General features: G+C 38.8%; 1 protein-coding gene across 5 annotated transcripts; it reads right to left on the bottom strand.

Moving 5' to 3' along the window:
• Positions 1-9,217: 9,217 nt before the first annotated feature.
• Positions 9,218-114,552, bottom strand: RBM33 (RNA binding motif protein 33). 5 transcript variants are annotated; one of them, XM_074899916.1, is made up of 19 exons: positions 114,317-114,552; positions 104,063-104,141; positions 99,137-99,185; positions 97,064-97,140; positions 94,679-94,979; positions 93,410-93,520; positions 87,423-87,594; positions 80,139-80,347; positions 78,029-78,359; positions 72,708-72,766; positions 55,632-55,791; positions 53,849-54,180; positions 52,773-53,024; positions 51,684-51,971; positions 43,540-44,178; positions 30,606-30,815; positions 29,026-29,214; positions 16,148-16,236; positions 9,218-15,953 (listed from the first exon to the last, which is right to left on the bottom strand). In XM_074899916.1, the coding sequence occupies exons 1-19, from the start codon at positions 114,342-114,344 to the stop codon at positions 15,905-15,907; spliced, it is 3,624 nt and encodes a 1,207-aa protein (XP_074756017.1). In that variant the 5' UTR covers positions 114,345-114,552; the 3' UTR covers positions 9,218-15,904. The 5 variants fall into 5 exon arrangements, with proteins under 5 accessions (XP_074756017.1, XP_074756018.1, XP_074756020.1 ...); XM_074899917.1 differs by having other exon boundaries at positions 30,606-30,812; XM_074899919.1 differs by having other exon boundaries at positions 78,029-78,185.
• Between the last annotated feature and the right edge of the window lie 7,116 nt (positions 114,553-121,668).

Raw genomic sequence — 121,668 nt, 5'->3', positions numbered from 1 at the left:
TTGAACACATAGAGCTGGGCTCCATGTTTGCTTTTCCCCAGCTTTGCATTCTTGCAAGGATCGATGTGCCTGGCAGCACGTCCGAGCCCCACGGTAACGGGCTCTCCAAGCCCTGCCTGGGACGAACTGGGAGCTTCCAACCCTACTACACAACAGGCTTCCATTTAAAGGCAACCAAAAGGAAACAGGGAGAGCAGGGGAGCGGCTGGGGCCCTTCCCTCCTCAGGAATGCGGGTGGCTGAGTCATGGCCACATTGCCCACTGGGGCTGCCCATTCCATTCTTGCAGCCCTGGAGCCCACACTGCTGTCCAGCTCTGCTGATGTACACGCCAGTTCCCAATTCACTGTTTCTAATAGTGAGTTTCCTTCTGTTCAAGAACTTGCTTTTCTTTAATGTATTCAGTTATTACTGAATCAAAACCTTTCCTTTTTCAGCTTCACTCCAGGTAAAGAAAATGACAATTAACCTGGTTTGGTTGTGAGTTAATTCATTTAATCTCCAGGTACCCTTAGTCTTGAAATTAATACCCCTAAACCACTGCTAAATAGCATTCAAATCTCTTCCTTTAATTATGTGTATAATGAAGCTCATTTAGAAAGCAGCCAGCAGGATGAAGATAACATTTCAGGTCCTACGCCTCTTTCCCACTACCATCCAAGTCATTTTTTCCAGGTTAAGCTGACACTCAGGACGTCACTCCCCTCCACACAGCCGTGCTGGCAGCCTGGGGATGCTCTGCCCTGCTCAACCTCCCAGCACCACCTGCCGACACTGGTCCTAAAAACAGCCTCACACAACAGCAGGGACTAGGAATTCTGAGCTCTGCCAAATACAGAGAAGAAAGGCCTTGGTGGACTCAGTTCATGGAGTGTTATGGTTTTCCCTGTCATCCAGTGGGTAAAGAGGTTTCACTGGCAGCAGTCGCTTCTCATTCCTCCCACCTCTCCTTACATTAAACTTTCCCTCTGCCGCACACAGCCAGGCTCCTGCATCCCTCAAACACTGTAACTGAGCAATAAAATTGAGTTAAACTATTGTTTTCTACCTGATCTCCTCTATATGTCTGGAGGGAAGAACGCTGAGTGGAGACTTTATTGCTTTCTATAACTACCTGAAGAGAGGCTGCAGCAAGACTTTTCTCCCAAGTAACAAGCCATAGGATGAGAGGAGATGGTTTCAAGTTGCGCCAGGGGAGGTTTAGACTGGGTATTAGAAAAAATTTCCTCACCAAAAGGGTTGTCAGGCATTGGAACAGGCTGCCCAGGGAAGTGGTGGAGTCACCATCCCTGGACGTATTTAAAAGATGTGTCCTGCAAGAGGCATCCTCCCCACCACCCCACGCTGCAGCAGGCTGCATTTCCTGAGTTGGTTTCATCCTTGCCTGTTTGTTATGCTTCTGCCTAAAGACTTTGCTGGGGATGCTAGGGAAAAAAACCTAAAACATCCCCCCCCCCCCCCCCCCCAAAATCCCCTTGTGATTAGTTCCTGTAAATGGATTTCAAGCCTGGTTACATCTCTGGCTCAGTTTGACCTAAGGTTTTTTTCACACCCTTTCCAAAATCACATGTTAAGACTGGTTCTCTGAGAATATTATGGGGCATTTTATATAAACAGTGTTGTTCTAGAACTGTGACAAGGGACTATTTGTGTTTTTTGGTGTTTCCCTGGGGCATTTCTTATAATGGCACAGGGAACATATTCCTGTGACAAATGTGGTCTCCATCTCCCTACCCAGTGCTAGCCCCTGAGGAGCTTGGCAGCACCCAGCTGGGCAGCCTGTCCACCCACTGCATGCCTCTCAGCACATCAGCCCCTGCCCAGACCCCTCTCCTGGCACCTTTGGGTTTGGCATGGGCAGGCAAAACTCAGGCATGACCAACACCAGGTTCAGCATCACTCCTCCCCAGTGGCCTGGCATCACTTCTGCCTACCCCATTGCTCCATGTGGGTCCATGTCCCTTCATCATGAAATCTTACTGTAAAGACAGGAGAAAGAAGGGGAAGGTAAGCACTTAAAATGGATCTATAACCCACAAAAGGGATTAGAGATGGGCTCAGGCTCTTCTCATGTGGGCCAGGGTTCCCCCCCATCCCACTGCCTGTTCTAGAGGAGGCAGCATGAACAGGGCAGAGGTCTGAGGAGGGGAGCAGGAGGTGCTGTCCTGGGGGAAGGATTTCTCCCTGTGCTGGTGGGAATTGTGTCATGAATTGCTGGCGTGGGGATGGGCAAAGGTGTGGCTGAAGGACATATACCAGACTTAATTATTTAACTTTATGAAGCTGAGGAAGAAGAAAAGCCCTTGTACCATCATGCCCAGCATGAGTCCTTGCAACCAGGGCCAAAAATCACCTTTCTTATTACGTTTTAGAGATCTGGCAACAGCTGTTCACTCTGTCTCACACTGGCACATCCTCTCTCAAGATACACTCACAAACATAAGGCAACCTGAAAAAAAATTGAGGACTTCTGTGAAGCTTGGATTTCATGTTTCTTGTCATGGGTATCTTCACACCTTCACTCAGGAAGCAAACCCAAATATCATGTAACTATCACCTTCATGGTGAAGGTTCCCATTCCTTTTGTTGCCCACTCTGCACTTTCAAAATCCCAGAGTATTTGAATAGAGTGTGTCAGCATTTTTTTGTTTGCTTTCAGGTTTTTGATGTTTCAAAAATGTTCAACTTCAAGACCTTGACACCACGGAGAGGAGTCTGCAAGGAGGTAGGTGCTGATGATGTGGCTCCTGGAGATGGGGATTTAAGGACACTCTGAAATATGGTGAGAATGGGACCTGTATTTCCCACCAGCTGAGCCTCCTTGGTGCACCATGGCCCAAAACCTGGAGGGGCTGTGTGGGGGGGGTCCTGTCACCCCAATCCCTTCCTCTGCTTTGCAAAGAGGTTTTTAGAACCTGTCAGAAGCAGCTGGATGAAGGAAATAGCCTGAAGGAGAATAAACCCTGAACCACTCACATTTTTCAGGAGAGAGGAAAACTCTTTCTTTCTGGCTGTCTCTGCACCAGAGCATTTGTTTACCCAGACCATGTTTCAGCACTGAAGGTTTCTTCTCACCTTCATGTAGGTTTTCTCCTGACTCCTGGGGTGAGCATCGCCTTTACCTGACTCCTCACCCTGCTGCCAATCCCCCTTGGCTTGAGATCCTGGGTCTGGTTCATCTCCTCCATTGTAAAGGACCAGCTGTATCAGCTGAATGTTCACAAGTCCATGGGCCTGATGGGATTCATCCCAGAGTACCGAATGAGTTGGTGGATGTTGCAGCAGGACCCCTCTCGATCATCTACTTAAGGTTCTGGGAGTCTGAAGAGGTCCCCACCGGCTGGAAGTTAGCCAGTGTTATCCTAATGTACAAAAAGGGCGTGAGGGAAGACCCAGGGAACTACAGACCTGTTAGCCTAACCTCAGTTCCTGGAAAAATTATGGAGAATATTATACTGAGTACTGTTGAAGGGCATTTAAAGAATAATGCAATCATCAGGCACAGTCAACATGGGTTCACAACAGGAAAGTCCTGTCCTCAAGGTTTACTTTTTTAGCAGACACGTGAAGCTGGGAGAGCTGCTGGGCAACCACTGGTGACCAGGAGCATGTGCTTGAAAGGCATTGATAGTGGATGGGAGAACAGAGTCTTTCCTGGTTGGGTCTTTCCATTTGGTGTGTTGTCTGATTTTGTGGGTGGGATTTTGGGGTTCTTTTGGGGTATTTATTTATACTCTTCTCATAAAACAAGTATTTCTGTGCTCAGTAAACCACCTGCTTTAACTGTTCCCATAGGAGGAGAAGGAATCCTGAGGATGCAGCAGCTCCCAGACACATTTCTTAACCCTTCCCTTTCTCAACAAAGAAAAATGAGTAGCTCCTTTCCTACCAAAACAGAGAAACAGCCAGCATTGCAGGGAGAGGATGCTCAGAGCATGCTGCAGCTGCTCTTCCCCAGCTCAGTGAAGATGCACCCTCTGACGAAGGCCACTGGTATCGGCCAGGGGCTGTCACTGGGGTGGCCATGAGGTTTGGTTGTCTCTAGCATGCTGCTTTGTAGCCAGTACCCAGCCCCTTTCTTTCCAAGATCAAACCAAGGGGAAAGAAGCTAAGGCGGCAGCAGCTTACATCAGGAGGAGGCCAAAAGGGTAATACGCTGTGTGTGCACTAAATGGCCTGTTACAACCTACAGGACCTCAGCTATTTCATGGCTGAAATTCTCATCTCAAAACACAGAGTCATCAGAAACAGCCACTTAAAAGAGGACTAATGACAGAGAGACCAGTGCAGAGCCTCACCGAGATGTTCTTTCACTGCTAAGGCTCCACCAGGCCCTATCTGCACCATGGTGGCTCACGGTAGCCATCTGGTGACCATGGTCATCATCAAAAGAAACTAGGTGAGTGATGGTGACAGAGCATTGTCAGGCTGCGGCCAGAACATCCTCCCACCCCCCTGAGCTGACCTGAGATAGTACCTGGCTTTGCTTGGGCAGTATGCAGCACCACCTTGAAAGGACTCTTGCACAATAACAATTAATTTAGTCGTATGTTTCAAATGTATCCAGTGTTTGCATCCTCATCAATGCAGTAACGTAACTAATAAAGCCAGAGAGACAGTGGCATTCAAGCCATCACCAGCATGCTTATTTTTTCATCTCACTTCATGGTTTTTTTCATGCTCAAAATATTAAGGGCTTGAAAAAAAGAAAAAGAGGATTTGGCTTCAGCATGATCTGTGAGAATGCAGGCTTCACACTGGAGCACTGCAGGGCCATTCTTTCCCTGAACACCCTCTCTAGCCTGCAAACAAATGCACTCATTAAATTTGTTCCTTGGAATTGATTAGAGAAGAAGGAAAAAAAAAAAAAAAAAAGATGCTTTTAGATCCTAATGCACATCTTTGCAATAAGAAACACAAGGGCTCTTGTTTTGAAATAAAAGCATTTAGAGACACTTGCCAGTTTTAATCAATAATGCAGGGAATATTTTGGCTCTGGGTTTATCCCTGCAAGATGATGTCGCATCAAGGTTTTGAACCTCCCTGGGACCAGAAAAACAGGAGAGAGATGCTGAGTCACTGAAGGACATCACCCTGTGCAAGAAAAACCTTAGTGCAAGATGCTCATGAGGCATTTAAACAACCAAGATGTAGGCATAGAAACTGTCGGAAAGGATCCTGCCTTCTCCTGGGACAGCCCCTTCATCAGCAGCATTCACAGTGTGAGGACCCATTTCACCTCTCTGAGAGGGGGTAATTATTTCTTGTCAGTTAGACTCAATCACTGAACTCTAAACAGCTGGTGGTAGAGAACCATTTAGCCTCATTTACCACCGTGATAGCCTTTTAGCTCTTCCACATTTCACACGGTCTGCCATTTCACCCATAAATTCTCCTTTAAAAAAAAAAAATCATAAAAATTTATGAGGGGGGGGGAAAGCATAAAATGGAGGCAGCTAAGAGAAAAGGTACTAAAATTTTCAAATGAAGATGAGGTTACGTACCCCCAGCTGTTTGAAGCGCAGTGATTGAGGGTCTCGCTGATGAGGGATGATTATATTCCTCCTCTCCTCACCCCCATTAAAGGTGACATACATCCTCTCTCTGGATATGGCTGATTAACAGTAACACAGGGGGAACAACTGCATCTTCCCTGTTTTGATGCGATCCATGAATTTTCCTGACCTTAGTGAATGAAAACAAGCGCTTTCCAATAAGATAGCACAGTCTGAAAGGTTTACAGCAGTGAAACTGGTATCACTTTGCAGAGGCCAGTTTATAGCAGTCTTTAAGATAGAGAATATGCAAAGAAATTATCTCCTCATTCAGTTAAATGGGGTTTGGCTTCCAGGACTGGGTTTTTTTCACACAAAAATCCAGGCTAGAAATAGAAAAGCAAGTATGCAGGGGTTCTCGAACAGTACCCTGGGCTCCATCAACCACATCCCAGTTATTTCCCTGGGACCCAGATTTTGCATCCAGCTATTGTTTGCAGAAGCCCCAGTTTCAATAATAAAGTTAATAATACCAATAATAATAATAAAGCAAATTATAGGAGGTGACAAAGAATAGACAGATATCAGTGCAGCTGAATATCTGTAGAGAAATCTTAAATCCATCCCAGAGCAAATTCACAGCATCTCCTCTGTTTTATTAAAGACCTATCTAAGCACAAAGTAGTAAGGATTCAGATGAGTGTTCAGTGTTATCTGTAATTGGATTTGCTATCAACTTTTCTTAGTGTTAGATTTCAGATATATATTTTTTAAAATTAGACCATGCTAGTGAACTAGATGCAAAATATTCGATGCCAGCTCCCACTACTAACATAAATATTACCCAGAAAGCACCATATGCTCATGAGTACTTGACCCAGGACTCTGTGCAGCACTAAACAGACACTTCATACTTGAGAAAGCACCCAAACTCCCTGTGATGTATCTTGGAAAAAACAGCTTGAAGACCCCAGTCTCCTCTGCAATAAGGGCTGTAAGAGCAGCCAGACATCCCAACCCCCTGAATACCTTTTCACTGCTATCAAAACAAATGGAACAACTACGCCTTACCTTTTTCTTTGAAGCATTTGGCTATTTCCCCAGCCCTCAAGCCCTACAGTGGGATCCATGTTAACCAAGGGTGTGGCAGGCAGAGAGCACTGTCATGGACCTGATTCACTGCATACATGAATGAAGGAAAAAAAGTCTCCAAAACCCCTCCCTCTCTGTTCTTACTAGCTTTGCTGCAAGGAAAGATTGTGTGATGCTGTGCAGAAATATCCAGGTTTCAGAAGACATAGCCTAATTTGTTCATGACTCAAGAAAATAGAATTGGAAAAGGCTCCTTGGGGCCACTTAGTCAATCCTCTCACCCACTGCCTTAAAATTCTTCTTACAGAAGTAGAATCCTCTCATCAGTAATTTAATGAAAAGCAGTTGTTAACTTGCTAACAATTAGTAGAATATGGGACTAGAAACAGAAGAAATGGAAATTCTGAACTCCCAAGTCCTCTCCAAAGCATCCTCAATGCTGCCCACACCTCTACAGAATGATTTTCCAAAGTCAGCATGTTTAATTTTTCATCAGTTGAAGGTGCATCTTCCTCTGGGATCTTTTCAAAATAGCACAGATGAGTGAAAATATTTAATGTATATTCAGCAGTTACCAGGACTGACATTTGAAACCAAGGAGCAGTGGCACTGTGTAACTAGTAAATTCTCTTTGAGCCCATCTAAGGATCTTTCTGCAGCTTAAGTCTTTGTCTTTGAAAGGCCAAATGTGCAGAGCAAGAGGAGAGAAAATCCTTGATAGCTGCACCATTCAAAAAAGCTCCCTAAAATAAACATGCACAGGGCAGGTTCTACTCACGGCAGTAGGGAGGTGGTTGACTGGGTTGCTATTTTGAAGTCCAGCACTAAATCTTCATACTACGCATACTAATCGCTCAGTTCTACAAGTGCCTGACCCATCCATCCTAAAAAGGCAGTCTTTTTTCTCATAGTTCACCAGATCTATAGATCAGCTATCTGCAACTAATTCACAGCTCTTTCTCTTTTCCCAGTGACTCTTGCAGCAAAAATCCTTATTTATTAATACCAGAGTGCATGCTCTTGCACTTTGCAAGATTAAATTTAATCTCACCTCTATTATTCTAATTCTCCAGCTCATCCAATTCCTCTAAGACACTCGAATCCCCCTCCTCATATGAGCCCTCCCTCATGCATCTCCCAACATAACTGGTGATCATACTCCCAACTCTTCCTGCCCAAATCATTACAAATTAAGGTCAAGCAAGACCAATTTTTGAAGCACTCCACTAGGCACCTCAAAATTTGATTTTAAAGGTTTATCTGTACCTCCCTGGGTCACTCCCTTTCCATCTTTCAGTAACTAGTTTTTAGCCCATTGATTTCCTCCATCACTTTGCAGTTGTCAGTCTTTGAATTCTTAAAATACACCCCTGCATGGATCCTGAAATCTTGCAAAATTACAAGTTCATTAGCAGGACATTTTAACTTCTAAAGACCACATGGACTTGTATGCTTGATCCCTAACCTGTGCACTCAAAGAGAGAACTTGTTTTTCCTCTGTACTGTGCAATGGTTAACCTGTTTATTGTAAGAGTGGACTGCTGATTTGATGCTCACTGGTGCATCAACTTCACTAAAAACACAAATTCATGCCCCAAGGCTGTAGATTGACAGAAGCAGGCAAAGAAGGTACAAAACAGCAATGAGATAAAACTCATCAGGTTTGGGTTTACTTTTGCTTGGAGCTTTCTGTAAGGATGTGGAAAAGGTGATGCTGCAGTCGAATGGGTATTTACAGTGTGCTCCTACTGTTAATTCAGAGCAAAATTGCAAGTTGAAAACCAAGTCAGAATGATTATTCCTACACTGCTCTCCATAAAAATCACTGCATCAGATGTGGGGTTTTTTTACCCAATGAGCTTAAGGTCACTGTGTTGCTGGCCACTAAGAAGCCGCTTTATCAGGGTACAAGCAGAAACAAACAACTTGGAGTATCAATCACCTGTCCTCAGGTAACAGTGTTCTCTTGAGATCTACCTCCAGTAATAATGTGACATGCTAGTAATGTTTCACTGAAAATGTACATGCTGGATCACAAGTAGCCCCTTCCAGTCATACCAGGGTGATAGTGAGATTTTTTTACATTGAACTTTGAGAATAATTTTAACAAATTATTTAAAAAACCCTGCAAAGTGCAAGGCATCTGATTCTGACTGCTTTTCTTGATACACAATACACCAGTGGAATTGGCCTCCATTTATGTTGATATAATTGTGTTCAGAATACAACTGATGGTGACCATACTGAGCTTGCTGAGAGCTCCTCTTTACATCATATATTAAGACAGGCAATTTTTGAAAGTAGAGCTCTCGTCAGACACATCACAACAGTTGAAAAAAAACAGAAAAGCTTTTACACTCACAAGCTTTCCTCCTAAACCTATGAGATCCTTGCTAGCCTCCAGACCCTTTGAACTAGCCACACAAGCAAAAGCCCCTTTTACCATCACCTATTCTCACTCTTTTTTCTACCTGGGGCATCTTTCACAGCTCTTAAAGAACCCCATGCTATGATGCTGATGTAAAAGTAGGGGCCCAGAAATGCTACCATAATAAAAATAGTAAAAGAATACAGTATGTGAAGCTTTTTCTGACAAGTTTGAAGTTGTACATCAAGCAACAACAGAGGAAATATGATAAAGATCAAGTTTTATTGACATCTTCAGTACAAGATATATTTACATGTTGACATTTTAAACATGGAATTACATGTAAAAAAGCTTATACATGAGATCATCTTTGTGCTTCCATTTTTTACATTCACTTAAATAGGTACGACAAAGATCTTTTATGCAAGGGAAGGATTTGGTATAGAGTTCAGTATTACACTCAAGAAATTAGTAGTGAACACCTTGTGCAGATGACGCTGTAGAAAACATGAGGCAGACGAACCCCCAGTGGAGTCAGTATGATACAGTCGGCTGTTGAATTTATATCCTGAACTGCTAGCAAACAAACTCTGTAATCCAGATTAGAGCAATACATTTGAAGTGATTCTCAAAACACCCAAATATATACAGTGTTTAAAACTTTACAGGTTAGGAAGGATCACATTCAGTAATAGTAATAGGAGGTAGAATTGTGTCGACAGTGTTCATATTTCTACATGGCAATAAGTGCTATTACTATCACTGAATTCAAGAACAGAACTCCTGAAAAAGTGAAAAGGATAAAAGAGTTGTTAATCCTGTTTTGTCTGGCTTGCCACAAATGCTAGAGAGCATGTAAACAAAATGTAAATGAAATGTAAACAAAATTCTCCAACACAGGCAGAACTGCAAAACAAAACCCTTAAGCGATGATTCTCCAGTGCTTTGGAATGGCCAGTATCTTCTGTGGTGACACCTGTAAAAGCAACCTCAACTTTATATATCAAAATCTGCAAAGAGAAGTACAGTACAACGTGCTTTCAGGGTGTGAGATCTGGGCTTCAGGTATCCTCAGAAGAGCTACAAGAACAGACAATAGAGCAAAAGATTGAGTGCAATGCACTTAGATAGGAAAAGGTCTGGAGAGATGATCAGGGAGAGAAGAGACTAGGAACATAACAAGGATACAAATATCCTTGTGGGAATGGAAAACGGGGGGCAAATGAGATGGAAATGAGGTAAAGCACAGGGTAGAGGCAAAGGGTACAAAAAAGAAAGCTGACATTTTAAGGGCACTTTGTATCCGTAAAAATTGAATGCAAATGGTACAAAAGATCAGCTGTGAATAAATGAGCGTTAGCATCTTGTCTCTGCTGTATCTGTAAGTGAAAATGTGCATTATTTAGAAGTTAAACCGTTGAAAGATGTTTCACCATCTGAAAAAGAAATCCTGCAAAACAATGGTTTTGTTATTATATAAATAGAAATAAAACTCTAGGGTTCCAAAGTCAGCCTGACTAGGAAAAAAATACAATGCATATTAAAAACCATGAGATGCTCACAAAGAAAATCCTGAACCACTGAACAAACATAAATATAGAAGTGTTTTAAATTGTGATCTTTCAAGTGACTACACACAACATTGCAATACAGCCACATTCAACTATACACAGGTTCTTTTACAAAAATATTCTTAATCTGTAAGACTGTTTAGAATTATTTAAATGGTAAAAATTGCTTAACCCAAGTGCAGTTATGTTAAATAAAAGCATTGTCACCTGTTGAAAAACAGTGTATATATCAAGCCCATTTCCAGTTAGTTAGAAAAATCAGTGCATCCAAGAAGTGAGAAAGCAACACAGGCACCTAAAAGACCCAGTGAAGTTAACTTCCCCCTTGAGGTTTTCTTTAGTGCAACAAGGACCACACTTTCCACCAAAATAAGCACAGAAGTAGAAAACAGAGGTGGTTTTTTAATAAAAACCCCAACCCTGCAAAAAGCAGTATTATAAAGAACAAAATGATCCTTCCCAACCATATTATACCACAAGATGGTATACGTAAGGATCCAATATGAATCAGTGTTTTTGTACACAAGACCCTGTGCTCATGTGGATAAGTCATTTCCATGATTAAAAATCAGGTTACAAAAAAACCTTACATAAAATCCTTAGGATTTGATACTAATTGAAGATAAAATACTTTCAAGTATGTTTAGGAATTAATTAGAGGTTAAGGTACGATTTAAGGTAACATTGAAACAAAAGCCCTATGTTACCCTAAATGACCTTTATAATATAGCTAACTTTCTGCAATCTGTTCAGTATTTGTATCCTTCACATTTAATTTCTCATCCAACATGCTGCTAAAAAAACCAAACGCGCAAAAAAAAAAAATTTAAAAAAGGTTCGTGTCTCTCTGAACAAAAATGCCTTTTTGACAGTGAACAGGTGAACCCAATTTTCCACCTTTGAGTATCATGACCCACATAGACACAGTACTACGCAGAGGACAAGAACACCACAATGCTATGCTAGAGAACAAATCCAGGATATCTCCCGACTTAGACAAAAAACAGGCAAAAAATCCCCATGAAGTGAAACCCCCACACCCTCCCACCCACCCTCTCACTCCAGCTATAAGGGCAACGCACCCACACACACATACAGACACGCAGTTACTGTGTGCAACAATAGGAAGCGCCTACAGCAGCTTCTGGGACAACTGCACAATTTCAAGCTAAACAGACAAAAGACACTGTTTTAAAAAAATATGAAAAAATTCAGCACCAAGTATAAGGTTTTTTCTTATTCCAAATAGCTAGATAATGTTAAGAAAAAAAACCGACGAAGACCCTCAAGGCTGTTCTGAAATAACCAACAGTTTTATAAAAAAAAATCTCTTATCTATATCCCTGAAGTGGAAACCTAACATCGAAGAACGTTCTTGGAACGCTCAGCCTGCTTGGCATTTTAATGGCTAGAAGGGTTTTTTTGCAGAAATTTGCAAATTTGAAATGAATCTTCAGATTTAAACTGGGGAATAAACTAGGTATCTGAAGATACTTTACAGAGATGGTGCCAGTATTTACTGTTCTTTCTTGAAGTCATATTAGAGATGTATGTGGGTGAAGAACAGGATCCCTGTCTAAATTTATTCTCTACCACTACTTAGAGAAAAACATTCACATGGCAGCTTCTCCAGCTGTGAAGATTCTATGGACCTGCCCTCCTCCTGCCTAGCATGAATTACACCGAGCTTTTTGAACACTGCACATCGATCTTTCCATCATACAGTACGTGTGCCACATCAGTTGCTAACATTGTGATGAACCAACGTGTTACATGACCATCTTGAATTAGTGTAGAACCAAAATATCCCAAACTTTTGAGAACAATGTTACATGACAGACCAAATTTGCACCTGTACAGCACAATGGAACAAACCTAGAAACCCCATGCCTTGGTCTGACAGTCCACTGTATCTCCCCTCATAAGTTAAAGGACAGAGATTTATTTTTTTAAAATTTAAAAAAGTAGAACATTCTACTAAAATACCACAGATCATACGGCCAATCCAATCTTTCAGTCAAGGCAAAATGGTTAGTTATAAAGTGAATTCTCCAGTGCTACAAGATGAAAACAAAATAATTTGAAAAAAAAGTTGGCTCCATATAATCACCTATAGGAGTTGCCTATTAAAATAATTATAGAATTATACTAATAAAAACTGTGAACAAATAATACACAGGTCAGGATATATGTATTGACTTACTAGCATCTTTATAAAAATTTGAAGATATACACAAAAACACATCAACATTTATGGAATTGTATCCATTAAACTTAGATAAGACAACACAAAACTAACAAGTAGCTAAGATGTGGTGACTGTAAGCACTTTGAGTAACATTTTAATTTTAAAAGGTCAATATTTACAGACTACATTAAATGACTGTTTTTGTCTTTTTTTTTCATTTTGCATCATATTTTGAATGCATGATAAAGAAAGAACAAGATAATGGTTGCAACAGATCTTCCAAGAAAGTTAACTTAAGATACTCAGATTAACTATGTGCTGAAAGAGAACATGGCAAGAACACATCTGTCTAGCTTTACCTCTATTTCCTTTGGGTTTTTTTTAGGAGGAGACAACAAATGGATCCAAAAGAGCTGTTACCATCCAAACTGATCATTGCCAAGAGACCCACTTTTAGGTTAGGATTTGAGAACTAACAAAACACGAACATTTTAACAAATGACTCACCTAATTGCTACTTTTGCTACTGAGTTTTTTAAGATATTAGATATGGTGACAACACAGGGTGTGAGTATGTATGTATGTGTATAATAAAATGCATATAGACATACATACATATGTACATTTACATGTAGTAAGATACTCAGGTACTGCAATAAGCAGCTAAAATCACCACCAGCAATCTGCCCATACCCTGCCTATGCACAAGCAATAATCTACTGCAACTGCCTTTAAAGAGGATGCATCTAGTCATTAAACAGGCATTGCTTATGTTGCCTCCTACATTTAAATAGAACCGAGGCAATTTCATGTCTTTATTCCAAAGCCACACATTTGTCTCAAAAATATATTTTTTAAAAAAACCCAACTGAATAAAAATTCTTAAAACTTAAGTTGGCTGAACCTCAGCCTCTTTGGGATGGATTCAAAACCCAAAGCAGGAGTGTTTCTAAAAACTTCTTTGACTTTTGAATCAAACCCATATTCTTAGGCTCCAAGAAACCCTCTAACCCCAATAACGTTTGCTTCTGACAGGACAGCTGATCAACTGCAGATGTTCCTACTGCTGAACTCAGCTGCTGGCCTGTCTGGCATTTGCATCTAACCCAGATTTCCAGACACGCACAATTATCACTCTACTCTGAGATGACTTTCCATCCTTCTCATTACAGAGAAGCTGCTCCCTAACAATGGGATGAATAACTGTTTAATGACTTGTTTTGAGGATAAGCATTTATTTCTTAAAAGTAAAAATTACATAACCTGAGGAGGCAGCGTAGGAGTCCTAGTACTCATGGTGTGAGGGGTTAAACAGCACTGAGCAGATCACCTCACACAAGTCTCCTGGGTCTGTTCCCACCATGCACTTCCTAACTGCAGCTCATTCTGTTCTGGGCTTGGGTCTACCCTGAAGCACTAACAGCACCTTTTGTACTGGATGTTATTCAAAATTATGCATAAATGGGGAACTATACAGCTGGGTGTAAAACTCAATTCTATGCAAAAATTCTCATGTTACTGTGTCACTAAGTTGTAAATGGGCTTAGAGTATTCTTTTAATTTTTTTCCCAGTGCAGTATTTCCTAAGTACCACATTATTCTGTATTATTTCGATGAACAAAGAGCACTTTTACCTACAACACTTTTGACAGTACTTATTATTCAATCATTATTTTTATTAACTTCTACTTAACTGAAAATCTGGACTAAAACTGTAAGAAAGCCAATTAGGTCTTTGTGACTTCATTACCATTAAAAAAAATTAAAAATCTATGGTACTATAAACTTGCTCAGTTCATCCTTCCACACTCTGCATGCCTATTTTGCACTCCATTCACAGCTGTTTCCTTACATACCAATACTGTTCATTTGCAGTGAATTCAAGTAACAAACCTATAAGGTTTCTGCAAGTTCCCCCATCAAATAGTAGGTGGAGTGCTTAAAGTAAAGGATGAGGCAAAAGCTTCACAGTCTAAAAACTAAGGAAATATTCATAAAAACTAGAATCCAATGTAAAGATGACATTTTAATAAGTTTATTCAGAAGTAAGTGATGAAATTGTTCCTTTGGCAACACCATCTAGATGGTTCTAACCAAAAGGAAATATTATGAATTTTACTTTGAATAAGATATAAGCTCCTTAATGTTTGCATGTAATTTTTGGGAACTGTCACGTTCACCAACAGATTCACAATGTCCTCTATTTATTGGGAACAACACATCAAACCAAGTCCTTTTGGTTATGGGTTTCTTATGGTTCAGCGTTAGTCACAAAATAAATCTCAAAGAAAAAAAACCTAATCAAAATAAAGCACAAGGAAATGTTGAAACACTAGCCCAAAAGAACAGTTAGGAATGTGCCATTCTTCCTGTGTAACATTTTTGAAGTGAGCCACCAAATATTTCTTTTTCCTTTTATCTGGCAATGTCCTTTAAAACCATCTAGTTTCAACTTGGAGTTCACAACCCCACGATGCTACTGAAGGGTAAAGATCCTTGTTTTTAAAAACCAAGGGAAAATACAGTAATGTTATTCCTACACAGGTTTTTATGGAGTAAGTGGAGTTGGAAGAAGATGGAAGTCTGCATTGGAATAGAAAAATGCAAAGACAGACTTAACTTATTTACAAAGATCAAAACTACAATTTTCCAGTGTCACCTCCAAAACTTCTCAGCATACTGCTATTCAGTGAAGTAGACCACGTTTAAATCTATGCAAGCATACCTTCTGTGCTCTCAATATATACAACATAACTAATGTATTTTGTTTAGAAAAGTGAGTTTTCATTCAAATACCTCGCACTGAAGATAAGAGCAACCATTATCAAATATTCTTTGCTATGAAGAAAGTTTTTTAATCTTTCGATGTAAACGTTCTCTCTCAAGTCACTGTGGTCACACAGTAGGATCTTGAAGAACAGTGTCTACATGCATTGAAAGCATTTTGGAAAAAAAAAAAAATCTGTAGTTCCACGTGGTTACAACAGAACATGAACAAACCAAACAGAAATTCCACCTTTGCAGATCCTCTCAAGTTCAGCTCTTCTGGAGGACATCTTGCTGCTCTCTGTAGTTCAACATAGCAATTAAAGACTAAGCCGAAAAGTTTTGCAACCCGATGTTTTTGCCACTGTGCCTCATGTAGCTCCACAGTATGCTTCTGTTAGTGTCAGGGTTTCTCTCAGCAGACATCACTCAACTATCAGTGCCACGTTTATGTGGGACAGATCTATCATATGCCTGTTAAAAGTTAAAAGAAATTTAAACCTGGTACTCAAACTGATTGTAGGGGTGGAGAAAAGACAAGGAGGTTCTATGAAGGTCACTAAATAAACAGATGCTTGATTGGAATAAGAGAAACATTGAGCAGAGACTGATTTAATCTTTTGAAGGGAGGTAAGGAACCGAGGCGGCAGCAGCACTTATTTATTTACCTGTGGAATTTCTGTTGAAATGCTAAAGCATGTGCTGGCTCCTTAAATTTCGCTATGGCTTTCCGTTGTTGAGGAAGCATCTGTAAACTCTGCAGAGACAAAATGCCAAAACATATTTTTAATATTCAAAGTTCCTCTTAAAAAGACCCTTCATTTTGCACCAAACCAAATGAAATTTTTCTGTATTTCTCTTCTCAGAAACATACTTCATTTCTCTTATTGGTGTCCAAGGAATGGAAAGAGAGGAGACCCAGCTGAAGGTGTTTGAGCAGGTGCATTAAGCAACTGTACCAACTGGAAAACTCAGACCATCACTTGTTAAGCAAAAGCAACAGTTCTTTAATTCAATCCATACAGATGAACCAAAGTCTGTGGCCAAACGCCCACCAACTGAACAAGAAACATTCCACTCAGCAGAGCTTAACTTCACACACAAGCACCTGGAGTCACTCACCTGATGTACATTAAAGGATACAGGCTTTCCATGGGTTAAATAGGACAGAAACAGGAAAGAAGTGGTAGGTTTTGATCTCTAAACTGCATATCCTCACACTGTTTTAACAAAAAACAAGTGGCTAGCTTTTGACAGACACTAACCGTCACACAGTCCCGATAAGACGACTCAGGTCACCACTTCCAAGTCCTCCTAGTGACAGGAAACCATGCAACACACGCCTACCCAGACAAGTCCATCTGATATGTGCTTTCCATATCATGAGAGCAGCATTTCACAATGCTGTAACTATCAAAAAAACCCCTATGTAGTACTGAGGTCTCCAATACCATAGCACACCTCAGTCAGGGCTTTGGAGAGCTCATGTCCTTGCTCCCTGTTGCAGCAAGAAGCCCAGATAATGCCAAGATAATTCCAGAGAGCAGTCCTGTGGCCTTGGTAATGAGAATTTATCAGACTTACCGAGATTGAATTTGACGCTCTGAGTTAGACCTTAAGTTACAATAGCGTATTTTTCAAAAATACACTTGAGAAATGCAAGATGAAGTTTTACACGTTAAGGAGGTACACACCAAACAATCAGTGAGAACATACGACTGTTCAGCATCACAGAATATTCAGGATGGAGATACTATGATCTTGTCATCTCACTGCCTGTGAACACAGGCCACTGATTTCACAGAAACTAGGTTAAAATAGATCTCCTGAAGGCTTCAAGTGTAATTTTAAATCTCCATGTCACAGTAATTCCAGCATCTCACAGCAAGTTTTGGATATTTAATGGCCTATGCTGCATACATTCAAGACAGAATTGTTCTGACTGAGGTTCCAGTTTCCAATGTTCTTACAGCTTCAGATGCAGAATTAAAGAATTACTAACATTCTTCTCTGTGCATAAGTTTCTACATAAAGCCAATCCAGTTTTGTACTGAGCTTTATATATATTTTTATAGATATACATACACATACAAACATATACACACACATATATAAAGAGAGAATTTAAAACTTTTCTATGTAGAAATTATATTTCATTATAACCTCCCAATGGGTAAGTATAAACATAATTCTCTGCTCATGCATCTCCCCTGGAACTCAGCAGCATCCTCACATATTTGGATGATTCCAGCACTCTGGTGGTCAGTCTCCAGGATTTTAAACTTTACCTGCAAAAACTCTGTATCATCATCTAGACTATTAAAGAAGTACCACTTATCTTTAGACAAACAACTATTCCTTAGGAAACCACATACAACCTCACTTGTTGGTACATTTTAAGGGTAACATACTTTTGCACTCTCTCAGTGAAAGAATTTTTAATTTAATGTGTTCCCTGTTTAGTCAACCTAATGCAGCATTTTAAGCAAGATGTCAAATGCCTAGATGAAATTTGCTATTAAAATTGCCTACTTATATCTTTTTTTAAAGAAGACTCGTGTTGGTAAGATGCTTATTTAGCAAGAGCTGCGGTACCCGATAGTCATATTTCTTCATATCTAAGCCAGACAATTCAGCTCTATGTTCTTTCTGTAACTTACCTACCTGTGATTTTGAACTAATTAATTTTGGCAATAGCTACTTTGCACCTTCTTGTAACTGACAGGAAACCTCCCTCTCACCAGGAAAATCACAGAAGTTTAATACTTCCATCACTCCAGTGATTTCAAAGTGAAAGCTGAGGAAAAGTTAAAAGGTTTCAGCAAACTTAAGCACAGCAGGTTAATCTGCACCGTATAGTTTCTGGAAAGCTGCTATGATGGAAAGATTTAGCTAAGTCACTGCAACTTCTTTGTTTCTGAGCTGGTAGGAATGGGATTTAGCTGTAAAAAAAATAGAACACATGGCAAATGACTTTTGTTTTCTTAATCAGAAAGCTCTTGACAAAGTTAAGCACATTCTACCAACAAGAATACAGTCACGCTGCAGAAAGTGCCAACGAAAGACCCTGGACAAAGCTGAGCTCTCCTGGAGGTTATTTGCTAAAGTTTGTGTTCTTCTCCTTCACTGGTCGCTTTATTATGATTTATAGAACTGTATCTAATACACGTTCTTTGACACCAGTTTTCTAGCTAGAAAAGAACTAAGGAATAGGAAAATCCTATCACTAAATTTTGAAGACTAAGAATTAATCCCAGACATTAAATAAGATTTAGAAACAAGAGACTTGTAAGAGTGGGGAAAAAAAGGAATCTCTGAAGTGCAGTTAAAAAAAAAAGTAGTAGATCTGTTCCTTTCAACGAACGTGACACTTAATATGAGAAAAAGCTGTCTGAATCACTGAAAGGACAACTATTTCAGAAAACAGTTGGAAACGAGGAGTTGGAAAAGAACTTGGGACACATCCCTTCAGCGGTACCCTTCATGTCCTGTTGTCACTCATTTCTCTCCCCTCTCCTCAACCATCTTCAGGCCTCCTGCTGACAACCAATCCTCCCAACAACATCAGGTCTCACTCAACTACCACAGGAGATTCTCCCAATGCTTTATGCTCCAGACCCCTGTTGTGATCAACTGAGGAAGAGAAGATGCATTTAGTGACTTTTTTCTACAAGAACTGAGCTATTAGTGCATTAATAGTCTGGAAATGCACAAAAGCAAAATGTGATTTTGCCATTTATACACTATTAAGAAGCTGCTCAGTAATCAGCATATAAAAAAATTGACTAAAAGAAGATATTCTGGCATAGTGCAGACATTAGCAAAATTAGGCTAAGTATCTAAATATTATTACAGATAACTTATTTATACTTTCATGAATTACTAAAGTTTACTGACTGAGTAGTTTGGGTATTATGTCACAGACTGTTCTTACACTGTATTAGTGCCTTATTTTCCAAAGAAAAAAAATGCAATCAAAGCACTAAATTAATTTTAATTTCAATACTGCTTTGGCAACAACGCATCAATTCTTGGGTAAGTCTATTGAAAAGTATCTTTACCAGACTTAATTTTACTTGTCAATATAGACAACTGTGGAAACAAAACTCCAACCCATCTGATTCTTCTCTGAACTACCTAAATACCATTCATTTACAGTCCAGGGGTAAGGCAGTAACTTCTAGCACCAGGGTCTTCTCAACTACTGCAGTTACACATGCCCATGCTTTAACAAGAGAGAGAATTAAGGACTACAAAATGAAAGGATAAACTAATGCTACACAAATGATACTTCAGTTAGAAACTGTCAAAAAAATTTTAATTCAAACTGTTTTAATACAAATTCTAAGCTTCCACTATGCTCAAACTATGGCAGTGAAAACGATGCAGAATCACTTCATGTTTGTTTAGGTATATTAGGTATATACACCTTATTTAGGTATTTTAAAAAGTCCTGGTTTTAACAAGAAAAAAGATAATTACTAAGCTAAATCACTTTGATGATACAACCATAATGGCCTGAAATACCACCATAAATATCTTTTCTGACAAAGATTTTTATTATCTCAACATAAATCGTGATATACATTGTATTTTCAAATGAATCCTCATCTATCATGACTTAGAAGTATGAACATTATTCATTTTCCTAACAAAGATTTCTTGAAAATTTATGTTCTGATTTTGGGACAATATCTACTTACCTGCATTATTATTTCAACCCTGAGTTTTAAGCTTAACAGAACTGTCAGCCACAGACCAAGTAGGTATGATTTTGCCAGAGTGTGCAGGTCCTGAGCTGTTGCTATCCCACCCTGAACAGATGGGTTATCAACTGAGCATGCAAACAGATGTTCCACTTAGCAGAAACCTCAAGTAAAATAACTGCATACCCATCCTACTGGATTATTTCTGTCTCTGAATTTGGGATGATACATGGTTTAGAGCTGATCCTGAACTTTGATGTTAACAGTGATAGTCTGAAGAAAACAAATTTTTTTGCATAACCTGGGGAATTTTTGGACTACCAACCTCAGTGGAGTTAAAACTTTTATGTGAAGCATGAAGTTATGGATGCCTCTCCTACAGATCACCATACGAGAAGCCTTGAAGCAAGAGCTAACTAAAACAGTAAGAGGCTGAGAAGATCACTGCCGAAGTAAGGTGAGAATACAGATCTGACAGGGGAAAAATAAAGAGATCCACAGTGTGTGACAATTAGTAGGAAGCACAACACTTTTTAGCCCTGAAGAAAATATTTCTGCTTGACAAGGTTTAATATGGGCAAGACTTACAAGATTCTGGTTGCTCAGAATCTTGTTTATCCATCATTTGAGCCAAAGCCAAATGGACCTACAACTCTGTTAAAATATCAGTCCTTTTTGAGAAGTGCAACACCTCCTGCAACACCAATTTCCAAAAATACCAAACGACTACTACAGGGGACCATGCCAATGACCTGTTCCACTGTCAAATCCTTAACACCTAGTGCTATGGCTGATTCCCAAGTGTCACAACACAAATGCCTCGCATACTACTGGTGGTAAGTTTTGGGGTTTTTTCTTTACAAAATCTAGATGACTTCTGGTTGTACTTAAGGCTTGAGTAATGTGCTACCTGGAGACAGACACAATCTCTATTAAATACTTCTTTCAATAATGTTCAGACACAGTAAGCACCACAGATTAGTAGCATTTTGTGATGGGTTGACCCTGGCTAGACACCAAGTGCCCACCAAAGCCGCTCTATCACTCTCCTCCTCAGCTGGACAGGGGAGGGAAAATATAATCAAAGACTCACGGGTTGAGACCAGGACAGGAAGAGATCATTCACCAATTACCGCCACAGGTAAAACAGACTCAACATGGAGAAATTAACTTAATTTCCGGCCAACCATATCAGAGTAGGATAAAGAGGAATTAACCCACATATTAAAAATGCCTTCTCCTCACCCCTCCCTTCTTCCTGGGCTCAACTTTACTCCTGAGTACCTCCTCCCTCCTGAGCAACACAGGGGGACAGGGAATGGGGGTTGCAGCTAGTTCATCACCTGTTGTCTCTGCTGCTCCTTCCTCCTCAGGGGGAGGACTCCTCACACTCTTCTCCTGCTCCAGCATGGGGTCCCTCTCACAGCAGACAGTCCTCCACAAGCTTCTCCAATGTCAGTCCTTCCCACATGCTGGAGCTCTTCACAAACTGCTCTAGCATGGGTCCCTTCCATAGGATGCAGTCCTTCAGGAACAGACTGTTCAGTATGGGTCCCCCAATGGCAGTCACAAGCCCTGCCAGCAAACCAGCTCCAGTCCACAGGTCCTGCCAGGAGCCTGCTCCAGCGTGGGCCTTCCATGGGGTCACAGCCTCCTTCAGATATCCACCTGTTCCAGCGTGGGCTCCCCCACAGGCTGCAGGTGGATCTCTGCTCCACCACGGACATCCATGGGTACAGGGGCACAGCCTGCCTCACCATGGGCTGCACCACGGGCTGCAGGGCAATCTCTGGCTCCAGTGCCTGGAGCACCACCCCCGCCCCTCTCCTTCACTGACCTTGGTGTCTGCAAAGTTGTTGCTCTCACATATTCTCACTCCTCTCCCAGCTGATGTTGCACAGCAGTTTTTACTCTTTCTTAAATACGTTATTTCAGAGGCGCTAGCACTGTCACTGATGGGCTTTGGCCCTGGCCAGCGATGGGTCCTTCTTGGAGCCAACTGATATCGGTTCTGTCAGACACAGGGGAAGCTTCTGGCAGCTTCTCACAGAAGCCATCCCTGTGGCCTCCCCTGCAACTACCAAAACCTTGCCATGCAAACTCAATATATATTTCTGAAAAACTAATTCAGTGTGTTGGCTTTAGACCTGAGTTAGTATCACAAAGAAGGTAAGAGCATCAGACAGTTCTTCATATAGTACTAAATGACAGATGTTCTCTCAAACACCACATCATACTAAAGTAATTCTTAGTCTTACGATCTCCATTATAATGATAAAAATATGAGTCTATCTTTCCAAAAGTTTCATGCCTCATTAGGAATTTGATTTGAATTTAGTATTATTCTGTAACCTACTGATTTTGAAAGGCCAAGCAGGGGAGGCAGGGAATGACTGGCCATGGAGCACTGCTTCTGGAGATAAACTGGTTCTGCCGAGCACCACTTGGCCTCCCATTTAAAACGTTTCCTCCACAGGAGCTTTCCCTGTTGTCACACTGTGCCCCCCTAGAATTCTCCTTCTACCATGAATTCCTAAACTGAAATATCACAATCCTCCCAAACATCACAGCTCTGAGAAAACAACTTCATTCACATCTTCTCTTTAAGTTGACCTAGTCAGATGTTCACCAGAGGATGAAAACCCCTTCTCGGATCCACTCAGGTGTAAAGGATTGACAATACATACAATAACTTCCAAGGGATTTCAAATGACTGGTTACTTTACGGATTCAGGTATACAGATCCTCTGTACAGTACTGCCTGAGACTAACTTGAGATCAGAGGTATTCTGGGCATGTTCCCATTCAACTCCGGGGAACAGACATTACATTCTGACATATACCCAGCATTAAAAATAAAAAACTGGTTTAGGCTGAGGAGGAGTATTTTATATGGAAAGGATTTAGGCAACATAGCTCACACTGATCTTGATTATCTCCTTTTTCTGCTTCCTTAGGCAATGCCACGGGAAGATACAAATCTTGTGCTGAATAGAAAATGCAACAAAACCAGCATTTCATGATCACTCATGCTTCTGTTTAAGAGTTTGCCTATAAACTGTTTTAAAACAATGCTTAATTCAACAAGATAAAAAAAAAATCAGCAGCTCTGGCTTTTTCTGCAACTAAACTATTACTACCAGTGACAAAAGCATGAATATCATAAAATGACCATTCCCTCTGCAGACATTTCTTTAGGCTTGCAGACCTACATTACCATCAAATTTCTCCTTTATACACACCTTGTAACTAAACCTACACTTTTACAATATCAGAAAAATAATATTGGAATAGTCTGTATGAAAACAGCAGCCCAACAATCTCTAGTTAAGCTTCACTGCAAAACAAAGAGCCTTGAGACAAGCAGCAGGGCATCCATGAGTAGAAAGCAAGAGATTGCTTGCAGAAAACAAACATCTTTGACAACAAAACTCTCAAGAGGTTACACAGAGAGGAAGAAGTTAAAAGGGAGATAACAGAGCACTGGGAGATGGCAACCAAGCAGGTAGGAATTGAGACTGGAGCAAGAACTCATTTCAATTATAGGAGACACATGGGAAATAAAAGTTTTCTCCTTTACTTAATTTCTTTCACTGAAGTAAATGAACTACCTAATAGACCACACATTCAGCTCATCAGTGAGTTTGGGATTAGGAGTGGCAGTCCATACGAAGCTGCTAAAAAAGGATCTATATAAAGAGGAAGTGTAAACTTTCATAATCAACATCATCTCCAGTGAGTGATCCAACCTGATCTGCAGTAAGTTCAACAGCAACACGGCAGACGCTTTCTAAAAAGAAAGACTGGATTCTATTTATTCTTCCTTCCCATCAATAAATGCAGACAGATTTTTATTATCCTCACAGTCTCCTGACAGCTGAGAGCAACACTTCCTAGCCATTACCAAGACACATGGAGGCTGGGACAGAATGTATTTATTTTATCCTCAGCTGTTGCAGCTGATCTCTTCAACGTTTTGTCCCTCCTTACTGCTTTTCTGCCACCTTTGACTTCCTACTATCTTCCTTTAAAAGTGCTCAGCTTTCCACCTCCGTATGCAAGATGAGATGAGAAGAAAGGATCTGTCATTGAGATGGATGTCTGTAGCTCACATACTGTTCTGCAGCAGGGCTGAACTGGACAGGCTCACGATGAAGCTGCTCCTCTCTTCCCACAGCCCCAAGGATTCAGCAGGACCGCCCATGTCTTCTCCCACAGCTAAAAACGTTTTTACAGGTAGGAAGACCACACAGGGCACCACACTGGCCCTGCATGCCTCATGTGCTGTGTCACACAGAGTACAGCCCTGCTGATCTGCAAGAGCACTGACGTTCTGAGCACGCTCATCCACAGGTACTTGTTTCCACGGATATCTCTAAGCTAAAAATAAGTTTAGCAGTTTTGAATACCGTAAGTTCAGAGCTGCCTTTACCCTGACTGAGCACTAGGTAGCACTATCACTCTAAGAAAGCAAAGAGAAGCACATCAACACGGCAATTGTTTTTCCCCTCTGAGACCAGAAAAAACATTACTACATTACCAGATTAAAACTCGGTTTTGTAAAATTATTCAAAATACACTTATAGTCACAACATTCTTATCACCTCTGATATACAACAGTAGTGTTTTTCAAGTATTTCTCTTAACATCAGAATTTATGACCTTAAATCTTCACAAAGCAATACTGAGATTTTACACTTATGTTTTGTTTGTATTTACTGTAAGAAAATATGATTAAATATGATGATGATGAAACCGCTTCACAGAACTCAGTACTCAAATCACCTGGAGATCTAGCAAACGGTCCCCTCTATCTGCTACCATCCTAAAAAAACATATAATCTGAAGGTGGCAATAAACAGCTGAACACAAGGCTCTGTAGACAGTATAAACATTAACCCAGAGTCAAGAGCACCAAAAAAAAAAAAAAGCACTGGGTTTTACATGACCTTTGCAACTTATTAGTAATCTACTTTAGCAAGTGGTTCTGGATGGATGTGTACTGAATGTCACTGCTCCAGCATGGTCCCCAGGAGGCTTTATTTTGGTGGTGTGCTCAGAAATCTTCTGTAGTTTCCAACACTCTGGAATGCATAATTTTATTTATAGCATGTAATTATCTTAGATTCAACACTCAGATTTTACTGCAGCTACATTGTGTGTGAAAGCTTATCCTCTCCAGGAGGAGTCTGACAGCAAACCCTATGTTGAAAGGAAGCACTTTTCCTTGTTAATTTAATCATGCTTGAGTTGTAAAGTGCAGCTATGACTAAGGGGCTCTTCCTGAAGTGCCAAAGATTTTCTTCTATTCACTATCTTGAAAACCTTAATGGTATTTTTTTCTCCTATGTTAATAACAGAGCAGCTTTAATGAAGCAAGGATGAGAATTAAGAGTCTTCAGTGACTAGGCAACAGAGGGTATTTCAAAGCTCATATATGGGAAAAGATAATTTTATCTATTTCTAGGGTATGGAAGGGAAAAAATGCTGAATTTCCAACTTCATCTGTAAGTCTCCTTCATCTTCTCTTATGCATGCCCAGCTAGTCTCAAACCCTGACTCAGAGCCACCACTTCAATGCTAACTGATTACAAAGCTAGGAGCACTGAACATCATAAACTGAGGAAGGTATTCGACTTCCCTTCCCAAGGTTTGTACCTCAATAATGATACTGGATGCAAAAGCTAAAAAAAAAAATAAATCCAAGCCTTTCGTACCCAGAAAAACAAAGTAATGGCTTCTTCCCCATTCTCTCCATTGATAAGTTACAGACTTTTTCCATAAATATGTTAAAACTTTCTGTTATGCTAGGAAAGATCCTCCTCCTGAGAAAACACCTGCAGGTGAAGTGCACTGCAACAAAACCAGGAGGCAAACTATATATCTGAAAATAGGAGGCAGTGTGGGATCAATTGCTCTACAGATGCTGTATTGATGCAGCAGTACGGAAGGTGCAGGGTTAAGCAGAGAACCTGTACCAGGTTGGACAAGTGTTCACAATCTATTCTTGCTGTCAAAGAGCAGAGAGATCATTGGGAAGTATTTCTGCCCCAGCCTCAGTACAGTCATTCCCACATTCATGTCTTGATTGCAGCAGAAACTGATATACAAGAGGCAATACTCAGATTTACGAGCTGCGTTTGCATGTCACTGTGAAGCAAGATCCTTGCTTACCATCCGAGGCATATGCCCTACAGTTTGAGAATCTTTACTGTTAACCAAGGATTTGGGTGTTGGGTAATCGGCATGTGTCATTTCAAGACACTATCCAGGCAGGAAGATAACTCCTTAAGTTCTGATTCAGATTTTAAACTTTTTATAATTGAAAAAAATAGGCATGAGTTTGACACACACATTTCCCCCTCAAATAAAATTCAAGAAACAGAGTTCAGTTCATTAAGGAAAGTTTTGCTGAACATATTCAACAGCTAAAGATAGGATATTCTACATCCTAAAGATGGAGTCAGCTACAACTGACTCACCTTTCCCTCCTCTTACTATCTCTTGAACTCCATCTGAACCAGCTAAAAATGTGGGCACCTTGTTTAATTTCCAAAAAAAAAAAAAAAAGCAGTGAGAATTTCTCAAAATAGCCATCTCCCCAAATCCCTCTTATTTCAGTTCATCAGGCTGCAACACTTCATCTTAGAAGATTATGAGCTCTACAGTACCTGAGATCTCTTTGCTCTGGCCATGGCTATGACCTGTCCTTGCCTCTCCCACTTACTGTCTGCACATGGTGCAAACCCCCAAAGCCCATGTGGCAAGGAATGCTTCCATTCACTACTCAGCTCTTCTCAGTAGCTCACTTCTGCACCCCTCGTTCTAAGTCATGTACATGAAACACATTTTAAAGGAAGAACGAGGAAATAACCAAACAGAGTATTCCTTCACTATCAGAGCCTCCTGACCACTTCCAGCTGCAGGTGATTTTGTACAGCCCTGAGCACAAGCACTAGTAAAAACATTAATTTGCAGCCACAAGAAAATCCACTTACGCACTTCAGGATATTGATAGCTTTGAAAATCTAGCACCATCTGTGTAAGAGTGATTTTTGTGAACAGGGCAACACAGGTTTTCAAACATTTTGGGTTTAGTTTTTGTCTTACAAGGCACTTAAAACTGCTGCTGCCTCTTCCTCATTTGGTGTGTTAAGACTTCCGTGGTACCACCTCTCACAGTACCACAAAAAAACCCCCAAAAGCTAAATATTGCATATGGTGGTAGTCTCTCATATTCTTCCTACAAAAGGATCATTCTCCCCTGCATAGCTCACTATCCACACTTGTGACACATCAGTCACAAACAAGCCAGGAAATTTCTAGGCTTCTACAAGTCAGACTTGAATTTCAAGTGCAGAATTAGCACAAAAGCCTTTTGCATCATTAGCTAAATTCAAGCACCTCTTTCAAGTACTACTTCTGGATCTCTGATAAGGTAAAAAGAGGTGATGATTTAGAAACCATAACTTCCAGAAAGTACACCTGACACTGCTGCAAGAATACCAGTCATGTAGAGCACAGGGATGCATCAAATCCCACTAGAAAATTTGGTGGGTTTTTTTTTCCTGTAAGTACACCCTTCCACACTGGTCTTTGACACTGAATTGAGACACCAGAGTTTGGAGTCTGCTATGAAACAGCAAATAATGAATAAATATTTTTTTCTTCAACTTCTCTCAATTGTGAATATTTCCTAGCAGGGTTTTTACTAATCTCCTAATATTCTCATGCAAGATTCAGCAAGTAAACACTGAATAAATGTGCTTTGGAACTGTATGAATTATTTCCTAGAGTACTACAGAACATTAAGGGACAAAGTATTTTGTGAGAGTATTTTTGCTTTCACAAACAAATTAAACCTCTCGGAATTGATGATGTAAATAATTTAGTAAATGGAATAATGCTGAATTGGGAAGAAGTGAGGCAGAGTGTACATCTTTAGGAGAGCAGCGCGCTTTGCAAAAGAAAGATGATCCCACTAATAGTCTCACGGAATAGCTCCAATTCATGCACTGCTTTTGTCTGAAAATGTTGATCCTGTCAAAAGGAACACTCAGAAGTGAAAAAAAATCAAGGAAAAAAATTTTCATCTGTATGGTTCGTTATTCATTAACTGGTATTTTCAACAATAAGTCAGACAAGGCCTCTTAAGCCCTTCAGTGCATTGAAACCTCCCATTTTCCTAAAGTTAGTTTAGGAAGTTCCAGGAGGCAGTTTACGAACAGAAGCTTCACAGTAGATACACAGCATGTGAGTGTGTCATAACCTTGCTCACAGGCCCCTCCTAAAGAGAACCTTATAAAAAAAAAAAAAAAGGATATATAAAATCCTTCAAAGGAGACTTGTGTTGTCATCTAAAAAAGTAGATGGTGCTACATGGTACAAAATCTCTGCTGAGTAGCAGTCATTAAGTGCTCTTACCCAGGACAGGAAAAAGTAAATGTCACAAAAGAGAACAGGTGCAAGTCAACAATAAAACCAAGGACAGCAACAAAAAAAAATAAATTTTCGTTGATATGATCATTCGGCTTTAACAACCTCACAGAACAGACAGGGTTGAATTGTCTAAGAAAATAATGGAGATAGCACAGGAACTCCAAAATGAAGGAGACTCTTTTGCAGCAGGAATGTGATGGTTAGCAAAATCCTACTGTACCTCCCCTGCCGCAGTATCATCATGTGCTTGTCTTTGCTACCAGGTGTAGTGTCTGTGAGTGGGGGTGCCTTCAAACATAAATTACCAATAAACACACATTGTATTTAGTGTCAGGGAATTAATTGAGCTTTCCGGAATGAAAGCCTTTTGGCACAAAAATGATAAACCGAGGTTGACCTACCTGAATGGGTCCCACTGACATCAGCAGGTTTTTCAGTTGGACATCAGTAGTTGATGAAGAAAGCCCTTCAACTGACACAATACAGGGCTGAGGTTTGCACTCCACCACTCGCAGGTTCTGTTTATTTGGCATCAAGCGTCCTCGGCCCATCTGGCCTGCTACTCCTCTGCCTCTGCCGTGCATAATGACCTGCCAACAACAAAAGTAACAGTATTTTGATTTACTTACCTAGTGCTTCTGCTCACTGCATCTGACAGATGATATAAAAGTTGGCAATTTACTGAAAGACTTGATTAAAGTTCGTGTTGATTTAACACAGCTTGTTGCCGTTTGCCCATTTGAAAGGCCACTTATTAACATATTCATCCACTGCTTATACAAACCTCTTTATATTGAATTACATATACTGCATTGAGGCTAAAAGCCTGCTTTAGCACAGATTGACCAAGCAGTGGAAGGTCTCAGACCAAAATCTATAGCCTAGTTTTCAACAATGATCACATTAGCAGCATGTGTACAGCTACCATACTTTCAGTCTGGCCAAAAAAACCAACCAGTGATCCCTCTCCTTTTTCTCTTTTCATCCCACAAACAAATTTAATGTCTCCACAAGACCAGTGAAGTGCTTCAAGCACCGCCAGCCTCTTTTACTAGCAACTCTTGGTCTGATATCAGGATGGAGTACTTGCATATGCTAAGTAACTTTAAAACAACTTTTTTTTCAAAGTTCCTTTCCCCCAGATCATGTAGGATCTGGCACCACAGTATCCTTTGCAGTAGGAAATATGTGGATTTTGTTCTTATAAATTAAAGGTTGAACAGTTGGAGAGAGGAAAAATAACAATGAAACGAGTAACGAACATCAAACAGTTAACACTCAACACAGTTTCTCAATTCCTACTTGAAAACCTATGGAGGGTAATGACTTTTCACACGCCTCTGCATCAGCAAGGAAACTTTATCCTTATGTGAAGCAGGAAGATTATGCCTAACAGTTCAAAACCAAGAAATAACTTAAAAGCCAAAATACCAGCTATTTTCAGGGAGCGTGCCAGTTTAAAATGCTGAGAAGGCACACACCAATGCCACTCAAACCCTTTCCCTGCCTCCTCCCTGTGCATGATCAGTGCAAAAATCAAGTTACAAGATGACCAACTGTTCTGAGTGATACCAACTCTGAGGATCGACCAAAGAGCATCCTGGAACAGTCACTGTGGACTTCCACATATGCAGGAAACAGCTGAAATAAAAGCTTAAGCACAACTTTGGAGAAACTCTTGGTTTTAGAGACAGAAAGCAGGTTGGATACCATCTCCTACAGAAGCTATGTCAGGACACGAGCATTTCCCCCAGGGAGTACTGTGCTGGCCAGAAAGCCAGAAGATGAAACAACCTGCAGGCATCACCAGTCTGTGCTGGACACAAACAGGTCTCTCTAGATTAAAAGCTTTATATGCAATTATGCATCTCCTGAGTCATGCAGCCCTGCACCAGCAATTGACAAACAGAATGCTAGTTATTAATAGAGCAACACGGCTAGACAGTAAAACTTCTAGCAGCAATATGCATCTAAAAATCACCTTTTTAGGCTGATGGATTCCCTGGATGTTTTTGACTCCTTGAGGAGCTGGTGAATGGATCTGAGCCTGCTGCTGCTGTTGGTGCTGCTGCTGTTGCATTCCCTTTGTCAATGTGACCTTCCGCACTGGCTGCTGTTTCGGCTCCGGGGGTTGTTGAGGCCGCTGGGGCTGGCCCTCTGGGTGAAAAAAGCCAGCATCCTCTCCCCCCTGCTGAAATCAACAACACAACAGGCGGCTCAATGTCCAGGCACTGCAAACCCTCGCCCTGAGCAGCCTCCTGCCACATCTAGCTCGCTCAGCGCACAGAGAACACCCAGCAGTTTGCCTGCTAAAGCAAACCAGCAGCCATGGCAGGCGTGTGCAAGGGCTCAGCCTGGAAATTGTGCTTCAGCCTAAAATAAATCCACGGTATCTGAAGAACAGTTTACTTTGTTCAGACTTTATTATAATTACAATGTTCAAAAATGTCTTTTCATATACAGAGCATCAAGGCGTTTTCACTTCTCTTTTCAAATCATTCTTCCTTCCCAGGTTACATGTGAACTATGGTGTGTGGGGTCTTTTATTACTTTATAAAAAAAAAAAAAGACATGTACACATTGCAGAGCAAGGAGCAAAGAATTGTGAAGGCCAGAAGAGCCAGGCGAATATTCTGCTCATCTTTAAAACTTTAACTTCTCTTTAGTTAAAAGCTGGTATTTTTTTTGAAGCACATACTTATTCTGCTAACTTCTATACCAGCAGCCTTTTAAGCAGTCTCCTTCCTCAAACACTGTCCATACTAGGAACAATTCTTCCTCAAAGTGGGGTGTTTTTTGTTTGTTATAAAGCTATTATAGATATTTATAACAAGTACAATGAAACACCTCAGTGCCTCTCTCATCCAGTGTAGCTCCTTCCACTATACCTCTCAGTGCAATCAAGCACAGTAAAAGCATAAGCTGCAAGCACTGAGAAATAATTCCCTTCTATTGCCCCTACTCAAGCAGTTCAGCTTCTTCTACAAACAGAACGGCGATTCTTCAATTTGTGTCCTGCTATCCAGATCAGCTCAGTCACTGAAAAAATCCCATGGAGCAAGAGACAGGAGAGCCCAACAAAATGATCAGGTACTTTTGCAACTGTAAAGCACATCAGATTATTGCACGGTTTCAACAGCAGTATCTATACCCTGACTGGACTCCAACTTTAGAACTCAAATATTAGTGAACATTATAAATCTGCACACAGAAGGCTTTGCCAAAGCCCCTAACCCACCTCAGGTAACCCCTCAAAAGCTCTCAAACAGAAGGCATGTCTAAAGGAAAAAAAAAAAAAAGCAACCCACATTTAAAAATATTGTGAAAGCATCTTTATTTACGTATGTTTTATTCACTTTCCTTAAATATTGACAAGTCAAAACTCCTTCTGCATCTTTAACATGTCAGGAAACAGAGGGCTTCATGTTTCTTGTGGATAAGGAGAGAAAATACAAGGCTGTAGAAGGAATAGGTTTATGGTCTAAGGGCAAGATTGACAGTGTCAGTCATTATGTCTCCACCAGAATTACAAAAAGGAAACAAAAACACCTACCAAGGACTGGTTACCAAGTCTCCTCACTATCATTTGAAGATAGATAGTCTGGTATAGGTGATATCTAGGACAGTCTCATGTTTGCAAGTTCACTGGTGCAGAACTGACATCCCTGAAGTCCTCTATATTATCAAGTGTATGCAGGCAACAGCTTCTCAAGAACTCAACTAATTCAATCCCAAACAAATCAGGTTCATCAGCCCTTGCCCCATCTACGCTTAAAAAGCACAATCCGTCATAGGGAAAATCTTTAAGGTCTTCCCACTTAATGGCTTTCATCCAGTGTCCAAAGCAAGAAAGCAACTGAAAACTGCATTTGTTTTTTTCCATTTCTAATCAAATATATTTTTTACTCTGCTAAACTGAATGGCTCTGTGGCATCACCGAAAATTCTGTATATAACCTTTGAGAGCTGTAACTAGTGAGAAATTATAAAGCTTTCCTTTCAGAGTCTCTCTCTTCAATTACTGCTCAAAAATGTAAAAGTAACAGCTCTCCTCCTCTCCTGAAAAACCCAGATGTATGTACACAAACAAAACCTTACCAGGAAACCAGCATTAAAATCCTCTTCATTTTAGTATTAGTTCAAATATCAGCATCACCATAAGCCCTATGCCCTGATCAGATATTTTATTCAACCCTACAGCAGCTGGGAAAATGATGAAACTAAAAGGAACAAAAAAATTCTAAGTGGGATTTAAATGCAGTAATTGGGAGTTAAAATCTAATCTCTGCTAACTGCTTGCTGTGAAAAACAATCATAAATATTTGCAACAATTTCTTTCCAAACCAAAAAGTAATCCCAGCATATAGGAAGAACATCTGAGGGTGAAGCCCTCAGGTACAAAACACATCGAACATGCTCATTACTGAAACTTCAAAAGCAAACAGTCATTTCCCATAAAAGGCTAGGATGGCCAACAACCACGTATTATTTAACTACCAAGCCCAGTTATCACTAAATAAAACTTTATAAACTAAACCAAACAACTATAACAGAATCAAAGGCATAAGTACACAAAACTGGCTCACACTGATGAAAAATTTGATGGGGTTTGTTCCCTGTTGGGGTCTCAAATGACAGCTTTGTGCTTCACTGCTAGCATGATGCTCTGGCAAAAATCTGGAAAGACAGAAACATCTCCAGACACAGAAATAAGATGACATATACAAAACAATATAGAAAGTCCACAGGATAAGAAAAGGGGGTGGAGCAAGGTCTGCCTGTTCCTGCAACAAGGAAGAAAGGGCAATCAGATCAAACCCCTTCTTTTACTATTGCTTTGAACACCTACTTTTTAAGATGACTTGAAGAGGGGAAGCAGAGATGAACCTGTAAGCACCACTTCTCAAGAGAGACCTGTGAGTGAGCAACTTGGTGCTCAAGGACTAACAGTGCTCCCTGCAAGTCAGCAAGACCTTGTTTCCCATTACAAGTACCCCTAGCTTCAACTGAAAACAAAATCTGGTGGTCGTCTTAAGAAAATGAAAACAAAACGCAACTCTTAGGTTACTATGTGCCTAACAAGTGAAACAACACAGGCTCAATTTTAGCACCAATTTCTTTTTCACTGGTTAAAAACATAACAGCGCAAGGACAAGCACTGTCCACGCCAAAATGAACAACCTATGTAGTACTTAGTGGCAGATTAGACTCATCATCAACATCATCCTTTAAACAACTTCTATGCAAGACAATTAGCAGCTTCTTCAGGCACGCCAATGAAGAACTGAGTCAAGAAAAATACCCACAAAGAGGTTTTAACATCTGGATTTAGAGCTGTAAAACCTCAGAACATTACTTACAGGTCACATGCTTCTATGAGAACATCAGTGTTTTGGAGGAAAAGACATATGACTGTAAAGATGACTGTACATGTATTAACTGTTGATTTTCACTCATGAGGTATACAATCAGCTGGCACCCAGCAGGTAAATCAAAACACACAGCAAAGCTACAGGCAAGCAGATAAGTGAACCAAAGCTGTATTGCAAAAGCTACCTAAACTGAAATCTAGATCACAGAAGCTAAACAGTTAGCATCTCTTCTACATAAAATGTCTCGGTTCTAGCTCATCTGAAATCAACTCTTGCTTTTCCTAAAAACAATTTTTGTATTGTTAATTTTTCATTATCTTACATCACTGCTCTCCCCAAATTTAAACACAGAGCAACAGAAGGAGGTATTAAAATTTTAATTTTTCTCTTGTCAAAATACAGACTTATCTCATTTTTTCTGTAACATTTTGGCATGTACAGGGCAACACTAAATTTTTCAGAGATGCATCTATTCATCATCATGGTCTGCCTCAAACAATTTATGCACAAAGTGCTGAAACCAGGTAGAATACTTCTCAGTCCCCCACAGAAAACTGAGATTGATTGATACAAGCTCTGCAAGTTTCCTCTAACTTCCTCAGCAGAAAAGTGAATTTCCAATCTTTGTTTGTGAACAAGTAAATGAAGAATGTTTTTCTGTTACTGTCTACTGCGTAATTTCTGTATCACAAATAATTCTGAGCTTCAAGATCTGAATTTCCAAGTTATATAAAGGGTCGACCTTCCTAACATATAGCCAGGAAAGAGTTCTCTTGAAACCTTACTATCATTTGATTAATTCTGGAGTAATGAAAATGTCTTTAGAACTGATTCCCTGATACTTATCAAGACTGTTTTTCAATAGTGAGACTCTCTCACTATACATATATATATATACACACACACATATATATACAGTCAAGTGTTGTGTTTTGAGAAACTTAAAGACCATTCTATCAAATATGAGATCATAAATTCTAAAAGCAGAATTTTATAAGGGACTGGTTGAATTTAGAAGCTGAAGCTCTCTATCATAATCATGATGACAGTGTTACAATAAAGATGAAGTTTATTTGCCACCAACATTAGCAGGACAAATTTATTTATAACAAATGCTTTAAAATGTACTGATAAAAATGCCTATTGATACTGTCAGAGCTGCTTGCAATTTGACAGATCAAATCTTATTTTCATTCTTAAACCCCATGAAGGAATGGTATCACCAACTTGCATTCTGTAGTGAGCAAATTGATTAATCCCCCTCTATAGAAATCTCAACTCTTGATTACACCTATCAGACGTTAAGCAGCATTATTCTAGAGTGACAACACTTGACAAATTCCCAAACCATTTTTCTCAGCCTTTGTGGCCCTGCTAGCTTGTATTAACCCTGATGAAAAATTAATTTTCCTTATCTTCTGCTAAACCCCAAAATCCAAATCCGCCAAACTGGCAACTCTTTCTGTAAAGGTATTATGAAAACCTCTAAAAGATTAATTGCATGTCTTCAGGTGACATTAAATTAATTTCTGTACTCGTGACAGACATTTGATACTCGGTACTGAGAGGACAGATAACATTGTCAGGATACACAGAAGGACAGTGGTGCAGTGTCCCAGGGCAGCCTCTTATGAATTCTCCTTTCGATAAGGCCATACTTCACTGTCATTGGCACTGTTAGTGATCTTGCAGCCCATAGACCTCACTGCACAGGTTTCTATTAACTACGACAATGCTGTGTCTATCCATGTAATCTTTATAAAGCTAATTCAAAAATCACCCAATAGTAAAGGGATGCGTATGCCAGATAAAGCACTTAAAGGAAATAAACTCAGGTTGGTTTGTGTAAAAATAACAGAGAAGCAAAATGTTTTCAACTTTTCTCAGATGCACTATAACTCAAATTCTCTGTAGTATGATGGAGGCTTAAATCTTGCAGGGAAATCTCAATCCAAAAATGTCTTGTAATTTATTTCCTTTATGAAAGGAGAAATCCCTCATGTTACCAGTCTAAGTATTTCTAGAAATGAGCACCCTCTACAGTATCACAGTAGTTAAGAGGAGGAAAAGCAGCCCATCCTTTAGGTTAGTAAATTAATCTTCACTTCAAGGACAAGAGAAATTGGTATTCATCAGCTATATAGGTTTTCACATGTTACATTTTACTGATATTGCCAATTGACTACAGTAAGAGTCAGACATCTGCACTGACAACTGTGATCCCCATGTAACGAAGAGATAAAAACAGTAAAGCAAAAACCACATTGAGCAAAAATAGCTATCATCTAATATACACACAAGTATTTTCTCATTACAATTATCAGAAACATATATTAATGGCAAAGCTATTTCTCTTTGACTGGTGCTCCAAATGCTATATGGGCAGTTGACAGCTTGGGAACAGGAAGCCTTATCACTTGCCAAATATCCCACAACCAAGTGACATGACCAAGCACTGCTCATGAACAGGTAAAGATTTACTTTCTATCTGTCAAATGCCAGTGAGAAACACCTGGAGACCCTTTTTTAAAGGCCTTTTAAGACCTTTAAAAGTTTGGGTTTTTTAAATTCAGAATAGCAGTACTTAAACTCCTGCTCTCCAGCCAGGCAGGAATACACTGTCAGTAGAAAACTCATCATTAATAACTGGTGTAAGACATACTAATAGTCTAGTTTCGACTCAAGAGTACACACAGAAATAAGCTACATCAGGCACAGAAGGGGTAGAACAACTAAAGCATTCCCCATTCACAGCAGAGAAATGATGCTTCTGGTGCTGGCTAGTGAATTATGAGTTTTTTTAAACTTTTACATGGGGCAAACTTACCTCCAACAAGAGCACCCAGACTAAGCATTAAAATAAAATGCAGAAACAGTTCCCTTCCTGTGCTAAAAAAGACACCACTAAACTGGTTCAGCAAGCCATGATGCAATGACTATCTTCTGTGCCTAATAGTGTATGAAAAGTGAGAACAGCAAGATGAAAATGTCTTCTAAAAAAACCCAGCTAATTCCATTTAATCCCATGTACTAACAGAATATTTACCTTACGTATCTCCTCATCTGCCAGAGAACTAAGGCATGGAGAAGAGATGCTAGAGAATCCTAGTCATAGCTGTGCTACACTGATGTTTCACCGGGAGTGATAGAAACACAGTTGATGAGACAATGAATCATGACTACATGTTTTTCTAGTACAATCACCCAGCCATTCATTATGAAAAAAAAAAATAAATTCAGTGTCAAAGCTACAGAAAAATCAAGGTTCTGGACCGGATATGTATAATACTCTCAGAAGCACCTTCATTTTTACTTTGCTGTCTGCAAAATGCATAACGTAGATGCCAATAAACATGTTTTTCAGCAAAGTTTCCTGGTTCGCTTTTCACTTGTCAGTCTCCAGGATAAATTTTTGTACAAAGAATTTTAGTGAAGATTGGACACACAGAGAAATCACCAAGAAAAAAAAGGCTCCTGTTGGAAAAAGATCAACAATTCAAAACTTATGATAGCCCAAAGCTCCTGAATGAGCACTCAGCCAGGCACCAGCTATGGCACAGAAAGCCAGTACTGGATATCAGAACCAGTACAACTGGAGTTTCCCTTCTTGTGTCATGTTTTGTTTTTCTAGTTGATGTTCCTTAATGCTTAAAAGTGATGCCAAGTTGAATCCCTCTGGTGCGTTGCCCTAAGCTCCTCATACTTTCTTGACACAGACAACTCGTATTATCTCCCTCCCCAACCACTTACAGTGTCAGGATTCTTCCAACTCAAGAGTCACACCTCTGTACAGAAGGTCGATTCCAAATGGTCAAGCCTGAAATACCATTTAACAAAAGCATTTGTGACTTCTAAAAACATTAAATTTGAATTGGACAAATCTACATGTTTCCCCACCAAATTAAGAGATTGCATCCAATTACTTTTCATTTGAAAACTAGCTCTTTCTCTTTGAAATGCACTTTAACAAAGTTACAGTTGCCTTTAATTATTTCCAGTCAGGAAACTGGGCTACTAGACAATGTGTAACAACATCACTCTATCAATATGAATTTTGCCCTATAACAGGCTGGCAGAAAAACTCTCCTCTGAGACTTAAGAGCAACAAGCAATATCAAATGCCTTGATTTCAGGGTGTTCAGAAGGAAGCAGCACTCTTCTTCAACATACAATTTAAAAGTCTCCTGAGGAAAAGGAGAAACTTGTTCTGCAGTCTACAAAAGAAAGTACTTTATTGCACTTTAGTTCCAAGATATCCACAGCAAAGTTAAATTCAATTCAGGTAGATATCTCTTCCCCCTTTCTAGGATTTTATTACAAACCCATAAAAAGTACTACCTGAATCTGGTTTGCTTGTTAGTCCCTCTAGTTCCTAAGTGCATCCACGCGTGCCCTTTTTTCCAGTAACCAAATATGCCCCAAACAGTACAGCACACCACACCTCACTACTCCCAAGCCATAGAAATATTCTGTCTCTAGATGGACCATCCTCACTGGAGGTCTGGGAGGACAGGGTTTATTGCTCATTTTCAAGTGTTTCCTGAAAATACTGTGTCTTTTTCATAACCAGAATACCACAGGGCTCTCCAACTTCCTTTTTTTATCTGTTAGTTCGAGGTAGAATTAAAAAAATTAATGTCCATTTGTGAAATATTTCCAGAGTGAAATCTTGCATGTTGTGGCAGTTAAGACTCCTTTTCCAACAGCACTGACATTAGTACTGCTTGACAGGTCTTGCCCATTTTGACACTAAATGACAAACATGGTATCTGGACATTCAGATATCATGGTTTCTGCAGCTCCTTCAGTCTGCTGCTGATAGAATATGGACAGTATCTTTACCTTCTTCAAATTGTGGGATACAAATAAACCACAACACCTTTCTCCTGCTTCTAAAAAGTAATAGTACGGTATGCAGTGATAGCTCCTGTGTTGTTTCTTGCAGCTAGTAGCGCTGCAAAGCTGGGTGAAGGGCTCCCTCAAGAACGTGCCATGTAAATGCCAAAGTTCTTAGTGTCTGTAATTCCTGACATATTTAGATGAAAGGCGCTACAGAGCTTTCAAGTCAAATATAAACTTGAACATACACATGCAAGTAGAAACAAGTACAAACATTAACCGAAGTTGGTTGATAAGATTACATTATCAAACAATAATTATCTCCATCAGTATCTTTTTCCATATTTAGAACTCCATATTAATCTCTTACACTTCTCAGTTACTCTAAATATGAATAAAGTTGCCTATCTTACATTCCAATTTCCTTTTTCTTTTTACAATCCAAGGACATTTTGTGTGACAGACTTCTCAAACAAAAGAACTTGTCAAACCTTTCTTGAAGCTTTTCAGATGAAGCATCATCTCAGGTTTTCAGAAATCATGACCACTAATAAGATACTGCTTCTAAACCAACAGGGAAAACAGATGTTTATGTATTTTTTATACATGTATTTATGAAAAACGCTCACTGTACAGCTTTCCACAGAGACAAAGACTGGAGTGCTCTTCGTGCAGCATAAGAACCAGCATTTTCAGGCCTCTGGGACAGACACACACCTCTCTGAGCATGGCAGGCCATTTTCTGGCTAGAGAGAAATCACCCAACAACAATGTAAGATGACTGAATGATACAGAGATTTTAAGATACTACCATTTCCCACACAACCTCCAACTAAATGAAAAACACATTCAGCACGTATTTCATATGATCTTAAGATATTTACGGTTGTAGCTGGTACAAGCATGTTCTTCCATAAGGACACTTCTAATATATATTGGCCTAAGGATTCAATTGCACTTGGTACTAGAACTATCTACTGATAGATTGATCATAGAGAGCCCAAAGATGACCACCACCAACTAGGTATTAGAAAACATGTCCCAACAAGAGGGATTGAAGGATACTAGTGCTCAGAAACAGTTAAGTGATCTTTAAAGAGAGAGACAGACACAAAGAAGGATACAAATTCTTTCCTGTCTCTCCAAGTACAATACAAATAGTCATAGATTCAAAATTGCAGCAAGAAAACGTGGTTTGGTCACTACGAAAAATTCCCCTAAATGCACACATTAGACACTGGAATAAATCACTTAAGAAATCTCCAATAATGAGATATCAGAAAAAGCTTAGTCAAAATCCCCCTTCAAAACAGATAAATTATTTCTATGGTCTTTTCAGCCCTATTTTATCATCCCATTTTTAAGTGACTTATTAGGGTGCTTCTTCCCAACAAACACTCTACAATCTGAGTTTATTCTTACAAGTATTTTTGAAGGATTGACTTCAGCTTCCTCATCAAGAGGGGCAAATCTCAGATGTTTTCTTAGTGAACTACAGTAATATGAACACTCAGCAAATACACTGAACTCTGTATCTGGAAAGGACAACTCTGAAGACATGCCACACAGCCATAAAGGATATTAGATCCATCAAGAGATATTTGGGCATCATATGCTAAACACTAATCCCTGCATAAATTACAGCAGTATTAGAAAGGGATGGGTATATCGGGGGAAGGGGGAATTTGTCTAAAAAAAGCATCAGACAAAATCATTAATGACTACCTAATGTGTCACCTTCCTTGATATGCAGACATAAGTCTTACATACACAAAATAGTGAATTATTTTCTGCTTCCCTTTAAGTATAAAAAGGCATAAATTAAGGCATCTTATGCATCAGGTAAACTGGAAAAATTAAAATTTTTCTTGGAATTTAATTAGTAATTCTTACAAATTCCATAAAAATACTTAAAAAGTAAAATCTGCTCAAGAGAGAATACTGTGGAAACAGATCAAAGGCCATTTTACCTTAAGTAACAAGGACTACTTCTACCTGGAGGTCAGAGATCCTCAGTAATATTGCAGTGCTCAGCAACACAAAAAAACATAGTATAGAAGCTTAGACTGGGAATGATACTTGCCCTCAAGAGAAGAAATCATCCTCTTCTGACAGTATTTGTGTACCATAAATCTCAGCAATACTCCAAGTACATCTCCTTAACTGTTAAACAAAAAACAGCACAGCAACACACCACCATTTAATCCTGGCTCTACAGATGGTCCTACTAAATTTCTAACAGTCCATGCTACCAGCTCCTCTTTTAGGTCAATCTGGTCTGGAGTTGGTATGGGTCTGGCCTCAAACAGCTTCTTCAACTGATGACTCTACTATCATGCTGTACCACACTGGCAGGCTGAAAGAGAAGGGCCTTTCAAAAGTCTTTACCAACACGAATCAAGAGAGCTTCAAAAAAGAACCTACACTGTGTCTAATCACAAGCCATCTCACTGTAAACAGATATTCAAAACATCTCTGCACAAAAAAGCTCTAGAAAGGAAAAAGGGTACAATTAGACTGAGAGAAATGGTAGAGCTGCTTAACTGCAGGATCAAGTCAGCACACATAAAGAGATACCAGCCATCCCTTTGGCCAAAGGCAAGGAACTGGAGGAAGCACCATTATATGCTAAGGAGAATGGCTAGGAAAAATGAGATTCGGCTTTTGCTTTATATTTCAGGTTGAGGCAGAAGTTGTGAAAATAAATAAAGCATGTGTCAGGACTAAACAGTAGAAGTGGAAGATAAATGTGATCTGTGATCTTTATAGTATTCAAAGTCCAAGCAGCTTTTAATTCTTCTTTAAAATCTTGTCAAAATAGACAAGATTGGCCCCCCTGCTGCTCAATTTTTTTTTTCCTTGTGTGCTCAAAGAAACAAAGTCATGGATTCATCTTGTCACTAACTGATTAAAAATTAATCAACTATCTTGATCAGTGTTAAACAGCTAATTGCAATGCTTGCTTTTATTCTCACACAGTTGGAGGAAAAACCTAAAATGTCCATGGCAATATGAAAAAAATAACAAAGACTACATGTAAAGAACGTACTTTACTTTCCTAAAGCCTTGGTATCTGAAAGTTAAGAAGGTCAGAGCAAATTGCTTCTGTATACAGTGAAAGTGAGGTTACACATGTATTTAATGAAGCTAATTGCTCTTGCTTACCATGAGACTTATCTGAAACAAATCATTTATGGTTTTCCGAAAGAGCATTATGATAAAAAACTATTTCATTGTGAATGCTACTGCGGGCACTGATAACCATTTGTTACAAAGAGCTGTATACAGCGGTGACTGGCATTGTTTTGTTTCACCACATAATAAAAGAATTTGTGCATGACTGCTTTATTCAATTATTCATGAGTAACAAACCTGTCATACCTCTTGCAGGCCACTGGGATTCCCCCAGACATATTTATATATAAATATTTTTAGACCAACAGAATCACTTTCAACTTGTACTTTATTCTTCTGTACTTAAGTTGTCTGAGGAACCAGACATCCTCCAAGTCAGGCTGTTTTCAGTTCTATGTAGTCAATAAGGTCCTTTACACTAATATTTTGAAAGACCACATGGTCAGTATGGAGTTCACAATTTTAAGTGTATTTAAGTTTTATGAGATGTAGAAAGACGTTTATAAGTAGTTAAAACTTTTGACATTTTGACTTCCTCCCCATTTCTAGAGAGTATAGCCTAGCCTCCAAGGCCTTGTTCAGTCCCTGTTAACACAGTTCACTTCATTGCAGACTTAAAGCAGTTCTGCAAGTTTCCCTAATTAATGCTCCGAGTAATTTAAGAAGCATTCTTCCAAAAAACACCTCCAATGTACCACAACATTAAACCACATCACATCCTTCTTTCCTCCTCAAAAACCTGAGAACAGATTTCATTGTGACAACATGATCTCACTATGTCCCCTCATCTGTTTCTTCACAGCCCTAACAAATTAACTTGTCTTTTCATTAAGACAGAAGAAATTTGGTCGAGATACTTTCTAACTAAAGCTCCAGATCTTAAATATGCACACTACCATCAAGACCAGCATTGTGAATCCTCCACAACACCAGGGCTCAAGGGACACTCTGCGGATAATAGACCCCCTCATCAAAAGATAAGGAAATCTCATTTAGATGCAGAAGTGAAATGGTAATGTTTTAAACCCAGCCTCTAACAGAAAACATCCCCCTCCAATATACTGCTTAAATTAAGTTTCACAACATGCTTCCCAAGAAAATAAAAACAGTCTTGAGTACAAAAACCCCACTAACACCAGCATCTGCACACAAATAAATCAGGTGGCTTCAACTATCAAATAAGGAGAGCTTAGCTTTTTAACCAAACCTTAAAAACAGCCATTCAAATCTTTTTCTCTGACCCATTTTTAGACCCATCAACTGTAAGCAAAAGGAGCTCAGTTGAGAAGTCTTTCAGACTGACGTTACAATTTACAACTTAAAAGAAAGCATTATTATTTTAGTGTGATTTCAGTGATAACTGCCTGGCAGTAAAGTATTACAGGAAATACTGATTTCTGAATAACTGCTAATAACTTACAGTTTTGAAAATATAAATTATGAGGTCTGCTAAACCTGCTACTTCCCTTGTCAGCTTAGGCCCATTTTTTATTTTGAGATTACACAGAATGAAACACACAAAACCAAACCATGACAACACGCACACAAGAGATGAGCCTTGGAAACTTACCCCTCCTGACAATTTAATCACCCTGACTTTGCTGCCGACATGGGGCACATCTCCACTACCACTGTTTGTCCGCTGCATGACAGTCCGTTTCACGCCAGGTTTCAGTTCCTGGGGCCTTGCTTGTACTGAAGCCAGTCGACCAGTCTGTGTCGTGGGTAGTGATGCTGCAGCAGGTTTTGTCTGTAATACTTTCTGAGGCACCTGAGGCTGACTCGGAGGTACTGTTCTAGTCTGCCTCAGCTGCTTTACTGGCTTCATCTGCTGTCCTTGGTACTGCATAGTCACCCCAACCTGTGGGAAATCTGTGGGTTTGGGTTGGGTATTTGCAACTAATGTATCTTGTTTTTTAACAAGGAGTCTGTTTTTCACATTTTGCCTGGTCTGTAAGCCCGAGTGGGGTATGTAAGGGCTGCCATTGGTGGGGAACTCGGAGGAGTCATCCTCCTGCTGCATGTAGGACTGTTGCGTAGAAGGTTGCTGCTGCTGCTGCTGCGCAAGTCTTTCGAGCAATTCTCTCTTTCTAGCACCAGCCTGCTGCTGCCGTCTCAGCTCCTTTTGTTTCAGAATTTCTTCTCTTAGACGTTTCTGCTCTTCTATCTTCAAACGATACAATCGAGTTTCTTCATCTTCGTCTGGATACTACAAAGAAAAAAACAAATGAATTTACAAAGTTCTCAACAAATGCCCAGTTTGGTCAAAACAACATTCAATTGTTGTTTCAGATGTTGTAAAGCTGTCACTCTCTGAGGAGCTTTTTAAATTATCCCCAATACCAAACTAAGGCTATTAGTGGAGTATATCTGCTGGTAAGGTTTATTTGCTATTCATTACAGATAAACAGCTCAAATCTGGTTTAGGACTTAGATATACTACTTCCTAGACAGAAAAGCTTTAATACCAGTTGAGAAATCTTATCAGAATACTTTAAAAAAATAAATGAAGTTTTACAAATTGGAACTCATTTAGAAGTTTCTAAAACCAATTAAACTATTAATATAATTCAAGATATCAAAATATGTTTCAAATGGAAAGTAACAATACGGAGGCAACCCACTGTCACACAGGTTTTATCTTGCTCTCTTCTGACAAAGTAACAAAAGGTAGGGTGGTAAATGACCTGAAAGGCTCTGATTAGAACTATTGATTTTTCTCACAGAATTTTCAGCCTGATCTCAAACTCATTTGTCACACAATAATTGGTTATAATGAACAGCACAAGTCAATCTCTCTGACCTTGAACTCATGCACTCTCTTCAGAATCAAAATGTTGCCAAATGCAGTGTTGGAATATTAATGGTATATAGAGAATGCCTTTAATATTCCAGCCCTGGGCCCTTCTGAAAGTATTACACACCATCAAATAGCCTTTCTAAAGATTCTTCAACTTTGGCAGAACAGGCTCTTATGAAAAGCTGTATAAAAATGGACAAGAGTCAAGGAAATGCAGATTCTCATAATCCTGGAAAAGAAATCAAACTGCTCTTATGATAAAAGTCACATGCGTTTTGAAAAATTACAAAGCGTATTTTTTTAATTATTTTTTTCTTTTCAACCATTTGAAATATTTAGACACTTGTAGAGAGTGCTTACAAATGGCAACGGGCACAACATTCTACTCAAGACATTAATCACCCCTAACAAAAACAGGCTCTCAAAGTAACAAGACTTTGCATGTTGGTAAATTACAGCATAAAGAATGCTAAAGTATTTCTCAAAAACTGGGAATCCATGATGAACAGTTATTTACCTTGCAGCAATCTGGGTGCAAACTCTCATCAACACAAATGCCATTTTTTGCACATATATGACCCAAATGTGCAATTTTAATTTTTTTTTTTAATAAAAATAAATTCAAGTGCTTTTATTTCCGGTACACCTCAGAATTCTTCCCAACCCAAGAAAAAAAAAAAAAAAAAAAAACAAACCAAAAAAACCGCCAGAACACATTCAACCATAAAGCTGGTTCACAGATATAAAAGCCCAGTAGAGTCATAGTTGTACTCGGAATCCAGATGTACAAATCCTGAATGCCTGTTTCCTTCAGCTTCTTCCCTGTGAATGTATTGATAAGGATTATTCCCAGTTACTAAAAAATAAAAAAAGCTCTATGTCTCACACTAGAAGTCCAACCTAAACAATGGCTAACATAAGACTTCAACAAAACTCGAATTTTAAAATTTGTGTTTAGTTTTTCGATATGGGCTAGAGTTCAGGGATGAGATCTAACACTGTCCTTTCCATGAGAACGCTTCATATGAAAAGGTTCTGATCTTCCTCTGTATTTTTTGGACTATGATGGTGGCAATTAATGACTAATCACTGTAACAACTCGATTACAAGTCTTTGTTGATAGCTGGTAGCAGGAATGTACTTTTACAGGAGGAAACAAATATTTCATCTTATACTGAAAACTGGAGATGCTGGATTGTAGTAAACAAAAGGAATACAACCATTATAAAAGGATAAGACCCTTAAACATAGTTTGCATAGGATGAGACAATACAGATAAGCTCTAGATAGGAGGAAGATGTGCTGTTATGCAGACCCTGATGAAATGAATAAAATTTTCAGTCACTTTATCTCAGTTGTTGAAACTGTCCAAAAAGAGAACTTGTTTCACTTAATTATTCACTTGTTTTGCTTAGATCAGAATATACTACATTTTATCTAAACAAGTTTGATGGATGCCAGTGAGCCAGTACCAAATTTACCTTTTGAGGTAGCAGCATTTTTTTTTCCTTACATTCAATTGAGGGTGCCAGTATCAGCACGAGTCTGGAAGAAATTAGCTCTTCTATCAGTTGTCCTTTATTTTTAGGGACTTGTCTGCTCATTTTATCATCTAAGAAGTTCCGAAGGCCTTCAAGATGTAGATCACAATGTGGTAGGTTCAACACTAACTCAAAGGTTACATACAGCAGCACAGAGATGTATACTTTGCAGCACACTTAAATGAGTCTTGCCAACAGACAAGGAAAGAACATCCCGAGGGACTCTGACCAGTATGTCCATGCAACACCCCTTGGACAGATGCACTGATTTCAGCTACACTCGCATTAAACACAGAAGATGATTGACAAGCTATATTACCAACACGTATGAAATTAGACGAACGCTTAGTAGAATATTCAGGCAACTTGATCTCAAATACAATCTGAAATTTTCATTTGAGGAACTCAACTCAATACTTAGGAAATCAGTAATGATCCTACAAAGTCAACCCCTCTGTAAAGGGCAAGCTTTGAAATCAACAGCCAAGAGCTCTGATGTTATATGACAACTGATGATCAGCCTGTTAACAGGCTAGGTATACCTAAATCCTTCACCTACATAAGCAAGTTGCCACTATTGTTAAGTTCCCAGTAAAATACCCTTGCAGCTAGAGGAAGACCAAACAATATAAAGGCCCTATGATGATTAACAAAGTATTTACATTAGGAGTCAGATTTAACTAAAATTAGTCGTGGAATGACCCAACAGTACAGATTCAGAGTGGCAACAAACTCCTTACTAGGATGAAAACAGGGACAGCTAAATCCTCTGCTGCTCAGCTTTAAGAGCACCATATATATACACTATACTATAGAGTGTGGGTGTGTATATATATGACCTATAGTATATATAAATGTAGTAAGGAGCTTCATCATACAGAATAGATAAGACAGTTTATCGGGTCAAGGTGGAAACAGTACACAATGCCTATTGCTAATGATTTTCATTCCATTAGTTTAATAAGCCCAGTACAGATTTGTCCAACAACCAGCAGCACTGTTAAAAAAAAAAAAAAGCAAGTATTTGCCCAAAAAAGCAACTGCAAGAAAGTAGACATCCTTCAAAGTTGTCATAAAGTTCACAGCTCATGCTTGAAAGTTTGCTGCCAAAAGCAACATCATCTGTAGATGAAGCAGCAGAAAAACTTAAAACTCTTCCTTGGATAAACTACTGTTGTTTCACACTTTTTCTGTAGAAAACACAGAGAAGTGGTACACTGTATAAGGCTCCTCCTTTTACAGGAGGCTACAGAGTACAAAAGGCTGGAGATGCAAATCAGTTCACTTGGTTTTGTGGAGGTGTATGTTTGTGTGCTTTTTGTTGGTTTTTTTGGAAGTTTTGTTTTTGTTTTGGGGGTTTTTTTTTTGTGATTTGAGTGAAGATTCTCACCAATCTTTGAACAGTTCTTGAACACAATGTATTTCACTGTGGTTTGAAGGGAAGACCAAGCCTTAGCTATAGGTTTTTATTCTGCCTTAAGGTCCAAAGCAGCTTTGACAGTAAGTGCTAAAAGAAAACATTACAGGCTGCTTTTCTGAGCCTAGCTGAAGAGAAGCTCTAAGAAAAGCAGCAGTCCTCATTCTCCAGAACTCAGAATGGCACTGTTGACTGAGAAAAAGACAGCAAAGAGATGCTCTAAACAAAGGATGAAACTTTCTGCTGAAATTTAAGTCCTAGTATCAGTAGCATGCTTTTTGGATAATGAATTTTTTTTAAAACCCACACCTTTTCAGAGGTCTGCAGGCTTTATTACTAGTTAATAGAACTGAATGTGGAGTCATAAGAACCAGATACTGTAAGTGTTCTGGTTTGCTATCAACAACAAAAAAAAGGAATCATGCAACCAGGCTCACTTGTGTCCTTCAGCAGAATGGGTGCAAGGACAAAGAAATCAAACCAGTTTGATCTGTGGCATAAATAAAAATCTATTCAGCAGGTTTATGTTTATTTTTTCAGCTGTAACATTAGAAACAAAAGAGGCTGTAATAATTTGTCTAAAAATTCACAAGTTTTCATAAAAGGTAAGGCCAGCTCCAAACTACATCATTTGGCCGTCTGTGTTCAAAAACCACAAAATATCTTAAAGGCACCTGCACACACACTACATTTCACATTGCTGATATCAGCTCCTCAACCCTATGAAGGTATGAGTCACCCTTCAAAACAGAAGTGTTGTACATCTTGGACAAACAGGGGGAGAATGAAGAACAAGGTTACAAGATACTCCAAGAAGTACACCGCCCTCTTGTGATCTTCCAACTGGAAAAAGAACGTGATAAGAATCTTTGAAACACAAGACAGGGAACACTGTTATCCAATTCGGAAATCAAGCCTATTTAAACTGGAGAAAACTCAAATTCAGTCATGTACAATTTTTCAGGTAGTTAATTTCCGAAAAGATGAAAAGACTTAATACATTTGGTCTAATAATTTAATGCAGAAACTATTTTCCATATTGTGAGCCTTGTAAAAAAAAAAAAAGACAGAAACACAATATCCAACAACCCAACTTCAAAATTTACTAGATTTGGGACAATGAAGTATGAAGGTTTTCTTTCAGAGTTATCTGGAACATTAACTGCAATATAATAATATCAGTACACCTATGATTACATGGCATTCTACCATTTTCTCTCCTGTTCTCATCTCCAATATCCATTTCTTCTAAAGAAATTCACATCACCTTTCTACCTTCTCCTCCTTCTTTAAACTCAAAAATGCTTAATATTGCCTTAATTGCTCTTATCCTAAACTGACCTCAACATGAGCAGAATTAGGCCCACAGTCATCAGTCATACCTTGCAATTTCATTGAGAAAATGATTTTTCAGACTCCGGATATGCAAGTTTAAATCTTAGACAGTAACAGCTATTCTAAACAATGGCATTTAAAGTCAGAATTTTGCAGCCTCACAGGAACGAGAACCCAGCATACCATTAGTCAAGTAGAAATACAGTTTTTAATCTAGTCACACTCAGGTTTCAAACCTTTCAAATATCTATTCTGAAGGTGAGAAAAACCTTTAATAGCCAATATTGCTATTTTTTTCCACTTCCTGAATGGCAGGGCATTCATAAATATGGCCACTGACTCTTCAGGAAGAAGGATGCAAAGAAAAGTCTTAATAATTTTCCAGTTGAAGACACTTGCAAAATAACCTGCCCGATTCAGTTATGAGCAATACAGCTAGGAAAGATGACAGAACTTAACTCTTTCTCATCTTCACAGAAAGCAAAAGAAAGGACGAAGTTAGCTAATTACAAGTAAAACACACAAAAAAGACTGGAAAACATTACAATTTGCCTAAGGAGAGAAGTTTGATAACCTACATTGCAACAACAGCAAAGAATATGATTGGAAATAAACATTACTAGTGTAAGAATCCTCTCTGTACAAGTGACAATAAGCAGCATGAGTGAATAAGACTACCGCAGCGGCACAGCTGAAAAAGGACAACTGCAACTATGCTGTTGGCAGACAAGGCTCTATTTCAGGTCTGCTTTGAAAGAAGGGTTCTGCATGCACACATATTCACACACTCTTCTAGTACTTGCTAACTTGCTTATCTACAAAGGCTTTACTTTCACAGTAAAGTAGGAAATACTAGGAGACCTCATTTTTCCATGGCAATTTTTTTTTATCCTGCTTTGCAAAAGCTTTCATAAAACAGGTATCAAACTGTTTTCAACAATAGCTTTAACATAGAAATAAAAAGAAAGCTTTACTTTCATAAGCTTTCTGTGGTAAAACACCATGAATTCACCCAAGAAAGATTAAGTCTTATAACTACAGTTTTGTTAGGATATGTTTAAAACTGAGAGAACAAAATGACTGCTTTTGGGTTTTTGTCTTTTGGGGTTTTTTTTGTTTTTTTAATTCACTTAAGAGGAGTGAAAAAACATTCACTCATTTTTCTAAACACTGTCAGAGATATTTTGGAACTAATGCTTTGATCTTCATATGACTACACCATGGAAGAACTTTTAAGATATTTTAGATGGAGAAGTCTGGTGCTAATTTGCTTCAAAACTTACCTTACTAATGGTCTGAAAGACAGAGGCTTCTCTAAGAGGCATTACGTTTTCTGTGACTTAGATTATTCCAAGAGACTGAATTGAGGGGAAGGGGATTAAGCCATTTTTTCAGAAAAGCACAAAAATTAAAGCTGAAAAAAAGAATTTTTTTTTTGTATTTCCATTGAAAAGCAAGTGCACAGGAGGTCAAACACTGCTAGCTATGGGTTTCTTTTGTGTCTCATTTGTGAAAATTAGTTATGACCATCCCTAATTCAAGAACAAGATAAAAAGCTAATCATAGGCAGCTTAAAGGGAAGACAGTATTATCAAAATTAAAGCTTTCAACAGTTGTTGAAGAAAACCTGGTCCTTGAGACAAGATTCATAGTCAACTAAACTATAAAGAATTACAGTTCTGCTCAGAATAATCTGACACTCAGAAATTATACAGGGTGCATTTAGCCATAATGTTCCTCTGGTACCGCCTGACTTTCATCATTAACAGCACTATCAGTGCAATCCTACCCACTCTTATCAAACTAACAGTACTCATGCACAGTCTTCTCCAGCTTCCAGAAGAGTCTGTGCAGGGCAAGGGTCAACTGTTACACTGCACAATCCTGAAGAGCCCAACCCACCGGCATCTCATTTTCTGACTGTGCACAGTAATAGCAGAGAAACAGCATTATTTTCTCCAAAATGGAAAACTTAAGAGCATTTGCTATTTTCCCTTCACACCAACAGGTTTCAGAAGAGAGAGATTTTCTTCGAGAGCAAGAAGTTCCATGGACAATGCAGCTGCAACCTCCTGCATGAATGCTCAAGACCCTAGAGGAGACTGAACATCTGGAAAACAGCATGAGGAAGACAGCTCTCTAAACAGCCCTTTTTTTTTGAGCCATACAGCATCATAGGAAAATAGAAGAGGCTTTCTAATTTAACATGATTATGTGGGGAAAAAAATAAAGGGATCATAATCCTGGAAAATAAAATGAGCACAATGGGTATTTGAGAGACCTCTGCCTTTTCATACTAGAAATAGTTCATTCCTCCTGCAAAACAGACTCAAAGCCTTGCCAACCTTCCAGACTTCTTTTTTTTGGTCAGTGGAGACTGTTTTTGCTATCACATTAAAGAGAAAAGTGCAACTCAGAAGGGAGGCCTCTAGTGGCACCAAGAAATATCGGGTGAATAATACATTAAGTGTGCTTACAGTTCACAAATCAGACTAGGTAAGTTCTTAAAAGGTTGGAGTTTTTTGTTTCTTCTTATCTGTATTTTGGCCATTTGCGGGGTGGGGGGGGTGGTTTTGGTTGTTTGGGGTTGTGTTTTTTTTTTATTAAAAAAAGTGCCTTACCTCTGGTTCAGATTTTATTTCTGATTTTGCTTGACCCACTGGTGTGATCGCTTTAGCTTTCATCTCAGGTCTGCCCTGTGAGTTCCCAACACCAGCTACAGACTTGGTGGCAGACATCGTGCTGGTAATGGGTTTGACCTGAGCAGCTGGGGTAGAGGTTCGCCTGTTGTTGCTCATTTCCATAGCATGTGATGGTGCTATCGGCAACTCACGCAAGTTACTATTTCTTGGAGCAGTTGACTGTAGCTGCTGATTTGGACGCTTGACAATATTTTGTGATGGTGTATTCTGAAAAGCAGAAAGAAAGAAAACCTGAAGACTTCCACTACAAACCAGGCTAAAGTACTTCCCATTTCACATTTTCATGATTTAGGTAAGTTGGGTAAAAAAAGCTTTTGAAGAGGGACAATATTTTCAATGCCTCAAGAAAAAATATAGAAATAAGAACATTTTAACAGATTTTTTTTTTTAATTGAAAGCGAAACTGAATCTCATTTGTTTAACATCCTTCTCAGAAACTGGCTTCACCGTGTGAGTTACTCTATTAATCAAAGCAATTATTCTGAACTACAGTCACGTTGTCCAGAGTACTGCTACACTGTTGTACTACCCCAACTACCAAACAACAGAATATGCTGCAAGGGAGCAAATCCATAAAACCTAAGTGACACCATCTGAACCAGAAAGCTTATTAGCAGTGGTACAGAGAAGCCTTTCAATGGAAAGACAGCATCACAGAACTAGGCTCCAACACCATCAGTTTTAAAATCTTATTAAGCTAATCTATCCTCCAAAAACCCTCTACTGCCAGTTCTTGGGCAACTGCATCATCTCTTATTGGACCCATATCAAGAAAAATATTGAAGACTGGAGAAGAAAAGAGAAAGGGAAAGATACATATGCTATGTTTGGATGTACATTATAAAATATTCAAGGCAGAAAAGGAGCAAGAAATGGTGAAAGAAGGGGACAGAGCAGGAACAGAATAAATGGGACAAAAATCATGCTGGTGAGTTTTGAAACCTGTGCCTACATGATTGCTACTCATGCAGAACTACGCAAGGCAACGCTAATGTATGTGGTACTTACATGTCTTGGCTTCATTGGACCCTGTCGTGGCTGACACTGCATCCTGTTGTTATTTGGTTGCTGCTGTGTGGCCTGCATGTGAGGCCTGAACTGTGGCTGGTTCATGGGCATCAAGGGCTGTGGCGGCCCTTGAAGATGATGATGATGCTGCTGCTGCTGCTGCTGGTGATGGTGCTGCTGCGGCTGCTGCTGGTGATGGTGCTGCTGCGGCTGAGGTTGTGGCTGAGGCTGTAATGGAGGATGCAAGGGACCCTTTGCATGAAGAAAAAGATAGTTTGGTTTTAGTTTCAAAGTAATAAACTCCTGAAAAGTAGCTCCAGCCTCCCAAGTACTCAAAACATCTGTAAGCAGCTATGGACAGGCTAAACTAAATATATACTGAGTAAAAAAAGCAGACTAACAGTAGCAAGGTAGTTCCTTGTGTAAGTCAACAGCTGAAGTGGAGAAAAAGGGATGCAAGGGTTCCTGCTCTCTGCCCCCTTCTCTAACTTTTAAACTGTTTGGACTGGGGGTGGGGGGTGGTGTGTGTGTGTTCCACTTGTTTTTTTCCTCAACATTGCCAGACTTCAGCGTTTCCCCCCACTCAACACACAGACACCATGGAAAGATTCCGCACAAAGCCCACGGAACATGCAGGGCCCTCCAGGTTCCCCTGCACATCCCCAAAACATTTACTCTGTAGTTCAAGCGGCAATTCCGCTTCGTCCCGTTTTGCGGGAGGCCCCCGGCTCCCTGCCGAGCTCCGCAGCTGAGCGGCAGAGGGCGCTCCCGCCCCACCGCTAGCCCCGCCGCCCGCGGCCGCAGGACCGGGGCCTCTCTCCCTACTCCTGTGGAGCTAAAGCCATTTAAGGAGCCGGGCTGCAGGCCCGCTATGGGAAATACGTTAGTGCTGGCAACTGGGGAGAAAATTCATTGCTTTTTCAGCCACAGCAATAAAGCGCGTTCCAGGTCCACCTGCCTCATACCTGTAACATCAAACAACTCCACTCGTTACCTCACTCCTGCCAGCCTACAAGGCCACACTGTGCCCCTTCAAAGACCCCTCCCGCAGGCCCCTTGCTGCGGCAGAGGCGTACCTGCATGCTGGGCTGCGTGTGTGCAGCGAGGAAGGGCTGTCCAGGGGCTTGCAGGAACTGCTGCCTTGGAGGGATGAACGGCCGTGGATTTGCTGAGCCCGGCTGGTTGAAGTGGAGAATCCCCACAGGACCTTGAGGCTGCATGTTTGGCCGTACTGGCCGCTCGCGGGGAAACACGGGTTGCTGTCCCTGCTGATTGAACACCGGCCCGGGCTGGCTGAACGGCATCGGGTTTTGGGTGGGGACAGGATGCGCGCTGTTAAGAAGCGGAGGAGGTGGCGGTGGTGGGGGGCTTCGCTGCTCAAACAAGTGATGACTTGGAAACCTTGGATCTGTAGGAAGAAAGTAAGCGATCAAATGACAACCTCCCTGGGACACAAGCACAGGTTCAAAACAAAGCTCTACTCTGATTTGGAAAAGTAACCCTAAGTTTGTAGAGAGCAAAATTGTTGTGCATGGTTTAATTTTAAGAGCTACAATCTTTGTCTTCCTTCTGCCACTTGTGTATAAAGGGAACTGATACTTGAAAGACCAGCACAACTGGAACTTTGCTGGAGTTTGCAATTTAGAAATTCTACTTTAATGGAATCAATGAAAGATTCCAGGGATTATAGTTTAAATCACACAAAAACTCCTAAAATGTTGATACTATTTGCTGACCAGGTATTTGGCAATTTTGTACATATTTTGTCTGCGTAAACTTTCCACAACATATACATTATATATATGCACATTACATATCTCTGGCATATAAACATATCTATAAATGTATACACACACACACTTCCTATCTCCTTTGTTTACTATGCTCTATCATTTTAGCTAACCTTAACAGATTTCTCACAGTACTCAAATAGTCCAGGCAGTTTAAAGAGTTATGAGCAGAAACCAAAGTGTATGAAGAGTACTACCTAGCTAAAATGTAATAAATTACAACAACTTTACTGCAACAACCACTTAGATATTAATCTTATTTTGTATCTGTATAAATATCCAGACTGATGGGAGTTAGATGGAGACATACAATTACATCAAAAAACATAAAAAGATACCAGAGCACTGACATTTTTAGCATGTATTAGACTGGCTACATCAAACGATCTTTCAGCTTTCAGGTTCTTCTAAACACTTCATGTTACACAATAGACACTGTCCTGGTTTTGGCTGGGACAGAGTTAACTTTCTTCCTAGTAGCTGGTACTGTGCTGTGTTTGGGATTTAGTGTGAGAATATAGCAACAACTTTAACACCGGTGTGTTAAGTAGTGTTTACCCTAAATTAACAATTCTTCCATTTCCCATGCTCTGCCAGCAAGCAGGTGCACATGAAGCTGGGAGGGAGCAGGGCAAGGACAGCTGACCTGAACTAGCCAAAAGGATATTCCATACCATAGAACACATCACGATCCATATATAAACCAGAGGGGGCAGGAGGAAGGAGAGTTGGCTGGAACGGGCAAACCACTGCTCCGGCATCAGTCAGTGTGGTAAGAAATCGCATTGTGCATCACTTGTCTTTTCTTGGGTTTTATTTCTCTCTTTTTCTGCTATTTTCATTACTACTGTTCTTTCATTTTAGTCATTAAACTGTTCTTATCTCAACCTACAAGTTTAGCTTTTTTCCCCCCCAGATTCTTCTCTTCATCCCACTGCAGGGGAGGGGGAAGGAGGAGGAGTGAGAGAGCTTAGTTGTCATCTGGGGCTAAACCACAACACACACTTACACTACATAGCCACTGTACAAAAAGTGGATTTTGTATGTTAATAAAAATGAAAATGCTCACCTGCTATGAAGAAAGGATCTCTTTCCTGAGGAGGCGGAGGAGGAAGTGGTGGTGGTGGTGGTGGTGGCCCTCTCCACTGGTCCTGGATTGGCAGCCTTGGAGCTTGGGTGAAGTTGGTAGGAACCGGTCCAGGCGTATGCTGCTGAAAGTCTGGAGGGCCCTATTAATAAAGCAGAACTAAGATTAAAACTACCATCCATGAATTTATCTATTGCCTGCTATAACTTTCTCTTAAAAATACAATTGTTTTATGAGTTACCTCCTATCATCTGTACAAATTGGCAGCTCTTAATGAGTCATTCTTTCACAATGGAAGAGATATTAAACCGCAGTACAGTATCTTGAAATGAATTCACAACGTTTTAATAATCACTATCACCACAGGAATGCCATTTCTTCTCAAGCTTATTGAAATCCATGCAATTATTGACCTTCTTTCCCATTAATCCAAAAAAATCTGAATGTCTACTTTAGAAGACATTCCTGACATTTATCTTCTTAAACTGTGCTATTCTTCACCATCAATTTAGTACAATGTAAGCTACAGAAGTGAAGCAGATTTATTTAAAAAAAGGGGGTGGAGGGGAAGGACAATTTATGGCATCCATAAAATTAAATAAATCATCTTTCAAAAAAAGTAACAGGAGAGTAACACTTCTGCCTATTCACAACTTAGAATCTGAAGCATTAGAATGAAGAATGCAAAACTGACTTTCCTCCAGTATTTTTTTTTTAAATGTAAAGTGAGCCTTTACATATTGAGGAAAGCTGGATGTCAGTCCAAAAGTAGACCTTTGCAGAACATACACTTAATAGAGTCACACTACCATTTTTTTTCCTTTTGTATCAAAAGTTGACAAAATAATATGTTGGCAACCTTTTGATATAAACAGAAGCAGCTGTGCTTCATGTAAGTCATTACATTTACAAGCATTTCTTTATTATGTGTGAGTAAATGAAAGAAAAATCTATGAACATCTTTGTTTTTGTTATATGGATTCTTAAATCAGTGATGGCATCTGTTCTGTCTACATACGCTCACCTTAAAGTTTCAAATCTGCCAATGCTGAAGACAAGTTTTTCAAAATAGATTTCAGACCAAACACTCCCTGCTAGACTGAAATACGGCCATCAGCAAAGAACCAAACAACTAAGTTGCAGCAACTTATCATTTGTCTATTAAGCTGCCCTCATCATGCAGTATGTGCAGTCTCACTATCCTATTTGTACAGTGAAAATACTAGTATTTTAGACAAATAATTTCTCACACAGCAAACATGGGTATTTGCTCTGGAAACTGATGTCTACTGACTACTGAAGTAGCACATGACAAAGCTGCTTCACAGCCTTCTACCAACACAATACAACTGGGATTGGCAAGGCCCAAACAAGTAGATGAGAAGCACTGAGGATCACAGCCATTATTAAATCTGTGGCCTTCTTGATAACACCTAAACAGGGATATGTGAGATACTAAGACCTCTTATTTTATGTCATTATACAGCCATCAACTGTAAATACTTTATCATTCCTAGAGATTAAAGGGTCTATCCCATTGCCAGTGCTTCTAGTCAGCCAGTCTCCTGTGGGTATTTCATTTAGCAAAAAGACACTGTATTACACTCAAGCATGACAGTCCTCACAGCATACATACTGTTTGCACAAGGAGCTGCCACACTTCTGCAAGTGAACAGTTACCAACAAAAAATATTCTTGCCACCTCAGAAGAGCCTAGCATATTTGAATTTCACAAGCTGCCTGCAAATAACAGCAGCTGGAGGAAGAGAGCGCTATTTGGGATGAAGTGACATTTATTTGTCCCATCAAAATCCATTCAGGTTTAGCTGAACAAGACTGCTTCAACTGCACTGCCCTTCCCTCATGTTGAGCAGGACAGCACTGGCTGCCTGCCAAAAGAGCAACTGAACACAAACCTTGAGGATCCTGACCCTTTGCTTCAAAAACACACCTCTACCATCACCGCACGTAGGAGCTGCCAGATGTACTTTCAAACTAAGGTTAAATGTATTCCCTCATCTTGGAAGCCTTGGTGAAAAAAGCCTATTTCTCAAAGCACTGTTCTTACAGCCATCCTCGCGAATACACACCGCTCCCGAATACACCGCTCCTGCAAGCTGCACAGCCCCGAAGGAGGCACCCAGCAAACCAACTGCTATTTAGGTATTTAGTTGTTAGTTTATCACTGCATAATGCGTAAGGTCATTGCAACAGAAGCAGAGGAGAAACCAGTTCCATCAGGGCAGTTTCACACAAGATGGTTTTTATCTTGCATCTTATTTACTGCACATAGTCCCATAAACATATTACACCTTGGGAGAGAAAGAAGTCTTGACAACCTGATTTTTCCTATTTTCTGAGAGCTTGGCTTGGAAGCTCTGAAATTCTCCTTGTGTTTTTCTCTAGACAGAGTGTATGTCTACATATATCTTAGGTATTTCTAAAATAGTCAGTGGAAAACAAATTATATGGAAACTTACTGAAACCTGGGCTAATAAAGTGTAAGCATCACATATTTGCCACCCGAGCTGAAAAACTGGCAGCAATAATGATCTGGCTGGTCTTGTTTCCCAGTACCAAATGGCACTGCAGTGACCAGTCTCTTCAACCTGCTTCTTCCAAACTTGACATTTTCTGCCCTGTCAAGGTAACAGATCCTTATCAGTCTCTCCCCTCACTCCCAAACTTCAGTTCTAGGTCTAGGCTACAAAATACAGGCTTAAGACTACAAAATTAGCAGGCATCTCCACTTCTATGGCTGAATTTGTAACCCAGTCTTAAGCATCTTCCCCAATATTATTTATCTGTTCAATTAGCCTTACTGTTCTCCTGGTACTTCGGATACATTCTTTCATCCCCATCACATCCTTCACTCTGCCCACTGGTTCCTAATCCTGGCATGGACCCAGCTTCCCAGCTCCTTGATTCCAAGCTGTGGTCTTGTCTTGTGGCAGCTGGTCAGGAGCTCCTATTTACCCCACCCAGACCCTACCTTTCTTGTCTGTACACTTACTCCAGGCAATTTCTGCCCTTTTTCCTGCCAAGGAAGAAGTAAATGAGAGCACAAGATGCTGTACTTGTATTTTAAATAAACACTTCTTCGTACCAGCTTCCCCTCTCCTGCCAACCTGTACCCTCATTATTATGCACGGATCCACCTCATCCCAAAGCACCTATGAATTGCAAATGCATGGAAAATCCTGTTGAACTTCACACAGCTCTTATGTACCAAAACATACTCACTGCAGCCAAACTCAGTTTTCTTTCTTGAAATATTTAGCAAAAATAAAACATGTCTAAGTCAGTCACTTGGGCATAACATTTTTCTACTTTTTCAATCTTGGAATTAAAGTATTTGAAAAATTTCAACCAAAACATTTCAAAATGAGGCATGCAGCCAGCACATCATCTTGGTTTAGACCACAGAAGTCTGTTAGTACTACACACACTGGGAGTAGCTATTTCCCATCATAAAGAAACTTTAAACCCTTATGAAATAAGCTTTAGTTAAGTTTTAGAACTGAGTAACACAAGGTTATTTTAGACTTTTAAAAGTTCACACATAAAAAAAAGAGATTATAGTTTATTTACTAAAAATCACAGAAACCAATAACCTGCAAGACATTTCACTGTTAAAAATAAAAGCAATACTGATTTAAAGATCCATTCAATACCAAAAGTGTTCGTCTTAATCAAATGTTTACTGTCCTCTAAACATTTTAATTGATTTTAAGAGAAAGAGTTATCCAGCTGTTATTAAAAAGTTGGTATCAAAAAATCCCAACAAATGCCCACCAAGATACATTGAGAAAAAATTTTTTTTGTTCTAGTTTTATTTCATAGAATTATATCCCACAACACAAGTTTGAGTCAAAATAGCTCCAAGACAGTCCAACAAAACCAGAGCAAGGAGGAAATATTTGAAGTTTGGAACTCTTCCTGTTGATCTCTCTTTTTTCCATCCCTCACAGTTAAGAATACTGAGGTTTTTCTCCCCACTTCTTAAGTAAGATTCCAGTTAAACTTTGAGGCTGAGAAGATTAAGATAGCAAGTATTTTTCCAATCCTAAAGCCAACCCTCCTTCTCCATTTAGCATTTAAAGTTACATGAAGATGCTTTTTATATCTTACAACAAACATATTCCTCATTGTCATGATTCATTAGTGCCAAAACAATGACCCCTCCCTGCCATAGCACTTACTCCACACATAATGGAAGAGAGGGCTGGATGTTTCGAAACCTCAAAGTTTCAAAAATGGCAAAACTACAGAAGTACAGCTGATATAAATCACACCACAGTAAAGCTGCATGCTATACAGACAACTGAGTATTACTAAGAAATACCTACTTACTTGATCACTGAATAGGTTTTAACTTTATGTATATGACATTTTGAAAAACTACTAAAATATGACCAATCACATATCTTGGCAGATAGCCAAAGGCCAATCATGCAAAATTAATTGCGAAGACACCTGTTATTTGCCAAAAAGTGAATTACCAATATTTGCTTCTAAAAAAAAGTATGTATATTATTTTGATTCTTTTCCTTCCAGCATCTGTCAAGAGACTGACCTCTACTTTTTTCCTAGATCAGCTTTGCTTCTACTATCCCTAAAGAGTGACATAAAATTCTGCCCTAATTACAGTAAAATGGGTAATGGAATGCTTATATTTTCAGATTTTACATTGCTGAGATTTTTCTTCTGAAAAAAAAGCTTTCAGGACTATTGCAACAGGAAGCTAATTGTGTGATGGATCAATTTCACACACTACATGTGAAAAACTCTAAGGTTCAACTAGAGCTACTACTTCCAGACACAAATGAACTTTACTTTCAAGAAAATATGTAAACTATGGTGGATATTTTTCCAAGTTATGAAGTGCCTGTCTATTATTCTGAAATACCATCAATTTCTCCCCTCCCCCTTTTAATAGGAATACACTAATAGTACAACTTCAACTTTTACTAATGCCAAATTCTAATCATCCTAAAAATAGTACAAACTAATGTAACAGTTCTCAGTTACTTAAAAGTTTTTGAGGGTGGGTTTTTTTTTTGCCTAACAGTAGTTGAACTATAATTCTAGGAGTGAATTATTTCACCATTAGTGTTAAACTCTACATTCAGCAAGTATTTGCTGCTAATAACCCCAAAGTGCCCTCTGGTATTTTGTAGAAAAGACCACACAGAGCTACTAACTTCAAAAATTAATGAAGGACAGGTGCAAAAGCCCATTTTCATAAAGGTCTATTTTTGATAAAATAAGCATACTGTAACACAGATGCATAATAAATCTTTATATGCATAGTAGCTACTCCCATTTTTCATGGTTTTGCTATACAGACAGTTTTAAATTACAACCAGCTATTCAGTACACACATCAACCAAGACTCCCTACAAAAAATTATGTTAACTATTACTTACCCATTATTAAATGTTTTAGGAAACTTCTCTAATTAGTATTTCTCACAGACTTCAAACTACCCATTTTCAAGTTAACAGATTTCAACAGTAGCAAAAGAGATAACTGCAAATTCATATGAACAGCCAAGGCTGCAAGGTTCTACATTTCAGTCCAACACTGGGGCCACTCTGACACTAGTGGAAAGGAAAAAATATTTATTCTTGCATTTCCAGTGAGAACCCACAGGCTGGTTCACATTCATACAGAAATGGTTACAAAGACTGAGCTACCAAATGTCCGTACTGAAAAAAACCCAGCAGAGCACATATGGTAGCTTTTTGGAGCAGCCTTCTCCCCTTCTCACTGGAATACACAGTATCATTATTATTTAGTATCATTAACATTATTTAGTATCAGTATCAGATTGATTACTTAAAAGTGCATCAAATTGCAGGGAAAGACTCCCCAAATGAAGTTTGTAGCTAGATTTAAAGCTAGTTGCACAAAGAGCACAATCAGAAACAACATGAGACGTGAAGCACATATACCCATCATGCCACAGTCTGGCCTAGAAGTCCTGAACAAATTGACACATACTCCTTCACAAAACTGCCACCACTTCAGCACTGTAGTTCCTTCTAAACCACTACAGCCCTGGCGTTAACGAGTACTTCAATGAACTGAGCAAAAACTTGTCATTTCGGAGAACTAAAGGGTTCTTGAACAGCCTCTCAGCAAGCCTTTGTGGGCTGCAGAAGGACACAGCTCTGGCCACTCTTCTGTGAAAACCAAAACATTTATTGCCTAAACACTAAATGCAAGGTACTGAACATCAAGATTTTTCTTAAACTACTAAAGAAAGTAATGTTTGGTCTTTACTTCCTGGTTTTAAGGAGCATGTTGAACTGTATTATTTAATTTATTCTCAAGAATTTTCAAAGTAAAATTACACATGTACCATCTTTTTTGAATACAAGAACTGAAGTCTAGAAGGAAATTATGTTGGAAACGGGTTCTGTGTGTATTTCCAAAGAGACCACAGTCAGACATCTCAGAAATACTTCAAAGGAAAAGAAGCTCCACACTGAAGTGTTACTGATAGGTATTTTATTGTCTTAACTCTTTAATTTTGCGAAGTTTACTTGGACAAAGAAAAAAAAAATTATCCACTCTTCCCCCCCACACACACTATAATTTACAGCACCTCAGACTGACATTGTTATACAATTCCACATGCCTACAGGTTGTACAAGTTCCCCTTTTACTAACTTCCATTATTCAACATAGCTAAGGCATAACTTACACCTTATCAATCACTTTTGGAAAAAAAATGCAATGCAAACTTGTCAAAAACAATTCATTAGAGTTGTGAATAGCTCATTGAACATGACTTCCATACTCTCAGGCAATCCCACCTTCTGAAAGAACATGAGATAAGGTTACTTTAATCCTTTCAAAGAACTGCACTATTTTGCCTCCCTTTTATCCCTTTAAATATCCTTCCTAGTTAAGAAATTAACATTCTCTCTCATACAATTCTTACACAAATTGTACTTTTACTTTTCTGCATCTCTTGTTAATTACATGATGTTATCTGCAATAATCTATTCATGAAGCACAGATAACTTTGGTTACCAATAAAAGGGAAAACTTAGCATAAATTGCTTAGCACAAAGTTAATCTTATAAAGCAAGGAATAAAGAGGATCTAACAGCTATTATATGACTTATCAGCTTCTCTAAAAGGGTCACTTTTTTTTCATGAGACTAATTAAATACCTTAACAATGTCATTGAAACTTCATGAATCTTTCAATAAAATATACCCTGCCTCTACAACATGTTTTCATTTATTAATCTCACTTAAAATGCAAAGAGCTAGGAGAACTCCATTGACAGTTAAGCAGGGCCACTCAGTTAATTCTTCTTATACGGTTTAAATGCAAAGAATAATGACCACTATAACCTATGACAATTAAAACTATAGCCATCTGTCACAAGATGTTAATCCTCTTATTTCAGCAGCTACCAGACTTTTTAAAAAGCTCTCCTAAAATGCCTACCTTCCGGTGCAAGGAACTGACTTTTCATCCTCTTACGTAGGAAGCCGTGCTTCATATATCTTGGATACAATTCAAAAATTTTCAAGCAGAAATATACGTATCCCACAAACTATGTCTCTTTACATTTAAGTTTCACAGTATTCTTATTTATTGTGCAGAGCATACACACTGATTCACTGGAATTTTAGAATAAAAACATTATTTTATATTTTGTAGTAAAACTTATTGTGATATATCCTTAAATACAGTCTAAACTCAGTAATGTCCCTGTGACATCTATGACAATCATGTAATTCTATCAAGGTGAACTAAAACCTAGCAAGCACCATGATTTTCCCAATGGATTTAGTATTATAAGAAGATCTTATATAAAAATTAATGCCTTAAATACATTTCAATCAAGGACAAAAATTACATTTCAGAGCAAGTATAAAATTCAAGACAATGATTGCATGCTACCCATACAAGAGTCTTTTCAAAGCTTCTGGAACATACTTTGAGGGGAAAATGCAAGAAGATAGTAAGTGCTGGCTCAAATGTGTGGACTGCACAGACCCCAGTATTACAGGCAGATTTGAGTCAGAGAGAAGAGGTTGATATTTTCCTTAAATGAGCTAACATTAATTTTTAACATTAAAGTGTACCACATAACTTGGACAAACTTCTCTTTGATACTACACAACTTCAAGAGATACAAAAGTGTGTTCAGAGGTTTAGGCACAAGTCCAGATCACCTGTAAGAGAAATCACTAATGACAAATTTCACTGCGTAAGGTCCCAAAAATAGAATTCAACCATCATGGAAAACCAGTACAAGAGCAAGGAGAGAAAGGCATGGAATCCCTTGTTAAAGCCAACTCACAATCAAATATCTAAAACAAGGACACAGGCAATAAAAAAAAAAAGGAGGATACTCCCAGCAAAGCAAACCAATCCCAAACAGTTCGGGAGACTAAGGCTAAAAACTAGTTTTATAGTTTTCCTTTTAAGCAAGCTTCAGGGCACCCTAATACATCAAGCAGGAATATATTCATGTTGCTAATGGGGACAAGAATACTCACAACTTCAGTGTGTTCCTGTAAGAGATGTAATAAAACAGAATGGCCCACAAGCAACCAGTTCTACACAGGACTGCTTCATAGATAGGTTTCTTCAACCTTCATCTGCTCTACCATCGAGGTACATATGTTAGGAAAAGAAAATCTGCAGGACAAGTGGTCCCATTCAAGAACAATTCTCGGAAAATTCTCCTAAATGAAATGCAGGCATAGTAAAGGTATTGTTACCTTAATCCCAACTCTAGCTTTGAATTCCTAACAGTGCTGATGTGCAGGAACTCCCATCCATCTGTTTTGTATGGATGAAGAAAGAGTGTCTCCAGCAAGCAGACAGGCCATAATAACAAATTGTGTGACAGACAAGTTGTACAGTCTGCACTGCCTAGAGGAAGAGTAAACCCAAATCTCTCAGATTATAGCACATTTCTTAAACAGATGTTTTAAACTAATTCATTTGGAAGATTCCGATTCAGTTTAGTTTGTAATCCTCTTCAGGGGTCTGGTGTAGACATTTTTGTTTGGTACCCTCAATTTTTAAGATTATGTACAATAGAAATAGAAATTAGAGAAAAACTATAACAAAACATTAATGCCTTTTAGAATGATGAACTCTCCCTCAAAAGAGGATAATTTAATAATCATTTTATTTAAAGAGAGTAAAATCCTTATGCATATTTTCTGTGCTGAAAACTAATAGTTTTAGGGATGCATAAAAAATTAGGGACCCAAAAGTTTTGGACCTCCTCTGCTTTCTGAATAACCGAGACAAAACATCTAACAAAATTCACACCTTATCCTTGGATTTACCAGAGACTACTCCATGGAAATACTATTACTGTGTTTATTGGCCTAGTATATCTTAGTGACCTGCAAGTCAATGACTATTAGAAACAGTTCTGAAGTCAGAACTAACTGGATCATGAATCCCAAATTCAGGATTTCTACATTACACTTCAAGCCTGAAGGTGCAGTTACAGTTAATTTAAAAACAATCTGAAAACCTCAAAGATAAATACATGTGACTTGGGGATGATGCCTCTCCCTTCAAACAAAAAATGCTCAGATTCCTACAAAAAAGCCAAAAAACAGCCAGCTTTATAGAAGTATTAGAATTGCTGCTAACATGGACTTTCTATCTGGATTAGAAAATAACATTCGAGACCTGACTATTTAATATATTACTTGATTCCTGATTTTTAATTCTGTAAGGAAATCTCGTTTTTGAGATGTTTTACATGTATCTGACCTTGCAAACATACTGATGCAATAACTTTACATACCCAGAGCTCCCAATGTACCTGCAGGTACTACTTATATGTTGTATATGAAGGCCCAAACATTTTTTCCCTCATTGGGTATGCTAGTCAACCCAGAAAATCCCTCTAAGTTACTTCAATTTATTGTAAACACTAGTTTGACTTACTGTTTTATAATGATTGAAACATTTTATCCTTTTACATTCTAAAGAATTAGCAAGAACTGAAGGTGCAGAAGGTAAATAAATACGAGTTTATTAATTGTGTCATCACAATACAAAAAAATGTACTGACTTATCATTTAAAAGGACATTTTTTCGTCTCGGTGAAAAAATAGCTTGAATGCTATACTATCTTCTGGGACTCTGATTTTACAATACATTTTAGTTCTCCATTCACTGTTTAAGCACTGGATTACTCTTACTGCACTGTAGTAGGAAGTGAATTGTATATTTTAATTGTATTTCTTTATGAGTTGACTTCTGCAAAGTATCTCTTTAACAGTGCCTAATTAATGGCTATATAGTTATATGTATAATGCTTCTTCCTCTTTGCCTCAGTAAAAATTTGTGCTTTGCTTACAAAAATTAAACTCCAAATTTCATTCACACAAATATACAAAAAAATGTATATACCTATACATGAAAAAAATATATCTAAATAAACACTTTTTTTACTGTGAGGGTGACTGAGAACTGGCACAGACTGCCCAGAGAGGTTGTAGAGTCTCCAACCTTGGAGATACTCAAAAGCCATCTGGACGTGGTCCTGGGCAACCAGTCTAGGTGGCCCTGCTTAAGCAGGGGAGGGGACAAGATGACCTCCAGAAGTGCCTGCCAACCTCAGCCATTCTGTGATTCTGTATTTAGCAGGTACTAAAGCTGAGATTGAAGAAAATCTAGCATCATTAACACAGAAAAAAAAATTATTTCTACAGCTCTGGTTTCCTTGGCAGTGCTAAATAGCAATCACTTAACAGAAAGGTAAATTACAATAACTATGAAATCACAAGTTTTCTGTTTGATTTTAATATCTACAGAGCATGTGCACACTGGAGCTAGCATGACAAGTTAAAGGGTTACTGCATTTAGAAACCATCTATTTCTCTCTTATTTAATAGCTGTTACCATCATGTTTTGCTGCTGCTGCTCCTCCTGCAGATGGGAATTCAGTGATATGATTAAATTTGATGGTATGATAATGTATGGTAATCGTGATTAATCAGAAGCCCACTAGCAAATGGAGGATGTTGGGTATTATGTCACCTGCATTTTAAACTGCATTCCCTCTATGCCAGCCTGACAATATTTGACAGCTGGAGGGATCTCATGCTGCATCTGCTTGCTAGTACTTATAGATCTGATAAGAGAAAGTGCCCATCATTCCTTCACTACCTTAAGTGCTGTAATTATAGGGCTTTGCAGTCAAGTTGTGAAAACAGTAAGTGTTAAAAACGAAAGCTTTTTGCTAGCTGCTGAACAAGCTCTGTCTCACATCTGCAAGGGCTATAATCTGAAAGAAATGTAATTTGATGCAGCAGTCTCATTCAAACATGATTTGCATGAAATGCTGTATAAAGCAGTATCCAAGAAATGTCAATCAACACCACCTGATACCATGTAGCCTGTTAAATGAAAACAAAATGCTTTCTACACTACCTGTGATCTGCCACTGCTACACAGCAATAGAGTGAAAATTTCATTTACTGTTACTCATTATAGTAAAGCCATAGCTAAAGCAGAATAATTATGAGTAAGTAGAAGAGTCATTTTCACAAGTGGCTTTTTATTTCCATTAACAGTTTACCTCCTACCTACATAATGTTGCAAACATGTACTAGTTACGAGATACCATTACTTAGTAAATACCAGCTTAAAATGATTGACTGTACTCAGATGCAAGACTGTTTACATTGTCCTTACTGTATGTACTGGAGAATGAGAGCCATGACCTTAGTAACAATTGCCAAAATCCTTATTCACATGTGGCAATTCACAATCAAATCTGAAATGATGGAAAAAAAATTTACTCCCTATCTGCATTTCCCACAACAAACAGCAAACACTATCACAAGGAATTCTGTTTTCAAATGCACCATAAATTTCTGGTTCTACATACTGCAAGAGGTGTTTTCATAAAGGCACACCCACAGACCCAGGTACAATCAAATATCCATTCAACTGACCCAAATTTGCTGAAACGGTGCTGTAGGCTGATCCAGACCTGCCCAAGGATGACTTTGGGGAAAAAGGCATAAACTGTATTCTAATGTACCTTCTATAATTAATTTGTATAGCATTACTTATCTAAAAGAAATGTTTCAAGCAAGTGGCAATGAAGGACAGAAACCTCTGTTTTGAGCAATGACTGGGCACCTGTTTAAAAACCTCTCAGATTAAAAGCATAAAGAAGTGTTTAAAAACAGTATCCGAATTACATGCAACACTTGAAAGGCCTCAGAATTCAAACAAGAGTTTTCAGAGATGGTGAAAAAACTGGATCAAGACTTATCAACTGCATTTCACAGCATCCATTTAAGACAACACCTAATGCCCCAGAGATCAAGTGGGAGGAAGCACTGTGAATGAGAATATAAAGAAAGTTTACTAAGATTTTTGCAGTTTAAAGAGGGGGGTGGAAATAATGAAGTATTCTTTGAGATAAAGATGATTTTGAAAAGAAACTGTAGGGTAACTTCCAAATCATGTCAAACCCCCTGGGAACTGCAAATACATGTGATGTAGAATATTCACAAGGGCCTGAGGACAAGTCACTCTATTAATAAAGTCTTATTTTTAAAAATGAATAAAACATAATGTTACACAATTCAACAGTTATCTGAAAGGCACCCAGTGTGCCAACTAAGGTGTCCTATCAAAAGCGAAAAGCCTTCCTGGTAGTAATTAGTCAGGCAGATACTAGCGTCAGTTCATCTTGTGCTTCATGCCACTTCAGACTATTCCTAACTTCAGCTCTGAAACTCGAGTTAACAAAATTAATAAGATGTGTCGGTGAGATGGACACCTGCCCAGCGCACACCACACCCAGGGTGTCAGGTTAACGTCAGTGGCTAAACTGGAATTTATCCCAATTTCCTGAAATTTCTCCTGGCAAAAGGCATAGAGCTGCGTTAACAGGCTCTGCTCTCTCTACAGCAGTTTCAGAAAGGGATCCAGGACAGAGACAGAGGGGGATTGGCCTCAGATCAAAGAAATTCCTCTCTTCTGCCTTGAGTGTGAGGCAGGTTCTCCCCAACTTCCTCTTCACTCCAAACGCCCACTCCAGCCCCAAATCTGGATGCTAGGGATACCTCATAATTTCTGGCTGAAGAATGTTGACAGGGAAACGCCTTCCCTCAGCCATGCTCTATCCTAAAGAGGACATGACAACACTAGTTACACTTTTGTATGTCCTTCAAGAATTGCATACATGCCACATACGAGTATTACTTTAGTGTTCATTAAGTTAAATAAATGATGTTTGAAGCAAAGTCTTTATAAATTTTTCTTCAGACAAACACTTAAATATTTCAGACAGAGAATGTGCTGATGAACTTACCTAAGGGATGGAAAGATCTGGACCATCAACTTAGCTCCTAATTTCATATTAGGTAATGATCTGGCCTCTGTAATAGTCAGTTAGCAGCAGCCTACCTATAAGGTGTTTAGAAATACCTCTTCCATTTTCTGTTTAATTTCTTCTTCCCTTGTTTTCCCTCATCATTCTTCACAGAATGCAAGAGTTTAAAGAGAAATTAGCCCAGATAACAAGCACTGGAGGACAGGAACCATAGTGGTCCCTCTTGTGTAACAATAAAAAGGACAGGCTCCGTATCTGCACTGGGGCATCGGCAAGAATTTATAATTTTGTCAGAAAACATGTGAAAAGTTCCGAAGACCCATAAAACTAGTCTATGAATAAAGTCTTCCATCACTTTCCTTTCTATCTATCAGTCCCCAAAGTAGGTTATTTGTGAAAACCAACTGTGACACTGAGACAGGAAGTCAGAAAAAGGCATCTAAACCACTTTAAAGCAAGGGCAGATGGTAAAACACAAGACCTTCAGAAGTTAGCTTAATCTGTTCTTTAAACAGTTTAACAAACAGTTAAAACAAGCAGTTGGCACTTGCACAGCTCCAGGTTAATTCAAATGCCTGGAAAAATATTAGCATTGACTATATTTTAAGATTAGATTACTATCACCTACAGCCACCTGAGGAGTGCTGTGCAATTTAGACAAGCAAGGAAGCCTTTGCAGAACTGAGGTCTTTAACTCCCAGTTACAAGTTCACCACACTTCTCAGCTATAACATGCCTCAGATCCACCATTTAATCAATCCTAATCAGTTGAATATAGGTCTCAAATACCATTCAAAGTCACCCTGAATGCTTACAGAGTAAGAGACAGACAACTTTCTTGCTTGATTGAAATTACTGTAAATGTGAAAATAACTCTAAGTAGGGAACACAGATTCATCCTGTCCTTTCTAGTACTTTCTAAACATTTCAGGAGTTAAGCCTTAAATAAGAAATAAATGAACAATGAAATATCCTGAAATATTAAAATTTAGATTCAAGGTTAAGTGAATTTAATCTGTCCCAACTCCAAGCAGGTTCAGTCATGATCAAGATTACCCTGATTTAGTACTACATAGTTTCTTATACTTTAGAACTCACACCAATACGCTAACATGCTCATTACAACTTTGTTCAACTCTTCAATTACATCCTTCTGAAGAAAGCTGTAAGAATTAACCATTACATGGTTACAAGTCACTTCATTACCCCTAAATTAGTAACACCTGGCTTCCAGTGGATTTATGACTTGCAATTGATTAGCTGATTGAAGTTCTTCTCATGATCAGAGCACACACAGGCTCTCTGTGCTGAAAGGTTTCTCTCCCAAATAAGATAAGGAACTCACAGGCAATCTTTCCTTCAGTTAGGGCACTAGCCACTTTTAGGTCTCTCCCTTGCAAGAATTGAATTATTACCTTTAATGTTTCCACTTCTGCCACATTCAATCAAAATAAACCATCCATTTCAAAGTTAAAGGGGAAAGAAGGCTACGAATTATTTAATTCTGACCCCACATTTTTTAAAAACAAAGCCATCAAAAAAGTCAATTGACTATCATCCTCTGATTAGGCAATCCTGAAAACAAGAGCAAATTCAAGTTATTACATATCCAGAGATTCTTTCTACAATGGGGAAAAGGATGAATGAACTACAGTCTAAAATACTTCTTTGATCCTTTCCAAATGGCTTGTCAAAGTTGTCTAACCATTTCTACACTGCTATAAGTCAACATTTATACATAAACAAGTGAATTATAATGGCAGAAAGACATCTGACATGTAACAGAGCAAAACAGGTAGTTCTGCAAGATAAAATGTTAGTCAGAAAGTAAATTTGTCTTCAGCTCAAGAGCTAACATACTACATTTAATAAAACAAACATAAGATATGTACACAGTGACACTTAATTCCTAATCCTAATATGACTGATAACCTATGCAAAATTTATGAAGTACTTCATAACAGAAGTTCATACTATACCCATTTTATAATTCAAGTGAGTCACGGAAAGATTAAGTAACTTTCTCAGGGTCATGCAGCAGGTTACTAGCTGAAGTAGGGGAAAAAAACCTCAGGGCAACCGAATCACAGTACTAGATCCTCTTAGTTAAACTAGGCCTCCTCCTCTTTATGAAAAAAAGAACTACACTGATACTTTCCTAGTGCATTGCTTACATGAAAAGGCAGCAGTCAAGTATTTTCTTCCAGGCAAAAGGAGCAACAGTCCTACCAAAAATATTCAATCTATTTTATTCCCTTTTTGCAGTACTTCTCAACTTGCAAAATCAAAAGTTTACAGAATTAAAATCTAATTTCACCGTCAATTTAAAAAAAAAAAATTTCCCGTTTTTCTACACTGACATAAACCCACTTCAAAGATGTCAATTACAATGCCTTTACAGATATTCTTTGTCCTCCAATTTCTTTTCCATCCCAAATTGTGTTTATTGGCAAAGCAACTTGTCAAAAGAAAACAAATGTAAGATACTTGTTTTCATACAAAACAATCAGAATTACTTTCAAAATTATAATAAGGTCTCCACATAATACTAAATGCTGCTGAAGAAAATTACTTCCTCTGAAAATGGCAATATTTTTAAATAAAAAATATCCCAGGTGTTGATGATGAAATTATGTAACATAAATTTACTTAATGAAACTGTGGTTTTACTGCTTAACCTTTTTATACTTTGCATAAGAAACATGGCAATTTAAAAATTCAGTTACTGTAAAAATATGGACATCACAATTCCTCAGCTAGATGTCCTGTATGAAGGATATTCTGCATCAAAAACAAGCAGGTACGCACATGGCAAAAGTCACAGAAGGTTTCTGAAATACATCTGATCTCTATGCAAGAGACTTACTGTGTGATACTACAGAGATGTTCATAAACCTCTACTTTGCTCCTTCAACACTGCACACATTAATAGAGAATAATTTTTGTGTTTTATGTATTTGGGAAACATAATATATGGGTCTTTATTTGAAAATATTTAGGGCAATATTGCATAAACTATTTTTTCTTTTGCTACCTTTTGATACTCTGAAAACCACCTGAACTAAAAATTTAGGATAACAAAACTCTGAAATGATGAGAAAAGGTCTAGAAGCATGCACTCTCTCCATTCACAGAATTAAAAAAATTATCAAGTGGAATTAGCCTAGTGAAGCAGCTAGGTGCCTTGTTTGTTTTAAAAGTTAGAAACATAAAGAGAAAGCAAGGTCATGCAATGCTGTTCTGATTTTTAACATAAAAAACCTGAGGGCATTCAAATGCCTGTAGTAAAATAAAAACGCTTGCTGATTTTTACAATAGATATATATCACTGCTTTTTAAGCTTAGGGATTATTTCAAATAGTCTTTTATTATATCAAATAAAATAAGAATTCTATTCATACAGAAAGAGTCAAGTAATAAAATGAAGCCCATATTCCTTAAGACAAGATGCATTCATGCCTCTCCCACTGGAGAGACTGGTTCAACAATTTTACAGTTAAACAGAATTAATTCTACTCTCAAAAATCCATTGACCTTAAGCTTTTAACAAACATTTTCAACTGCAGAGTGTATTGTCAATATTTACAAATCCTTAAAATTATATTTCACTAGAACAGCTTTTATTTGCTATATTAATATTTCTTTGCAAATGTATGCTTATCCATATCAGAGAAGAAGAAACAGCTGCTACTCACAGGAAATCTCTGGGGTCCTACAGCAGGTCTTGGCTGGGCTGGAACAGGCAGCAAGGGCACTGAAACAAGAAGCACCTTTTAACACCATTTGTTTTACCTAACAGTTGTTGCTGTTATTTCCAAAAGCAGTTGCAATAAGAAGCCATGATTAAAATCTGCTACATTTACCCTCACATGTCACAGTTCCTACAATTAACTTTCAGCAACCATTCCCTTCTCTGCAACATGCAACAGGGCAATTAGGATTCTCATAGTTAATTTACATAATTTAATTCTGCATTTTCCAGAATTAAATTGCTCCTTGTTGCAGGAAGGAAAACTAGAATACTTATTCAGCCAAAGACATCTCTTAGACAAAGCTGACAGAGACTGTAACGATAATTTCACGTTTCAAACAGAAGGATACATGATTAATTTGCCTTCTCAACTTCATGCCCCTCAAGATTTCCTAGGTATCTCCCAGCCTCACCACCAACCTCCCACAATAAGCATGGGCAAGAGAGACTATCTGGTATAAATAACTGTTCATAGGAGGGTAAAATGAGGTAGGCAGTGGCAATTAACAGCAAGCAAAAACTACTTAACCTGGCCTTGCACCATAATGCTGTATGCAACTGTGATCAGTTTGTGTAATCACAGAACTGTTGATCTCAGATGAAAGACTATTTCATAAAGAGACACCAAGAAGAATCAAGAGACCCCCCTTCCTGAAAAATAACCTCCAACATCAGTATTTCAGAGGGATTAACATGGATGACTTGTCCATACAACTGCATCTCAAGACTTATCACAAAAAAACCCAAAACATTTCACAAAACATTAACTTAGTATTATGGCATAATGCATAAAGCATCTACAGATAAATCACCTTAGGGATTGAGTCTATATCTGAATCCCCAGTACAAAGTGTGACATACTTCCCATTTTTCTGTGCACTTTTTACTTCCTCTCAGTCATCTAAGTGGTTAAAAATACAAATGTTGCAATATTAAAGGCCTAGAGAAGCTAAATAAAGCATTTCAAACACCGCTGAATGTGTGTTTGCTAATTTACTAAATTTACTAAACAAGGTTAGTTTTCTTCAGTTTGTTTTTAGCACTTTGAAACTGACAACAAAACATTTCCCACACACGGTTAAACATCAACTTTGTACACAACTACTGTATTACACTTCAGAGCAGAAAAGATCGGGAGAAATTCAGCTAATTTAAGGGAGAAGTTGGGTGCATTTCCGAGTGCAAGAGTTTGGTAATGTCTCAAAAATCCCTTTTTCCTTGGTAACTGAGGCACAAGAACTAATGCATTAGTGGTTATTTTTAGTTCATGTCCACGTGTGGCTTCTGTCCAATTTTGTAAGTACATGTGGTTTACTAGTTCAGGGATTGATGGGGTAAACTAATTGCACCAGTCTTTCAGTACCAAGGGACTGAGTGCAAACTTCCTATCAGGTTACATGAAAAAAATTAGTTGAATTAGTCTCATCTTGGCTTCTAATGAACATCTGTTGATATCAGCCAGCCATGGCCACCTGGAAAAAATTGACAGGGTACTCTTGACAGACCTAGGACTAAAATAGCTCAGGTATTACAGGTCAGAGAGGCACTGAGAAAAATTGTGTAAGGTGGGAAATGTAGAGAAATGTCAACTGAACAGGGCACTCATGTCTATTTCAGTATCCTGCCTCTGGCAGTAGCATATAAAGATATGTATTTATATATTTTAAGCAAATGAATTTAATATTCATGACAGACAGTAGTTCAAACTGTGCCCTTTCAATCACTGGACACTTGCTGAAGTAGGAAAGAAGTCTCAAATCAATATTTATTTTCCTGATGCCAAGTCTTCCATAGATTTGAAAAGTATGTTTCAAAAATAATACACAGCATATTGTTAGACAGTATTTTAAGAAGAGTAAATTGCTTTTGGCTGTAAATTCCAATGCTATACCTGAAAAGATGAAGAATTCCCATATTGATTATTTAGGAGAGTATAATCTAATTTTTCCCAAGGCACCAAACAGTTTTTAAAAGGTAAATGGCATACTAATATACCAAGCTGCCATAAACTGCTCTTTAGTTCATGCCAATTTTGGCAGCACCACAGTATCATTGAAACAGTTATTTGTGGTGTAAACATGAAGGGGAAAAAAAACTCAATACCTATTATCACAGCTTGAATTAGTATTTCATAGTACATCTATGTGCAGTCCTCCAGAATTTCTAAATTGATCATACTCAAATTTGGGCATGCATTCAGCCCCAAATTACTACTTATACTCAGAATTACTTTACAGAATAGAACATAACAAAAAGTTATATGACAACTAAAGTTTTTTATATTTATTTATATATATAAATAGTTATATGACAGGAACTAAACGACATGGGATTCAAATGCCATGAAAGGCACAACTGAACGGTATCTGGCGCAAGTATGCACCGAGGCTCACATAACCATTTTAGGGGTTTTGATAGACTAAGTCCTTCTTAATCATTTATCAAGCTTCAAAGACTAAAAATAGTAGAAATTTGCTTGAAACAAGGCCTACTTGAACGTAATTATTTTTTTGAACCAAGATTCAAGACTGGGCAGGGAGATGGTGGCCATTGTAAAAGATCGACCTCTGAGACATCACAGTAATAAGTCAATGACAGGATTCTTCAAGAGTGCTTCAACTCACTTTTAAACTAAAGGAGTTGGCTATTAGAGCTCTTATACATCCAACTTTATTCACATGAAAATTTCGTAACAATTTACAGGAGGTTTAAGTCTATTTTAGAAAATACTGATATACTCGATGCATTTCAAGACTAACTCAAACCAAAAATGTTGAAAAACTGTATTTCTGTGATTTGCAGTTTGAAAAAGTATCCCTGGTGCTGACAATTAGAAGAATGTGAGCTTAATCCTGCCATAAAATTAGAGAGGAAAAAATGCCAGTCTACACTAAAACATGACAGGACACCATTAAAATTACCAGAACCTAAGTGTGCATATCACGCACTTCCAGACATGGCATTTTTAGCTTCCAGGCATCACATTTTCAACAACAGAATCCAAATAAACTTTGCACCTATCTGACTGAATTCGCTAATGTGTAAAAGCCCTATACATCTGGAAATATATTCAGCCAAGAAGGGACAGGAAATCATCAAGAACATGAAGTCAATCTGATCTTTCATACTTCCTGTTACCCTGAAATAAATCCTGTCATCAACTACCAGTCTCTGCCTACTGGGGCCTCAAGCAGATGGATTAAAGTGAGGGGGCCTTTTTATGAGGAAGTTTAGAACAGCTCTCCCTACACAAGAATTTCTGTCTACACTTTGCCTGCAGTAACCGCTTAAAAATTCATCTTAATACGCAAATACCATTGAAGATTTTAGAATTATGCTCATCTTCCCTGAGGAATACTGATTTCCCACACATTTTCCTTAGGTGTGTAAACGTCTGCTTTCATGTAATATAATCGTACTGCTGCAGACTAAAAGACTGAGATGGCCACTGCTCTCAGCCACTGCAGAAGACTCAGCTTCCTATACATGCTCTCTGATCAAGAAGATTAAAATTGTAGCGATTTGAAAGATTGCATTTAATAGTATGCTGTAGTACACTTCTATTAGCAGAAATACTCAGTAGTCCTGCCAAGGATTCCTGCAGTAAAATGGATGGCACAGAAGTATTTCATACGAACCAGCTGCCATCAATACACATAGAAAAGGTTTTCCTCACTGAAATACAGGTCTTACACCATTCAAAAATGGATCACTAATCCTCTCAGGGCTGCTCATTCTGAGAAGATGACTAAACTTTTAACAGTCAAGAAATTAACATGAACACAAAGTCAGCAGGTATAGGATATAAGAACAACAACAAAAAAAGGAGATCTTCAATACTGGATTGAAGTCTAACATTCAGGAGGTACAGAGTTTTGTTCAAATGAGGATATGCAAGTAAAGACAGAAAAAAAGACTATACTCAAGATACAGCAAAGCTCCTGGAATACCCATGGTGACACAAATGCAGTAGTAAGGCTGAGACAAGCCTGAAGCCACCTGATAACATGGAAAAAAACATGGAAAAAAACATGGAAAAAACCTCAGGCAGAAGAAAGAAGATAAGGTGGTGAATTTTTGATGCTAGGCAAATGAAGTGAAAATCCTCCGTAGCCATTGCTGGCATTAGGAGGACACTTGTTCACCTAGATACAGAAGATCTGATGACTGTTTCACAGTGAGAGAGCACAGGCATCTAGAATAGTCTAAAACCAATTTCTGCTTTTCACAAAACAATAACTGTTGCTTTGGAAATGTTAGGAAAACGCACAGAAGGCATAAATCCAAGACTAAAGGACCTTTTGGACTGCTTCCAGATAATCTGTCGCAATGCATAATTTAGTGGGAAGCACTGATTTTATTAGACAGGAAAAAGCAAAATAATCTCTACAATGCAGCTACTGTGAAGCCATCTGTGAGAGGCCTAATAGATCTCTATCAACTGGCAATATCCTACCCTGCCAAATTCCTACTTCCCATTGGTCAAATAAATGAAGTAAAGATAGCACTGGCTTGGAGTTCTGTCGATTTGAAGGGGGAAAAATACAGAAAACCTAATGGTAAATATATATAAATATATATGTATTCATTTTGTCTAGTCCCAACAGAATCACAAGTCAGAGCTATGTAAGTGTCTTTTTTATCCTCTTAGGGCTTACACACTTCCTAAATAAGTAGTAACGTTAACAGCTCTGCTGAGAGCTGCCCTAAAAAGTGTAGCCCAAAGAGTGCTTGTGTTAAGTTACAGAAAAAATGTACTTGCAGGCTGAACAAACACAAATGTGGCACTGAAAGGACAACTGAGGGCATGTATCTTGTCAAGTAAGGATAGCAGTTACAGTGCAAGGAGTGTCTCAGTGTATGCTCCCTGAAACAGGTGGGTGGTCATTCTGTGAATGCTTGGCTGAAGCTGGAATGATGTGGGAAATTATAAACTGCAGTACTTACCTACTTTTGAAACCTGACATCTGCTACTTTTTAAAAGTATGTTCTCTTTCCTGTTTCCATTTTTACTGCTCTTTGCAGGCATTAGAGCAGAGTAACAAAGATGATGAAGTTGAAAAGGCTTTACTATTTCAGCTGGTCAGTCCAACAACATTATATCTTACTTCAGGCAAAACATTTGTTTCAAGCTTACGAGGGAAAAAAAAAAAATCAGCCTGAAGCACATTTTCATGAAGTGATAAACAAACAAATTGTTGCATCTCTGGCAAAGAGTAAGTTGAGTCACACTCCCATGACTGGAAGGGTGTTCAGAAAGCTCACCTTGTACAGGTGTCACTACTGTCCCCTTGAAATGTGGATTTATGTGTATGTTCTTCGGTTGCTGAGGTGTCACTGGAGGTGGAGTCATCATTATTCTAGGTGTTTCTATCTGAGGGGGCATATGTAGCCCTGGAGGAGGAGAAGAATGATGCTGATGCTGTAAAGGAAGCAGAGATTGTAACTGTTGCTGCTGCTGCTGTTGTTGTTGCTGTTGTTGTTGCTGCTGCTGCTGTTGTTGTTGTTGTTGTTGCTGCTGCTGCTGTTGTTGGTGCTGCTGGAACAGACTCCTAACAGGTTGCTGGTGTGTTGGAATTAACCTCTGTGAGTGAGTCTAAAGTCAGACAAAAGAATAAAGTCAATAGGCTTTAAAGTTAACATATCTGGACATAAACCACCACAAAGCCAAGACATCTTTGGAGAACAATTAAAGCCAAATATGAACAGAAAAACTTCTTTCCCATGTCATCAGCCGCGACTGTTAAGAACCACCAGCACAGGAAAGCAAAGGAACAATCAAAGACATTCATGTGAAGGAGAGGACAACAAAGAGCAAGGAAACACACAGGGAATGCAGACATTCATTTGCTCATTTTTAACAGTGAAACTGTCTTGTCATATGTTGGGGTTCTGCATATGTCACTGGAAATTGTCATGAACTGCAAAAGGTATGTGATGCTCACTAGAAATCTGAGTACTAGTATCAACGCAAATCCACAGTCTCATGTATAGAAGAGCCTCTCTGAATAAAAACAGGCCTGGCAGTAGCAACAAAGTCTAAATACAAATTAAGCTAGATTAAGATATCAGTGTAGCCCACCTATCCATACTGCTTCAAGGAAAAACTACTTAAAGATACCTTTCAAAAGGTATTTTTGTAACACAGAAGAAAGTGTCTTGCTGCTCAACATTCAGAGGGCCAAAATCAGTTATAATAAAAAAAATATATATTATAATGTTTCTCTTCAGAGGCATTCTTCTGCTTCTGAACTCACTGATACTAGCTATCAGTCCTAGACCAGTAACTTCCAAATGGTAGTGAAAGAAGAGTCCCAAACAGGCAACCTTTTAGTAACAAAGATGTGACACATATTTTTCCAGTCATATACATAAAGCAAAGCACCTACAAAGTGTGCACAAGAAGATATTGTGATAAACATAAAAATGTTTACAACATTTAAGATCAAAATAAATAGCAAAGACTGCAACAATACAGAAGAAAATTATTCCACCTTCACTGTTTTAAAAGCACGAAATATTCTACTGCAGGGCTCTCAACTGCTGATATATGCACCGACTCCTGCTAGTGATGAGCACCTAGAGTTACTGCTGTTGGAAAAAATCCCCTTTGTTTAATAAAGATGACCTTGTCCTGCAAAGACATACACAGGCTTTGTTCTACAATCTCAGCTTCCAGCACATTTTATGACAGTTAACAAAAATAAGTGTGGGCTACCTCTTGACCACACACTCACTGGGTTTTAGGGGGTTTTTTGGATGGAAAAACATAACACCTTTTAGTTTGTGATACAAAGCACAGGGTGGGGGGGGGGGAAGAGTAACAAAGCTACATTTAATCTGAAATCCCAAGATACTAATTTATCTAGCATTAATTACCTTCCTAGGGTTTTATTTGCCTCCATAGTATCATAGCAGGTATACAAACAGATTTTTTTAGAACTATAAGTAAAAAATTAGTTTGGCAAAAAACTGGAATTATTTTACAGAACTGTATTTTTTTAAGCTAAATTACTGTTAGTCATGTGGGACTGAACATGCTTCCATGTTGCATGTAGAGGACCTCTCAGAGGAATTAACTTTTTCCTCTATCCTTATGCAAACCAGTAGGTAAGCCTGATTGCGTTGTAGGAGTCGAAATCCACTTTTCACTTGGAGGCCTTGAGATTCTTGAAGTTGAGGCCAGTAACAGGACTAAGCACATACTTTCACAATCGTAATGTTATGCAAACCCCATCTTGCCCGACAGTGCTCCGAAAGAGCAAAAAGTATACATTGGAATATATATTCCACCTTTGTAAAGACTCGGGTCAGAATGCATTCCTCCACAATTTCCTGAAAGTATGTTCAAAGAATACTAAGGATTAAGAGGTACCATTGTTGATGGCTGGTTTGGCAGCAGTGCAGGCCTGTGATCCTTCATTCTTCCCCTATCATTATTGTCTCTCCTTTGTTCTCCCATTCCGTGGCACATAATCGAGCCTCCTCTTCTCCCTCCTCTCCTTGAGCCATACCGTCCCTGTTTGAGCTGCCTTTCCCTCTCTTCAAATTCAAGTAATGCTGCTTTAGCTTCTGCAGAAAGTTCTGTTAAAAGAGAGATGGGGGAAAAGTATTTTAGCTTTGTGCTGAAAAGATGGAAAATATCATGCAAAACCATTGCTAGCACGCAACTAACAAAATTTGCAGGCACTTTGATCTCCTTTAGGTGGCATGTTAACATTTCGTTAAAGACATCTTTAAAAGCACACAGATACTTGTGTCTGTTGCAGAGGAAAAAAGCAGCAGGTAAATGAAACAAACATGGACAAAAGGTTTGGACAGGTTTCTTTTGAAGCTACTGAAGTTTGCCTTATGCTGCAAGAGGCAGCTGTGGTTCCTCTCACATCTGTGTTATCTGCAGAGATGTCAGACAGCACAATGAAACCCCCAGTAAACTAAACTTTATATGGAAGACTCAACATATCCTTTACTGTAAACAGATTTGATCTGCCAGACTCATCTGCACATTGGCCTGTTCCAAAGCTTTCTGGTCACTGAAGTGTTTTTCAAGAATATAACTACTTAGTATTTATTCAACTGCATGTGGTTTAAGAACCAGGTGTACTTTACAAATGATAATTCCACTTAAGAGTGCACAGTTCAAAACCTGTGCTCAGCTCAGGTCAAATACATGGCCACTGATAACACGCACCCAACTCACATCACAGGTAAACACCAGAGAACAGACAGTACTCAACAGAGACTGCCAAATTTGCTTCAAACCTGGGACAATGCTGATAACATTAAGAGAAAACCACGCCGTAACCGGCCCACATAATCAAATTAATTGGCCATACAGAGAAAGTCTACAACCAACTTCAGGAAACACACTGTGACAGTATGAGCAGAGCCACTCACCAGGTTTCACTTATTTAAAGGGAATAAACTTTAACCCAAACATCCAGCTAAGGATTTTGCCACATGCCAGTCAGATCCCTTGTTACCTCTAAAACTGGCTTCTACCTCTAATAGGGCAAAAATTAAACTACAAGAATTATCAAATTGACAAATAATTTTGAATTCATATAAATAGCAATTAGTGCACAAATTCCAGTTTTTCCATTTTAAAAAGTTTGCTCTTAATGTTAAAGGAAACTGGGACAGGAACCACTTTTCAGGACAAAGTGATTTTACTTGCTAGTATTACACATAGTGGCTACAGTATCTGAAGATCAAAATAAAAATAGTTTCTGTCCAACAGCTGAGACACTACTGTAACATCGCCACATCACTATATATTCTCCATCAAGAATACTTAACTTAAGCAATATTACAAAACTATTAAAATTTCTTGTGAGTCTAACAGCCAAAACTACTTAAACCACCATCTTAAACATCTTCAGAAGCAATCTCAATTAGTCATTGAAATTGAGGATTGACAGAAGGGCAGAAAAGGGTGAGCATTGCACATTCCCACTGTGACAGTTGTTCTTATCCAGCTACAAAAACTACTTGCACAACTGAGCTGCAAAGACTGTAAATTTGCATGTCCCAGTTCTCGGAGGTATTTAGCACCTCCAGAAAGCAGGGGCTTTTTCCTTTTATAAGAAAAGTTCAGAACTCGCTGGCTGTCTACGAACACAGCAAACATGACAGACTCCTGAAAGGCCAAGATCTGCCATATAGTTTCCTAATTCATTTCTGGGTGTTGGTGATGAGACAACGTTCTCTATCTCCTTTTCTCTCCCCTCTGACAATGTAATTACGTGGCATAAAGCCTTAATTTACAATCACACCAGATACTCTTATGAAATGCTACCTTTGCCCTAGCACCTGCTCTGAGACAATGGCAGAGCCCAAGACAATCGGGCTTTATCAGGAAAATCTCATGGCATGCTTAGAAAGCAGCAAAGAATCACACTCCCTCAAGTCTTAGTATGGAATTACATTTGTACACTATAGATTTCTGAGGGAAATTAAGACAAATGTACTCTTGTCCAAAGCAATCAAAAGCATTAGATGAGACTAAACCACCTTATCCATCCTTAGCTGTCAGGGATGAAAAAAAGCTGGTTTAACAGGAAAAACAGAGCTCTGATTTCGAGCTTCCTTCCTGTTCCCACCTGCAGAAAGTTCAGCTTCTTCACTGGCTTGCAAGTGCAAAAGGGTGAACATTGGCTTTTAGCTGGTCTGCAGGAAAGACTAACCTGTAGCTCCCACGTACTTATGGGAAGACATGGTGCCATTACACTGCAAAGCAATAGCTCTCCTCCCTTTAACCAGAGCAGATCCAAATCCTGCAGGGCACCCTGGGCATGCTGCTAGCCATAAGTTGGTGGTTTTTTTTTTCTTCCACAAATAGGACAGACAGGACAATTTTTCTGCATCTTCCACACTACAACCCTGAACTTAGCAAGGTAGTTTGGAAAGCAAAGTTCAGTCACTGCAACAAGTACCTATCACTGATATTCATTCAGGATGATAAGAAACTATCTCCTAGTAAACAGATCAGAAGTCACATGTGAGGAAAGCAATTCTTAATGAAACTGGGAATAGAGCTAGACTTCCTACAAGGCAAGATCATGTCTGAGTCTCTCAGCCTCTTGAACACGTATCAAATGACACTGAATAGAAACAACTTTAGAAGAAAAAATGGGCTGCTCCAAACAAAATTACTTCAGAGGACCGTGCTGATGGGGAAGGGATGACAGCATCCAGGGCAAAGTCAGTCCTGATGATCTTCGATGTGCAGGTACTTTTCACTCTCTTTAAAATAAACTAATAAATTGTTTTCCTACTCACTTTACACAAAGGTACTCCAACTTTAAGGGCTGAGTCCTTCCTTAAAGGCACAGCCCACATTGTTTTTCAGCCAGAAGAGTGAAAACATGTAACAATGACCTTCAAAAAAATATCCCAACCAAAACAACTCCCCCCATAAATTCACTGCAGCAAGCATCATTACATTCACGCCACATCTATGACCACAGAAGTACAATATAACTATTTGATTTAAAAAACCCAAAACCCAAAAAGTAACATTACATTAACATCAAGCATACTTCCCCCACTACATGCCACTTCAGGCAAGTGTCCTACCTGCAAAGAATTCTGCTTACACACAAAACAGCAGGTTCAGAGCCTTAGAGACAGTCTGCTGAAGGGAAGACTCATGCAGTGAACTCAGCAATATAAAGCACTTGAGGTATTCCTATCAGTCACCACACAGCAAAATACAGTCAGCTCAATTATTACGTGGACTGTTTATTGAATTTGAGAGCATTGTGCCAGACACACAGAAATGAAGGAGAGGAGACTGTGCAGGACAGTTTTTCAGGGAGGGGAGCAAGGAAAATAGCCCCCGTCTTCCTTGAAAGCAAGATAAGACTGCTAACTAGAAAAGAGGTGACAAACAGAGGAAGAAGAGATCCTCCTTCCCTCACTAGATTCTTCCAAAGCACCACCAGGTATTCGCATGAAAAGGCTCACTGCTTCTCACTAGCTAAGAGTTTGTGTGCACTGTCACCAAAGCACAGTGAGCCAGGCTGGATGCTGCCATGCCCCCTGGACAGTGCATGCAGGCTGCTGCAGGACTCAGCCACCAGCTCCTGCCTACACCAACACTGAATGCAGGTCTCCAAGGCTATGTCTGCCTTGGGTCACTCCCTGAGACCAACAGCCATTTCAAATCCCCACGTTTGAGAATCCCAGAATCCCTATTATCCTGGATAATTCAGAGATTTACAACATAAATCACATTCCAGAGCAGCTATAAAAAAATATACATATACATTTACATAAATATGCATCTAAAATGAGCAAGCAAATGTTCTCCTTTAACTTTTTTCTCCCCATCATCCACACTTGAAACCTAACTACACTATGTCTTTCTGCATACAGTGCAACAAGACAACAGTGAAATCACTCATTTTAATTTCCTAGTCTTGACCAAAATCTCAGCCACGAGTTATCTGAATGAACATAAGCCAACTAAGCAGGACATAACAAGAAGTACTACCACATCCAATAACCTTTGTTACCGCTTTGCAACTGGCTCTGCATTAAGTGTAGGTTTGCGTTTTGGTGGGTGTTTTTTTTTTTTGCAATAGGTATAGAGGGAATACTTTATAGTTTGGTGATGCCAAACAAAGCCATTTTTCTTCTTCACATTCCTTCACAGTAACTAAATCCAGAGCATGACAATTCCAACTCTGGGAAGACTTCAACTACATGCACTGAAAGAAATTATGTATTTCTCAAAGATGACAAACTCAGTATCTCTAAAAATCAACTGCATAGTTGTCCTACAATATCTCTCCTTTAAACTTTTCAAAACCACTACTTAAATTATTTTGGGTAAAGAAATGTCGAGGAAACCTCACCTACGTTTATGAGAATACTCTGCATTTTTACTTATTTTTTAACAGCACACACTTATTCTCATCTTGACTGTACAGTTCTCACACACACAGTTAATGCAGTGAATCAGCAATTATTTTTCTAGTGTCTCTAAGTGTCAAGATTAATTTCACTATCGATGGTAATAAAATGGTTTCAAATGACATCTTTAATCAGCAAGTAAGAATACACTCCTCCAATAGAGACAAGCTGTCACAAAAGGTCACAAAAATGTGACAGGATGAAAATTACGTTTGTAACTTCAACTGAAATGTTAATTCCTCTTTAAGTGTTTTCTCAACTATGTTCAGAGTTTGAAGTAAGGACATGTAGCTCTGCAATGAAGTTTCATTTTTAAACCAGTAACATCTGTAAAAATTTGCTCTATAATCTCAAAACCAAGCATATATTTATATGCAAACGAGTATTTTTTGCTGTTTAACTTTCCACCACATGGTCAATCATTTGGTCTCTTTATCAACGTGAAAAATTAGTATAAATAGAAACCACTTCACAACAGCAAGACTCTATTTTTGCCAAAAATTAGTTTCAAAAACCAGCTCTTCAGTTTATACATTTATCCGTATTTGCATCACCTTTTCCCTGTATCTCAGAGCTACATCCCAAATCACTTAAAATTACACTGAAAAATAAGTCTAATTCAAATCATTGTTCCTTTAACAGTCAAGCACCTCTACAGGTTTTCTCCTCAATGTCTGGTCTTGTCTTTACATAGAGTAAATCCACAGATAAACAAAAATGCATGCAATTGTCATTTACTTTGCAATTATGTCCAGAGATTTAGCTATTCCAGTGCACTCTTGTTTTTAAAATATTCTGTTCTGTAAAGCCACCAGCACCTTTGTATAAGATACGATCTGCATGAGGTATGTAGAAACACGGTTTTATGGTCGTAAACACATTTGGAATGCACCCGTTAAAACGTCCCTTGCTCATACAGACTGTGCCTCTAGAGGGTTCCCTTCAGTTTTATTCTAATCAGAATCAATTCTTGATTATCAGAACAATGATGAATAAAGGCCCTCTATACAAATTTTGCCTGAAATTGCAAGTAAGAAGAGCTACTTGCTAAAACCAAACAACATATTAGAAAAACCTTGATTCAAATATGAGAAAGACCTTGATTCAAAATCACGTACTGATGTGCCTCTCACAGAATGACATGGCCTACATGAATACCACTGTGAAAGTCTGGTTCAGCCTCTGCAGCTGAGTCCTTACTGGTCATGAACAAGTCCTCTTAGCCACAACACCTTTGTTATAGAGTTAAGGCTTCTCAGTTTTTGCAGGCATAGTAAAAGCTGAAATTCCTTGCAACAGAATTAAAGAATTAGTAAGCTATGCAACTCAAGCAAAATCCAAAGAACTAACATCCTTTGCAAAGCAAGGCCTTTAAGGTAAGAGGAAGATTTCATCAGGACGAGTTCCAGCAATCTAAGTATGTGCTCTGGGAACATAATTCCAAAATCCTGTTGCCTCAATCACACTGACTCATGTAGAAAGCAAGCAGAAGCACCCAGCTTCCAAGCTCAAGCTGCACAGCACCCTTCCTAAAGCAATCCTGCACGAATAATCCATCCCTGCAGTCTGGCAAAACCTGAAGTATCATCAAAATATACATCATCTTCTGGTGGTACCTGACAATTAGCCAACAGTGTCTGACAATATACCTTCATTACCAGTTCATCTCTTGCATATCTTGATTCTCTTCAAAAGATCAAGGCTTTTTCTCCATAGTTTGAATTGGTATTTTGGTTCAGTAGCAAAACCATGAGAATGGTACGCCTTTCTGAAAGCAAAACTTAATTTCTGCCCATCTCCCTAATGTCACCTTTCTAATTTGATTTTTTTATTACTACTATTTATTATTATTACCACCAGCATAAGGCCAACATGAAGAGGCAATATAGTTATCCCCAGTGGGGGAGGTACACCACCAGTATCAGATACATGAGTACCTAGGGCACATGAGGGGTCTTGAAGTTAACTCTCATAACCATAACCAGTGTAATTTTATTTACAAAGCAGCTGCAAGAAGGTTGAAAATCTACTGCTGCTTCTGAAATAGCAGTGGCAAATTCATTAGCCACATGGAGCAGTGATCCTAGAAACAAACACACTTGTGTTATGCTACTCAAATACAAAATTTACTCTTTTGGACAAGGCCTAAAGAATGAAGGTGGTATAAAAGTTCCATGTTAGAAAAACTGAACTCGGAAAACAGAGGTTTCTGTATTTTTCTAACACACTACCCAGCAAGTTACAATTTCTCTATGCCAATCCAACTGTAGGAACACAACAGGTTCATAGCACACTTACGCTCCTGGGGAAAAACAGCAAACATGCAGGTATTTCACAGCAGAACACAAGTAAAAAGATTCATGTTATCAACTGAAAATCTTCCAAGGATGGAAGTCCGAAGGAATTCTTTAAAATGTATTTGACCACAATACTTACTGAAGTACAGATCAGAGAGCTGCTGCTTGAAAGCAGGACAGCTTTTATAGACACCAGAAAAGTCTCAACGAACAAACACCACACTGGTTTTCAAAACCTGGTATGCTTAAACGTTATTCCCAAGAAGATAGACACTACATATACTACAACAGACTATACATAGTTTTGGACAACTTGGATGTAGGCCATTTTAAGTCAGAAGACTCTGATCTTTTGCCATGAAACTCTTTCCTAAAAGTTTTGGCAAGCCTTTTACTTTCTTTTACTATAGCTCTTCAAAATAGTTCATGCCACAAAACCTCACCCAAAGTTTCTGGAATGTTTCTCCTTTCTCTTGTCACATCTGAGAGCCTAATTATCGTTCCTTCTTTCCGTTCAGTTTTGAAACGTAATCGTCCAGACTCTTCATCATCATCCTCCTCTTCATCAGATTCTTCTTTTGCTTCTTCTTGAAGTTCCAGAGATTCAATAGCTGCCTGAATCACAAAATACAGAGGACATGCAAACTGAAAAACCTACTTTCTCATCATCAGTGAGCATCAAAAGACAAAGCTTTCTTTAAAGGTCCCTTTGTGCAAGTTTTGCTGGCATTATCCGTTGTTCTCATAAGTAACTCAGTGAACATTTAAAAGCTTACTGGATTTTTAAAATACGAAAATATGAATTATAAAATATACAATAAAATCCATTGAGAAAACCCATTTGCTACAATATTTAAGGGAATATGGCAACTCCAGTTAGAACCACCAGTAAAAAACAAAACAAAACAAACCTCCAGTTAGATCAGTAGCTACTTTTTTTTAATCACGGAACTGACTAAGATGCAAACCTGTCATACTGCCAGATTCAAGTAATACAAACTTTTTTTTTTTTTTAATTTAACAGATAACCTTGCATCTCAGTTTTATTCCTCTAGGTATGTATAACTGTACTTGGTTTTACTTTTTTCCTACTCCTTGAATACTTCCCAATTTTAATTCAGCAATTGACAAAGAGACTACAGAACAGGATTGGATAAAATCTGAATATACTAAATTTGTATATTGCAACGCTACTCCTTCGTCCTCATTTACTTTCCAGTTCTCCCTATAACAGAGAACACTGTTTCATCTGTATAAATGTCCCAAAAGAAAATGGATCCCTCTCCTTCAAATTAAAAAAAAAAATAGGAAAAGAATGGAAAAAACAAATCAAGCTCAAAGCTACTCCAACTTTGGTCTGGTGAATAAATGTTCTGTACACTTAGTTACTGGGCTTTAATGGGCTACTGATCACAAGCTATTTCCAATTTATCATCTCCTTATCTCAGAATGTGTTTTATCCATTCCAGACAAAATTCAAATACTAAATTTCATGACCTCACAAAAATGCTTTACAATATAGCTAAGAAAATAGCTAAAGTTTTATATAAGCCTTAAAGCTTTTTGTAAACTATCTTTTTAAAACAGAACAACTTTATCAGATCAAAAAATGCAGCTAAAAACAACAGACAGGATAGCAGGCAAAAAAAAAAAAAAGAAATCATTCAAGACTGAAAGAAATCCTAACCTCAAAAGCAAACCTGAATTGAGAACAACTGGTCTGATTAACATTTCCACATATAATCAAAAAGCACCTCTGAGGACAGGAAGTTGAGACACACAGAACAGAGGAGGGATGTATGTTAGCAAGGAAAAGAGACATTAACGTGATTTAATAATAAAACAAAAACAAGGGAGAAAGACAGGGTTACTGTTTTATTTTCAAAGCAGGGACTCCCAAAAGAGAAAGGAGTAGCACTATCTCTATCAAATCTGTTTTTAAATACCATAAACCCCATTTTACTGTCTTAATGTTTGTCTTCAAAATTATTCCCTTCAGGGACCAGATTTGGAAGTCAGAACCAGAGTGGCTGTTTTGCAATATATGCTCTCTCACTACACTGAGCCTTCTGCTTTACTTTAGAGCATAAACCCCAGACACATGCACTCTGTATGTCCATGTCCCTCAAAATCTCCACTGGAATTCAGCAAAGACTGGTCTCAGTCATGTAACCTCCTCTGTGAGTGCAAAACTTACTTATGCAAGGCTCTGTGTGGCTCATACCGCAGAATCAGGACTAGAATGGTTAAGGAAATCTGCACTGTCCTGAAAAATTTTGCAATGCTTGAATGAAATGGTACAGAAAAATACCTGTAGAAGCTATGTTGTCTTTTGATAATCATTCATTCTTGGGGAAAAAAAATCCATTCAAAAAAAAAGCAAGTTGTAACAGACTGCAAAACTACTTTCTATGCAACAATAAAAAACCCTTTTCTCACTTTTCTGGACCAACCCTATGGTATTCTTAGCCACTTATACCAATTCTGTAGTCTTCTGGGTCTAACTCACTTTATTCATCAGTATAATGCTCATGCCACCTATTAACACACACCAGTCATACAAGCATTAAATATCAAAGACAAAAAAAAAGAAAAAAATCAAAGGAGCTAATGAAAAAGCAGCACTAAAGAAAGGCAGTGCTCAGGAATGCTAACTGACCCATGTCCAAGTCTGATTACACGTATTATTGAGGGATTTATATTAGTTGCAATGGAGACACAAACATGTCTGACAACCAACCATATGTTCTCTACATATAGCTCCAGGAAAGGTTATCTGAGCTGTGTAGGAGCATACACCCTTCCCCCGCAATCTGTCCAATAGTTGTAACATGCAAGACTTCTTTAGATCATCTTTTCCAACTTCCAGCCTAACAGGATGAGTTGTTTTGCCAAAATTACAGTATATGAATGGATTCTGTTTCAGAAGACATTTATACAGGCAGAGACACAAGTGTATACATAGAATTAATATATACTTACAGGATTCTGTTTAATACTTGCTAATCATGAATATCTCTGCATATACGTAAACAGTCCTTGAAACAGCCACTTGAGGTCACTTGACTGGACTACCTAGCCAAGGCTTCTTAGCAGCTCTCCTCAAAGGGAGCTTAACATTTCCTATTATGAGACCTTACACTAAGCTACCAAAGAGCTTTACTAACTCTTCCTTATGAAGAAAAATAATGACCTTTCTTCTATCACAAGGTCAGAGTTTTCTGCCATCTTCATTAAATAATTATGCCAGAAATCCCAGCCACTGACCAGAACTCCCCACACTGGGTTATGATCTGCTATGGAGAGGAGTGCTCCTGCCCCAGAGAGCTTACCAAGCAGCTGCAGGACTGATAACAGACATAGCCCAAGGAACGCAGGAGAAAACACTAGTCAGCATGGTAAATGCTGACCTTAGCACAGTATCCTCCCAAACACAGGATTGTCAAGTGTTCTGGAGAGCTCTGGGTCAGAGATTGCCAAAATGTACAAAACAGGTAAGTGGTATAAAGGCTAAACCAGATTCCTTCCACATGAAACACCACGAAGGTAAAACAAAGAACTTTTATTAACTAGACAGAAAATAAGCAGTGGAGGCTTCTACCAGAGGCTGGCACTGAAACAACAGCAATTGCTCAATCCTAAGGGATCAAGAAAGAACAGAGAGGAGATAAGAGGATGTTACACCTATTCCAAGGGCACCTCCACTTCACAGATGAAAAATGGGAATAAAAAAAACGAAACCTAAGAGCTTCTAAATGTTTAAAACTTGGCTATTTTGATTTGTGCTCTTCACCATTTTCCTCCAGGCTGACAGGTAGTGGCTTCCAACTTGAACAAAAGAACTAAAATGCGTAAGTTTTAACTAAACACAGATGGAACAATTCAACAGATGCACTGGCCTTTTTTTTCCCAAGTCTGCATTTTATCAAAAGAAAAACAGTATGCAGCACTACTTCTTAATTACGTATTTTCTTGATTGAAGTCCTCATCATTTCTTATCAGCACAACCCAAGACATGGGTTAAATTTATACAATGACAAACCCCCACCACAGACTTCACGTACTAGTTCCAATATAAAAGAAATTTATTCTAATTTCAGGGGGTTACATTTTTATGAATTTTTGCAGAAATAATTAATGATATTATTAATCTAAAAATATCTGGTCATGATAATTCATGTAACTGACAGTTTTACCACACCTATTTGCTGCTGAAACTTCCAGGTACTGCGTTTTGCTTTGTACCTTAGGAATGCACAAATATTTTCTGAAGCATTGCTACATTTTTTCAAGGAAGTTTCACAAACAGTGTTATTTACTGAAAATCCAAATTCTAAGCACTGTTTCAGATTAAATATCAAGTGGAAAAGCATGCCTTGAACCTAAATTGGCCAAGGACACAGACTTTTCTTGCCTCTTCCTCACACCCCCACGAGTGCCACTCCTAACAGGTGTCTCGCTTCCCTTTTCACCAGTTTCCCCTCATCATGTTCCAATTCCCCAACAAGTCAGCTTTTCTCTTGGTTTACAAAATTTCTTCTTACAATATAATAAGATGCTTTATTCAGTTTTAATGTGGAAATTGATTAAAATACAACACTACCAAACACTTTATCACTCTGTTATTTGGATGCCAAATTTCAGTTGGGAAATAATAATGCTATTTATTTGTACTGCATCTATTACAGTTCCATTCTTGTGTTGCATTTTCTCCAAGAGAATGTCAACAAACACCATTGTTTACAAGCAGTGTTACAAGATTTAAGGAGGAATGCTGTTACATAACACATAAATAAAGAACAAAACCACTCAGAGCTGGAGGCATGCATCAAACCATGTAATAAACAGAAATGCACAGTCTACAAACCTTATCTCCCTTTGTGGTATTCTCATTTGGAGAGTGAAATTAAGCCTACTGACAAATGTAAAACAGCTACATATGAAATAAAGGAATAAAAAGATGGTGCTACTTTGGAAACAAGGCAATCAGTGGCAATCTGCAAGCCATCAGGATAAAGCCAGAATGTAGATTAAGTGAATAAAGATGTGGCCAAAACATTCACATTACATGATGAACAAATTCTCTAAAAGCAATATTAACAAAATCAATGAAAAACTTGCATTAATGTTATCTTTTGAATGAAAGGATTTTAATTCTGGACAAATTTAGACAATGTGATTATTACAGAATTCTCACTAGTTCATACTCTAAAAATGAAGCTGTTCTTTTTTAAAGCAGTAAGTTTGACAGCAAATCCCAACTATGTGCTTAATTTTAGATGATGTGCAGTGCTTTCATCAACTCAGACTGTGGCTGCAGACAGCACAAATACATGAGTCTGCTTTTAAAACACCAGAAGAAAAGTGTATATAATCCAGGAATGAATAAAAACACGTCTCTTTGGAAGGGTAGATTCAATTCTTAGAAAGTAGGAAATTAACTACATTAAGGTATATTTGCTGTAAGATGTCTCACTTGCAACAGCGAAGACTGAATAATGCAGGTGGCCCTTTTCAATGCATCTCTTCACCTACCAAAGAATGTTTTACTGTATTAAGTCTGATACAACTAGAATATCACAGCACACCCATTTGTTAGAACTTCATAGAATAACACTGCTGCGTCTTTGAGGAATTAATTTCCTGATGAGTTAAAGGTCCAAAGAGGAAACACACTCTGACTACACTTCTCAGCAGGTAATCCATTCAATCCCATTTAATTAAGAACTGGAATAAAAGTAATATTAAATCAGATTCCTGGTGGGGAAAGGAAAAAAATCCCAGATCAAAAACTTGCTGCAAATTATTAACAGGTATGATACCACTGTTTCAGGCTATAACCAGTGCACATATCTTTCACAGGTTTTGGAGTAAGTTTTCTTTTTGCAAATGAAGGAACTCATCCTTTTCTCTTATTGAAGAATTAACATACACTTCACAGAAAGTTAAATCTCAACACAACTTCTTTCAAAACAATCACCAACCTGACCTTTGCCTTTCTATCATACAGAACCTTCCGTGCTCACATTCCTCCTCAAAGGATAACCGAGAACAGTATCTATACTCCCAACAGAAGCAAATAACCCATCTGGAAAGTGAGGCACCATATCTAATAGATATTTAACAGACAGCATGCAGTATTACTATCATTCTGCTACTCAGAAGGGCCCCCAAAGTTTCTAATGTTGAAGCTAAGATTAACTATGGACATTTTGAGCTCTTCCTTTACGATTTTCATCCCAACGGGAAGAAGGGATCTATCTATCTGACAATACAGATGCTATCACAATTGATCTTATACAAAAAGTACTATCACCAATAATTCCACATTGGCAAAATTGCATCAGTTCTTACCCAGAAATATGGGCAGTTCTACAAATTCAAATTCTGAAACAACTAATTTTAAATTTTGATTAAATTTGCAACATACCTCTTCTGATTCATTTGTCATTGTCTGGGATTCTTCCAGCTCCTCATCAGCTGTATATTCTTCTTGATCTTCCATTGCTTGCTCATTATATGACTGCATGTAGTCTTCATCCTAAAACAGTAACACATGAAAGTGAAAAGGTGTAAGCCAGCTTTACAGAATCACAAACCCATTATGAGATAGGGTCTGTATGCATCGTTACAGTTTCCAGAACTGGAAGTATTTTATCTATCAGAACTGGCAATAATAAGTGACATACATATAAGGTATAATTAGCAAGACTTTTAACTAGACAGTAATTTCAATATTAAGAACATAACCAAAACAGTTTTCATTCAGATCCCAGTAATGTCATCATAAAGTTCCCATCTACTACTGTTTGCCCCATCTACCTCTGTACTTCTACATCCTTCAATCATGAAGCAAACACTGCAGTACTTTCTTACCAAAGGAAACATGCACATATACACCAACATCAGACTTTACCCCATCAGAAATATAAATAATATTCTTAAATATTCTTAATATAAATAAATCAGAAATATAAATCAGAAATAGAAATAATATTCTTAAAACATTCTGCAAGTGCTTACATATGAACAGGTTCAATTCCAAAGAAACAAGAGCAAAACCTTTCTTAAATAAACTTGCTTGTATTTTAAGACACATCACCGATCACATACAGTTTTAATTAAGATTAAGTAATTTCACCAGCAATTAAAGCCAGTGCATGTTCTCTAACACGCTGCTTAAATTATATTGAATTATGCAGGTGACATTTTCTGAAGTAACCTCCAATCTCTTTATTCAGGTTTAGACAGTTCTCAGTTACAAAAAGGATGAACGAGCAGGACATCAATCACTTTGGGATATTAGCACCTTAAAGATGTCTTTAGCAGGTCAATAATCTTTTCACCTTCGAAGGACTTTATCAGATCTTGTCTAAAGCCTGGATAAAAGCTTTTGCATTAAGTACTTCTAACAATTGGCAGTGTATCTCCACCACACAAAGCTGTTTTCTTCCTTAAGGATACAATCCTCAAGGTCATGATTCTCAACCGCCTTCCAGCATGACAAAGGAGCATTACCTACCGCCAAACAAGCTGTCAACACAAACTTTGTCACAGCCTAGATAAAGAAACTGGCAGACAGTGATAATAGGTCTAATTTCCCCTCCTCCCAAGGGAGGTAAACAGATTTCAAATCAGTCTAAAACCCTATGCAAGTGAAGTAATGTTATCTTTAAAGATACAATAGAAAGAAACTCACTGGAAATTCATCTAAGGGTTCATTGATTTCAAGGTCTAGCACTTCATCATCTTCTCCAGGCTCTTCCCCATATTCTATTTGGTCTTCTGTCAGTTCAGGATCATTGACTTCATAATGTCCTTCCTCTGCATACTCCGAAGCATAAACTTCAGGTGCCTCAGATTTGTCATAAACAATTTCATCTTCCCCTTGGTCATACTCAGACTCATGTTCTATCGATGGATCATTGATGGTCTCAGAGAGGCTGTATGACGAAAGTATGCCAGATGTAGCATTGAGGCTAACTGTGACACCTTGAGAACTATGGTATAGGGGGGAGAAAATTCAAGAGGTTGAAGTGTAACAGTCACTACTCAAAGGTTTAGCAAAACAAAGCCAAATACAGATTCTCTAAGTTGGTCGACAAAATTATACCTCATACACTATTTGACTCTGTGCCATATTCCCATAACACAACGTACTGCAGCTTATCACCAGCTGCAGGCTATTTGACCAGGGGAATCAAACCAACCAGATGGTTTAGCAGGTCAAACTGGCAAAAGTCCTGCTTGGTAACCAAAACAGACTGGATTCAATTTTAATTCCAAGACTAACAAAAAAATTACACAAAATTACTATAATTCCATCTGGTTTTCCAACCTTTCAGAATATGCTAGTAAATTATTTTTCATTAAATATATTCAGATTGTTCCTCCTTGATTATCTTTAATTCAGACATTTTTATGACAGATTTAATGTTCTACTTAAAATAATCTAAAATATATAGTCAAGAACTGACATTTAAATGCCTAAGATTTATTCTAACTTAGTAACAGCATTGACACAGACACTGAAAAGAAATCAATACAAAAACTAGCAAGTTTAAATTCTGAGTTCTGCTTTTTCTCCAGATTATACTGTTTACAATAGTTAGTGCCATCAACACATAAAAGAGCAATTACTCAACTGCTGACTAGTTAAAAAAGCAGGAGGGAAAAGCTCTTCTTGATTTGAGGGCTCTGGGTACAAGGAAAACAAAGATTTTTTTTTATTACATTCCTATTATTCACTGTTTTCCTAAATTTGGGGATACAAGATCCAGGCAGCTTTAAGCTACTTGCATCTATGACACAGAGAAGATTTAGCATGAAAATGAAAACATTATGCAGGATTATCATTATCCTCCCAACTACAGAAGCATAAATGAGACTGGAAATAAAGGGAGAGGGGAAAGGAGTGGAGTAAGGCTCTCACTCTGTAGCAATAAGACTGATAAAAATGCAAGACTTGTCTACAGAAACCTGCTTCCACTGAGCAATATTATCACACTTCAGATACTTTCTTATTACTCATGCAGTTACATAGGCTACCTAGGGCTCACAAAGAGGAAATCCAGAGAAGTAAGAGCAAGGACTGTAACTGGGAGTCCCCATTTTGAAGGGAACAGTCCAACCCTCACTCCTGCAGAGAGGAAACAGCAGCAAATAGGAGAGATTGATAATGGTCTGTAGTACTTCACAACACCCTTATCAATGCAACACAGGACAGGACTCCTTATCCTAATTCCAGCCAAGGATAGAAAGGAAATCTCAGAGCAACATATATATATATATATATATATATATCTCTATGTACAACATAGATATATACACATATATATTCATATGCTTTCAGATTACATGCCTACATAGCATGCAATAAGGAAAAGCTGGGAAAACACACAGGCCACTAAAAGCAGCAGTGTTACTGCATCACAGGCATCCTCCTTCCTCCTTCAGTTCAGCTTGAAAAGTAAAAGAGTCAAGAAACTAATTTTTGACTTGTAATGCCCATAATTCAGTTGTGGAGCTGTATTATCACAGAGTATTCACAGGGCAGGATCCTCAGTAAACTCCCATGGAAGTACCTGCTCAAGCCTATAAACTCTGTAAGAAAATTATTCACTGTGTAATTGTACACAAATATTTAAGTCACAAATCAAGCCTTACAAACTATGAAGTTCTCCTCAGGAGGTAAGATATATTTTTAAAAGAAAGATGGCAGAAAATTACTTTATGGGAGAAGGAAGCCTACAATGATACCATGAGGGCACAGAATAAGAGCTCTATAAGTATTTGTAAATAATTCTAAGTGCACAGAAGATGATGCAGTTTCTTCTTTATGAGCCTTTTTAATAAATTTAAATTTATTAGATTCAAATAAACAAAAAATCATTTTACTGAAATGCTAACAATGCTACTGAATACACTATATATACACACAGACCATGAAGTATCTGGCTAGGTAATAAGCAAAATTATTCTAAGTATATACCAATAACATCAGTTTAGTAGTTATTAGTTATCAGTAGTAGTAGTCATTAACAGCTTTGAGTTACCCAAACCACAAGATTTAGAAAAGAGATACCGAAATTCTTGTTCCTCTTCATTGTCACTTTGCAGAAGATCATCATTCAGCTCTTCATCTGACAAGTCTGACTGGTTCTAGGTTTCAGAAAAAGTCAATCATGAACAAAAAAAAATATAAACTTTTAACTAACTAGGTACTGAAACTACTCAAACATCTGAACACTAAGTATTTTTTATGAAGAACACATCCCAGACTAAGACCGTATCTTCAATGAAATTACCTAATTCAATGAGAAAAGATATGCTACACAAGACAACAAATCTAAAAATGTTTGACAGTCTTATGGAGATTTACAAAACTCAAATTTGCCTAGCTATCAACACCACCCTGATGCATTCCCAAATAAAGCCAAAGATGACAACTCACTTAATACCAGAAAGAAAGAAAGGTTTGCTTTAGTACACCGCCTTATGATATTGATGGATTAGGCACGTCAAAAAAAACCACTAAGTTACTGCAGTTTCTAAAGAGCAGAGATACTCAGAAGACTGAAGGAAAGGATATGAAGAAAACTGAAAAACCATAACGTCTGTATGTGAAGGAAAACCACAGAAGAAAATAGGGTGCCTTTTCTCCTAATTTGTCTATCATACTTTCAGTTTTCTATTTATGTATTTAAATGATTAACCATTAGGAAGATAACTGCAGTTTTGCTCAGCAACATTATTTCCATCTCCTAAAGTAACAGGGGCAGAAAGGTTATACAAGGGTAGATTTACCTAAAAGTACTAGGATGAGATTAAGTAGAAGCAAGTTTAGCATAAATAGCTCAGGGAAAACTTCCTGAGAAATCTATTATTACTTCACCATGAGCCCATACCCACAGATACTGCTCAGTGCCCTGTAACACAGAAACTGAAAACAAGAATAGAAAAAGCACAAGAACACATAACACACTGGGGAAATCCAGTATTGGATAGAATTCACACAGATAACTATATATTTTTTTTTTAAGATAAGTAAGTAGTTTTATCAACTCACGTTTCAACTACAAAGATGTATGCAATGTTAACTGCTTATGTTTTTGATAAAAGCATAACACACATGTGCAATCCCTATTCTCCTGGAATTTCATTTTATTTTTTAAACCAGTACATGAGGCAAAAGAAGTTCCTATCTTTAATAGGGATTACTTACAGAATAATTTCAAGAAGCTAACTTTTAACATTTGGAGTGTGATTATAAAAAACTACATCAACTAAAACTCAACTTTTACTAGAACTGGGTTTCTCCACAAACCTACTGAACTCCAACTAAAACTTTAAAACATTTTCTCAATTAATTCCTTTAGCAGATAAAGTGGAGAAAGTGATGACTAGCCAGTTTTCCCAAACAGAAGCCCTGTCTTCTGCAGATATCTGGCAAATCCAAACATATATTTAGTTCTTTTCAGTTAGTTCAGTTCTGGAAATAAGTATCAGAGTGAGGATTCTATAGCAGACACAGGGGGACTCATTCATGTTCTAAGGCTAGCTGCTCCCATATTCTTCCCTCACTGTAGAAGGGGAAACCCTTTACCTAATCCTCAAAGTAGCAGTAGATCATGTGCAGTGAGTGGATCTTTAATAGACACCACCAATTGCTTTTTTATTTACCCTCTGGTAAATACTGCTGGTATTTTGATGAGTAACTTTTAATAGCCAGGAAATTGGCAGTTGAAATGAATTCACCAGAATGCTAATCAGCACTGAGGAGGCATAATTGGGTTTTGTTTTGTTTGGGTTTTTTTTTAAATTGTTAAGTCAACATGAGCTACAGAGAAACTGATTCTGGGAATCACCTTTTTGAACCATGTGTTATGAGAAGAAGTACTGAAGAAGTACTATCTCAGAAAAAAAAACACTTCTAAAAGTTGTATTTTTAAAAGCCACACTTGGAGGTACTTCACAAAAAGAAACAGAGCTCTAGGTGCAGAGTGCTCAGGCAACAGGGCAGATCTCGGGGACTTGTGCCTGTCAGGCTTGGGGAGGTGATTACAAAAAAGGGCATATCAAATAACTGAAGTGGGTACATTGAACAACATTCACATTTTAATATCTGTAACAATTCACTTCAACATACATTTCTTACCTTTTTGCCAGTTAGCAAATCCTCTCCAAGTAAGTCATCATCAAGTTCACTGGAAAACATTAACAAATTTAAGAAGCTGGACCTTAAGAAACAAACACCATATAGAATATAGGCCTTAAAAAACTAACTGGTGAACTGTCGCCAAGTCTGCTCAAAGCTATCCTTTTAGCAAGCATTCAGAAAGTTGAAAATGGAAATATGTATTTGAAATGAAACAAAAGACTATACATAGTAACTAAGACTCTTGCTGCACAGTCATTTCATTTTCATGTTCTACTTTCCATAACCCTCCAACTGTAACACAGCACATAAACCTAGACAAAGCGTAGGCATTTAAAACAGTTAAGCTAGGTCCCCCACTACAGATCCTTCACTTCAAGGATGTTTGGGCATATTGTCCAAACTGCAGTTTTCCACCTCCCCAGGGAAGAAGCAAATGACACAGTCATATTCTGAGGGCAAGACTCAGTCTGCATGCCACAGTACAGTCCAAGCTGCACTTCAGCAAGGAGTCACCGGGAGGCCAGCTGGCTTGGGAGCCACTTAGGCCTAGATCTTTCATAAATACTTTATTTCCCTCCTCCTCAAATTGAGGATAAGGTCAAACAGAGTTTTGTAGGATGACAAAATCAAATGCATGTTTCACCATCTTGGTAAGTGTGGCTAAGAATTCAAGAAGCACAGAAATACCTGGCTTGCAGGACTCCTGCAATCACATAGCATCTATCCCATAAACAGGATGCAACACAAAGAAATACAGTCCAGATTAGTTAAACTTTAGGACAACTTCTTAATCTCATACTTCCTTCAGTGAAAGGATTATCTAGTGACAGGAATAAACAGATTCTCCCTTCCATAATAAAAATTTATTACTGACAAATGTCTGTATTAGAACATGCATGTCCTAATACTGAGATGCCAACAATTTGAAATATGAGCTGTAATTCAAGAATGTGAACGTATTTTTACCTGCACACCTTAAAAAAAAAACCCACGCACACGTAAAAAACTATGTCTTAACTACTACATAAATATTAAATATCCTGAAGTGAGAATGGGCTATGTGAACAGAATGGGAATACGTATAAGAGTTCCTTAAGACTATATGGGAAATACTCGAAAATGAGGAAGTTAATCCCAAGACATAAATCAGTGCTAAAAGTTGTTTTTATAGATTGACACATCTCTTTCAGATCTAGTTACTGTACAGATAATGCGGGGGAGAGGGGGGGGGAATAAAAATCTTGTGGGCTAGAGGAGAACAGATGATATTCCAAATTAGCCCTAAATAGGATGTTATCATTAGTATATGGTATTTGTCCATAGTTACTGATGTCAAACAGTTCCAGGAATGACTGAATAAATTAACAAACAGCAATTGTTTTGTGCTCACTGCAATACTAAACAAAAATTGGGAGACAAGACATATCATACAATCCAAAGAACAGACTGACTAGAATTTAAGCCCTTTATTTCAGACAGAAAACGCTACATAACAGAAATGGTTTCAGAAGAATTTGGAGTCAAAATTGAAGTAGGAAAAAGTCACTAATCTCTTCAATTGCCAATAATCTGATAAATGCACCAAAACACTGGAACTCTTTTCCAGCACCATGGTCCACCACTGACAGCTTTTAATAAAACTGCACTAGAGAAATTCCAAAAGACAGCAAGTGCATGTGTTACAGCAGCATTCAAAGATTAAAAGTAAGTTTAGTTAGTAAGAAATTCAGATCAAAAAGGAATGTAAAAGAAAGCAAAAAATTAATTATCTAAACATAGCTAGGGCTATTGAACACATTAGTAAAACACATCCTCAATGTGGGTCTTGTTCAAAAGAAGTAATTGCATACATATTCTAGATTTTTAAAAGCTTTGACTTACTACTTGACAGTCAAAAAATTAGCACTAGCACATAAATGATGCTCATAAGTGTTTCACAAAATGCTTCTCAAAACCTATCAAAATATTCAATGTCATTCAATATTTTCATTGATAAATGAAAAGAAAAATCACCATTGGTAGTTTTTTGAATAAAAGCAACAGGGTAAAGCCTGCACAGTAAAGTAGACCTATCTTAAGCTTCCTTTAAAATAGCCAAATCTGAAGTTATCTATCAGAAAGAAGAGGGACCAGAATTACCAGATTTGACTACATAAAAAAAAAAAAAGAAAAAAATTAAACTAGATATCAAAAGATCTTAGTCTTAGATCAAAATGAATGACAAAAATGAATGGTTGCAATCTGATACCAAAGACACATAAAATAAATTAAACAGGAATAAAAGTAGACATCTGTGATAGTGAAAGGCAACTCACCCTCACTATCAGCAAGACACAAAGGTCTTTCCAAAACCACAATTCTAGGAAATCAGGGTTAAGATAATCTAAGAGTTCACCGTCTCACAAAAGACAGACCCTCTTCCTCTTCTTCCTCAACGCCCAGTATTCAACATTCCCCACTAAGTAAATTCAGCCCACCAAATGAGGAAGAGAAAACAATAATAAAGACAGCTGAAAAAAAGGGGAAAGTTTTCTTCCAGTGTAAAGAAATTAATAATCTCAAGAGATGGTCAAAACAAGCAAATTTCAGCAACAGTCAACTACTAAATCAGCCCTCTCATCTTACAGGATAGCAGCAGAACTCCATGCTTTTCCCAAATCCAAGCTTTGGGCCACTTAGAAATAAACGTATAAATTAACAGCCCGTGATAAAGACGTCAGACTGGCCCTTTCTGGCCTCCAATTTCATGAGCATGGCTCATTAAACATGAGCAGCAGCAAGGACACAAGTGTTTCAGGAAAAGAATTTGTAAAAAAATATAATGGGAAAAATTCTCCAAGAACAATGTTACATTTGTACTTCCAAATAACAGGGGCCTTCCAACTCTCAGTTTTGACCCTCCAGCATTTGAGAAAGGAAAGAGAGCTCAAAATTCAAAATTAATTAAATGACTGGGGGATGGGACTCAGTTAAGTAGCAGCACAGTAAGAGCTGACAGTTGATCAAGACGTATGACTAACAGCATAACTCCTTCACCCTCCCCCACAAAAAGTGATTTAGGTTGCAAAAGCAAGCATGAAGGATTAAAATATCCAAGTTTACTGGGTTCATTTAGCCTTTTTTCCCCTCTTCAGGAAACTGTGTCCTATACTAAATTAGGCCGGTAGTTAAAAAAATTCAAGCAATTGCATTAGGCAACAACATATCCGTTTGCATTTGTACAGCATTTGCAATTGCCCAGGCAACCATAGAACTTAACACTTCCAGAGATAGCTTGGCAATCTAAAAAGAATAATTAAAAAATAATAATAAAAATACCAACACTAATATTCTATCAGATACCATTGCAAAAAAAAAAAAACATTTTCTGAAATGATCCACAAGATGAAACTTTGGACCCTCCAGCACTGCACCTGAAACCACTTCCCTTACAATTTCACTAAAAGAATAAACAATATATTTGATCATATAAATTATATGGAGCTAATAAACACAGAAATTAAAACTTTTTTCTAAAACTGAACCTTTATGTGCTTCAAAGTCTCAGCTTAGTGAAAATACTCTAAAAATATAACTTTTCTCAAGTCCTATAAAAATAGCTTTGCCACACGGAGTTTACCATTGGCAATAAGCTTCCAACTTCTGATACAATGGCTGTTTGACTTTCAAATTTTCTTAAGCAGTAACAGTAGGACAGCTAAAACCAGATGTGACCAGCCAGCATCTAAGAGACCACCTATTCATACCATGAAGTCAGTAAAAGCAGAAAGTTCAGAAAACATTCTAATACAAAGCATTTTGCTGTAATATTGGCTTCAGTATTTATGAATACCCAGAGGTGGGGTTGGGAGGTAGCACAGTACAATGACGCAGCCTGAACAAGTTATTTTAATTGCACTCTCAAACCAGATCAGTTATTTGATGCAGTTCACCATCCAACCCACAAACAGCTGTGTTGGCCTGACAGAGAGCACCCACCCCACACCAGCACACAGCAGAGCATCCTGTATAATGAAGCTGTTGTGCGAACTCCTTATTCACTCTTACCTCCTAGAGCAATGAAAACGACCCACTTAACCTAGTAGAAAAGCACAGAAGAGGAAACTGATCCCTCCGGAATGATGATAAAGGTAGAGTAGCTGTTTCATTCCTAGGGCTCAGCTAAGTGGAAAACTACTTAAAACTTGTTTACTACAATCACTTGCGTGATTATTAGAAGAGACAAATCTCTTTGAATGTTTTTTCCCCTTTTTACATTGAAAACCTTTGGCAAAGTCTGAACAAGTTTCTCTATTACTAAAAAGGAATAATTTAAAAAAGCCCCAAAAGTTCAAAGTTTTCTCCCAGAAAGAACAGACAAGTCTAGTCAGCAGCTTGATAGCCTTCACATAAAAGAACAGGCTCTTACTCTCCCCCCAAACAACCAAGTTCACACATATTTCTAAATATTTACAACAGTCATATTTTTCAATATAAGCCCATACCTAATCTCCACCACTCTTCCCCAATGTAAAACTGAAGTAGGCCTTTGAGGATACAAATTTAAACATCTAGTTTAAACAAACAAACAGTTAATTTGGGCAAATTCCAGTACTAGCAAAAAATCTAACTATTTAAACCATGGAGATCTACTAAATATTTAAAACAAAAACCAGGACATTAACAGCAAAGTTCATTACACACCACAAATACTTTGTATTTAACCAATTTTAAATGGTATCTCTTCATAGTGCTCTCTATATTCCTCAAGGCAAGTACATGTTTGGCACAGTCTAGCATTGGCTGACACATGCATAACAACCAACATCTTCATTAGCATCTAGATGTGCTCTACTCTAAATGTTAGATTTCAAAATGCCAGAATGCAAAAACAGAGCAATGTAATTCGGCATACAGAAGCTGAACATGAAATGTTCTGCCTACCTGTCCCAGTCGTCATCTCCAGCTCTTCTTCTCCAAGACCTTTCTGCACCAGGCTTATCAAACTGATCAAAGTCATCATCTGTAAAGAACGGGACTATATTAAGTAATTCTTACTGAAATGAAAAGTTTCTGAAGCAACCACATAGGTGGGATTTTTAGGAGGGGGTGTTGTTTTTCAAAAAACACAAAAAAACATTTCTTCTAATTTCCATGTTAACATGAGGAAAACATATAAATACCAACACGCTTCAATAATAAAAAGCAATAATGTACTATACAGCTTTCCCCCTTTTCACTATTGAGGCAAGGATGACACAAGGAAAACAGAGCACAAGATAAATCAATCACTGGAAAATTTTGCTAACAAAGGCCATTCCAGAGACAGCAGCTCCCCAGAAATTCATGAAACTGAAGTGCAATGAAGGTGAAAGGAACCACATCTGTCAGATCTCTGCTTGCCTTGGGGGCCACAAGCCCATCTACCCACACTGGGCCTGTGAAGGCACTTTGAATACAGGAGTAAGCCTCAGGTCAGCACAAGGCAGGACAGTACCAGCAACTCAAAACGGAAGAGAGAAGTCAGGTGTAATACACCATCAATTATCTCAACTGGGGCATTAAAAACAGTAGAAGTCAGTGAGCAGGTTACACTGTATACCTAAGCATACACATGCCTTACAAGATAAAACTGGTGCTCCATATATTTCCCTCAACAAGTACCCTCACTTCAGCCTATCAAATCACATATTACTCTTGCGTAGCTTAGTTCACAAATGACAATTTCACTAGTTAAAAATATTAAGTCTTCCATTTATCTGCAAAAGAAATGTAAAGCTCAACTGCTCTGTTCAGACATGCAGATATCTCATCATCTATAAACTGGAAGCACCTACCTTCAGAAACACTCAACCCCTCACTGCCTGTGCTGCGGCTACAGCCCAGCAGAGGTGCACTACTGGATTTAGTCTTTTCACACATTTTAATGACTTTTGTGAGAGTCAAACCAATCAACAAATGAAAGTTATGCTCAACACAGGGGGAAACTGTCTGCAGTTTAATGGCCTGCAAAATACAGTTGGTTGAGCAATTCAGCCCTTGCAGTCTGACAGTCTGAACTGGTAATCACCAAGACACCATATATCCATTCTCCTGACTATTTGCACTCAGCTTTTTGACCATGTACAATACCAAGGATCAACTGAGATTTTGTCTTTTTTTTTAATGAACCTTCAAAACCAAATGTGTCTCTAGGATTTTAAACCCAACCCAGTATCCTTTAGTAAATATTCCCCACACGCAATGTCAAACCCATTCACTTCTTACTTTATATAATCAATATAGGTGTTAAGTGACCAATAGAAGTTTAAAATGAGGTAAAAACAGTAAGAAGAAAATTCAGTTCTTGCAATGTCACTAAATTAAGAGCTTTCAAGCCAGAAATTTCAATCATAAATAGCTATGAAAATAAGACTGCTCAGTGTGAATTACGATGCAATACAAGTGCAGCAACTCTTCTGTTTTGGAACAATAGGTAAAAACAATCCTCCTTGATCAGGTTCCCCCTTTTACTGCCTACAGATACTTTTATATTTTAACTAATTCTATATTTAAGTTAATTTACTTGGGCTAACACCATTGGAACAGTTGTTTTGCCTTTCTCTGCTCAAACATCTACATATTGCAACCTCATTCTATTACAATTCCTATCTCACCCACAGAGGAAAGCCAGACACATATACAAGCATTTACTATCTTCCTCTTAAACACTAAATTATCCAATTTCGTGGTCTCTGAAAAAAACACCACTCTGCTCATTATGGTCATTCAAAACCATGCTGCAGGGATCATCTTAATGCATTGCCATTTTAAGGGCACAAATATCCTGCACTGTCATTGTTCTTACAGCTGGACTGCAGTGATCCACTGACTTGATGCAACCACATCCAAAGACTTATTTTTTAAGGTAATGGAACTAGTTTTGCAGTAACCTTAAATATGAGCAACCACATATTGACTAGCACAGCTTAAGACAACAATCACTATCAGGAAGACAGTAACTTCAAGTTATGCCTGCTTGCTTTTTTCATGCCAGGCACCACTTTTAGAACTAGAGTGCTGTATTATAAACCACTGCTTGCAGACAAGATCTTAGCTCTTCAGCACACAATTCTTACACAGAGGGACCTTCATGTCAGCCAGGCTTAAATCTAGATAAAGTTACAAGCCAAACCCTTTTTCTCTGTTGAGATCTCTCTACAGCAAAAAGAAACACTCTTCAGTATAATTCATAGTACTCTTCCAGGCCAGACAGTTAAGTTTGATGGCCATAACAGTGCTCCAACCTAGCATTACTGCTAGTGAAGAAACAATACCAAAAGAGGGTCCAAGTTTCTGCCAAGTTTCAAGTGTAGACTTGGACCCCCACTCAGCCAACATCACAAATCTTCACCCTCCAGCTTTTCCAACCCTTCAAATTTCTTGTCCTATTCCTTATTTATGAGCAACTCCTACCAAAATGCAAAGCTGAATTACATCCATGCAAAGTCCTTTTCATGAGTTCCCTATAGCACGATGCACACAAAAGCCTCAAAAATTACTGGTCAACCTGTATGTGGTGACTGCAACTTGTAAGAACTACTCCACATATGTCCCTGCCACTTCCCTATTCTCATCTCTTGTCTCCCTGTCACATCACACACTTACAATATAAAGATCTTTGGGACAGAGGGAGCCAGCTTTTCTTTTTATGCTTATCTGTTCTGCGACAGCTCACACTGACAATGAGCATTACAAATTATGCCATTTTGACATTAAGTGTTCTCAGAGCCCAAAGCAGGCTGTAGCTCTCCTTTAACAAAGGAGGTCACAACAGTCACACACATCTACAAATGGCATTCATTGCCAGTTTCATCATTTGTGAGATCGCAAGCACTGCAGTGGACACTGGCTTTACACCCACAGTGTGATGTCATACCTAGCAAACCTCAGAGAGGCATCATTTTTTTTCATTTCTGAAACTACATATATTTTCATATTTTCTTCTACTTGTCTAGTCAATAACATTGAAAAATATCAGTAAACAACAATCAGTGTAACATTTATGGATATATCTCCTTGAGAAACTCTTGTAAGTCAATGTCTGTGTCAAGCGTGGTTAAGTGCCTGTAAAACATTAACTTGTACAGAAAAAGGAACACTCAGAATCAGCAGAGCACAAACCACCGAGAGCAACAGCCAAAGATAATTTTTTTTAAAATAATTTTCAGTACTACTGTGTGGGAGGTGAGAAGAAAAAAAGGGCAGGGGCAAATCCATGAACATAAGCTTTTTAAGCAGGAAATGTCCATTGTAGAAGTTGGGAGTGATGTTTTGTATTTCTTCCAGCAGTCTCAGTGCAGCCTAGAAAGGCAGTCGTACACAGCAACTGTTGCTAAGACATGCAATGGCTATGGCTCCTACTTTCACTTCAAAGCTCTCATGGCAAAGCTCACCAAAATGTGTGTGTGTTAGTTGAGTATCAACTGGAAGATCCTGACAGGTGATCACCAAACACAGTAAACCCCCTCTAACTTTCAGGCACCACTAGAATGAAAAAAAAAACTAAGACCTATCAAATACCAAAAAAGCACTAACTGAATAAGGAAGCAGGCCAGGCCTGTTATAGAGGAAAACAAAATAATAATCTACCACTTGGCTCTTCCTACTGCAGCTCTAGGAAAATTGCTATTATCAAAGTGACAGAGAAATTGCAGGATGCTGCAGAGACTAACACTGGCTGTTTTGTTAGACCAGTCTGTCTCACAAGACTCTGGCCAGCTGAGAAATAGAATAAGCACAAAGAGAGTAAAACACACTTGGTTCCCCACACTGAAAGGTTCCTATCTGCTTTATACTTACCCTGGTGTAGCACCATCAGTGCTGTAAGCTGTTCCATACAGCTTTTTTTTTTTGTTTTATGATAGATGCTCTAAACTGTTATCTTTTTCCCTGCTTAACAAAAACAGATCATTCACACTAGAAATCCACAAAATACAAGCCTCATTTCCTCTTTGGTTATGCCGATGGTAGTTTCTAACTCTGTGGACACCCTTTCAATAAAACCTTCACTAATCATTTTTCCATGTAAAATGGAAGTCCTAAGCTACACAGTTAAGTCTCACAAGCGTAGGAGGTGAATCAGCAGGAACACTGCAGAGCTTTTAATGTCTTAAAATGGTACCAACATAGCCTAAAAAGGTAGTCCTACATAGCAACTGTTGCTAAGATGGGAGTATTTTACTGCAATGAGATGGCCAAAACTTCTGGACTAGAAAAAACATTTGATGACTGCATCGTTCATTTTTCTAGAAATACACCTGCACACTTTCTGGAACACTAACCACGTGCTGTCTCATAAACCTTAACAGTTCAAAATTCTGTAATTTGGTTCACTTCTGTATTACACCATCATGAACATAAAACATACTATTAGTTTTAGGCACTGAAAGAGCATCAAAGATTTCTCCTTATCCACAACAAGATGGGAGATACCACAATGATTCAATAGTCAATGGATAAAAAAGTATTACGCACTGTTTATCCAACAGGTCTTTAAATAAGGTAACTAAGCTGCATTGCTTTTGGGCAGAACAGGTAACGGAGCTATTAAAAAAGAAAACAAGAGTAAGAAAGTCATTTACTACATGAAAACACATCACTTCTATATGCTTAGATTTAACGCTGAACAAGTCCATCTTGACCTATCCCATTCCCTGGTATCATATTTAAAACACTCAACGTGACAACCTGACAGCATTTCATGCACAAGTCTCCAAATTAAAAACAGCTTACCACCTTATCTGTGTTTAATAGTTTATTTCTACAGAGTATTTTTATTCATATTTCATTGTAAAAGGTTACACAACACATAGGTATTGTAACACTTCAATCTTCAGGAACTGATCATACCCTTTAAAAACAGACCTATGTTTCTGCCCAATAGAGATCTGAATTTTGGTATCTCTTGCCACACAATATAGAAGAATAACAGGTTTCACGAGGAACAGCTATGTCTATAACATAGGTCAGCAGCATAACTGTACTATTAACATCAGTTGAATGAAAACTTCTGGTAACAAACTGCAACGGCACCTAGCAGTAAAAACACGAGGTCAACAGGAACTCCTGAACTTCATTCCATGATGTAAATCTGACATGTTATGAAGCACATAGTGAATCCAGTCCCATTTATTACAAATAAACAAGCTCTCTACCCCACCATAAAAATCACATTCACTCCTACTACTGCACTATGCACAAGAGCACATGTACAAATAGAGCACACTCAGACATGAACAGCTTAGTTTATTTGTTCAGAAACAGGGATGTAATCTTTACATTGGTACACAATTACTCATAGAAGCATTAAGTATTCGATGACTAAATATTTATAACAATTGCATAACACGTTCTTCAACCTGTGTATTTTGTGGTTTCTTTCCAAATTACTCCTACGAGATAGTTTAGTTTCCTTAAAGAAATAAAGTGGAAAAAAAAATTTCTACAAGAGAAGGTCTTTCTACCGTCTCAAAACCAACTTTTTTTAGGGAGTTTATTATGATGCAAAGCAAGTCACTAGCAATAAGCAAGAACAGAACTAATTATGATATGCTGCCTGGAAACTGAAGTTCTCTAACCACTGCTTGAAAGAAATAGTACTTTTTTTTTTTTTTTTTTTAAATAAACTACATCTAAACCAAAAACCACCAAGCCACATAAAATCTATTCCAAAGTCTGCTTGGATTTGAAAATACATTTGCTTTGGAAAAACATTTTTAAAGTGTCATAGTCCTTACCTTACAAAAGCTTAACAGTGAATGAAGGCCAAGAGTTTAAATGAAATCCACATGAACTCAGTTCCCACATGGCTTTGGACACTGATGAGAAACAGCAACTCTCCAGAATCTTACACAGCCATCTAAAGTTATAGTTAAAACTGAAGCTGCATTACAGTAAAATATAACACAGGACCAACCACATTACATACTTGGGAGGTTTTTTGGTCAAGTCCGTAGCAATCATCATCATAAATTCTCCTGGACAAGTTCTATGTGACCTAAGATCTAAGGTTTAGTATTTGATGCCATAAAGCATGGTTTGGCTTTTGTAAAAACAAGTGATACTAAGGCTATGTTTAATTTAGATGACCTGAAATGAGAAAACATTCTGAAGAATGTGACTTCCAGTGAAAACTTGTCAAAGCAGCATAAAGAGATTAAAAATTGTTATGCTTTAAAGCAAATCTGCCTGCTACAAGCTCATTCAAGTAGTAATGTCTTTTGGCATTAGCCCTTAGCTAGTACAATAGCCTGTGATCATATATTTGTATTTCATCAATTGTAAACTCTATAGGCCTTTGACACTTCTAGAGGAGTTTTAGTTTGTGAATATTCCACTATGTGTAACTCCAAGTTATAGTGACCAGTTGTATCAGTCCACCTAATAAAACAGGATGCAATACCCACAGAGACCAAAACGCACCCAGCACTCCAGCCACTTTCATCTACACACAAATGCAGAATTTATTTCCAGTCCCTGTATGCTGCTGCCGAATAGCCTGAAGCATGACAAATTCAATTGAATTTGTCACACTGGAGAATTTTTACTACATCTTTGAATTGGATAGTGACCCACAACACAGAGAAAGGTGCTTGCTGTGCTAGCAGTATAAGCTTTCTTCCAATTTTTATCAACACCTTCACAAGAGATTTTTAAAGCCACTACATTGCTGAAAGCACAACAGAAGCCCTCAGATAAGCTGTCATCAGGTTAATTTCATTTTAACTAAAGTTCAAGCTGAAAGAATAACATAACAGGCTCAGAGGTAAACACCTGTTCATCTACTCTTGGTACAGGACTGCCAGCACAAGCATGAGGTAGACATGTATAGATGGGGCCTTCTTCACTCTCTCCCTTGCCCCATCCCCTGTCACTATTCACACCCTAAGGATATCTACACTCAGTCTTCCAGACCATTGAAGAAGCAAATTAACCTGAAGGAAGAAAAGTTACAATAGTTTTCCCTTACTTTGGTATGACAGACAATCAAGATAAGAAGCACTCCTTTCTTTGTTTTAGCGATGGCTTGTTGTTTACCTGGTAATCATCTCTCCCTAAATGAGATTACAGTATAGCTGTAAACTGCAGTAAATACCAAGAAAAAATTTCAGCATATATACAACACAGTTATGCTACACTATAAGCAGGTATCATGAAATCATAGAACAGCCCAGGTTGGAAGGGACCTCAAAAGACCATCTAGTCAAACCTTTCATGAGAAAGGGAACCTAGATGAGATATTATGATATGATGATATATATGAGATAATTATCCAGCACCCTGTCACTCACATCTTGAAAACCTCCAGTGACGGAGTCTCTTTCCATCATGTGCCTAAAGAGGTTTTGCTGGTGATTGATTGTTCTCATTCTAAAACATAATAAGTGTCATATTGAGTGAAGCCTCTCCTGGTCCAACTTGTAGCTCTTGCCCCTTGTCTTCTCTATGTGGTTACTTGTGAAGAAAGAGACTTCGTCCTCTTTGTAGCTGCCCTTTAACTAAGATTATGTTAATCAACATTCAACATGTTTGCTCTGGTTCTGTTTTTATATAAAAATTTGAAATAAAGCTTGGGAAACACTGTCTTAACCATATCAATGGACTATGAGCAACCATAAGCCCATGAAGTCCCTGGTAACTAGAGCACCAATCTTGAGCCTCTATGTTTCAATACAGGCATCCTGGAATTAGAGCTGAGTTAAATTAAGCTGCATAGCAAAGGAATTTGTGAAGTAATACGAAGCTGTGAATCACTCCAAGGGACCTCACAGACCACCACTTGAAAACTTTCCAGTTTACGTTTGTGAAACCTACCACCAAAAGAGCCTTTACCTTTATCCTTAGAAAGCTTAGCTGAACCAACAAGAGTATCTGATCACAAAAGTACGTATGAATACTTTATTCTTATGAATCAAGCCAGTACTTCCCAAGAACCTAAAAAATTATAAACCAATAAGTCCACACATGCTGTCCAATAGACAAATCGCCTTCCTTTCATCAAATGTATTTTCAGCTGGCATAAGCATTTCATGTCATTTTTCAGCCTTACAACATGTCCTTACAGAAGATCTAAACTTTTAACTTGCATCTTCCAAGCCAAAACTATCTAACTTTGTGAACTGCTACCCTGCAAATGTCATCAAATTAACACTCTTTATTTTTCCAAGACCTATTCCATACTACTTCACCAATCATTAGAGCCTTTTTTGTAATAAAACACTAGGGTGCTGTTATTTCCACATTTTAAAGTCTTTCCCTCCCCCAAAGAAGCCAGAATCTAAATCCAAAACATTAAGTTCCTACAGCTAAAAGTTTAACTGACCAAAACCATTTAAGCCAAACAAACACTTAGTCTGGGCTTCTTTCCCATTTGTTACCACTTTGGATAGTACTCCCTTTCCAAAAACAGTTGCATATACCATTCCTGTCAGTTTTAGGCTTTTTCACTCCATTTTAGAAGTGTATTTAATAACTTCAACAAGGAATTTCCCTTCACTAGTCACACAGAAGTGTGTGATACCTCTGGGTTTCTTCATTCAGACAAGTGCTGAGCAGCGATCATCTAGACTAAACAAACACTTTATATGGGGCAAGGATCGTATTTAATTGGCCACCATCAGCACAGTGTCAACGCTGAACAAACAACTGCTTGTGCCCACTTAGTACAAAGGGAACCTAATTCATGGTTAGTCACAAATGGTACCCCACAGCAAAAAAAAACGTCTTGAAACTGCAGTTTCACCATTTAGTTGAAGGCTGTCTACTGTAGAGCTTTGTACATGAGAGCATGATCATTCAACCTGCAGCAGTTTTAAACACAAGAACCAAAATGCTTCCAAAGCAACAATCTACTCTGCCCTCATACTACCAAAAAAACTTCCATATAGAACATGCATCCAAAGTTTACTTCCACATGACATATAACTGATCTGAACCACAGAAACTAGCAAAAATATTTTTGTAAAATAACAATGACATTGAAATATACTTAACATAATAAAAACAGTACCTAAGATATTAAATATTTACTGTTTTACCAATCAGTGCTGTTCTTCCTAGCCTTCCCAAACTCAAGTCCTAAATTTAGGAGTTTCTTTCTAACATTTACTTTAGGAGGAAATTTAATTGTGTTTATGTACTTTGTTAACAATTAAGCTAACAACGGCAAGCAGTCTGACCACTTAGGCGAGTGATCACAAGGGCAAGACACACTCTTCCCTCTGACACCTGACAGAAAAAAAGACTAAAATCATCACGAACTTTTGTACAGACAAGGACAAGTGGGTCAACTGACAACTCTGACCAATATTTAATCAAAACTGTTGTTCCTAGTGAAGACAAGGCCCACAGCACCAGAAACAGACATGTTCTCTTAACTGTGTCTCTGTTGAACACACCAGGATGACCCCAGCAAGTCTTTTAATCACTCAACCAAATGTTTTATTTTTAAAATCTGCTTAATATACCAATCAGAATCACAGAGGGTTTTGAGATGTCATTTAAAATGCTGAGAGGTGTCCTTAGCAAAGAAGAAGAGCAGTGGCATGCCTGAGAGTCCTGGGGTCAAGCACTGACTTCACTTTAGACTTTCCAAGTGAGACGATCTGCTTCTGGGTAGTCTGCAAAATAGATTATAACTACTCCCCAAATGAGAAATAAATTATTCAAACGGGTCACACACCGTAGCTGTAAAAGCTATAGGAATGAATGTCTCTAACTAAACATATCCATCCCACCCGGAGGTCTCGCACCTGTGGTGAGCAATGAAGCTGTTGCCCCTTCCCAGCACTGGCCCAGCCAAGGGGAGACAACAGTTCCCATCACCACACGACGACAACTGCCACTAGCAAAAGCCGAGCCCCTGGGACCCTGCAGTGCCAAGGGAACTCCTGCTTCCCCCCAGAAGCGTAGGGCCCACCCGATCCGCGCCCCACCGGCACCCCCGAGTACGCGAAACTCGCCACCCCCGCCCAGGCGAGAAACAGAAGCAGCGGGGGGCGGCGGCGCCACCGCCCCAGGAAGGCCCCGCAGCCCACGGCTCCCCTTCGCCGCCAGCCAGGCCCCGCGCCGCGCTGCAGCCGGCCCCCCTCGCCCGCACGAAGGCCCCAAGCGCCCTGCCCGCCCCCAGGCGAAGCTCTTCGGGGCAGCGGCACCCACCTGCGCCTCCTCCCAGAGCGGCAGCCATGGCTCTTCACCTTGCCCAGGCGGCGGCGGCGGCTCCCGGCAGCGACACCGTGCCGCCCCCAGGAGCGGATGGACGGGGCAGGGCTCGGATTCAGCGCCCGGCGGTTCCCCCTCCCGCCGTCCCTCCGCACGCACCCACCGCAGGAGAACAACAAACTACCACAACATGGCGGCCGCCGTCGCCGCCACCACCACCACCGTTGCTGTCGTCGCCGCCGCCCCCGCGCTGCATCATGGGATGGCGGAGGACCGGGCCCTCCCTCGCGGGGGCGGGCAGCAGGCGCCGCTGGTTGGTTAGCCGGGGCCCAGGTGACCCGCTCGCCGGCCAGCCTCCGCGCCCTCTGCGCATGCGCCAAACGGCCTCCTCACGGCGGCGCCGGCCGGCCGGCCTGGGCAGGAGTACGCATGCGCCACGGTGTGGCACGTGCCACCGCGGAAGGGCGGGGGTGCGTGCGTGCGTGCGTGCGTGCGTGCGTGCGTGCGCGCGTGCGTGCGCGAGGGGCGAGGCGAGGCGGGGCGGGGAGGGGAGGAGAGGAGAGGGGAGGGGCAGCCGCGCGGGCGGAAGGGTGGGCGGGAGCGCGACGGGTGGTGGGCCCGGCAGCGGGGCCCGAGGCCGAGTGGTTCCGCACGCTGCCCGGGTCCCTGCGGGCAGTCCGCGGCGTCTGGGCCTGGCCTCCCCCTCGGGGCAACAGCCCCGCCGGCCCTGAGGGAGGCTGCTGTCCGTGGCCTGGCTGCGTGCGGTGATGGCGGCCGAGCCGGCTCTGGTGCCTGTACCTCAGCGAGACAAATAGTGGGGAGTGGGGATGGGTGAAAGAGGTGATGCTTTTCAGCGCTCCCAGCCCTCCCTGAGGAGGATCTGTAGCTGTGTCTTGTCAAAGCGGGAGGCTGCTCACAACACCCCCAAAATGCCCAGGTCACATTTGTCATGTCCAACTCAAACGAGGGAGACAAGTAACTTGAGTTCGTAAATCCCCAGCAGAGTGGACAATGGTAAGACGAGTCTCAAAGTCCAGACGTTTATTCCCACAATATACTAATTGGATGCATGATTACTAAGTATATAAAGGAAATATGGCAAGTGATATAGTGTGTTTTGTGTTACCCAATGATAATATGGAAAAAGGAAAAAAAGAAAAGAGAGGCAGAAATATAGATCACTGACCTGGGTTCCTGTGTCAGCCCTCCAAGGAGGGCTCAAGTATGCATCCATCTTCACTTCTCTGTGCTGCTTTCTCCCTCTCACTCCTCGCACCCCACCTCATTTTATACCCACTTTCCTTGGGTCCCTCCCCTAGGTCAACCTACTGATATATCTACATACCCCATATATGAGGAGGAGGGTTAAGGTGCTTTGTGGGATGATGTAACTAGCATGATCTTGTTAATCTTCATTAGCATATGCAGGGGTGTCAACTTTAATATGCATTTCATTGATAATGAGCAAAGGTCATTCGCCAGACAGATGGCCCTTGAAACTTTACAAGATGCGCCAGAGCAGAACCATCCTGCCTTCACAGGGCTCCCTCCTCCAGCCTCATCCTGTGCCACCCCGGCATCCTTATCAGAGCCAAATTCCACACCATCCACCCCGTGACTATAGTTTTGCTACTTGCGTGTGTTTGGGACATTCCTCGGGTTGGAGGGCCTCCACTCCCCCTCATCCCTTACCTCTTTCTCAGGCTGTTTTTCTCAGGCCTTGTTTCTTGTAGGCCCTGTTCCAGGGAGTTACAAGCCGTCTCCTACAACGTTGGGCCACATTGAGACTTCAGCAGGTCGTAGGTCCAGCTTGAGCCCCCAGTTTAAGCTGCCGCTTATGTGGGAAAAGAATCCCCACAAGTTAATGAGATTAAAATGCACCATGAAAGGGATGGTTTGGGCTACGTTAGATTTGTGGGCCTCCATCTTTTAAGGCTTGAACATAGAGGGAAGTTAACGCTTGCATAAACTAAATTAAAACAGTTTAGGTCATGTAGTTCTTGCTGCTCCACTCAAACTTCACCTGGTTACATACTTTACAGGCTGAGTGTCATAACATGCTAAATCCAGTTTCACTGCAAGCTAAAAATCCTTTTCTGCTAGTCCTTTCTCTAAGCACTTCCCTCCTGGCTGCTTAGCTACGTGCTCCCCCTCTCCTCTTCAAAGGACCTAGTGATCATGTGGCTGCAGAGTAGATCAGTTTGGATCACTGATCTCACCGAAAAGTAATTCACCAAAAAGAGTTTTTCTTTTCCTTCCTGCCTTTTTTTCTAGTTTTAATGAGGGAATCAGACTTGAAGCATTCTGCCTAGATCGGGTTAAACACAGTATAAAACTGTGCCTTGATATAAAACAAACTTTTAGGTTACACTGTTTGTGAAGAAGCCAAATCTGATCTAAAACATTTTAATGGAGCCTGCTATAACAAGACTAGTTCAAGTAAACGGCAAAACTTTCCCAGGTGGACAAGTCCTCATGGAAATAATTAACAATGTTAGTATTTAAATTATCGGCGTTATCTGATTAAACCCTCGCTATGAGAATAGGGAAGTTCTCATGTCACTTTGTTCCAGGCTCCCTGCAGATTTATCTCTGCATTGCATTTGGTCTCATTTTTTAGGTTTTCTTCACAACTGTACAGCTACAGATTTATTCTTTACATATTCCTACAAACACATAGCCAAATTCTGACCTTAATTTAGGAAATACACCATCAGTAGGCAATGTTTGCTGGTCATTTAATACATAGTCTATCAGTCCAGCTCTGATTGCCTGACGTGAAGGTGGTAAGTGAAGTGAATATTACTACTATTAATGGTAAAAAAGAATGATGATTTCAATGAGACCAGGATTTCAGCCATCACTCCTTGGTATTGGTCTTTCCTTGGTATCGGTAGCTGGTTTGCAACACAAAAGGATTTCATGGCAATGGAGGGAGATTTCTGGACCCTTTAAAGGCTGGATGGAGGAGAAGTGCAAGACTTGGCCAGCAGCAGCCTGTTACAATTCACGGCTCTCTTGCCATAATTCTCTGTATCCCTTCTGTTTGAGGCTGGGAAATTAAGTGTTAAACATAAGCAGTATTCACAATGAGCATCTTTGATCACTCAGATATGTAGAAGAGTGTATTTTATGGATATTTTATGCTTTATGTTTTTACTCATTTTAATATCTGATTTGATTTCCATGACTGACAATCCAACCACAAATCAAGTTACCATTTGCTTAAAACACCAATCCAATATTAGAGAGGAATAACAGGATAGTTCACTATTACTCAGTTTCTTAAGATACAGACCCTTCGGCCATTTTGCACAACGCTGGTACAAAAAAGTGACCATGCCTAGATGTCTGAATTGCAGCAGGTGTGGAACAGGGATATAAACAATAACAACAGAGACAGTTATGGTGACTCTACTCACCTTCAGCTGGGAATTGTCATGACTTTTCAAATTCCAGGAACTATAGTTGCTCTGGATTCTGTATAAAAAATTCAACTTTTTCTTTATACTACCTAACCTGTGCTATAAAAAGCAAGTGTGCTGATGTCTTTTCTGTAAATGAGGGTTAACATACTTGCTACTTCTGGAATCCATGAATTAACATGAATTTAAGTGAACTAATCATCAATTTCTTAAATACTTTTGGAAGTTCTGCATAAATAATGTATTTGCTTATGTGTCTTCCAAAGCAAATCCATCTGCATTTGGGAATGCAACAGATTGTCTTCCAAGGGGATTAAGTAAATAACTGAGCCAGAACTCAAGAAACCTGTAATCCTGGTTCTGCACTCCCTTGATGCATTACTGGGGCAGGTTGCCTTGCATCTTCTACCTCAGATTTCCCTCTAAGCTGGGTAGAATAAGGCTGAACTTCTTTTTTTTCTGATTATTTGAAACCTTTCGGTAAAAATTGTTGTGTCCCAACTTCTCTACATCAAACTGTTTCCACTACAATAGTCATTATCAGTTTTATTTACACTGGTTTTGGATATTAATGGTTTTTTTCCAAAATACTTAGTAGCTTAATTTTGGAGCAAGCACATTCATTTTTAATCTGTATTTTATTTAAATCATTATTCTTTTTTGCACGCACACTCAAATGGTTAAAAATCACCAGACAGAAATCCAGTAAAGCAGACTTCCACGTTTAATTCCGTTAAACACTTAATAAAATGATATTAAAAACAGTGTTATCAATGGCAAGTGGCTGCTAATTCCCTAGAGAGTATGTGCATCTGTCTTATTTTTTAACCAGTTACCTCCTTGCGAGCTTTCATTCTAGACTGGCAAAACCAGACTGAGTTTTCCTAGCATGGCACACTGGCTGAGATGGGTGGTCCGATCATGGGTTTGGCTCATAACCTTCTTGTGATGAACCTCTCGAAGTGACATCTAACTCTGAGACACCGTCTTCCTTTCAAAGTTAAGCCTGTCTTTGAATGAGTTGCTCCAAATTGGACACTAAACAGGTCTTGCATTACTTCAGCAACATCCTGTGATGCAGCAAATGTTCTGTCACATCTGACAGGAAATTCTGGATTTAAAGTCTACAAACGAGGGGTGCAAAATCAAATTCACTCTCTTGTAGGTGCCAGTGGGCCTGATACCTATTGGCAGTAGCAGCAATCATAGGAAGCAGCAGTACCTCTTACAAGATATACACAGTTGAAAGATGCTTTCTCTATGAGCATATTCCCCAGAAGAGCAAAGGTAGAGTAGGAAATAGGAAAGACTTTAAAAAGTAGCAAATATCTTACTTAAGGAAAGAGAACAGTGTGAGTTCTAAAACAATTAAAATACACAAAAACCACTGATATGATAAGTTTGAACAGAACATATTCTGAGTGTATTACCACCTCCAGACTAACCGTTGTTTCAGAACTGCGGGCAGTGTTCATGTGTATCAGAATTTGTTGTCACTGTAATTTTTCCTTCTGTTTTTCCCCCATTCTTGTTACTCATTTTATCCACTTGTTGCATCTTACCTGCCTTGTTGCCGGCAATCCACTTGATGCATCTTATTTCAGCTGTAATTTCTTCAGAGCAATGTTGCCTAAGGACCCCTGAAACAGCTGCTAGGTGTAGAATAGGAGAGCTTTGTGTGCTGAGAAATGGTCTAAACAAGCAATGTGTCTGTCAAGTGTGTTATTAATGTGTCACATGTGGAGTCCCTTGAAAGCTGGTTACCCACCAAAGATCAGAATCTCAACAGAATGGATACACTCTTGAAGTATGTTGTAAAATATATAAATTATTACTAGCTGCAGCTGTCTTGGCCTGTAGCTTTGGGTTCTGAACTGAGAGCAGCATGCAGAAGCCTGGGTATTGCCCTGGACCCCAGTGTTTACTATATATTGTATTTTAGACATCTAGAGATAAGAAATAAGAAACTCTGGAGAAATCCAAGTGTTAAACATATTACTGATTTTTATTTGTAATTTGGTTTTTTTTTTCAGTCTGGATGCTGGACTAAGCTTGGGTTTGTTTCATCAGAAAGCCCATCTGGTGTCAGGGGCAGCAGGGGAATCTGGGTGGACAAATGTAAGGCAGTCCTTCCTTTCAAGAATGACTCAGAATATCGTGGAAAATATCTAAGATACTCCATTCTTAGGCAGTGGGAGTGGTACCCCATGATAGACATATCAGAATAAGTAAAGGATAGGAGGGTTTCTCAAGGTTTCCTGACAAGGAGCCAATGTGCAGCATCTTTGGCCTTGTCCAAATGCTGAGTTTTGGGAAGGGCTTCCTTTCTCTGGACACAGGCCAGTTTGGCCTCTTTCACTCTGTAAAGAGCAGAAGGATGTGCGATGACTCTAGACAAACCCCAGAGCATCACAGGCAACTTCTGTGGCCCATACCTGTAAGCAAAGCCCGGTGTTCTCTGGAGCCCCACTGAATGTAGAGACATTGTGCACAGATACCAAATGTCAGCTATCATTCTTGAACTTCCAGATCAGAGCTTACGTTCCTAAGAACTCCTCGTACCAGAAGGCTATAAACCCGTTAAAAGCCTCTGGGAACTACTGCAATGCAAATAATAGTAGCAATAATTAGCTCAGCTTTAATTGATACTGTGTATTCCTCAAATGTCAGTGAAAATTTACTTTGCTAAGCCAACAACTTCTCCCATGGAACTCTGCTGGCTTTATCAGAATTACACGAGGGGTGAATTTGGATCATTGTAGGTTCCTGGCATAAATTATCAGCTGTTGATTCCTTGCCCTTTAAAACTTGGCAAATGTACAGGAAGAGTTTGCCAGACATGAGAGAACTAGGTCTATGCATTTATGGGGAAATCCTTTGGGACTGTGTGCAGAAAGGAGTACAGTTTGCTGGAAGTACCCAGCTGTGAAATCCAAGAACTCCGGCACACAGCTCTAGCAATTTAGGGCATATTTAGCCTGGCCTTGACACCAGTGGTTCCTGTAAGCAGTTTTTGTGCCCTCAGCTTTATGAAATCATGAATGTAATTGTAACAAACCCTCTAAATGTGTGGAGATGCTAAATTTACAGAATGGCCCTAACAGGGATAATTTTGGTTGGCATAATCTAGAGTCCTTTTATGGTTACTCCTGTTTATCCCAGTGGCTGGGAGTTGTCTCTGCTTAACACTGAGAGTGTAGTTCTGAGCATATAAATGGCATAAATAAGTAAAGGTAACACACTTCAAAGCAATCAGCATCTTCAGTATGAACAAGACTGCATCTGTACCTTTTGTCTTACTGAGCACCCAAGAATTTTGATGCCACATCTTTCATGGACAGACCTCTGTATTGTAGCACTGCTACAGGTGCCTGCTCAGACACTCCTCAGGGATTCTTTCTAAGGAAAGGATAAATGGTCTTTAGCTCTAGTTGGCTAAAAGTTAAATGCAAAATCTATACTCGTTGTGTGAACCTCCTCCATTTAGCTACATCGATGGGCTGAATGGTGGCTCTTAGCTGTGAAAGACCTGTCTTGATGAAAGTGAAGGGAAATAAATCCCAATCATAGACTCTCTAGCAAGATTAGAGCCAGTAGCAGATCTCGTCTTAAATTTTCCACATTTACCAGTAAAAGACTTCTGGCTTGTAGAGCTTCTGTGCATATTGCAGGATCAAACTATTTCTGTGTTTGCTGGGCCTAACGGTTAATGAGTTTAGGCTATAATGGAGTCCTTCAGAGACTCGGAGATACAATGCACCCGATTTTATGGATTATCCATATGTACAAAAGTGGTGTTGCCAAACAAACTCGGGAACAGATCACTCTAGCATATTACCAGTAAGCCAATTAGTGAAATGAAGCATTGCAAGTATTAGACTGCTTTATGCAAATATGTTTGTGTGGAAAAGAGAACCACTTGAA

The sequence above is a fragment of the Athene noctua genome, chromosome 2 (genome assembly GCF_965140245.1).
Source record: "Athene noctua chromosome 2, bAthNoc1.hap1.1, whole genome shotgun sequence".
Lineage (NCBI taxonomy): Eukaryota > Metazoa > Chordata > Aves > Strigiformes > Strigidae > Athene > Athene noctua.
This window is presented reverse-complemented; position numbering and strand designations above follow the sequence as displayed.

Coding starts and splice junctions, on each gene's coding strand:
- RBM33 (XM_074899916.1), bottom strand. CDS start 114,344: ATGGCTGCCGCTCTGGGAGGAGGCGCAG. Junction 99,186..104,062: donor GGAGATGACGACTGGGACAG/GTAGGCAGAACA, acceptor AATGTTTTCCAG/TGAACTTGATGATGACTTAC. Junction 78,360..80,138: donor CAAACCAGCCATCAACAATG/GTACCTCTTAAT, acceptor GTCTGACTTTAG/ACTCACTCACAGAGGTTAAT.